The sequence below is a fragment of the Eleutherodactylus coqui genome, chromosome 1 (genome assembly GCF_035609145.1).
Source record: "Eleutherodactylus coqui strain aEleCoq1 chromosome 1, aEleCoq1.hap1, whole genome shotgun sequence".
In the NCBI taxonomy this organism is placed as follows: domain Eukaryota; kingdom Metazoa; phylum Chordata; class Amphibia; order Anura; family Eleutherodactylidae; genus Eleutherodactylus; species Eleutherodactylus coqui.
This window is the reverse complement of record NC_089837.1, coordinates 246,830,169-246,974,347: the sequence shown is the minus strand read 5'-3', so window position 1 is coordinate 246,974,347 and position 144,179 is coordinate 246,830,169. Positions and strand designations below refer to the sequence as shown.

The window sequence follows — 144,179 nt, the reverse complement described above, 5'->3', positions numbered from 1 at the left end:
AAAAACTTTTTAAAGAAGGAGTAAAATGAAGTAAAATGGAGTAAAATGAAAACAAACAAACAACATTCCGCCATCTTTCAGTGCGTCTTGTTTCAACAGCGCACAAACTATAATGCTATAGCATTACGTCATACTGCTTTTTGACAGGCAGTCTATTAAGCCACCCCACGGGGATGGCTTGATAGGCAGTCTGCTAAGGCAGCCCTGGGGCCTTTCAGAAGGCCCCCGCTGCCATGACACCTGCACAGCTCCCCCGATCTCACCGCGGGGGGCCATACGGGACCTCCGAACATCATTCGGGGGATTTAAATGCCGCTGTCAAGGGTTAGTAGCTGCGATCGGCCACACGGCTGATTGTAGCTATTGCCAGCAGGGGGCAGCTGTAATAAACAGCTTACACCTGCGCTGTATGAAGAGAGGTCTCCCCACAACCTCTCTTCATACATACCCCAACGCTCCAGGATGTAAATGTATGTCCTAGAGCGGGAAGGGGTTAAAGGGGTTTTCTGGGTTAAAACTATATCTATCCTCAGAATAGGTCATCAATAGTTAATTGACGCGGACCAGCCACTCAAGATCCCTGTCAATGAGCTGATTGTCTGGCCCACTATATGTGCAGCAGACTGAATGTATAGGATAGGGGTCAGGAGAGGAAATGCCCTAGCTGTCTTCACTCTCATTGAAATCAATGGGAGCTGGAGCTGGCTATTCTACTACTGGCACTTCTGCCACAGCCACAGAAATGTAATAGCTGCTTTAGCTCCCATTGATTTCAATAGGAGTGAAGCTAGCTGAGACACTTTCTCTCCCAACCTCTATAATGCACATCCAGCCTGCTGCACTGAAAGTGGGCCAAGTGATTAGCTGATTGCCAGGGGTCTCGAACAGCAGCACCCTGAGGATTAACTATTTATGACCTATCCTGATGATAGATCATCAATTATTTTTGCCCAGAAAATTTCTATAAAGGAGTGTTACTTGTCTAAATTGATTTTTTATAAAAAGGTTCCCAATGCCTAAGCATATTAAAAGATCCTATGCTCACCTCTTTCACATCCTCTTAGATCCAGCACCCTAGCTCTGGTCTCCCCTCTGATACTGTGTTTACAGGATTCAATCAACCGTTGTATAGAATGTCACAGGCTTCTGCAGATAATCATAGACATCAGAGTTCGAGCACTGAGGTCTGTAACTGGCTGCAGCAGCCTGCTCACAGGCTACCTCTGCAGCTTGTAAGCAGACCTGGCGTAGTGCATGGGGGTGCGGTGCTAGACATGTGGGGAACTGGGAGAGGTGAGCATGGCATCTTTTATTATGTTTGGACATGAGGAACACTGATTTAAAACTGAACTCAGACAGCTGCTTTTCAGAGGCTTCATTTGTACATTCATCTGTCATATAACGGATCAATTAAAACACCATAGCCTTCCTACAGAAATGTTGCCATGAATCAGAAAGAGAAAGATCCTAATGTTTGCTTTTAGAGCACTTTGATATGTGTGTTTCTTTTGTATATATGATGACTGACTATTTTTAACAGTGGGATCTAGAAATACTTGACTTAAAAACTCAAAGCTGCAATTGATTTGCTTAGGAACAAATCAAACAATAGTTGCATGCTTTCTGTTATTACCTTTCCCTGATATGAAGCGCTCCATGAATATTTTCCAATTCATTACAGATTTTAAGTTTGGAATCAGGTTGTAAAAGTGGTAAAAGGACACCAAGACATCTTTTGGGTTTCGATACACATAAATAATCTGAAAAACAAGGAAAATAGCATTTTAATTTTAAGAGCATGTATCAAAATGTTGATTTAATGCAATTATTTATCAACTGGCTAATGCATAATAGATGTTATTTCTAAATCAGTAGCAACTATGATTTTAATGGGAATCTCTAATAATGATAAAAAAAATTACATTCACTTTCCTCGCTTTCACCAAAGTTCTAACTAGTGGACGCAATGGTAGAATCAACAGACATGCCAAGTACGTGGACATAACATGTGATGACATTCATAAGACTCATTCAAGTTCATCCAAAGAGGAATCTGTTTGTTATATTTATTTTTAAATTGATTGTTTGTTATATTTACATTTATTACCTTAGTAGAGGGACACAAAAACAAAATAGTGTATAATAGCAGTCAGGCTCTTTTCACATTCACTTTTTTTTTCCAATGCAACATTGGTTCAGTCCTGGTTTCCATCCTCCATGTAGGATACTGCATGGGGCAGAAACCGGGTTGGAACCACAAGCCATAGTGTGCAATAGATAATACAGTGCTTTGTTATTCAGCTGACAGGGGCAGAAACCTAGTGACATGGAAAGCATAAGAGTCTCCGCCTCGACTATTACAGCCTATTAGAGATGAGCGAGTATACTCGCTAAAGGCAATTGCTCGAGAGAGCATTGCCTTTAGCGAGTATCTCCCCCGCTCGAGACTGCAGGTTCGGGTGCCAGCACGGGGGAGCGGTGAGTAGCGGCTGTCAGCAGGAGAGAGCGGGGAGAAGAGAGGGAGAGAGCTCCGTGCCCGCTGCCGACACCCGAACATGCAGTCTCGAGCGGGGGAGATACTCGCTAAAGGCAATGCTCGCTCGAGCAATTGCCTTTAGCGAGTATACTCGCTCATCTATACAGCCTATGTGTCATAGTTAGAGATGAGCGAGCACCAAAATGCTCGGGTGCTCGTTACTCGGGACGAAATTTTCGCAACGCTCGAGGGTTCGTTTCGAGTAACGAACCCCATTGAAGTCAATGGGCGACTCGAGCATTTTTGTATATCGCCGATGCTCGCTAAGGTTTCCATTTGTGAAAATCGGGGCAATTCAAGAAAGTGATGGGAACGACACAGCAACGGATAGGCCAGGCGAGGGGCTACATGCTGGGCTGCATCTCAAGTTCCCAGGTCCCACTATTAAGCCACAATAGCGGCAAGAGTGGGCCCACCCTCCCTCCCAACAACTTTTACTTCTGAAAAGCCCTCATTAGCAATGCATACCTTAGCTAAGCACCACACTACCTCCAACAAAGCACAATCACTGCCTGCATGACACTTCGCTGCCACTTATCCTGGGTTACATGCTGCCCAACCCCCCTCCCCCCCGCACGACGCAGTGTCCACAGCGCACACCAAAGTGTCCCTGCGCAGCCTTCAGCTGCACTCATGCCACACCACCCTCATGTCTATTTATAAGTGCGTCTGCCAGAGGAACCGCAGGCACACACTGCAGAGGGTTGGCACGGCTAGGCAGCGACCCTCTTTAAAAGGGGCGGGGCGATAGCCCACAATGCTGTACAGAAGCAATGAGAAATATAATCCTGTGCTACCGCCATCAGGAGCTGCACACGTGGGCATAGCAATGGGGAACCTATGTGCCACACACTATTCATTCTGTCAAGGTGTCTGCATGCCCCAGTCAGACCGCGGTTTTTTATAAATAGTCACAGGCAGGTACAACTCCGCAATGGGAATTCCGTGTGCACCCACAGCATGGGTGGCTCCCTGGAACCCACCGGCTTTACATAAATGTATCCCATTGCAGTGCCCATCACAGCTGAGGTAACGTCCGATTAAATGCAGGTGGTCTTCGGCCCACACTGCATGCCCCAGTCAGACTGGGGTTCTTTAGAAGTGTACACATGGAGTTACAACTCCGTGTGGACCGACAGCATGGGTGGGTGCCAGGAAGCCACCGGCGGTACATAAATATATCCCATTGCATTGCCCATCACAGCTGAGGTAATGTCATGTTTAATCCAGGTGGGCTTCGGCCCACACTGCATGCCCCAGTCAGACTGGGGTTCTTTAGAAGTGGACACATGCAGTTACAACTCCCTGTGGACCCACAGCATGGGTGGCTCCCTGGAACCCACCGGCTGTACATAAATGGATCCCATTGCAGTGCCCATCACAGCTGAGGTAACGTCCGATTAAATGCAGGTGGGCTTCGGCCCACACTGCATGCCCCAGTCAGACTGGGGTTCTTTAGAAGTGTACACATGGAGTTACAACTCCGTGTGGACCGACAGCATGGGTGGGTGCCAGGAAGCCACCGGCGGTACATAAATATATCCCATTGCATTGCCCATCACAGCTGAGGTAATGTCATGTTTAATGCAGGTGGGCCTCGGCCCACACTGCATGCCCCAGTCAGACTGGGGTTCTTTAGAAGTAGACACAGATGCATTTACAACTCCCTGTGGATCCACAGCATGGGTGGGTGCCAGGAAGCCACCGGCGGTACATAAATATATCCCATTGCACTGCCCATCACAGCTGATGTAACGTCAGCTTTAATGCAGGTGGGCAAAAAATTAATTGGATTACACTGTAGGCGAGGGCCCCAAAAAATTGATGTACCAACAGTACTAATGTACCTCAGAAAAATTGCCCATGCCCAACAAAGAGGGCAGGTGAAACCCATTAATCACTTTGGTTAATGTGGCTTAATTGGTAACTAGGCCTGCATGCAGCCCAGTTAAAATAAAAATTGGTTCAGGTGAAAGTTTCAACGCTTTAATGAGCATTGAAACGTATAAAAATTGTTTACAAAAATTATATGACTGAGCCTTGTGGGCCTAAGAAAAATTGCCCGTTCGGTGTGATTACATGAGGTTTCCGGAGGAGGAGCAGGAGGAGGAGGATGAATAGAATACACAGATTGATGAAGCAAAAAGGTCCCCGTTTTTGATGGTGATAGAGAACGATGCTTCCATCCGCGGGTGCAGCCTACGTATTGCTTAGGTATCGCTGCTGTCCGCTGGTGGAGAAGAGAAGTCTGGGGAAATCCAGGCTTTGTTCATCTTGATGAGTGTAAGCCTGTCGGCACTGTCGGTTGACAGGCGGGTACGCTTATCCGTGATGATTCCCCCAGCCGCACTAAACACCCTCTCTGACAAGACGCTAGCCGCAGGACAAGCAAGCACCTCCAGGGCATACAGCGCGAGTTCATTCCACGTGTCCAGCTTCGACACCCAGTAGTTGTAGGGGGCAGAGGCGTCACCGAGGACGGTCGTGCGATCGGCTACGTACTCCCTCACCATCCTTTTACAGTGCTCCCGCCAACTCAGCCTTGACTGGGGAGCGGTGACATAGTTTTGCTGGGGAACCATAAAGCTGGCAAAGGCCTTGGAGAATGTTCCCCTGCCTGCGCTGTACATGCTGCCTGATCTCTGCACCTCCCCTGCTACCTGGCCCTCGGAAGTGTACCTTCTGCCACTAGCGCTGTCGGATGGGAATGTTACCATCAGTTTGTCCGCCAGGGTCCTGTGGTATAGCATCACTCTCTAACCCCTTTCCTCTTCGGATATGAGAGTGGAAAGGTTCTCCTTATACCGTGGGTCGAGCAGTGTGTATACCCAGTAATCCGTAGTGGCCAGAATGCGTGTAACGCGAGGGTCAAGAGAAAGGCATCCTAACATGAAGTCAGCCATGTGTGCCAGGGTACCTGTACGCAACACATGGCTGTCCTCACTAGGAAGATCACTTTCAGGATCCTCCTCCTCCTCCTCCCCCTCCTCCGGCCATACACGCTGAAAGGATGACAGGCAAACAGCATGGGTACCCTTAGCAGTGGGCCAAGCTGTCTCTTTCCCCTCCTCCTCATGCTCCTCCCCCTCCTCCTCAACGCGCTGAGATATAGACATGAGGGTGCTCTGACTATCCAGCGACATACTGTCTTCCCCTGCCTCCGTTTCCAAGCGCAAAGCGTCTGCCTTTATGCTTTGCAGGGAGCTTCTCAAGAGGCATAGCAGAGGAATGGTGACGCTAATGATTGCAGCATCCCCGCTCACCATCTGGGTAGACTCCTCAAAGTTTCCAAGGACCTGGCAGATGGCTGCCAACCAGGCCCACTCTTCTGTAAAGAATTGAGGAGGCTGACTCCCACTACGCCGCCCATGTTGGAGTTGGTATTCCACTATAGCTCTACGCTGCTCATAGAGTCTGGCCAACATGTGGAGCGTAGAGTTCCACCGTGTGGGCACGTCGCACAGCAGTCAGTGCACTGGCAGATTAAACCGATGTTGCAGGGTCCGCAGGGTGGCAGCGTCCGTCTTGGACTTGCGGAAATGTGCGCTGACCCGGTGCACCTTTCCGAGCAGGTATGGCAAGTATGGGTAGCTTTTCAGAAAGCGCTGAACCACCAAATTACAGACATGGGCCAGGCATGGCACGAGCGTGAGGCTGCCGAGCTGCAGAGCCGCCACCAGGTTACGGCCGTTGTCACACACGACCATGCCCGGTTGGAGGCTCAGCGGCGAAAGCCAGCGGTCAATCTGCTCTGTCAGACCCTGCAGCAGTTCGTGGGCCATGTGCCTCTTCTCTCCTAAGCTGAGTAGTTTCAGCACGGCCTGCTGACGCTTGCCCACCGCTGTGCTGCCACGCAGCGCGACACCGACTGCTGGCGACGTGCTGCTGCTGCTGACACATCTTGATTGCGTGACAGAGGTTGCGTTGGAGGAGGGTGGTTTAGTGGAGGAAGCATACACTGCCGCAGATACCAGCACCGAGCTGGGGCCCGCAATTCTGGGGGTGGGTAGGACGTGAGCGGTCCCAGGCTCTGATTCTGTCCCAGCCTCCACTAAATTCACCCAATGTGCCGTCAGGGAGATATAGTGGCCCTGCCCGCCTGTGCTTGTCCACGTGTCCGTTGTTAAGTGGACCTTGGCAGTAACTGCATTGGTGAGGGCGCGTACAATGTTGCTGGAGACGTGGTCGTGCAGGGCTGGGACGGCACATCGGGAAAAGTAGTGGCGACTGGGAACCGAGTAGCGCGGGGCCGCCGCCGCCATCATGCTTTTGAAAGCCTCCGTTTCCACAAGCCTATACGGCAGCATATCCAGGCTGATCAATTTGGCTATGTGCACGTTTAACGCTTGAGCGTGCGGGTGCGTGGCGGCGTACTTGCGCTTGCGCTCAAACAGTTGCGCTAGCGACGTCTGGACGCTGCGCTGAGAGACATTGCTGGATGGGGCCGAGGACAGCGGAGGTGAGGGTGTGGGTGCAGGCCGGTAGGTACTCGTGCCTGTGTCCTCAGAGGGGGGTTGGATCTCAGTGGCAGGTTGGGGCACAGGGGGAGAGGCAGTGGTGCAAACCGGAGGCGGTGAATGGCCTTCGTCCCACCTTGTGGGGTGCTTGGCCATCATATGCCTGCGCATGCTGGTGGTGGTGGCTCCCCAGCTGATCTTGGCGCGACAAAGGTTGCACACCACTGTTCGTCGGTTGTCAGGCGTCTCTGTGAAAAACTGCCACACCTTAGAGCACCTTGGCCTCTGCAGGTTGGCATGGCGCGAGGGGGAGCTTTGGGAAACAGTTGGTGGATTATTCGGTCTGGCCCTGCCTCTACCCCTGGCCACCGCACTGGCTCGGCCTGTGCCCACACCCTGACTTGGGCCTCCGCATCCTCGCCCGCATCCACGTCCTCTAGGCCTACCCCTCCGCATGCTGTATTACCAGTAGTGCAGAAACAGAACGCTGTAATGAAATGTGCCGCTTTTTGGCCCTTGGTTGGAGGCTGACTTCGCTTACGGAACGCACAGCAGAGGCAGGAAAGAATTTTGCGCAAGCCTGCTGTAACATTTAGCTGGCTGCGTATGAATTAGGACAACTACCCCCAGCAGAGACCCAGTACACTTGTGGACAGGAATACAGCGGTGATGTAAGAGGCAACACAGAGGCAGAAAAGAATTTTGCGCAAGCCTGCTGTAACACTTAGCTGGCTGCGTATGAATTAGGACAACTACCCCCAGCAGAGACCCAGTACAGTTGTGGACAGGAATACAGCGGTGATGTAAGAGGCAACACAGAGGCAGAAAAGAATTTTGCGCAAGCCTGCTGTAACACTTAGCTGGCTGCGTATGAATTAGGACAACTACCGCCAGCAGAGACCCAGTACACTGAGGACGGTCACAGGCAGCCCAAATAGATTTTTTTTCCCCAAATGTTTTTGGAAAGGCCCACTGCCCATATACACTAAATATGTCTTCTGTCCCTGCCTCACCACTACTGGCCCTGGACAATGTAAAATTACTGCAGGACGCAATGCTCTGCACGGCCAATATACAAAAAAAAAAAGTGCAACACTGCAAAAAGCAGCCTTCACACTACTGCACACAGTTAGATGTGGCCCTAAGAAGGACCGTTGGGGTTCTTGAAGCCTAAAATAACTCCTAACGCTCTCCCTATAGCAGCTCTGGCACCAGCAGCACTGTCCCTGATCTCTGTCAGAATGCATCTGTGGCGAGCCGCGGGAGGGGCCGATTTATATACTCGGGTGACACCTGATCTCCCCAGCCACTCACTGCAGGGGGGTGGTATAGGGCTTGAACGTCGCAGGGGGAAGTTGTAATGCCTTCCCTGTCTTTCTATTGGCCAGAAAAGCGCGTTAACGTCTTAGAGATGAAAGTGAAAGTAACTCGAACATCGCGTGGTACTCGTCTCGAGTAACGAGCATCTCGAACACGCTAATACTCGAACGAGTATCAAGTTCGGACGAGTACGTTCGCTCATCTCTAGTCATAGTGCCAACCATGCTTAAAAAAAAAGTTTGCCCTTCCAACAAATAAATAAATTTTGAAGGTACACAATACGCTATGACTGGCACAAATATACTAAGGCCGGGCTCACATGACCGTAACTTTACTGTGCATTATGTGTGTGATGTACGCAGTAATATACAGGCAATCAAGACATTGCTTTACGCTGGTTGGCAGCGGGATGCACACTGTGCCCCTCCAGTGACCACTGCGGCTCACCTGCTCCCTATCTCTCCCTGCTCTGCTATATGACAGCTGCCGCCCAGCCGGCGCATGCTCAGAGCGGAGCTGGGGCGTCAGTAGTGACGTTTCTCTGTGCGCCTCTGCGAGGCTCGCACAGAAATAGGACATGCCGCGATTTGTTTACCGAGCGAGATTTCATGCGGTCAAATCATGACTGTTTGCATAGGATTGTATTATGTAATGCAATCCTATGGCAGTGGGCACAGGCGGAATTTCTGCGGGAAATCCCACCCCGGAATTTCTGCCTGCGTGCATTTGGCCTATATGTCGTTGCCATACGCAGCTGACCACTGGCTACACAGTAGTAGAACTTTGTGTGACGCACATAGTTTTATGCATATGGCCATGTGAGCCTGACCTAACAAGCACATGCTTCAACATTCATCACCAACACTGCTATGTTCAGGTTCTCTGCTGGGTGTGGGATAACATCAGCACTGCACCCTAGACCATTAGCCAGAACTGTGTTTGATAGCATTCCCTCATGCACTACAGACGTGGTGCAGCATCCCAGAGTCCATCCGGGACTGTCAGAAATGTCCTGTGGTATGGTACACAGGGGGAACCTCAGTTGCCTGCTACCTCTGCACACCATACAACAGGACTTTTCTGACTGTCTGACCTACTTTTGGATGTTAGCTGTATTTTTTAATCAATAACCCTTAATACTCCAAGTTTCTGTAAGGATTATCGCCGCGACGAACGCAATGAAAATCTGCCCGTGGACAGGCAGCCTTAGTAAATGTGCTGCAATGCACAGTTTTCTGGTATAAATTATGTATTTTGAATAGTAAATAAGCCCCAGAGTGTGGGCGTTCCTGACAGGCTGTGCTGCTGGAACGCTAACAGTTTAATATAGGTTTCTATTTTTTTTTTAGAGTTTTCTTGGGAATATATAGAAGCATTCATTAAAATACCAACGACCACCTGTCCATCCACAAGTGAGTTACATGTTCCGAACCTGATCACATGACCATGATGTCATTACAGGTCCTTCATCCCTGTGCAGATTATGGGCAAACTACATCCCCTACAAACTTCTGTGGGCTCAGTTGCTATAGAATACTAATGACCACCTGTCTGTAAGTGAGTGACTGTGTGAGTTACATGTGATGCCACCGACTTGGGATCAGTCACTGGGGCTCTGAGCTTTGCCCCTGATCACATGACGGTGATGTCATCACAGGTCCTTCACTTTATTAAAAACCTGCAGAGCCAGACAGGAGGCATATTAGCCTTTTACTCACCACTTCTGCAAGAGCCAACCTAAACAACCAATCACCGTGAATCAGCCAAACCAAATAACCAATCACCATGAATCAGCCAACTCAACCACCGTGAATAGGCCAAACCAAATAACCAGGAATGAGTAAATCCAAACAACCAATCAGGTTGCGAATGGTGTGGATTTTGGGAGTAATATAGATATATGTCGACAGAAGCTGTGTGCTTACAGCACCTGTGATGATATCACCGTCATGTGATTAGTCACCTGTGTGGCAGGACTCCAAGGTCACATGACCAGGGGGTGACAGTGTGTGCAGGACTCTGCTATGCTGGTTGTTATCCCTGTTGTATGGGATGAAGAATGTGGGTAGCCGAGCTGTATGTGATGTACATGTACCAGAGCTGTGTGTGTGTGAGGTGTATGTAGCAGAGTTGTCTGTGTAATGTGCATGTAGCACAGCTGTGTGGCGCATTGCATCACCTAAAACACTGGTGTTATAATTTCCTAATAATTACTAGTCAAAATACTAATGACCACCTGTCCATCCATGTGTGAGTAAGTTACGTGCTCCGCCCCTGGTTACATGACAGTGACGACATCACAGGTCCTTCATCCCTTTGCAGATTAGAAGCGGACTACATCCCCCTACAAACCCCCGCAGCCTCAGTTGCTACAGAATACTAACACAGTCACTCACTTACCTGTCTGTGAGTGACTGTGTGAGTAACATGAAGATTCCACACAAAATACGACCACCTGTGAGGTGCATATACAGAGCTGTGTGCGTGTGGCGTGTATGTAGCAGAGCTGTGTGCGTGTTTGTGGCATGTCTGGGTGGTGAATTTACAGGGCTATAATCTTTTCAGAAGAGACCGTGGAAACTGGAAAAGGGGAGGGGTGTGCCTATATGTTAAATCGTACTTAAGATATAGGTGTAGGAGATGAACACGTGGAATCTCTGTGGGTAGAAATACAGGGAAAAAAATAAAATCCTGATAGGGGTTTTCTATAGGCCACCAAAAAAGAACATAAGAAACTTAAAACATTATTAAGACAAATAGAAGAGGTGTCAAACCGCAATGAAGTAATTACTATGCGAGTCTTTAATTATCTGGATATAATATGGGAAGACAAAACCTGCAACTCTCACAAGGGTGGTAAGTTCTTGAGAACAATTAAAGACTACTACCTTACCCAACTTGTGCGGGAGCCAACTAGAAGGAAGGACACTCTGGACGTATTATTAACTAATAAACCACACAGGATCACGGGAGTGCAGGTGCAGGGACACTTAAGAAATAGTGACCACAATATAATGAATTTCCAGCTGTCATTCAATAAGAAGCCTTATCAGGGAGCGACAAAAAAACTAAACTTTAGTAAAGCAAAATTTGATCAGCTTAGAACTACTATCAGTAAGATTAATTGGGACAACATCCTCAAAAATAATAGTGCAGATGATAAATGCAATGGGAGAAATTAAAAACATCCTAATTACCTCATGTGAGCAGTTTATACCCTTTAAAAATAAAAGAACTACAAGCAGAAGGAAACCAATGTGGCTAGACTGTAAGGGGGGGGGGGCAATAAACGAAAAAAAGAAATCGTTTAAACCCCTAAAAACAAGAAGGCAGCACAAGAAGTGCTAAAAACATACTGGGAAAAAAACTAATCATGTAAAGAAAAGATCAAAATTGCTAAGGAGGAGGCAGAGAAACTGATTGCCAAAGAGAACAAAAATAACCCTAAGGGCGAGCACCCACTGGCGTTTGCGTTTTCCGCGGGAAAAAAACGCTGCGTTTTCGCCGCGTTTCCCGCGATTTTTCCGCGCGTTTTTCGCGGCGTTTTCGCGGCTTTTCCATTAATTTCCATTGACTTTCATGGGTGCATTAGGAGAAAAATAAGGACACATATGCAACTGACAGTTCCTATGTTAAAAACGCAAACGCAACGCAAAAAAAACGCCAGTGGACAGGAACACATGTTATCTCTATGCCTGTGCAGGAAAAACGCAAAACGCAGGTAAAAAAACGCCAGTGGGTGCTCGCCCTTAACTATTCTTCAATTACATAAACAGTAAAATGATTTGCACTGAAAGCACTAGCCATTTAACAAATAATGCAGGAGAAACCATAGAAGAGGGGGGAAGGCAAATCTATTAAATAATTTTTTTCAAGTGTATTCACAAATGAAAAATAAATGCCACACAAGATGCAGGGAAATAAAATGCATCCCCTGCTAAATATTGCATGCCTAACACAGGAGGAAGTGCAGAGTCGGTTAAAGAGGATTAAAATTGATAAATCGGCGGGCCTAGATGGAATACACCCAAGGGTTCTAAAGGAACTAAGTGACGCTATTTCTTATATTTATGGATACTATTGACACTATTGGCTCATTGCCAATGTGGTTCCAATATACAAAAAGGGGTCTAAAAGAGAGTTTGGTAACTACAGGCCAGTAAGTCTCACTTCAATAATTGGAAAAATATTTGAGGGGTTTCTGAGAGATGCCATCCTGGAATACCTCAAGGAGAACAACAGTATAACTCCCCATCAGCATGGATTCATGAGATCAGCTTCTACAATGAAGCAAGTTCTAGGCTGGGAGCTTACTAGGAGTCTATTGATCTCATATTTCTCTAAAGCATTTGACACTATGCCGCATAATAGGTTGATATATAAAATGAGACAGCTCGGATTGGGCGAAAACTTGTGTATGTGGGTAAAGAACTGGCTCGGAGATAGAAAGCAGAGGGTGGTAATAAATGGTTCGTACTCTGATTGGGCCACCGTTGCTAGTGGGTAGCCACAGGGATCAGTATTCTGTTCAATACTTATCAGTGACCTGAAAGAGGGACTGCACAGTAAAATATCGATATTTGCAGATGATACGAAATTATACATGGCAATTAATACAACAAAAGACAATGTACGGCTTTAAAAGGACCTAGATAAACTGAGGGCTTAAGTAGAAAAACGGCAAATGAAGTTCAATATTGATAAATGTAAGCAATATACATTAAATGGGCTACTGCTAGGTAAAGTGATATGGAAAAAGACCTGGGGGTACTAGTGGACTGTAGATTTAACTGGAGCAATCAATGCCAATCAGCTGCTGCAAAAGCAAAAAAAGAGATGAGAACATTATTCTTCCACTATATAAGGTACTTGTCAGGCCTCACATGGAATACTGTGTACAGTTCTGGACACTGGTGCTCAGGAAAGATGTTGCAGCACTTAAGGGGTTACAAAGAAGGGCGACTAAATTAATAAATAAAATGAAAGGACTGGAATACCCTGAGAAGCTAATAAACTTGGGATTATTCCCCCTAGGAAAAAGACGATCAAACAATTATGTATAAATACTCTCATGATCTGTTAATACCTAGGACTGCGACGGTAAGAAGAGGGCATCCTCTACGTCTAGAAGAAAGCAGGTTTCATCACCAACACAGAAGGAGGTTCTTTACTGTAAGAGCAGTGAGACAGTGGAACTCTCTGCCTAAGGAGGTGGTGATGGCAAAATCGATAAAGGAGTTTAAGAGGGGACTAAACATCTTTTGTGTTATGATATTACAGGATATAGACACTAGGTGACCAGTGGGGTTGTTAATCTCAAATGTTGATGCAGGGATTACTCTGACCGCCATTAAGGGGTCGAAAAGAATTTTTTTCCCTCCAAATTAGCTAAATTGGGCGGGTTTTTTTGCCTTACTCTGGACCAAAAAGGGGGGTTGAAACAGGCTGAACTAGATGGACATGGTTTTCATTCAGCCTAAGCTATTAGATTTTAAATCTCCTGCTACTAGATTATTTCTGATGGGGTCTAATAGTAGTTTAGTTTGCAGGGAGCACAAAAAGTCTTTATTAACTTCAGTAGGTACATAACCATTATAGTACTTATCTCTTCAGCTGGGGTGTCCACCAAGTATGTGCAAGTCTACCAGTTAAGTCTGAGGGATGTGATTTTACTCTGCAGGCTTTAAACTAAATTCAGTAGAATTGGTGCACCTCCTTTGCTCTAGGTAGTGAGAGTGCCAAGATCCTCTCTTAACTATAGCCTCTTTATTAGGACGACTTCTCTAATTTGGAAGTGGGTCTGCTGTAAAAGGCCAATGTCTGCCTTCAATTTTTTCAGATAAAGGCAGACATTGACTAAAGAACATTGTTGTAAGGAAAATAGCCCCTAAATGTTCTCTTTGACTACCTTCATTATGGTGGATGATGGTTAATTGTTAGTATGCCACAGGCTCTGGTTCAATAGGACTGCAAGACACGTTACAAAGTATATATCTGCAGTTCAAAGTAAATATCAGGTGATGTGGTTGAAGCAAACGGTTATTAAAAGAGCAAACATAGAACAATTGCTAATCAGTCTTCTGTGGGAAAAACACAAGTATGTGGCTCCACTTTTTTTTTAAAAAGGTTGAGTTCTGCCTCACCTCAATTTATTTAATGCTAAAGAAAAATTTTAGAACAAAATAGATGATTAGGCATGATAAGTCTTTGCAACAGTGGCGAATAGCCATGCACTGTTCAGGGAAGTATGAAGTGTATCATACTCCCTACTGAGGTTTAGATAGTGTATAAGTTCAGTAATACCAATAAACCAGTCTCTCCATACTTTGAGGGAAACTATAAGATTTCCTATCCTCCATTTTATGTCTTGTAATCTGCTCTTATTACAACTTTTCACTGGGTTTCTTTAGCTCATATTATTGTTTCTATCATAAGAATGCTAGGCTGTTTTCATGACCATTTTACAGAAGTCTCATGCGAAATAGTTCCAATCGACCTGAGAGAAGTCCTGACTCTGAAATGAAGTCACTGTTCTTGTTGAGTTTTTAATAACCAATGATAATAAATTAATTCTAAAAATCACAATTATTACAATTGAAGCATGTTCTAGCTTTGTTTCAAATGTCTTTGTATAAAATATCTCTGCGTTTTGTAGCATTTCATGATACAGAAAAACACCAGAGCACAACTGCCCAGGTAATGGTTGGAGCATGGCTCAGTGACCCCTAGTTGGTACTTAATTTCTCATGGACTGGGTATCTTCATGCTATCTAACTTGCCCAGGAAAATGCCACTATAGATGGTTATCCCTCCTTGACAAAATGTGCATGTGTGGAAGTCATAAATAATATGGTGACTCTGTTTTGGAATCACCCTCCCTAATGGGATTGCAATAGGCTACGTAATAAAGATGTACAATGTGTGGGACAACATAAATGATAAGACAGTAAAAAGCGGGCCAGAACATAGGACATCCTGCTGTTTGGATAACAAGTTGTCTGGAGTTCTATATCACACAGTGGTAGCATGTCACTTTTGTGTTACCACCTCATGGTCTGTCATAAATGGTTAGCCCTGAACACACACACTCTTCAAGAGAGCTGCTTAATTTATTGTTGTTACTAACTAACACACAGTAGTGGTAGATTACCCTACAGCTGCCCAAGAGTGAAATATGTCAATTTGTTTTGTACTTTGTTACACCTAGGTATTCTCATGCATCAAACACTTGACTGCAATTTAGCGCAAAAAAGGGAATCTTGTCAGCTAGATGAAGCCTATTAGGGACCTCCCACGCTGTTAAGTAATACTGATGTAATAGCTCTGGGAGCATCAATAGGGGGGTTCTAGGGTTATTTTAGCTCTCTTTTGCAATCAGTCACTCTGCCTCCTCCTTTGCAGTTTTTATTTTTTGTTTACATAAATTTGCTTTTTTCATTATATGTTTTAGTGCTTCTTCACTGTGTTCTTTTTTAGTATTTTAAATGCTTTCTATTTTTCGCTTATTTCTCCCCTTACAGTCTTGTTAAGCCACATTGGTTTCCTTCTATTCATAGTTCTTTTGTTTTTGAAGGGTATAACCTTCTCACATGATGTATTTAGGATGCTTTTAAAATTCTCCCATTTGTCGCCTGTAGTGTTATTTTTAAGGACGTTGTTCCATTTTATGATGCCGAGAGCAATTTTGAGCTGATCAAATTTTGCTTTACCAAAGTCCCGTTTTTATGTCACTCCCTAATTAGACTTCTAATTGAATGACCACTGGAAATTAATTTTATTGTGGTCACAATTCCCCAAGTGTCCCTCAACCTGCACCCCCATAATTTAGTCTGATCTGTTGGTTAATAAGTGCAGACGGACATATCAGAGCTTGAGTGAGTTCGAAGGTGGGAAACTAAATTAATAAATGAATTGGGCAGACTACAATACCAAAAGAGGTTAATCAAAATTAAGGTTATTTAGTTCAGAAAAAAGACGTCTGATTTGGTGACCTAATAAATATGTTTAAATATATCAGGGGTCAATAAAGAGATTTCTCTCATCATCTATTTATAACAAGGAGGCATCCTCTCTGTCTAGAGTAAAGAAAGTTTCTACACCGACACGGGTTCTTTATGAACTGAGATGGAGTTCTGAGACTATGGAACTCTCTGCCTGAGGACGTGGTGATGGCAAATTCAGAGGGGCCTGGATGCCTTTCTTGAGTGTTACAATATTAGGCCTTAGTCACATGGGCTTTTTTTCCTGCGATTTGCGCATCGCATGATGGATGCTCATCCGCAAATCGCGTGAACGGGGCCGAAAAATCACCCGAAATAACTGCTCCTAGCCGTGTTTCAATAGAAACGGGCCGGATCAGTGCAGCGCTGTCCAGCGCATTGAATTCAATGGAGCCGGCAATACAGCTGGCTCCATTGAAAGCAATGCGCTGCGGGCGATCTCACAATGAATTTTCGGGAAGGGCTTAAATATATAAGCCCTTCCCTGCAATTCATCCAGAAATGTGTAAAAATAAAAAAAATATATATACTCACCTGGTCCCGGCAGACGGAGTTCAGCCGCGGCCGGCGGCAGTTCTCATGAACTGCTCTCTGTAGTATTCAGCAGCCGGGGCTTTAAAATCCCCGCCTGCTGAATGAGCTGCCTCTGATTGGTCACAACCTGACCAATCAGAGGCAGCTCTCGCTCACAGCCACAGGGACGGCTTGATAGGCAGTCTTACATGGCAGTCCTGGGGCCTTTCAGAAGGCCCCTGGCAGCCATGACAGCTGCACTGCTCCTCTGATCTCACCATGGGGGGGGGCGTGTTCGGGGGCTTTAAATGCTGCTGTCAGAATACATACCCTGACGATCTAGGACACAAATGTATGTCCTGGAGCGGGAAGGGGTTAAGGATGCTGTGTATTGTCACACTGGTTGATGAGTGTAACAAGTCTTTGACTCGTACCCTATTCATAAGCCATTTTTACATTATACCACTACATAAGACATTGCACAAGAGACAGGACCTCTGGACAGTAGCATTACATGTCATCAGGAGGATTTATCCAATGGGCCAATATTTTACTGATGTGTGATCCTAACAGATGCACAAAGGTGTTTATTCCTTCACAGTATTTTAAATAGTTGCATAGATATAGCAACTACAGCAATAGATGTATCAAGGGGTGGGTGTGAGGTCTGCCAACTCTACCTTGTATGTGCCCATTTTCTACAAATATATAGCTACTCTAGAAAAAAATTTGCTTCTTCATATTGTGTTTCCTGTGTTATTTTGTTTCTTTTCATGCTTTAAGCTTATCACTTTATTGCTTAGTGTTAGGGATATTCCAGGGACCCCTATAATATGTTGCCAGGCTCCAAATTAATAGTGAATGTAGTTATTTCAGGCCTGGAGAAAAATAGTAACACAAACAGGTTGCTGCGTTTCAAAGAATTCTAAAGTTTATTCTACAAACATAGACCTTTATGGAGAAAAAGAGGGAGTGGCTTTATGCCAAAGCTGTAAACAAGTTGTTTCTCACAGATAGCAAGTGTAGTCTTGAGTAACACATATTTCATTGAAAAACAAACAAACAATACATTTTCTCACATAGCATAACAAGACATAACAATTAGATATGTTTCATGAGAATTGCTGCATCAGTGATGCTGGCTGCACACCTAGAAAATTCATATCTCAATTTGTAAAGGGGAATTAGGCTAAAGGGCATGAGATGCTGACAGGAGACATTAGTTAGTTTGCAAAGAGAATTAATCTGAAGCTCATAAGATGGCTGACAAGAGACAAGATGGACAGTAAAAACCAGGATCTTAACATTTAGCATACCATATTTGTTTGCTGTATGAAAACTGGAATTATACTTGTGGCCTTGCAGACCATTCTAACTAAAATAACAGGAATTTTTGTCAGACGATTTCATGTTAAAAAAAATAGAAATATATTTTATCTTTTTGGAAAACCTATTAAAAGACTGATATTATGTATTGTGAAACAAGAAGCCATGTATATATTATTAATTCATCTATTAAAAAGACAAACATTGTAAGATTACCTTTCCCATCCTAAATCTCATATCTTTTGGCATTAGATAATAAGGCAGGTGAGATGAGAAGAGACGAGGAGATGGACGACTTTTAAAGTCAGCATTGTTAAAGTCATATTCTATCCATGGCGCTCTTACTATATTTTTAACATGTTCTGTTCCGTTTCGATGCCCTTCATTAAATATTAGGCTTACAATTTGTTGTGTCCAAACTGTGCCTGCAAAATATGTTATAGGTCTTATTATTTACAGCATCTACTGTAATTGACAGGCTGTAAGACAAGTCTTTAGTTAAAGATAATGCCCGGGACTAAACTATTGATGACTTAATTGAAGTGACAGCAGTGATTGAGTGAGCTCTGCAGTCACTTAAAGGGGTTGTCTCGCGGCAGCAAGTGGGGTTATACACTTCTGTATGGCCATATTAATGCACTTTGTAATGTACATCGTGCATTAAATATGAGCCATACAGAAGTTATTCACTTAGCTGCTCCGTTGCTGGCGTCCCCGTCTCCATGGCTCCGTCTAATTCCGATGTCTTCTGGTGTTTTTAGACGCGCTTGTGCAGTCCGTGCTTCTGCCTGGTGAATGGGGCCGCTCGTGCCGGAGAGCTGGTCACCGCGTCGTCATCGTAGCTCCGCCCCGTCATGTGTGCCGATTCCAGCCAATCAGGAGGCTGGAATCGGCAATGGACCGCTCAGAGCCCATGGTGCACCATGGGAGAAGACCCGCGGTGCACCATGGGAGAAAACCGCGGTGCCTCCCTGGGAAAGGACCGGCGGCCATCTTGGAAGAAGAATCTTATAAGTTCATATTTCATCACATCGGTGAGTAGCAAGCGGTTTAAAAACCGCTTTAAATTGCTATTTTATGCCGGGGGGGGGGGGGGGGGGAATAACAGGGGGAATGGGCTAATTTAAAATTTTGATGTTTGCCTCGGGACAACCCCTTTAAAGGGGTTGTCCCGCGGCAGCAAGTGGGTCTATACACTTCTGTATGGCCATATTAATGCACTTTGTAATGTACATTGTGCATTAATTATGAGCCATACAGAAGTTATAAAAAGTTTTTCACTTACCTGTTCCGTTGCTGGCGTCCTCGTCTCCATGGTGCCGTCTAATTTCCGCCGTCTAATTGTCAAATTAGACGCGCTTGCGCAGTCCGGGTCTTCTTCTCTTCTCAATGGGGCTCCGTGTAGCTCCGTGTAGCTCCGCCCCGTCACGTGCCGATTCCAGCCAATCAGGAGGCTGGAATCGGCAATGGACCGCACAGAAGAGCTGCGGTCCACGGAGGGAGAAGATGCCGGCGGCCATCTTCACCGGTAAGTATAGAAGTCACCGGAGCGCGGGGATTCAGGTAAGCGCTGTGCTGTTTTTTTTTTAAGTCCCTGCATCGGGGTTGTCTCGCGCCGAACGGGGGGGGGGGGGTTGAAAAAAAAAACAACCCGTTTTGGCGCGGGACAACCCCTTTAAGTCTATACAAGGCACAGTGCTATATATTGCATAGTGCCTGTGCCAAGCAAAACAGCTCAGTCCCATTCACTTGTCTGATGAATGTGATAACCATGCCTGAGAAGAGGCTGAGAAACTCACCCCAGCTCCTTGGCCTCCTCAATTCACGAATCTTCCAGAATCCCAAGTAGTGGTTTCCCACTGATCAACTACGGTATTGATGAGTTGTTCTGAGAATAGGCCATAAATAATTAAGTCCCAGAAAATCCTTTAATTTATTATAAATAGTAATAGAGTTAAGCGTAAAGCAAATTTTGTAGAACAGAATTATCTTTTTTTTTTCTCTTTTAGGGCAGGCTCACACGAGCGTAATTTCATTGCATATTATTTAGTGAATGGAGTCAATGAAAGTACATTGATTTTCATTGATCCATTCATACTTGCGTAAAAAAAAAATAGCATGTTCTATTTTACAGCAGATTAAGTGTGATAGAGCCCTATTGTTATCTAGGGATGTGTATGAAAACGCTGTACATATGCAATTGCATTGCATATGCGCTACATTTTATATGTATGTTGCTAGGAAACAATATAAGGAAAGTAAAATTTAAAAAAAAGAAGAAACCAGGAAGCCAGGGCAGGACAGTGTGCATGAGATATGCAATCATGCACAATCCTATGCGATCACAGTCGTAGTGATCTCAGTTCCACACCGGTAAAACGCTGTATTTCAAGCGCACAATTTTACTGTATACTCTTGTGAGTCTGCCCTTAGTTTTTTCTTTTTAAACAATCTTAGTTTTTTGAGTATATCACAGAACGAAAATGCAGGTTTCATTAATATTATTATTCACAGAGGCAGAAAGTCCAAAACTTAATATTAAACGATAGAGATGAGCGAGCATACTCGCTAAGGGCAATTACTCGAGCGAGTATTGTCCTTAGCGAGTACCTGCCCGCTCGGAAGAAAAGATTAGGTTGCCGGCGCGGGTGAGCGGTGAGAGGCACTAAGTTTGTTCTATATTTCTTCCTCGATGAACGAGCTTATCAATATCTGAACTCTACTACAATAAGTGGCTCTATTTAGAGTAAACTAGTCTCTAGGCTTCATTAATACAGGCACCATACACTAGTGAGAGCCTGTTGTCATGCACAACATATATCAGCCTATAGATGAGTTGTCATCATATGATCTAGTCCCAAATCTAACCCATATTTTGCACTATTGTTGTGTGTAGATATAGAAGTAGTTATATAATCTATCCAGTGTATATATACTTACCCTGATAAGTGGATTGATTGGAACTACATTTAGTACTTTACGTTATACACATTACTTTTTGTTTTTTGTGTTGTGTTTGACTTTTCTTCATGACCATCATTTGTCACCAGAGAAAAGTGGTATGTTGTGCCCTAAATGTGGATATTTTTAAATAATCTATATTAGAGATGAGCGAGCATACTCGTCCGAGCTTGATACTCGTTCGAGTATTACGGTGTTCGAGATGCTCGTTACTCGAGACGAGCACAACGCGCTGTTCGAGTTACTTTCATTTTCTTCCCTGAGAAATTTGTGCGCTTTTCTGGCCAATAGAAAGACAGGGAAGGCATTACAACTTCCCCCTGCAACGTTCAAGCCCAATACCACCCCCCTGCAGTGAGTGGCTGGCGAGATTAGGTGTCACCCGAGTATTAAAATCTGCCCTCCCGCGGCTCGCCACAGATGCCTTCTGACATAAATCAGGGAAAGTGCTGCTGCTGGTGCCCGAGCTGCTATAGGGAGAGCGTTAGGAGTTATTTTAGGCTTCAAGAACCCCAACGGTCCTTCTTAGGCCATAGAAATCGCAGATCGCACCTATGTGCGATCTGCGATTCCTGTTCTCTTCTCTATATGCGCTCAATGGGGCCGGCGGCAGCAGCGCCGACCCCATTGAGAACATATAGAAGACAAATCATTCTTCTCTGCCACAGCTGTAACAGCTGTGGCAGAGAAGAACGATGTTTGCCCATTGAATTCAATGGAGCCGACAATACAGCAGGTTTCACTGAAAGCAATGGGCTGCCGGCGATCGCAGGATGAATTGTCGGGAAGGGCTTAAATATATAAGCCCTTCCCTGCAATTCATCCAGAAATGTGTTACAATAAAAATATATACCGGCGTATAAGGCGACGGGGCGTATAAGACGACCCCCCAACTGTCACCTTATACGCCGGGAATACAACGGAGCAAAGAATAAAACTCATTACTCACTTCTCCTGGCGTTCTGCGGTGCTGCTGCAGGCATGATGTCATTGACTGGCTGTGATTGGCTGAAGGCACGTGTGTTTTCTGGAGGCGGGGATTTCAAGCACTGCGTCCAGAAAGCAATGCTCTGCCGGGGACCAGGAGGGAGCGACAGCCTGCAGCAGCGCCGCAGAACGCCGGGGGAAGTGAGTAATGATTTTTATTTTTTGCTCCGCTGTATTCCCGGCATATAAGGTGACAGTTGGGGGGTCGTCTTATACGCCCCGTCGCCTTATACGCCGGTATATACGGTATATATTTTTATTGTAACACATTTCTTGATGAATTGCAGGGAAGGGCTTATATATTTAAGCCCTTCCCGACAATTCATCCTGCGATCGCCGGCAGCCCATTGCTTTCAGTGGAACCTGCTGTATTGCCGGCTCCATTGAATTCAATGGGCTAACATCGTTCTTCTCTGCCACAGCTGTTACAGCTATGGCAGAGGAGAACGATCTTTATGCTGACAGTGGGGGGGGGGGGCACTCTTGCCGCTATTGTGGCTTAATAGTGGGACCTGGGAACTTGAGATGCAGCCCAATATGTAGCCCCTCGCCTGCCCTATCCGTTGCTGTGTAGTTCCCATCACTTTCTTGAATTGCCCCGATTTTCACAAATGAAAACCTTAGCGAGCATCGGCGATATACAAAAATGCTCGGGTCGCCCATTGACTTCAATGGGGTTCGTTACTCGAAACGAACCCTCGAGCATCGCGAAAATTTCGTCCCGAGTAACGAGCACCCGAGCATTTTGGTGCTCGCTCATCTCTAATCTATATATATAAAATTGAATGTATGCGTGATTGTCTGTCTGTGTGTCTGTTTGTCCTTTATGCGCTACTACATCATTCATCGTCCGATCGCCATGAAACTTTGGGAAGTTGCTGAGTACACTCCTGGGAAGATTATAGGCATAGTAAAACTATCCTATGATAAATGGCGTGCGTGTGAGCGTCGACAGTTACGCCCCCCCCCCACGTAGATCGTTTGATTTCCATCATTGCCACCAATTCTCTCAATTCCCGATGTCATAGAAACATGAAATTTGGCACGAGCATTGATTATGTCATAAACAGGAAACGCTAATGGGTCCCAGCTCGATTATTCAATTCTAAACGCAAAATAATTGGCGTCCAAATTTTACGTGAGGAATCTAATTCTCTCACTTTCCAATGTCATAGAAACTTGAAATTTGGCACGAGCATTGATTATGTCATAAATAGGAAACGCTAATAGGTCCCAACTCGATTATTCAATTCTAAGCGCCAAAGAATTAGCGTCCAAATTTTACGTACGGAATCTAATTCTCTCACTTTCCAATGTCATAGCAACTTGAAATTTGGCACGAGCATTGATTATATCAGAAATAGGAAAAGTGAATAGGTCCCAACTCGATTATTCAATTCTTAGCGCAAAAGAATTAGCGTCCAAATTTTACGTACGGAAGCTGATTCTCTCACTTCCCGATGTAATTTGGCACGAGCATTGATGATGTCATAAATAGGAACAGTTAATACTTCCCAACTCGATTATTCAATTCTAAGCCCAAAAAAATTAGCGTCCAAATTTTACGTACGGAATCTAATTCACTTCCCAATGTCATCTATATATATATATATATATATATATATATATATATATATATATATATATATATAAAGACGAAAGCCCCCACTGACTCACTGACTCACTCACTGACTGACTGACTCGCCAAAAGTTCTCCAACTTCCCGATGTCGTAGAAACATGAAATTTGGCACACGCATAGATTATCTCCAAAATAGGAAAAGTAATTGGGTCCCAACTCGATTATTCAATTCTAGCGCAAAAGAATTAGTGTCAAAATTTTAGGTACGTAATCTAAATCTGTCACTTTTCAATGTCATAGAAACTTAAAATTTTGCCCGAGCATTGATTATGTCATAAATGGGAAAAGTTAATGGGTCCCAACACGATTATTCAATTCTATGCGCAAAAGAATTAGCGTCCAAATTTTACGTACGGAATCTAATTTTCTCACTTCCCGATGTCATAGAAACAGGAAATTTGGCACGAGCATTGATTATGTCATAAATAGGAAAAGTTAATGGGTCCCAACTCGATTATTCAATTCTATGCGCAAAAGAATTAGCGTCCAAATTTTACGTACGGAATGTAATTATCTCACTTTCCGGTGTCATAGAAACGTGAAATTTGGCACGAGCATTGATTATGCCATAAATAGGAAACGCTAATGGGTCCCAACTCCATTATTCAATTCTATGTGCAAAAGAATTAACGTCCAAATTTTACGTACAGAATCTAATTTTCTCACTTCCCGATGTCATAGAAACAGGAAATTTGGCACGAGCATTGATTATGTCATAAATAGGAAAAGCTAATGGGTCCCAACTCGATTATTTAATTCTAGCGCAAAAGAATTGGCGTCAAAATTTTACGTGCGGAATGTAATTTTTTCACTTTCCGGTGTCATAGAAACGGAAAATTTGGCACGAGCGTTGATTATGTCATAAATAGGAAACGCTAATGGGTCCCAACTCCATTATTCAATTCTATGTGCAAAAGAATTAGCATCCAAATTTTACGTACGAAATCTAATTTTCTCACTTCCCGATGTCATAGAAACAGGAAATTTGGCACGAGCATTGATTATGTCATAAATAGGAAAAGCTAATGGGTCCCAACTTGATTATTTAATTCTATGTGCAAAAGAATTAGCGTCCAAATTTTACGTACGGAATGTAATTTTTTCACTTTCCGGTGTCATAGAAACGGGAGATTTGGCACAAGCATTTATTATGTCATAAATAGGAAAAGCTAATGGGTCCCAACTCCATTATTCATTTCTATGCGCAAAAGAATTAGCGTCCAAATTTTACGTACGGAATGTAATTTCTTCACTTTCCGGTGTCATAGAAACAGGAAATTTGGCACGAGCATTGATTATGTCATAAATAGGAAAAGCTAATGGGTCCCAACTCGATAATTCAATTCTAAGCGCAAAAGAATTGGCATCGAAATTTTACGTACGGAATCTAATTTTCTCACTTTCCGGTGTCATAGAAACGTGAAATTTGGCAGGAGCATTGATTATGTCATAAAGAGGAAAAGCTAATGGGTCCCAACTCGATTATTCAATTCTAGCGCAAAAGAATTGGCGTCAAAATTTTACGTGCGGAATCTAATTTTTTCACTTTCCGGTGTCATAGAAATGGGAAATTTGGCAGGAGCATTGATTATGTCATAAATAGGAAACGCTAATGGGTCCCAACTAGAGATGAGCGAGCACCAAAATGCTCGGGTGCTCGTTACTCGGGACGAACTTTTCGCGATGCTCGAGGGTTCGTTTCGAGTAACGAACCCCATTGAAGTCAATGGGCGACTCGAGCATTTTTGTATTTCGCCGATGCTCGCTAAGGTTTCCTTGTGTGAAAATCTGGGCAATTCAAGAAAGTGATGGGAACGACACAGCAACGGATAGGGCAGGCAAGGGGCTACATGTTGGGCTGCATCTCAAGTTCACAGGTCCCACTATTAAGCCACAATAGCGGCAAGAGTGGGCCCCCCCCCTCCCAACAACTTTTACTTCTGAAAAGCCCTCATTAGCATGGCATACCTTTGCTAAGCACCACACTACCTCCAACAAAGCACAATCACTGCCTGCATGACACTCCACTGCCACTTCTCCTGGGTTACATGCTGCCCAACCACCCCCCTCCCCCCCCCCACAGCGCACACCAAAGTGTCCCTGCGCAGCCTTCAGCTGCCCTCATGCCACACCACCCTCATGTCTATTTAGAAGTGCGTCTGCCATGAGGAGGAACCGCAGGCACACACTGCAGAGGGTTGGCACGGCTAGGCAGCGACCCTCTTTAAAAGGGGCGGGGCGATAGCCCACAATGCTGTACAGAAGCAATGAGAAATAGAATCCTGTGCCACCGCCATCAGGAGCTGCACACGTGGGCATAGCAATGGGGAACCTATGTGCCACACACTATTCATTCTGTCAAGGTGTCTCTGCATGCCCCAGTCAGACCGGGCTTTTTAATTCATAGACACAGGCAGGTACAACTCCCTATTGTGAAGTCCCTGTTGACCGACAGCATGGGTGGCTCCCTGGAACCCACCGGCGATATACAAAAATATCCCATTGCATTGCCCAACACAGCTGAGGTAGTAATGTCGTGCTTAATGCAGGTGGGCTTCGGCCCACACTGCATGCCCCAGTCAGACTGGGGTTCTTTACAAGTGGAAACAGATGCATTTATAATTCCCTGTGGACCCACAGCATGGGTGGGTGCCAGGAAGCCACCGGCGGTACATAGAAATATCCTATTGCATTGCCCAAGACAGCTGAGGTAGTAATGTCGTGCTTAATGCAGGTGGGCTTCCGCCAACTTCATGCCCCAGTCTGACGTAATATGTACCTTAACAGTAACCGTGTTGGTGGGAAATGGCCTCGCCGCCATCATGTCTTTGGGAAGCCTCTGTTTCCACACCCCAGAGACATACCATTAGCAGCGGTATAGGCAGAGCCCATAATTAGTCACATTTCAGCCGTAGCATTAGCGACAGGCCCCACTAACATATCACTAGCAGCATTATAGGGGGAGCACAGTCTTAGTTCCATTTCAGTAATAGTAGCAGCCTACACGGGCCCCAGTAACAATTCCGAAGCAGCAGTATAGGAGGAGCACAGTCTTAGTTCCATTTCAGTAATAGTAGCAGCCTACACAGGCCCCAGTAACAATTCCGAAGCAGCAGTATAGGAGGAGAGTAGTCTTAGTTCCATTTAAGTCATTGTAGCAGCCTACACAGGCCCCAGGTACAATTCCGAAGCAGCAGTTCAGTGGGAGCGCAGTCTTAGTTCCATTTCAGTAGCTGCAGTATAGCCAAGGCCCAAGTTACATTTATGTAGCTAAAGTGTAGGCCAACCCCACACACACTTCTGTACCATGAGTGCAGGCGAAGAACATACAAATTGCTATGATTACACTGTAGGTGAGGGCCCCAAAAAATTGGTGTACCAACAGTACTAATGTACCTCAGTAAAAATTGGCCATGCCCAACCAAGATGGCAGGTGCAACCCATTAATCGCTTTGGTTAATGCGGCTTAAGTGGTAATTAGGCCTGGAGGCAGCCCAGTTTAACGAAAAATTGGTTCAAGTTAAAGTTTCAACGCTTTTAAGAGCATTGAAACATATAAAAATTGTTTAGAAAAATTAGATGAGTGAGCCTTGTGGCCCTAAGAAAAATTGCCCGTTCAGCGTGATTACGTGAGGTTTCAGGAGGAGGAGCAGGAGGAGGAGGAGGAATATTAGACACAGATTGATGAAGCAGAAATGTCCCCGTTTTGGATGGTGAGAGAGAACGTAGCTTCCATCCGCGGGTGCAGCATACGTATTGCTTACGTATCGCTGCTGTCCGCTGGTGGAGAAGAGAAGTCTGGGGAAATCCAGGCTTTGTTCATCTTGATGAGTGTTAGCCTGTCGGCACTGTCGGTTGACAGGCGGGTACGCTTATCTGTGATGATTCCCCCAGCTGCACTAAACACCCTCTCCGACAAGACGCTAGCCGCAGGACAAGCAAGCACCTCCAGGGCATACAGCGCTAGTTCAGGCCACGTGTCCAGCTTCGACACCCAGTAGTTGTAGGTGGCAGCGGCGTCACGGAGGACGGTCGTGCGATCCGCTACGTACTCCCTCACCATCCTTTTACAGTGCTCCCGCCGACTCAGCCTTGACTGGGGAGCGGTGACACAGTCTTGGTGGGGAGCCATAAAGCTATCCAGGCCCTTAAAGACTGTTGCACTGCCTGGGCTGTACATGCTGCTCGATCTTCGCACCTCCCCTGCTACCTGGCCCTCGGAACTGCGCCTTCTGCCACTAGCGCTGTCGGATGGGAATTTTACCATCAGCTTGTCCGCCAGGGTCCTGTGGTATAGCAACACTCTCGAACCCCTTTCCTCTTCGGGAATGAGAGTGGGAAGGTTCTCCTTATAGCGTGGGTCGAGCAGTGTGTACACCCAGTAATCCGTAGTGGCCAGAATGCGTGCAACGCGAGGGTCACGAGAAAGGCATCCTAACATGAAGTCAGCCATGTGTGCCAGGGTACCTGTACGCAACACATGGCTGTCTTCACTAGGAAGATCACTTTCAGGATCCTCCTCCTCCTCCTCCTCCTCCTCCTCATCCTCCTCAGGCCATACACGCTGAAAGGATGACAGGCAAGCAGCAGGGGCACCGTCATCCTCCTCATGCTCCTTCTCCTCCTCCTCCTGAATGCGCTGAGATATAGACAGGAGGGTGCTCTGACTATCCAGCGACATACTGTCTTCCCCCGCCTCCGTTTCCGAGAGCAAAGCATCTGCCTTTATGGTTTGCAGGGAACTTCTCAAGATGCATAGCAGAGGAATAGTGACGCTAATGATTGCAGCATCGCCGCTCACCACCTGGGTAGACTGCTCAAAGTTTCCAAGGACCTGGCAGATGTCTGCCAACCAGGCCCACTCTTCTGAAAATAATTGAGGAGGCTGACTCCCACTGCGCCGCCCATGTTGGAGTTGGTATTCCACGATAGCTCTACGCTGCTCATAGAGCCTGGCCAACATGTGGAGCGTAGAGTTCCACCGTGTGGGCACGTCGCACAGCAGTCGGTGCACTGGCAGATTAAAGCGATTTTGCAGGGTGCGCAGGGTGGCAGCGTCCGTGTGGGACTTGCGGAAATGTGCGCAGAGCCGGCGCACCTTTACGAGCAGGTCTGACAAGCGTGGGTAGCTTTTCAGAAAGCGCTGAACCACCAAATTAAAGATGTGGGCCAGACATGGCACGTGCGTGAGGCTGCCGAGCTGCAGAGCCGCCACCAGGTTACGGCCGTTGTCACACACGACCATGCCCGGTTGGAGGCTCAGCGGCGCAAGCCAGCGGTCGGTCTGCTCTGTCAGACCCTGCAGCAGTTCGTGGGCCGTGTGCCTCCTATCTCCTAAGCTGAGTAGTTTCAGCACGGCCTGCTGACGCTTGCCCACCGCTGTGCTGCCACGCCGCGCGACACCGACAGCTGGCGACGTCCTGCTGCTGCTGACACATCTAGATTGCGAGACAGAGGTTGAGGAGGAGGAGGAGGGTGCTTTAGTGGAGGAAGCATACACCGCCGAACATACCACCACCGAGCTGGGGCCCGCAATTCTGGGGGTGGGTAGGACGTGAGCGGTCCCAGGCTCTGACTCTGTCCCAGCCTCCACTAAATTCACCCAATGTGCCTTCAGGGAGATGTAGTGGCCCTGCCCGCCTGTGCTTGTCCACGTGTCTGTAGTTAAGTGGACCTTGCCACTAACCGCATTGGTGAGGGCGCGTACAATGTTGCGGGAGACGTGGTCGTGCAGGGCTGGGACGGCACATCGGGAAAAGTAATGGCGACTGGGAACTGAGTAGCGCGGGGCCGCCGCCGCCATCATAGCTTTGAAAGCCTCCGTTTCCACAACCCTATACGGCAGCATCTCAAGGCTGATAAATTTGGCTATGTGGACGGTTAACGATTGAGCGTGCGGGTGCGTGGCGGCGTACTTGCGCTTGCGCTCCAACAGTTGCGCTAGCGACGGCTGGACGGTGCGCTGAACTACACTGGTGGATGGGGCCGAGGACAGCGGAGGTGAGGGTGTGGGTGCAGGCCATGAGACGGTAGTGCCTGTGTCCTGAGAGGGGGGTTGTATCTCAGTGGCAGGTTGGGGCACAGGGGGAGAGGCAGCAGTGCAAACCGGAGGCGGTGAACGGCCTTCGTCCCACCTTGTGGGGTGCTTGGCCATCATATGTCTGCGCATGCTGGTGGTGGTGAGGCTGTTGGTGGTGGCTCCCCGGCTGACCTTGGCGCGACAAAGGTTGCACACCACTGTTCGTCGGTCGTCAGGCGTCTCTGTGAAAAACTGCCAGACCTTAGAGCACCTCGGCCTCTGCAGGGTGGCATGGCGCGAGGGTGCGCTTTGGGAAACAGTTGGTGGATTATTCGGTCTGGCCCTGCCTCTACCCCTGGCCACCGCACTGCCTCTTGCAACCTGCCCTGCTGCTGCCTGTGCCTCCCCCTCTGAAGAACTGTCCTGTGTAGGCGTTGCACACCAGGTGGGGTCAGTCACCTCATCGTCCTTCTGCTCTTCCTCCGAATCCTCTGTGCGCTCCTCCCTCGGACTTACTGCCCTTACTACTACCTCACTGCAAGACAACTGTGTCTCATCGTCATCATCCTCCTCACCCACAGAAAGTTCTTGAGACAGTTGGCGGAAGTCCCCAGCCTCATCCCCCGGACCCCGGGAACTTTCCAATGGTTGTGCATCAGTGACGATAAACTCCTCTGGTGGGAGAGGAACCACTGCTGCCCAATCTGAGCAGGGGCCCGAGAACAGTTCCTGGGAGTGCTCCCGCTCCTGAGCAGGTGTTATTGTAGTGGAGTGAGGAGGCTGGGAGGAAGGAGGAGCAGCAGACAGAGGATTCGGATTGGCAGCAGTGGACGGCGCAGAACTGCGGGTAGACGATAGGTTGCTCGAAGCACTTTCTGCCATCCAGGACAGGACCTGCTCACACTGCTCATTTTCTAATAAAGGTCTCCCGCGTGGACCCATTAATTGGGCGATGAATGTGGGGACGCCAGAAACGTGCCTCTCTCCTAATCGCACAGCAGTCGGCTGCGACACACCTGGATCAGGAGCTCGGCCTGTGCCCACACCCTCACTTGGCCCTCCGCGTCCTCGGCCACGTCCACGTCCTCTAGGCCTACCCCTACCCCTCAGCATGCTGTATTGCCAGTGATTTGATTTCACAGGCAGGAAATAAATTGGCGCAAGCCTGCAGGCCAAATATAATTTTTTAACTTTTTTTAAAAAGGAAAGGCCCACTGCCTCTAGTGAATGAATAATAAGTTTAATAACTGTGTTGCGGCCCTGCAAAAGTGTCACAGAACTTTACTGTTGCAGAGTTATTAACTGTGGCAGAGCAGGTATTTCCCAGGCAGGAAAGAGATTGGCGCAAGGCTGCACTCAACCGTAGCTGGTTGCGTCTGATTTTTTTACGTTCTCCACGCAGCACACACGTACCCAGAGCCCTGACGGCTGACAGAGGCAGGGCAAATATACTTTTTTCCCTTTTGTTTAAAAGGAAAGGCCCACTGTGCCTATTCAATGACTAATATAACTGTGTTGCGGCCCTGCAAAAGTGTCACAGAACTTTACTGTTGCAGAGTTATTAACTGTGGCAGAGCAGGTATTTCCCAGGCAGGAAAGAAATTGGCGCAAGGCTGCACTCAACTGTAGCTGGTTGCGTCTGATTTTTTTACGTTCTCCACGCAGCACACACGTACCCAGAGCCCTTAGGACTGACAGAGGCAGGGCAAATATACTTTTTTCCCTGTGCCTATTCAATGACTAATAACTGTGTTGTGGCCCTGCCTACACAATTCTGTGCCTGTAGTATCAATGCAGGGTGCAATGCTCTGCACCGCCGATTTTGAGAAAAAAAAAAAAAAGCAACACAGCTAACAGCAGCCTGCACAGTACTCCACACGGTTAAATGTGGCCCTAGAAAGGACCGTTGAGGTTCTTGAAGGCTACACTCACTCCTAACACTCTCCCTGCCTAAGCACCACTTCTGTCCCTAATGCCGGGTGCAATGCTCTGCACTGCCGATTTTGAGAAAAAAAAAAATTCTCCACTGCTAACAGCAGCCTGCACACATGTAGATGTGGCCCTAAGAAGGACCGTTGGGGTTCTTGAAGCCTACACTCACTACAAACACTCTCCCTACAGCAACTCCAATAGAACAGCACTTTCCCTCACTAACTCACACGGCATCTGAGGCGAGCCGCGGGAGGGGCCGACTTTTATACTCGGGTGACATCTGATCGCCCCAGCCACTCACAGCAGGGGGGTGGTATAGGGCTTGAACATCACAGGGGGAAGTTGTAATGCATTCCCTGTCTTTCAATTGGCCAGAAAAGCGCGCTAACGTCTTAGAGATGAAACTGAAAGTAACCCGAACACCGCGTGGTGCTCGTTACGAGTAACGAGCATCCCGAACACGCTAATATTCGCCCGAGCATCAAGCTCGGACGAGTACGTTCGCTCATCTCTAGTCCCAACTCCATTATTCAATTCTATGCGCAAAAGAATTAGCGTCCAAATTTTACGTGCGGAATCTAATTTTCTCACTTCCCGATGTCATAGAAACAGGAAATTTGGCATGAGCATTGATTATGTCATAAATAGGAAACGCTAATGGGTCCCAACTCCATTATTCAATTCTATGCGCAAAAGAATTAGCGTACAAATTTTATGTACATAATCTAAATCTCTCACTTCCCAATGTAATAGAAACAGGAAATTTGGCACGGGCATTGATTATGTCATAAATAGGAAAAGTTAATGTGTCTCTTGTCACCGAAAGGACCACAAATAATAAAACTTAGCTTTTATTGATTCTTAAATAATAAAAAAGGCGTCCTTTTATTTTCTCATATGTGCTAGAAGTCACACAATAATTAAAATCAGTGGGGCTTAGATATACAGATGAATACTGCTCTGTCCCAACAATCTATCTACCACTTTTGTATTCCCTGATATCTTTTCTTATCCAGGGACACTTAGATGTCTATTTGTCAATGACTTGCGCCACCAAATGTTTGTTAGAATATGGTGAAGCACTCACTGTCAGTGACCTAGATCAAAAGTTGTTGTTGGTAATTCTATTTCTAATAATGCTCATTAATGTCATTATCCAATTCAACACTTTTAATTCTCTATCTCAAGATAGACCTGATGTCCTCTGATTGGTCACGGTACAATGATGTCTATTTATTTACAGTCAGTGATCTATTGTCTTTAATATTGTACCTGACACACATTTATTTGTACTGTCGTCTCATTTATAACAGTTGCTCATCGATGATTGCTCAGGTAGTGTCTATTCTTTTTATTTTTAGAACAATATCGCGGTTAATGGTTTTTACAGAAGTCACCTCGATATATCACCATTAGGTGTTAGGTCCGGGGTGTATTTTTTATCTCAGACCCCAATATATCAAGCCTGTGTTTGCTTGATACTCTGTAATACTCCCTTATACCTGTAACTTATCGCATGAACCATTCATTTCCTATGGCTCATGTGATTATACACAAAAGTTAAGTGCAACCAGATGAAAGTTTCAGTAGTTATCAAGGATAGAGATGAGTTGTTCCAAATAATGATGTCCTTTCAATATGTTATCTCCCCTACTTGTACATAGGCACTATTCCGGAGAGATAACACTCCCACTTGTATAAATGATTTGTATAGGGAGAACATATATAGGGTGAATAAGGACAGTGGCTGCATTAAATGGAACAGCTGCAGTATTCATCTATAAGATTCTCATCCCTCAGGATTTGAATAGCTGCAATTAAGTGCACATAGATAGTTTGGTGGTAGCCCAGAATGAATTATAGGCTATCACCTATATCCAATGCCCCTTCAGATAAGTCTCTGTCTCTGTATATGCATTCTGTTATGATAAACCAACAGCTGCTAGCTAGAATGATGATGATAGTCTCTGTTTTTATTTTTGTATATATCTAGGTAGGTTGCATTATGATGAGCATACAACCACCATATAGATTAGTTCTTATGGAGAGAATCGGCCCATGGAACCTATCCCTCCCTCTCCATGGGAACGAGGGAACGACACAGCAACGGATAGGGCAGGCGAGGGGCTACATGTTGGGCTGCATCTCAAGTTCACAGGTCCCACTATTAAGCCACAATAGCGGCAAGAGTGGGCCCCCCTCCCCCTCCCAACAACTTTTACTTCTGAAAAGCCCTCATTAGCAATGCATACCTTAGCTAAGCACCACACTACCTCCAACAAAGCACAATCACTGCCTGCATGACACTCCGCTGCCACTTCTCCTGGGTTACATGCTGCCCAAACGCCCCCCCCCCCCACGACCCAGTGTCCACAGCGCACACCAAACTGTCCCTGCCCAGCCTTCAGCTGCCCTCATGCCACGCCACCCTCATGTCTATTTATAAGTGCGTCTGCCAGAGGAAAAGCAGGCACACACTGCAGAGGGTTGGCACGGCTAGGCAGCGACCCTCTTTAAAAGGGGCGGGGCGATAGTCCACAATGCTGTACAGAAGCAATGAGAAATGCAATCCTGTGCCACCTCCATCTGGAGCTGCACTTGTGGGCATAGCAATGGGGAACCTATGTGCCACACACTATTCATTCTGTCAAGGTGTCTGCATGCCCCAGTCAGACCGCGGTTTTTTAAATAGTCACAGGCAGGTACAACTCCGCAATGGGAATTCCGTGTGGACCGACAGCATGGGCGGGTGCCAGGAAGCCACCGGCGGTAGATAAATATATCCCATTGCATTGCCCATCACAGCTGAGGTAATAAATTCATGTTTAATGCAGGTGGGCTTCGGCCCACACTGCATGCCCCAGTCAGACTGGGGTTCTTTAGAAGTGGACACATGCAGTTAAAGGAGATGTCTCGAGGCAGCAGTGAAATATTTTTTTTGCCCAGTCCCCCTTCTTCAGCATACATTACTAAGTACCAATGTAAATGGCTTTTAAAGCCGGTTCCTACTTACAGTTCTGGCGTTTCATGAACTTATAAAAAGTTTCCCAAAGATGGCCGCCGCTTCTTCTCCCTGCGCTTGCTTCAGCCCGACGTGCTCGCTCCCGAGACGCCGGTCACGCTTCGTTTTAGCAGGGAGCTGTCCAGTGCTGATCCTTTCCCCCTGCACAAGTAACCCAGGCTTCGTAATAGGAGGGAGCTGTCCAGTGCTGAATTCTCAGCAGAAGGTACTGTTATGCCTCCCTGCAATTCACTTTCCACTGTTTTAGATGAAATAGTTTTTTCACCTAAATATATATGTGTGTGTATATGCGTGTACACATTTTATATATATATCTATATATATATAGATAGATATATATAGTATACGTGTGTATGAGTATACGCATACGCGTATTCGTGAGTGTATATATACACACACATTATATATATATACCCACACGTGTTTGTATATATGTGTGTGTATATATGTGTGTGTGTGTGTATATATATATATGTGTGTGTATGTGTGTATGTATGCATGTGTGTGTGTGTGTATGTGTGTATGTATGCGTGTATGTGTGTGTATGTATGCATGTATGCGTGTGTATGTATGCATGTATGCGTGTGTGTGTATGCATGTATGCGTGTGTGTGTATGCATGCATGTGTGTATGTATGTGTGTATGTGTGTATGTATGCATGTGTGTGTGTGTGTATGTATGTGTGTATGCATGCATGCGCGCGCTTGTGTGTGTATGTGTGTGTGTGTATGTGTGTGTGTATGTATGTGTGTATGTATGTGTGTGTGTGTATGCATGTATGTGTGTGTGTATGCATGTATGTGTGTGTGTGTGTGTGTATGTATGTGTGTGTGTGTATGCATGTATGTGTATGCATGCATGTGTGTGTGTATGCATGTATGTGTGTGTATGCATGTGTGTGTATGTATGTGTGTGTGTATGCATGTATGTGTGTGTATGCATGTATGTGTGTGTGTGTATGCATGTGTGTGTGTGTATGCATGTGTGTGTGTATGCATGTATGTGTGTGTGTATGCATGTATGTGTGTGTGTATGCATGTGTGTGTGTGTGTGTATGCATGTATGTGTGTGTGTATGCATGTATGTGTGTGTGTGTATGCATGTATGTGTGTGTGTATGCATGTGTGTGTGTGTATGCATGTATGTGTGTGTGTATGCATGTATGTGTGTGTATGCATGTGTGTGTGTGTATGCATGTATGTGTGTGTATGCATGTGTGTGTGTGTATGCATGTGTGTGTGTATGCATGTGTGTGTGTGTATGCATGTATGTGTGTGTGTGTATGCATGTATGTGTGTGTGTGTGTATGCATGTATGTGTGTGTGTGTATGCGCGTGTGTGTGTGTGTGTGTGTGTGTGTGTGTGTGTGTGCAGGCCCCGGCGGCAGGCTCCGGGGGCACGGCGGCGGGGGCACTGCGGCAGGCTCGGGGGCATGGCGGCGGCAGGCTCGGGGGGCAGCGCGGCGGCAGGCTCGGGGGGCAGCGCGGCGGGGGCACTGCGGCAGGCTCGGGGGGCAGCGCGGCGGCAGGCTCGGGGGGCAGCGCGGCGGGGGCACTGCGGCAGGCTCGGGCGCACGGCGGCAGGCTCGGGCGCACGGCGGCAGGCTCGGGGGCAGGGCGGCAGGCTCGGGGGCAGGGCGGCAGGCTCGGGCGCACGGCGGCAGGCTCGGGGGCAGGGCGGCAGGCTCGGGGGCACGGCGGCAGGCTCGGGCGCACGGCGGCAGGCTCGGGGGCAGGGCGGCAGGCTCGGGCGCACGGCGGCAGGCTCGGAGGCAGGGCGGCAGGCTCGGGCGCACGGCGGCAGGCTCGGGGGCAGGGCGGCAGGCTCGGGGGCAGGGCGACAGGCTCGGGCGCACGGCGGCAGGCTACGGGGCAGGGCGGTAGGCTACGGGGCAGGGCGGTAGGCTAACACATCACCCCCGACCCCTCACTTACATGGGCGGCTTCTAGGCAGGGCTTCTCGGCTGGGCGGCTGTGCTTCTCGGCGCTGGGCGGCTGGGCTTCTCGGCTCCGCTCGGCTGGGCTGGGCTTCTCGGCTGGGCGGCTCTGCACCTTCCTCTAACAGAGGATGGTAGCAGAATGGCCGCTCCAGCGCGCTCCCGAGAGGTTACAGCTCTTCTGCGCATGCGCAGAAGAGCTGTAGCGGCTAACACACTGAAGCGGCTCGTGCTGAGCAGAAGACCGGACTGCGCAAGCGCGTCTAAAAAAGCAAGCCGCCAGCGATTTTAGACGGAACCATGGAGACGAGGACGCTAGCAACGGAGCAGGTAAGTGGAATAACTTCTGTATGGCTCATATTTAATGCACGATGTACATTACAAAGTGCATTAATATGGCCATACGGAAGTGTATAACCCCACTTGGTTTCGCGAGACCACCCCTTTAAATCTCCCTGTGCACTCACAGCATGGGTGGCTCCCTAGAACCCACCGGCGGTACATAAATATATCCCATTGCATTGCCCATCACAGCTGAGGTAATAAATTCATGTTTAATGCAGGTGGGCTTCGGCCCACACTGCATGCCCCAGTCAGACTGGGGTTCTTTTGAAGTGGACACATGTAGTTACAACTCCGTGTGGACCGACAGCATGGGTGGGTGCCAGGAAGCCACCGGCGGTAGATAAATATATCCCATTGCATTGCCCATCACAGCTGAGGTAATAAATTCATGTTTAATGCAGGTGGGCTTCGGCCCACACTGCATGCCCCAGTCAGACTGGGGTTCTTTAGAAGTGGACACATGCAGTTAAATCTCCCTGTGCACCCACAGCATGGGTGGCTCCCTAGAACCCACCGGCGGTACATAAATATATCCCATTGCATTGCCCATCACAGCTGAGGTAATAAATTCATGTTTAATGCAGGTGGGCTTCGGCCCACACTGCATGCCCCAGTCAGACTGGGGTTCTTTAGAAGTGGACACATGTAGTTACAACTCCGTGTGGACCGACAGCATGGGTGGGTGCCAGGAAGCCACCGGCGGTAGATAAATATATCCCATTGCATTGCCCATCACAGCTGAGGTAATAAATTCATGTTTATTGCAGGTGGGCTTCGGCCCACACTGCATGCCCCAGTCAGACTGGGGTTCTTTAGAAGTGGACACATGTAGTTACAACTCCGTGTGGACCGACAGCATGGGTGGGTGCCAGGAAGCCACCGGCGGTAGATAAATATATCCCATTGCATTGCTCATCACAGCTGAGGTAACAAATTCATGTTTAATGCAGGTGGGTGTCAGGATGGGTGGCTATCGGGGTCGCCATGCCCGCACGGCGGATGCTGTCGCCCCTGCTGCGAGTGCGCGTCGCAGGGGGACTCCTACGCTGGTCATCACTCCTGGCCGCCCGACTCCTACACGGCGCAGAGGTGCTAGGAGCATGGCGGCTGCTGCCCGGCGCCGTGTCCCAGTTTCCATGGCAGCCTGCTGCATCCCTACTGACCTAGTCTGGTCTGCTAGTGCTGAGGGAGGTTCTCCCAGCACTTTCTGATCATCCTGCTGCTGTCAGGTGCTCCGCCCCAATCAGCTGCTGGGGCGGGAGCTCTGACAGCATTTAAACCCCTCAGTTGCTTCCTGACACTGCCAGTGTTTGTTTAGGCTTCCTTGCACTCACCAGCGTTACCTTGGATTCCTGTTTTCTAGTGTATTGACCTCGGCTTTTCCCCTGACCTGACTTCGTCTTCTCCTTCTGTACTGTGTTTCTCCGGACTGACTTTTAGTGCTTGACCTTGGCTTGCTCCTGGACTGGTTTGCGGTTTTCCCTTTGTGCTTCTCTGTGGTTGTCTGTTTGTCTGTCCATTTGTTTTCTGTTTCCAGGGATTGTGGATTTCCCCAGCATTCCCTTAGCCAGTGTAGGGACCGTCGCCCAGTTGCCCGCCTGGGGTTAGCCAGGAGTGGAGGCAAGTAGGCAGGGACAGGGGTTGTGGGCTACGTTGCAGGGACCCCCCTGCTTTCCCTGGTTTCCTGACAGTGGGCTTCGGCCCACACTGCATGCCCCAGTCAGACTGTGGTTCTTTAGAAGTGGACACATGCAGTTACAACTCCCTGTGCACGCACAGCATGGGTGGCTCCCTGAAACCCACTGGCAGTACATAAATATATCCCATTGCAGTGCCCATCACAGCTGATGTTACGTGAGCTGTAATGCAGGTGGGCAAAAAATTAATTTGATTACACTGTAGGCGAGGGCCCCCAAGAATTGGTGTACCAACAGTACTAATGTACCTGAGAAAAATTGCCCATGCCCAACCAAGAGGGCAGGTGAAACCCATTAATCGCTTTGGTTAATGTGGCTTAATTGGTAACTAGGCCTGGAGGCAGCCCAGTAAAAATAAAAATTGGTTGAGGTGAAAGTTTCAACGCTTTAATGAGCATTGAAACGTATAAAAATTGTTTAGAAAAATGATATGACTGAGCCTTGTGGGCCTAAGAAAAATTGCCCGTTCGGCGTGATTATGTGCGGTTTCAGGAGGAGGCGCAGGCGGAGGAGGAGGAATATTATACACAGATAGATGAAGCAAAAAGGTCCCCGTTTTGGATGGTGATAGAGAACGATGCTTCCATCCGCGGGTGCAGCCTACGTATTGTTTAGGTATCGCTGCTGTCCGCTGGTGGAGAAGAGAAGTCTGGGGAAATCCAGGCTTTGTTCATCTTGATGAGTGTAAGCCTGTCGGCACTGTCAGTTGTCAGGTGGGTAAGCTTATCCGTGATGATTCCCCCAGCCACACTAAACACACTCTCTGACAAGACGCTAGCCGCAGGACAAGCAAGCACCTCCAGGGCATACAGCGCGAGTTCAGGCCACGTGTCCAGCTTCGACATCCAGTAGTTGTAGGGGGCAGAGGCGTCACCGAGGATGGTCATGCGATCGGCTACGTACTCCCTCACCATCCTTTTACAGTGCTCCCGCCAACTCAGCCTTGACTGGGGACCGGTGACACAGTCTTGCTGGGGAGCCATAAAGCTGTAAAAGGCCTTAGAGAGTGTTCCCCTGCCTGCGCTGTACATGCTGCCTGATCTCTGCGCCTCCCCTTCTACCTGGGAAATGCGCCTTCGGCCACTAGCGCTGTCGGATGGGAAGTTTACCATCAGTTTGTCCACCAGCGCCCTGTGGTATAGCATCATTCTCGAACCCCTTTCCTCTTCGGGAATGAGAGTGGAAAGGCTCTCCTTATATCGTGGGTCGAGCAGTGCGTACACCCAGTAATCCGTAGTGGCCAGAATGCGTGTAACGCGAGAGTCACGAGAAAGGCATCCTAACATGAAGTCAGCCATGTGTGCCAGGTACCTGTACGCAACACATGGCTGTCCTCACTCGGAAGATCACTTTCAGGATCCTCCTCCTCCTCCTCTGGCCATACACGCTGAAAGGATGACAGGCAAGCTGCATCTGTACCCTCAGCAGTGGGCCAAGCTGTCTCTTCCCCCTCCTCCTCATCCTCCTCCCCCTCCTCCTCCTCCTCCGGCCATACACGCTGAAAGGATGACAGGCAAGCAGCATCTGTCCCCTCAGCAGTGGACCAAGCTGTCTCTTCCCCCTCCTCCTCATGCTCCTCCCCCTCCTCCTCAACACGTTGAGATATAGACATGAGGTTGCTCTGACTATCCAGCGACATACTGTCTTCCCCCGCCTCCGTTTCCGATTCCAAAGCGTCTGCCTTTATGCTTTGCAGGGAACTTCTCAAGAGGCATAGCAGAGGAATGGTGACGCTAATGATTGCAGCATCCCCGCTCACCATCTGGGTAGACTCCTCAAAGTTTCCAAGGACATGGCAGATGTCTGCCAACCAGGCCCACTCTTCTGTAAAGAATTGAGGAGGCGGACTCCCACTACGCTGCCCATGTTGGAGTTGGTATTCCACAATAGCTCTACGCTGCTCATAGAGCCTGGCCAACATGTGGAGCGTAGAGTTCCACTGTGTGGGCACGTCGCACAGCAATCGGTGCAGTGGCAGATGAAACCGATGTTGCAGTGTCTGCAGGGTGGCAGCGTGCGTGTGGGACTTGCGGAAATGTGCGCAGAGCTGGCGCACCTTTCCGAGCAGGTATGACAAGTGTGGGTAGCTTTTCAGAAAGTGCTGAACCACCAAATTAAAGACATGGGCCAGGCATGGCACGTGCGTGAGGCTGCTGAGCTGCAGAGCCGCCACCAGGTTACGGCCGTTGTCACACACGACCATGCCCGGTTGGAGGCTCAGCGGCGCAAGCCAGCGGTCGGTCTGCTCTGTCAGACCCTGCAGCAGTTCGTGGGCCGTCTGACTCTTCTCTCCTAAGCTGAGTAGTTTCAGCACGGCCTGCTGACGCTTGCCCACCGCTGTGCTGCCACGCCGCGTGACACCGACTGCTGGCGACGTGCTGCTGCTGATACATCTTGATTGCAAGACAGAGGTTGCGTAGGAGGAGGAGGAGGTTGGATTAGTGGAGGAAGCATACACCGCCGCAGATACCACCACCGAGCTGGGGCCCGCAATTCTGGGGGTGGGTAGGACGTGAGCGGTCCCAGGCTCTGACTGTGTCCCAGCCTCCACTAAATTCACCCAATGTGCCATCAGGGAGATATAGTGGCCCTGCCCGCCTGTGCTTGTCCACGTGTCGGTTGTTAAGTGGACCTTGGCAGTAACCGCGTTGGTGAGGGCGTGTACAATGTTGCAGGAGACGTGGTCGTGCAGGCCTGGGACGGCACATCGGGAAAAGTAGTGGCGACTGGGAACCGAGTAGCGCGGGGGCCGCCGACGCCATCATGCTTTTGAAACCCTCCATTTCCACAAGCCTATACGGCAGCATCTCAAGGCTGATCAATTTGGCAATGTGCACGTTTAACGCTTGAGCGTGCGGGTGCGTGGCGGCGTACTTGCGCTCGCGCTCAAACAGTGGCGCTAGCGACGTCTGGACGCTGCGCTGAGAGACATTGCTGGATGGGGCCGAGGACAGCGGAGGTGAGGGTGTGGGTGCAGGCCAGGAGACGGTAGTGCCTGTGCCCTGAGAGGGGGGTTGGATGTCAGTGGCAAGTTGGGGCACAGGGGGAGAGGCAGTGGTGCAAACCGGAGGCGGTGAACGGCCTTCGTCCCACCTTGTGGGGTGCTTGGCCATCATATGCCTGCGCATGCTGGTGGTGATGCCTCCCCAGCTGATCTTGGCGCGACAAAGGTTGCACACCACTGTTCGTCGGTCGTCAGGCGTCTCTGTGAAAAACTGCCACACTGTAGAGCACCTTGACCTCTGCAGGGTGGCATGACGCGAGGGGGCGCTTTGGGAAACAGTTGGTGGATTATTCGGTCTGGCCCTGCCTCTACCCCTGGCCACCGCACTGGCTCGGCCTGTGCCCACACCCTGACTTGGGCCTCCGCATCCTCGGCCGCGTCCACGTACTCTAGGCCTACCCCTACCCCTCAGCATGCTGTATTACCAGTAATGCAGAAACAGAACGCTGTAATTAAATGTGCCGCTTATTGGCCTGTGGTTGGAGGCTGACTTCGCTTACGGAACGCCAGGAAATAATTTGGCGCAAGCCTGCTGTAACACTTAGCTGGCTGCGTATGATTTTGTAGAACTACTACACCCAGCACACACAGACCCAGAACACTGAGCACAGTGACAGGCAGGCCAAATAGATTTTTTTGCCCAATATTTTTTAGAAAAGGCCCACTGCCTATATTCAATCAATAATATGTCTTCTGTCCCTGCCTCCACACTTCTGTCCCTGGAGCAACACAGCGGTGATTTCAGAGCCCAGACAGAGCCAGGAAATAATTTGGTGCAAGCCTGCTGTAACACTTAGCTGGCTGCGTATGATTTTGTAGAACTACTGCACCCAGCACACACAGACCCAGAACACTGAGCACAGTAACAGGCAGGCCAAATAGATTTTTTGCCCAATATTTTTTAGAAAAGGCCCACTGCCTATATTCAATCAATAATATGTCTTCTGTCCCTGCCTCCACACTTCTGTCCCTGGAGTATTACTGCAGGGCGCAATGCTCTGCACGGCCGATATACCAAAAAAAAAAAAGTGCAACACTGCAAAAAGCAGCCTCCACACTACTGCACACAGTTAGATGTGGCCCTAAGAAGGACCGTTGGGGTTCTTGAAGCCTAAAATACTCCTAACGCTCTCCCTGCCTAAGCACTTCTGTCCCTGGAGTATTACTGCAGGGCGCAATGCTCTGCACGGCCGATATACCAAAAAAAAAAAAAGTGCAACACTGCAAAAAGCAGCCTCCACAGTACTGCACACGGTTAGATGTGGCCCTAAGAAGGACCGTTGGGGTTCTTGAAGCCTACAATAACTCCTAACACTCTCCCTATAGCAGCTCCAACACGATAGCACTTTTCCTCAGCTATGTCAGAACACATCTGTGGCGAGCCGCGGGAGGGGCCGATTTTTATACTCGGGTGACACCTGATCTCGCCAGCCACTCACTGCAGGGGGGTGGTATAGGGCTTGAACGTCACAGGGGGAAGTTGTAATGCCTTCCCTGTCTTTCAATTGGCCAGAAAAGCGCGCTAACGTCTCAGAGATGAAAGTGAAAGTAACCCGAACATCGCGTGGTGCTCGTTACGAGTAACAAGCATCTCGAACACGCTAATACTCGAACGAGTATCAAGCTCGGACGAGTACGTTCGCTCATCTCTAGTTGCTATATATTATAATGCTGAGGAAACATGAAAGCTGTGCTGTGATTGGTTGCTACTTCTTATACTGCTGGAGTAACATGAAAGCTGTGCTGTGATTGGTTGCTATAGATTATACTACTGATGTTACATGAAAGCTGCGCTGCGATTGGTTGTTATATATTATACCACTGAGGTAGCATGAAAGCTGCGCTGTGATTGGTTGTTATATATTATACCGCTGAGGTAACTTGAAAGCTGCGCTGTGATTGGTTGTTATCTAGATATATAAAAACGAATGTATGTATGTATGTCTGTCTTCGCAGCAACGCGCGACGGGTAAGCTAGTAAAGTAATTAAATTAAGATATTTCAATAATATTAATTCAGGTTGAAAGAATGGCCTTAGTTTTACACTGTTCGCTTTCTGTGTACTATATGTTCACATGAGGCAGTTTTTGTAGCAGAAAATTACATGCAACAAAGTGTTCAAGGACCGGCAGATGTTTATTCATCATTGACAAACTAGCCAGTTACGGTCAGCAAACATTTTCAGTGATCTTTGTTTAATTTTCTCCTATTCAATAAAGGATTTTTCTTATGAATGATATTTGCCCACTACGTCTGATCTCTGGGGGATTCCCAGCCACCCCGACATCTTCACACCCCAAATTCCCCATGTGTTGGTGTGCATGTGTGACTAGCACTACATTTAAATTTTTTGGACGGAGGAAGTAAATGGAGCTGTGGTCACGCATGAACACCCCCATTCTATCACATGGGGAATTTGGGGTGTGAAGAAGTCAGAATTGCTGGGGGTCCCATTGTCCAGACCCCCAAAGATCAGACACTGATAGGGTATAAATGCAATTACTTGAAAACCCTTTTAATGAAGCCACACAATGCAGAGAGGTTACTCAGTTCCTCACAACAGCTTGACAAAGGGTTCCCAGTTATAGCTCAAAATGTTGCTGTTACCTTGAACTACATTTACATGAAGCTGAAAGAAAAATCATTACTTTATTGCATTAATACAGAGTTATCCTTAAATTATAGGATCTATGTAATCCAACCGGTGGCGGGAAATGTTCCTTAGGCCTCGGTCACACGGGCGTTTTTTGCCGCGATTTGCGGATCGCATGATGGATGCGCATCCGCAAATTGCGTGACCGGGGCCGAAAAATCGCCCGAAAAATCTGCTCCTAGCCGCGTTTCCTTTGAAACGGGCCCGAGCAGTGGAGCGCTGTCCAGCGCATTGAATTCAATGGAGCCGGCAACACAGCCGGCTCCATTGAAAGCAATGGGCTGCGGGCGATCTCAGGATGAATTTTCGGGAAGGGCTTAAAAATATAAGCCCTTCCCTGAAAATCATCCAAAAATGTGTAAAAAGTAAAAAAAAATTTATACTCGCCTTGTCCCCGCAGACAGAGTTCAGCCGCGGCCGGCCGGCAGTTCTCCTGAACTGCTCTGAGTAGTATTCAGCAGGCGGGGATTTTAAATCCCCGCCTGCTGAATGGGCTGCCTCTGATTGGTCACATCCCTTAGTAATCAGAGGCAGCTCTCACTCACCCATTCATGAATGGGTGAGTGAGTGCTGCCTCTGATTTGCTCAGCGCAGGGACCAATCAGGGGCAGCTCTCAGCTATTGAATGACAGCTGAGAGCTGCCCCTGATTGGTCCCTGCGCTGAGCCAATCAAAGGCAGCACTCACTCACCCATTCATGAATTCATAAATGGGTGAGTGAGAGCTGCCTCTGATTGGTGAGGGCTGTGACCAATCTGAGGCAGCCCATTCAGCAGGCGGGGATTTTAAATCCCCGCCTTACTGGATACTACTCAGAGCAGTTCAGGAGAACTGCCGGCCGGCCGAGGCTGAACTCCGTCAGCGGGGACAAGGTGAGTATATACATTTTTTTACTTTTTACACATTTTTGGATGATTTTCAGGGAAGGGCTTATATTTTTAAGCCCTTCCCGAAAATTCATCCTGCGAAAAAAGATGCGGCGTTGGTTCAGGAACCCTCTGTATAGGTGGTGGTACCCACCAAAACTTGACTGTAGTGATATGCAAACATCAGCCTCGGAATGGTGTGACTCATGTACTTGTCGCTGCAACACATCTGCCTCTTTTTCTAGGATAGAGATACGTGGTGTAGTACTCTTGTAATTCCAACACTTGTTTCTGTAACGCAGCTACAATGGACACCATCTTTGGGCATGTTTATTTTGTCATAAATCTGGCGCAGGACTGGAATCTTGTGTTATAGCCAAGTACCGGAGGATAGCATGGTCAAGGAGTAGCTGCGGTCTAGTACACAAGATGGCGGTGCAGTACAAGGGGTTTAGGCAGCAGTGTAGTTAGAAGGAAAATAAGGTCATGTGCACAAAATCGTGATCTTCTCTTGTAGGGAGCAGGTAAGATAGGAGCAGGTTTATATGCTGAGGAACTGAGCACAATAAACACACACACACTGAGAGAAAGAGGGCCAGGTTTAAATAGGAAGTCCAATCAGTGCGGGGTTAAGCTAATCAACTGGGCCAATCAGGAACTGGGCCAAGTTAAGCAGGGAGCTATCCAGCAGGTTAAATAGCTCAATAGGAGGACAACTGCTCAGTGTGCAGGAGATCATGGGTTTAACTCATGACAAGTGCTAATGAAGGAGGTTTTGATAAATCAGTGGGAAAAAAATTGCCGCAGATTTTTAAATTAGCAGCATACTCTGTTTCTTGCAGATTTCATAAATTTCAATGAGTGAAATTCACGTCTAAATTAACAATAAAATAAAAAAAGAATTATATGCAGTTTTGGATACAGAATTTTAGTGCAAATTCACATTGGAAATATCCATGGAGTGCTTCCCTACACACTGTTGTATACTCAGCATTGATTGATTAGTGTCAGACTGTGTGCAGACGTAACTCATTAACAAGGGGAATGGTAACCCCCAGGCGGCAAATATTTATAGAAAAAATAACAGAGGAACAGCGCTGCGCAGTTTCAAGAGAAGATTCTCCAGAATTTTTATTTCACGGAAATTCACATATTTATGTAAGTAGACATGATAAGAAAGGTGAGAGATACTCAGCAGTGCCAGAAGATTCAAAAATCGGTTTTGAAATTAAGGGACTTTTTTGTAAAAAAATTGAATTGTAAAATTTTAAGTAATAAATAGGGATGAGCGAACGTGTCCGTTACGGACACATCCGCACCCGGACACCGGCTTTGCCGAACACTGCAGTGTTCGCGCGTAAGTGTCCGGGTGCCGCCGGGGGGCGGGGAGATGCGCGGCGGCGCGGGCGGCAGTAGCGGGGAACAGGGGGGAGCCCTCTCTCTCTCCCTCTCCCCCCCACTCCCCGCCGCACCCCCCCGCGCTGCCACGGCGGCCCCCGAACTTTTTCGCCCGAACACTGAAGTGTTCGCAAAGTTCGGTGTTCGGGCGAAAAAGGGGCGGAGCCGAACGTGTTCGCTCATCTCTAGTAATAAACAAATTGTTTTATTACTGTTTTCTACAATGACTGTACAGTACATGTGAATCTTTTCTGCCATGCGACACAAATTTCTACCTGTGAACTTACCTGATTTGGGGTAGGTAAGAATGAACACATCACTGTCCCTAATTTCCATGTGTTCTACAGCATCTACCAGTTTAGGTGATGAATGTATGGCCTCAAAGTATAAGCCTTTATGTTTAAACATTAGTGCATCCAGGGTTTCCTCAAGTGCATCACGGTCCATGGTTACTTTCTCAAACCTAAAAATGTATAAATTAATATATTTGTTAGCAAATCTTTACAGCAAAAAGAAATATACATATATTTGAATTACCTTTTGAGAAAAATGCGGTTTCTCCATTCAGAAGAAGCAGTGATAGTAGATTGAGTATAGAAGCTCAAATTATGCTTATTTATATGTAACAGCTTTAACCTTGAAATGTATAACTTTCAGAACAATTTGTTGGTGCACTGTCCCTTGTCATATCAATTTGCAGATTAATTCAAGGTAGATATATAAATTAATGAATAAAGCAAACAAAGGTGTAACTTGAAGCTACTGCGCTACAATGCAAACTCTGTAACAGGGCATTCCCTCTACTATGTGGTTGATAACAACACCAACATATTGTATAACATATATACACTTTTGTATCCTATAGTTTAGAAGTTCAGGTATCCTCCATCATAGCACAGTGAGCAGACACAGGAGAACTACCTCTTAAATGGGGGACATTCATAAAGCCTATTATGCCAGTTTTTGGCAAAAAGTCCAACATTTTTGTGCAAGTGAGGATTTGTGTAAAATGTTTCAACTTTTAAGCTTTTTTTCTGCCCTTGCAACTTTTGGGAAAAGTGAGAGGGGCTGTCAGTAAGGGTCACGGTCACCCCAAACCGACAAATTTATGTATAATTTACACCAGAAACAGGCTTAATTTATGCCATAAATGAACAGCAGGTCGGACCTGTGAAGAAGCACAGAGATGCTGAGATGCATCTAATACATTAAGAGTAGAGATGAGCGAACGTACTCGTAATGAGTACTTAGCACCCGATTACCGCCATTTTCGAGTACTTCTGTACTCGCGCGTAAAGATTCGGGGGGCGCCGGGGGGCGGGGAGAGGCGCGGCGGTGCGGGGGGTAGCAGCGGGGAACAGGGGGGAGCCCTCTCTCTCTCCCTCTCCCCCCCACTCCCCACCGCAACCCCCCGCGCCGCCACAGCGCCCCCCGAATTTTTTCGCCCGAGTACGGAAGTACTCGAAAATCGCGGTACTCGGGCGAAAAAGGGGCGGGGCCGAGCACGTTCGCTCATCTCTAATTAAGAGCTGTGCATCTCTGTATGTATTTTGTTCATCATGCGCCGCAAGGGAAATTCTATTAAGGCCAGTTATTTAAATACCAGTCTTAATAAATTTCCCTCCAAGTCTCCCAGGGAACATGTTAATAATCAACTAAGGTGTGAATAGTATAAAAAGCAAAACTTACAGAATGCAAAGACAAATACCGCTGTAATACTAAAGGCTTCTTGTGTGACAGTGGAATCTATGGGCTGCCTCTGGTGCCAGGGTTCTAGTGCAACTCCCCTATCTCTACCGATCTTATAGCAGCTACACCCCACTGGAAGAGGACATACTTTAAAGGGGTATTTTACAAAAACACCATTGAATACCTATCCTCGGAATAGGCCATCAATAATTGATTGGCTGAGGTCTGCCGCTTGGGACCCCAGCTGATCAGCTCATTGGGAGTCCGCTGTCAGTGCTGCAACACAAAAGGGCACAAAGTGGAAGTGGGTGTTCTGAGCCCTGTGTAGTGGCTGGCTATTGTAACTGTAGGTGCAGGTTCCATTGATTTTAATGAGATTTGCGCCTGCAGTTACAAGGGATGGCCACTGCACAGGGGTTGGAGCAACAGCTTCTGCTCTGTACCTCTCTGTGTAGTGGTGCTGACAACGAGTACTCAATCAGCTGATCAGCTAGGGTCCTGAGTACTGGACCCTAATTGAACAACCATTGATGACCTATGCAAAGGAAAGTCATCAATAGTATTTTCCTGGAATACCTCTTAAGGGCGAGCACCCACTGGCGTTTTTTTACCTGCGTTTTGCGTTTTGCGTTTTTCCTGCACAGGCATAGAGATAACATGTGTTCCTGTCCACTGGCGTTTTTTTTGCGTTGCGTTTGCGTTTTTAACATAGGAACTGTCAGTTGCATATGTGTCCCTATTTTTCTCCTAATGCACCCATGAATGTCAATGGAAATTAACGGAAAACGCCGCGAAAAACGCGCGGAAAAAACGCGAGAAACGCGGCGAAAACGCTGCGGTTTTTTCCCGCGGAGAACGCAAACGCCAGTGGGTGCTCGCCCTTAATCTCATGTATTCTAATTCAAGGTCACTCCTTTTAGTAAAGTTAAAGGAGTTGTCTCATCACAATTCCTATAAAAGCATATAGACATAATGGGAGAGCCCTCTTTTATGTACCAAAACGTAGATCAAATTCGGTCGATCTGACACATCCATGCATAACAATGAAGCCCATTTTCCCTGCTGCCACCCCTCTATATGACTGTCTTTGGCTTCCCTAACAATAAAAGCTAATTCATGGGGGATAGAGAAGGGGCTATGTCTTCACAGGGCCTACCTGGAAGGATAGGCAGGGTATCTGCCTGGAAGGCACAAGGGCGTACCAGCGTACACACAAAGAAGTATGTTCAGGGCTATAAATGCAGCAAACTGGTCACTTGCTGGCACTTTCAAATTCACACCTGCGTTAGGGCATAATTCAGGGTTTCCATCTCTCACTTCTATTTTTAGTGCATAGAAATGGAAAGAAATTGATCATTTTTTTCCCCATTGATTTCTATGCGGTTTCAAGAAAACGGAAAGCATTTTTCCCTATTGATTTCTATGGGGTCGAAACATCACTGCATTGTAGTGTGATGGGGTAATAAATTCCTTCTATATTTGCACCTGTATATGCTGCCAAAAGCCTTTTTTCGCTGCTTTAGGGCATAATTCAGGGTTTCCCTCTCAGCTCTATTTTTTGTGCATAGAAATGGAAAGAAATAGATCTTTTTTTCCCCAATTGATTTGTATGGGGTTTAAAAAAAAAAAAAAAGGAAAGCAAACAGATAGGTTTCTGACTGCTTCATTTCCATTAGGATTCAGTTTTTAGTATAACCCCAAGTAAATCTGAGCTGGTCAGAATTAAGATCACGTGACCATCTAAGGAAAAAGAGGACAGGAGTTTCAGACAGAAAGAAATAACTAAGCAAGGTACCACCAGCTCACTTAAATATGCTGGATAGAAGGGGGTGTTAGCAACAAAAAATCACTGGAGTTCCCCTTTAAAAAATTCTGGCTTTAAGGGAAATGCAATTTAAACAAACCACGTAGGAAGGTACTGAAACTACTTACTTGTTTAAACTTAGATGTCTTGATAAACCTGATCACAGCACAGTGAGCAGGTGAAGAACTACTTTTTAAAACACAAAATCTCCCAGGTGACGTGTTAAATTTCAACCAATGTGTGGCTAGTATAAAAAACAAATGCAAATAGACAGCAAAGCAGCAAAGATAAATACCACATGATAACTATCAATATTTGACATATTGTCTAACATTTGGGCTACGGAGAACTCTTTATTGATTTCCAGTATAGCTTGAGAAGTTTTTTCTTGTCCTTATAATGTAATGTCTAAAAACTTAACTCCTTAGTGACGAAGGCTGTTTGCGCCTAAATGGTGAAGCCACATCTTGGAAATCTGACAAGTGTCACTTTAACATAGAATAACTCCGTACAGGTTTTGCATATCCAAGTGATTTTGACATTGCTTTTTCGCCACATATTGTACTTCATTTAGGCGATAAAAATAGACTGATAGAATTTGTGTGCATTTATTAAAAGTGCCAAAATTGAGAAAATCTTGAAAAAAAATAGTTATTTTTTCACATTTTCAACTGCAATATTTCAAATATGTGCAAGTGTTTCGGACGATGTTCACCGTGCAAGGTAAATAATGCATTACTTTGATAGAGCAGACTTTTATGGGCGCAGCCATACTAAACATGTATTTTTGTTTTATGATTCTGATTCTTTTATTTAGTCTAACCAATGACCTGTAAAAATGCAGTTCATTAATTACAACGTCAATTGGATTACATAATTCCCCATAATTGGAAAACCTTATGTAGTAAAAAAAAAACCAGATATCATATTTGAATTCAGCATACTTAAGATACTACCGTATAAGCCTATCTATCTGCTTATCAGTTACAAAAATTGTGTTGCACTATTATCAACATTTTGAGGAACATTTTCTTTTCCTACACCAAGCCAAGATTGCAAAGGCTCATAGGTGTCAGAATAATAGATACAAATGACCCCATTTTAAAAACTAGACCCCTTCATATTTTCACTAAGGGGTGTCAGGAGTATTTTTACCCCACAGCTTTTTTCAGGAGTTAATGCAATGTAGAGCAGAAAAAATAAAATTTCATATTTTTTGCAAATATGTCATTTTAAATACATTTTTTTTTCTATAGTGCACATGAAAATGAGGATTTGCACCCCAAAATGGATACCCTTGTTTGTCCTGTGGCCCTGATCTTATGCCTCTGTGCACAATGAGGCCCAAAATGAAAGGAGCAGCCGAAGGCTTTCAGAACAGAAATTATGCTTGAAAGTGATTTAGTGCTTCATAGCACACTTGTAGAACCCTTGAGCAGCCAAAACGATGGAGAACCCCCACAAATGACTCCATTATGAAAACTAGACTCCTTAACAAAATTCATCTAGTGGTGTACTGCGTATTTTGGCACCACATTTGTTGAATGAATTTAAGTGAAGCAGAAGAAAAAAATTACAATATTCCTTTTTTTGGCACTTGTGGTAAAATAAAACATGCTCCCTTCTGCTTTCTGCAGAGTTAATTACATAATTCCGACCAGTTTATGTGAGTGGTATGTGAGTGGAATGGCGTAATCCAATGCATTTGATTGAACTGTGGATTACCGAGGATCAAACGAATGCAGAATCCGCAATTTCTCTCCGGTTGTGTGAAACCGGCCTAGGGTAGACCTCTACCTTTTCATCATGTGACCTGGGACCACTCAACGAGGACATCGGTCACTGCTCCAGGTTCTCGGCTACCTTAGCCGAGAGCAAGAAGATTTTAAATTTGCCGGGCGCTCTCCAGCTTCTGAGCATGTGTCTGGCATTTTGCCGGCGGGCGCATGCACACAAGCCAGAGAAGGTCCGTGGAAGAGGAACATGTTCAAATGTGGAGGCCTCGGGTAAGAAGTTTCATCTATCCTCACCGATCGCTGAGGAAAGGTCCACGGACAAAGATCATGTCGGGAAACATTGGCGAGGTACTTAGGTACATAATCTCATCTCCTCTCACGGATATGATCTGTGATGGGAAATACCAAAACTACGTCTGGTAGCCAGGAGTAGAGAGATTTTAAATTACCCCGGCAATCCATGGCTTCTGCGCGTGCATCCACCATTTTGACGGCGTGCGTATGTGCTGATGCCAAGGTAATGTCCACGGATAAATCTGGGGGTCTTAAGTATGTAATTTCATCTCCTGTCATGAAAATGATCTCTAAAAGGAAATTAAACTTAAAGTTTTTATACTTTTTTTAAATTTACATGATCGCCATTAACCATTGGATAACACGATTATGTGACCGGGAACCACATACATCCGTTCCCGGTGACATCTTCCTGCTCTCGGCTACTCATGCTATCCTGGAGTAGGGTGATTTTAAATTACCTGGACTGCCCAGCCTCCTGCACATGCGCCTGACGTTGTACATCTGGCTTTCATGCGCAGAAGGCGATGTCAGGTCCTGGAAGGAATAGTAAGGAGGATGGAGGCGAGTAGTTTCAGCTCCACTCAAGGATCAGATCCATGAGTGGAGCTGAAACTTTAACTTTTTTTAAAGACCCAGCTTGCTGGGGGGTAATAAATATATTACCTGAAAGCACTGTGGAATAAGTTGGCGCTATACAAATAACAAGTCTCTTCCCCTCCCTTTTCACTTTTATTTACTTTTATGTGATTGCCATTATCCATTGGATAACGGCGATTACAGTACTGAGGTTCGCTTCCCGCAGGCCACCCATGACAGCTTCAGGTTGTTTACTACCTCCAGCAGGGAGCTGTCATGTGCATGGGCCTCAGGGCGAGCGTTTTTTTTTTCATGGCCCTGAGGATTAAAGGCCACAAAGCCGGGACGAAAAAGGCAATGGGGCTGTCACTGAGGGGTTAATATACTTGTCATACACTGCCTTGAATTTCACACTAACCTAATTACTGTTAATATAAGAAATCGAATGTAGTGGTGCACGATATGATCCAGATTACATCACTGCCAGAGAGCGAGGCTCTGAGAGTCAGGAGGCTAAGCCCCACTTCCCAAATCATCAGGAACATCTCAGTTATTTAGGTCTTGCATCACAACATCTGTTTTGGCTCACAAAAAACTGAACATAAAAACTGTCATGTGAATATGCTCTAAGTGCTCCTACCCACTTGCATTTTTTTTATGTTGCGTTAACTCTGCGTTTTTTTTAACGCAAATGTCAATGGGACTTTCTAAAGTTAAAAACTAGAGATGAGCGAGCATACTCGTCCGAGCTTGATACTCGTTCGAGTATTAGGGTGTTCGAGATGCTTGTTACTCGTAACGAGTACCACGCGGTGTTCGAGTTACTTTCATTTTCTTCCCTGACAAATTTGTGCGCTTTTCTGGCCAATAGAAAGACATAGAAGGCATTACAACTTCCCCCTGCAACGTTCAAGCCCTATACCACCCCCCTGCAGTGAGTGGCTGGCGAGATTAGGTGTCACCCGAGTATTAAAATCTGCCCCTCCCGCGGCTCGCCACAGATGCATTCTGACATAGTTCAGGGAAAGTGTTGTTGATGCCGGAGCTGCTATAGGGAGAGTGTTAGGAGTGATTTTAGGCTTCAAGAACCCCAACGGTCCTTCTTTGGCCATAGAAATCGCAGATTGCACCTATGTGCGATCTGCGATTTCTGTTCTCTTCTCTATATGCGCTCAATGGGGCCGGCGGCAGCAGCGCCGACCCCATTGAGAACATATATAAGACAAATCATTCTTCTCTGCCACAGCTGTAACAGCTGTGGCAGAGAAGAACAATGTTTGCCCATTGAATTCAATGGAGCCGGCAATACAGCAGGTTCCACTGAAAGCAATGGGCTGCCGGCGATCGCGGGATAAAAATCATTACTCACTTCTCCTGGCATTCTGTGCCACTGCTACAGGCTGTCGCTCCCTCCTGGTTCCCGGCAGAGCATTGCTTTCTCTACGAAGAGCTTTAAATCCCCGCCTCCAGAAACACACGTGCCTTCAGCCAATCACAGCCAATGACAATGATGTCATTGAATGGCTGTGATTGGCTGAAGGCACGTGTGTTTCTGGAGGCGGGGATTTCAACCACTGCGTCCAGAAAGCAATGCTCTGCTGGGGACCAGGAGGGAGCGACAGCCTGCAGCAGCGCTGCAGAATACCAGGAGAAGTGAGTAATGATTTTTATTCTTTGCTCCGCTGTATTCCTGGCGTATAAGGTGACAGTTGGGGGGGTCGTCTTATACACCCCGTTGCCTTATACGCCGGTATATATTTTTATTGTAACACATTTCTGGATGAATTGCAGGGAAGGGCTTATATATTTAAGCCCTTCCCGACAATTCATCCCGCGATCGCCGGCAGCCCATTGCTTTCAGTGGAATCTGCTGTATTGCTGGCTCCATTGAATTCAATGGGCAAACATTGTTCTTCTCTGCCACAGCTGTTACAGCTATGGCAGAGGAGAACGATCTTTATGCTGACAGTGGGGGGGGGGGGCCCACTCTTGCCGCTATTGTGGCTTAATAGTGGGACCTGGGAACTTGAGATGCAGCCCAACATGTAGCCCCTCGCCTGCCCTATCCGTTGCTGTGTCGTTCCCATCACTTTCTTGAATTGCCCCGATTTTCACAAATGAAAACCTTAGCGAGCATCGGCGATATACAAAAATGCTCGGGTCACCCATTGACTTCAATGGGGTTCGTTACTCGAAACGAACCCTCGAGCATCGCGAAAAGTTCGTCCCGAGTAACGAGCACCCGAGCATTTTGGTGCTCGCTCATCTCTATTAAAAACGCAAAGTTTATGCTTTTTGATTTTTGTGTGATGCATTTTTTAACATTAGAAAGTCCCATTGACATTCGCGTTAAAAAAATGCAGTGTTAATAAAACGCAAGTGGGTAGGAGCCCTAAAAACTATTATTAAATAAATAAAAGTCTAGCCTTTGTCATCACCACACATGGCATGTACCACCCACCCGTTACATAACGACTATACCACCACATGTGGAAGTAATATGGGTTGTGCTCCAAAAATTAAAATAACTCCACCCATCTGGACATGAATATGCATTCAGGAATGGGGAACGTTTTAACTCCATTGAATATTTCTGTATCTGCAGAAAAAAATAAACCATCAAACATAAAAAATGATGCGTACAGGAGGATGTCCATTTCAGCAAGTTATGTCTGAGATGGGAAACCTGTGGCTGTTTTCGAACCACTTCGCCGGGTTTTACGGAAACAGCTGAAGTGGCAGGCTTGCTAAAGGGAATGTCAGGTACACAGCATAGTACAGTTTTTCTACTGGAGTGTGCTGGAGTATTATAATTTTTGGATTAACTGGCTAGAAAGGCAGAATAAGTCTCATTAATCACTTCTGAAGTATCTTTCAATGAATTAGTATCAGCAAAAGTGACTCAACCTCTTCTCAGCCTCCATGAGACTGAGAATTTTCATCCTTAAAAAGGGGCTGTAGATTTATATTTCTTTTTCCTCTGTGCTTCCAAGTATATCATTATAAGTATATTATTCAGATGATATTTCATATCCCTCTGGAACTTTATTTTCTTTGTGCTAATTATGATTTCTTTTACTTAGTCTTCAATTTCAAATCAACTGTTGGAAATTATTTGAAGCAGCAGCATTTTGCATTTTGTCCAGGACTTTCTAAATCTCAATATGTATTTGTCACGACTAAATGGGATGCGTTGGATCCGCAACCTGAAATACTACTGCAAACACACACCCAACAGGGGTAAACAATAAAGACAACCGCAACAAGGGAAATGTTGTCTCTAATGAACCTACCCAGGGAAATAACCTGCCTATATGCAGGTAACCCACCCTGGGAAGAGTGAACCTGACCACGTACCTATGTGGAGTAGGAGTCCATGTACCTATGTGGGATAGGAGAATACCACAGGAAACGAGATATAACAGATATAAACAGCTGTTCTTAGCTTTGTGTAAACAGGGGAACCAGCTCTAAGTTCTGGCTTCCTCCACAGCCAGCGGATGACTGAAAATAAACTGCACCCTAGCCAAGCACCAGGCCAGGCTAAATAGCCATGACAAATTACCCACAGGTGAGGCAAAACATGTCTCACCTAATATCACTCCCACCAGAGCCAGAAGACAGAGAAATGCACACAAGACCTACATCAGACTATCTAGAAAGAAAGCAATCTCAGAACCGCCCCAACAGTATTTCTTACAACTGTTATTCTAATACCATTTAAGCAAAGTCACTAGTTTTAATGAACAATCTGATAATACAGTATATTGTTTCAATCAATGGGGAATTGTTCTTTATAAACCGTAGTTTATTGCTGCTTTGTCTTAATGGGATATCAAAGTGGAAAAATGCCACCATATTTTTTAGCTTTTTAAGGCCCATTTAGACAAAACGATTATCGCTCAAATTTCGCTCAAAGCCGTCTTTTGAGCAATAATCGTTGTGTGTAGCTGCACTGACATTGTGCAGTTTGCGTTAAGCCGTTGCTCATCGTTGTCTTTCAGCCTGCTGAAAGACGACCGTGAGCCTTATCAGGAATTTACAGCAGGATACAGCTGATACTATTGTTTCAGCTGTATCCCGCTCCCTGATAACAGGCGGTCCAGCTCTGTTCTCCATACCCGGCATAGAGCGCTCGGCTGTATAACAGCCGGGCGCTCTGTGCAGAAAACCCCACTTGTCTTTTGCATCCTCCGCTGGCAGCGCAAGTTCATTGCTCATCTTGTGCGATCATCTTGCAATGCAAATGACACGATAATCGTTGCATCTAAATGGGCGTTTAGTAGAGATGAGCGAACGTACTCGTAATGAGTACTTACGCACCCGAGTACCGCCATTTTCGAGTACTTCAGTACTCGGGCGTAAAGATTCGGGGGGCGCCGGGAGAGGCGCGGCGGTGCGGGGGGGAGCAGCGGGGAACAGAGGGGAGCCCTCTCTCTCTCCCTCTCCCCCCCACTCCCCACTGCTACCCCCCGTGCCTCCACGGCGCCCCCCGAATCTTTACGCGCGAGTACTGCTGTACTCGAAAATGGCGGTGCTCGAGTGCGTAAGTACTCGTAACGAGTACGTTCGCTCATCTCTAGCCTTTAGTCATTAGATTATCTAAGGTTGGTTTTGCATCTGTGTTGAAACCTCTGAATGGGGATCCATCACAGATGCGGCTGCAAATACTGGAAAAAAAAGTGCAACATACAGCAGTTTTTCTTCTATCCCAAAATCAGGCAGCTGGACAGAAAGCAGGCGGACCCTATTATAGTCAAAGAGGTCTGCCCGACAGTCTTCAGTTCTGTCCACAGACTGAACTATTTGGCCACGAGGATTCCACTTTCCTGCTCTCCAAACAGAACTGGAAAACGGAATCCCCATCGCAGGTGTGAAAGCACCCTAATTATAACATACTAGCGTACCCGTCGCGCGTTGCTGCAAAGACAGACATACATACATACATTCATTCATTTTTATATATCTAGATAGCAGCTTTCAAGTTACCTCGGCGGTATAATATATAACAACCAATCACAGCACAGCAGCTTTCACGTTACCTCAGCAGTATAATATATAGCAACCAATCACAGCGCAGCTTTGATGTTACCTCAGCAGTATAAGAAATAGCAACCAATCAGAGCACAGCTTTCATTTTACCTCAGCAGTATAAGAAATTGCAACCAATCACAGCACAGCTTTCATTTTACCTCAGCATTCTCAATATCCAGCAATTGACTTGCGAAACGTTCAGCGGATGCATCATTTTGTAGTTGAACACGCATCCCGTTGCTCGTAATGCCTTTTGCTTTTGTGCTTGAGATGGAAATCAAACGATCTTTGTCTGGGGGGCATAACTGTCGACGATGCTCGCAGGATAGGTGTACTATGCCAGTAATCTTCCCAGGAGTGTACTCAACAACTTCCTAAAGTTTCATGGCTATTAGATGAATGGTGTGGTAGCGCAAAAAGGACAGACAGACAGACATACATTCCTTTTTATATATATAGATGACATCAGGAAGTGAGAGAATTAGATTCCGTACGTAAAATTTGGACGCTAATTATTTTGCACTTAGAATTGAATAATCGAGTTGGGACCTATTAACTTTTCCTATTTATGACATAATCAATGCTCGTGCCAAATTTGAAGTTTCTATGACATTGGAAAGCGAGAAAATTAGATTCCGTGCGTAAAATTTGGACGCTAATTCTTTGGCGTTTAGAATTGAATAATCGAGTTGGGACCTATTAACTTTTCCTATTTATGACATAATCAATGCTCGTGCCAAATTTCAAGTTTCTATGACATTGGTAGGTGAGAAAATTAGATTCCGTACGTAAAATTTTGACACTAATTCTTTTGCGCTTAGAATTGAATAATCGAGTTGGGACCCATTAACTTTTCCTATTTATGACATAATCAATGCTCGTGCCAAATTTCAAGTTTCTATTACATTGGGAAGTGAGAGAATTAGATTCCGTACGTAAAATTTGGACACTAATTATTTTGCGCTTAGAATTGAATAATCGAGTTGGGACCTATTAACTTTTCCTATTTATGACATAATCAATGCTCGTGCCAAATTTGAAGTTTCTATGACATTGGGAAGCGAGAAAATTAGATTCCGTACGTAAAATTTGGACGCTAATTCTTTGGCGTTTAGAATTGAATAATCGAGTTGGGACCTATTAACTTTTCCTATTTATGACATAATCAATGCTCGTGCCAAATTTCAAGTTTCTATGACATTGGGAGGTGAGAAAATTAGATTCCGTACGTAAAATTTGGACACTAATTCTTTGGCGCTTAGAATTGAATAATCGAGTTGGGACCCATTAACTTTTTCTATTTTTGACGTAATCAATCCTCGTGCCAAATTTCAAGTTTCTATTACATTGGGAAGTGAGAGAATTAGATTCCGTATGTAAAATTTGAACGCTAATTCTTTTGCGCTTAGAATAGAATAGTCGAGTTGGGACCAATTATCTTTCCCTATTTATGACATAATCAATGCTCGTGCCAAATTTCAAGTTTCTATGACATTGGGAGGTGAGAAAATTAGATTCCGTACGTAAAATTTGGGTGTTAATTCTTTGGCGCTTAGAATTGAATAATCGAGCTGGGACCCATTAACTTTTCCTATTTATGACATAATCAATGCTCGTGCCAAATTTTAAGTTTCTATTACATTGGGAAGTGAGAGAATTAGATTCCGTACGTAAAATTTGGACGCTAATTCTTTGGCGCTTAGAATTGAATAATCGAGTTGGGACCCATTAACTTTTCCTATTTTTGACATAATCAATGCTCGTGCCAAATTTCAAGTTTCTATGACATTGGGAAGTGAGAAAATTAGATTCCGTACGTAAAATTTGGACGCTAATTCTTTGCCGCTTAAGATTGAATAATCGATTCAGGACCCATTAATTTTTCTTATTTATGACATAATCAATGCTCGTGGCAAATTTCATGTTTCTACAATATCAGGAAGTGAGAGAATTAGTGGCAATGATGGAAATCGAACGATCTACGTGTGTGTGTGGGGGGGGGGGCGTAACTGTCGACGACGCTCACACGCGCGCCATTTATCATAGCATAAATGTACAATGCCTATAATCTTCCTAGGAGTGTACTCAACAACTTCCCAAAGTTTCATGGCGATCGGATGAATGGTGTAGTAGCGCATAAAGGACAAACAGACAGACACACACACAGACATTCAATTTTATATATATAGATGTGACTTTAGTTCACTGGACATTTGAACATTATGAGACTGTACATCAGTCTGAAATATCTCAGCAACCTTGTTGAGTCTGTTTGTACAGTCCTCTATATTCGATAAGCAACTTGGCCCAAATACAGTGCCTGGAGTTCCCCAGTTTCCTCCCTTTCACCTGACAAATTGGTATCCAGTCTCAATTAAGAGGTAGCTGATGCAGTTGGTCAGGTTTTCTGTAATGTGATACTAGTGCAGTGACAGAGGAGCGGGCCACGGCCTAGGAGATAGGGGGGTAGAGTTTGCGCCTTGTCATGGTCGCTCTACCGTCTTCCACCCGAGGAGTAACCAGTGACATATCAATGGGCTGAGAGCAGGTTAATAAACAGGGAACCCAACTAATGGATAACCTTAGTCCTGTTTTGTCTCGTGACGCCACCGTTTATTCCACAGCGGGGAATTCCTGAATGATGGACTAAATCCTCTCCCATATAGCTTCCATGGGGGAATTCCCAGGTGACAGAGTAAATCCACACACACGCGGGTACTGTTTAAGACACAGCCTCTGGAAACAAATGGGCAACTGTTCGTTTTACTTAACTTCAGAAACAGAAATAGTTCAGCAGATTCTTGACAAGTGATGTAACAGGGAGGCTCAGTTATCTGTAGGTCCGGGCCCGGTTCCACACTTCTCTCTCTGTCTCTAATGGTTCACATTCACGGACGAGAATACGCTGCAGAACTTCTGGTGAGTAGTAATCCTCCACATTCACTAGGCCATCCTCTCGGCCTCCTCCATTCTGTGTCTGTGGGTTGAAGGAACCCACAGACAGCTGCCTTGCACTCCTCTCCCTGACAGGACCAGAACAGCACTCCAAACAGACATCTTCCCTCACAGCTTGCAATCACATATATCAAGCATCATCATGTGACAGACAAAAAGATACAAAATCAGTCATCTCACATGCCAGACACTTAACTAATTCAGTGCTGCAGAGTAGGCAATACACACAATGCTGGGCTTACACACCATTAAGAAGGGGCCTCGTTGTATTGGGCCACTAAGCAGAGCATGTATACAGGGACAAAGTCATAAAGCAAAGCTGAAGTCAGAGCAGGTGGAATACTTTTACAACATAGATCAGGCTACGGGTCAGGGCAGACAGAAGATAAGGAAAGTTTAACGTTAGGATTAAAGAGGTCAGGAAAGTTGGATAACTCAGTCACAAATCAAATACCAAGAGATTCGACAGAAAAAAAACTTGCACCTTTACACAGTATGAACACTGATTGCAAAGGCACCTGGACTAGCCAAGATTGGTAGTGGGCTGGATGCGCAGGTGGACTGAGTGCATGTGCACCCTATGGGTACCAGAAAATTAACAGGAGATGCAGTGTTTGCGACAGACAACATGGGGGACATAGCAATGGCCACGCCCAACGGCAGTTCATCGTTACTGGAGCACACTCCATGGAGCATACTCGGAGTGTGGTAGCTGTGCTCCATCCATAAGCAGACTTGGAGGCAAAGCATCAAAATGGCGGTACACAGTGCAATAACTCTGATCCAAGTTATCCTGCAGACAGTTGTGCAGCATTCAAATGGATGCAAAAGCAGCTGTTAGTGCAAACGAATATTTGCTATACAATATGCTATTGGGGTCCAAATTCTTAGTTTGTTAGAGGTAAGCTGAGCTCAGGAGACTAACATTAAATCACACAGCAGAGGATGTAATCCAAAGTAATCTGTTTATTGATTGACAGACCACAGCCTTTATAGAAGCGCATGATCTAATTACAATAATTCAAATCTATTATAATTCATTTATTACCATTGGTCAAAGAAACAAATATATTAGAAAGCGAATTTAAAATCTAAAATGCCAACCAAACGCACGCAAGCGCAGAGTTGATCATACATGATTAACTTCTTTGAACAATCTCTCTAAACAATAAATTGTTTAAAGAGAATATTTAGGAACATGTGGGAATAGCTGGGAACATGTTAGTTTGACCTGCCAGACAGTCTAAATGCCACAGTAGCTATCTTCTGGAACAAAAGCCTTAATGACTAACTCGAGACTTATTAAATAGCTACAGAAGATGGCTACAAGCCTACAAGATGGCTACACATAAAACAGAAAATGGAGTCATATCCATTTCACAGCACAGATGTACCAGTTAGAAGCTATCACCCCGTCTGATAATTATTTAGAAGCATGTATAAACTGATGATAGACATATGGAGTAGTTAATGTATATTATTGGTTCACCGCAGATATTTTAACTTTACAAGTGAACAATAATGTTAAGATTCAACCAATGTGTGCACGGTATAAAAAGCAAAGCCATATCACCAAATATAATCATAATACTATATGTTAAATATCAATATTGGTATATATCTTGCCTAACATTCTGCCCATGGGGCGCTTTGATTTTGAAAAGGAAAATCCATGTCTTCCAATTAAGTAATTTTCTCTGTAATCCCTGCCCCTAGTCAACCTCAGCACTTTTTATGTCCTTGCAAAGGAAAAAGTAGTAAGGTTGTGCAGCGTCTGAGCAGAGGCAAGTCGTTGCAGATGAGACCATTGGGAAAACGAGATGGATGTCACGGGTGACTCTGCGATCTCTCCTGACAATGACTGAAATGGGCCTAGCTCAGTTGTGCACAGTGGAATAGGTGTAATACACAATAGCAAAAGGATTCTTAACGGTTTTGTCACGTGACGCCATTACCTTTTTCTTGTAGTGAACTCGAGTGTAGGATGGTGAAATAATTAAGACGAGTCTATGTAGCTTTGATTGCAAACAGAAGGTAGACAGTTTACTTAGCCATTGGTAAAACACAATGATGTATTTACAGTTCACAGTGTTGCTGATACTTTGCTTGGCATTCAAATAACGTTGCTCCCAGAAATCAGAGTAATACAAGAGAGTTTAACTTCAACGCTCTCTCTCTGTAATTTATAGTTACACTTAAAAGAATTCCCACTGTCCTAGTTATCTGAGGGATGGCTTCCAAAGAATTATTATGCAGCTGAAGAGGTAAGGTAACTAAGAACAAAGCCACTTACACTTTCCCTAGCTTTGCTTTTAACAGGGGTACGTACAACTCACTGATGTGTAGATAGATCCCAGTTCCTTCTCCTCGTTTAGTTAGAGCTTGTGAAACTCCTACTCTCGACTACAGACAACGTTAGTTTCAGCAGGACTGCTGTATACCTCCTCTCACGCCCACACTCCGATGATAACCTCCTTGTTTCTTCTCTTAATTCCTTCTTCACTTCTTGTCTCCACTCCAGCAATCTTTCTCTAAACCCGCCTTACCCTGTTCATTTTCTTGACTCTTCTCCGGTCCCCTCTACCAATCAGGGTTCTTAGCTGTAGTGTATGATGCTTTTACTCTACAGGGCATTAATGGGGGAAAAAATGACTTTGGGCGGTGGGACAATTGTTTTAAGGTCTAGTCATGTTTGGAAAATGTATCGTTTTGTCCTGTGTGTAAAATAAAGGAGTGGTTACGTGTGAGTCCCAAAAGGTTGGAGAGAGTTAGATCCTGAGCTTGGAGTTGGAGAGAGTTAGGTACCGAGTTCGGAGTTGGGTTCTGACCAGAGTGCAGAGCGTTAGTGAGGGAGACATGGAGGAGGCTGAAAGGTGGTCCGCTGTTCCCACTTGGGCCTATCCATTTCAGAGATGCTCCCTATAGCCACTAACCGCAAGGAGTGTATGAGCCAATGGATTGCCGCGGTAGAACCACATGTGTCCGGAGAGAAAGAAACCGCCTAAGAGTGAGAAAAGCGTGAGTGACTGACAATTGAGTGTTACCGGGAAAGAAAGATCCAACAGATAACTTGGACCGTGGATATGCAATACCCTGAGAATCCTCATTAATACAGCATTGTTCTAATTGTGTTTTATACCAAAGACTGTTCTATTGTTATTGCCTAAAAAGAGTTAAGTAAATTGACAGAACCAAACATTCTCGACTCTCTTCCAGAAAAGACACTCTGTTTGTGGACTGCTTTATTTGAATTACATCTGAGGGATCCACCACAAAGGACAGGACTTTGGATATCCCCAGTTACTTTATGTGCTCTCACCTGTCGGTAATGAGGTCGGGCCCCGAGCTACCCTATGGGAGGGGACGGTAGAGCCTCTGGACAAGGTTTTCTCTCTACCCTGCTGTCTCCTCAGGTGCGGGCCTGCTCCTTGGACGCTGCAACACCTCTTAGTATTAAGACCCTGTATGTGGCCCTACTTAGTAATAGTCCCATGCTCCATGGTCCCACTTAGTAATGATAACATATGTGGCCTCACTTAGTAAAAGAGCCGCTATGTGGCTCCCCTTTGTAAGAATACCATGTATGAGGTCCTACCTAGTACTATGACTATTTACGCTCTCCAATTTATCTCTGACTGCCATCTGATTCTCTGTGCAATGTTGAACAACATAACTTCAACTTCAGTGCTCGGAGTATAGTGACTGTTGGAGCTGGAGGGAGGAGTGAAGAAGCTAAACTGTGCAAGATCACACAGAGACTCAAAGAATCAGAGACCTAAGTCCCATTTACATGGGACGAACTGTTAGGCAAGCGATGCCCGATAGTGCATCCCAGTGAAGCTCACTCCTGTGTAAGAGAATCACTCAGAGCGCTGCCAGCATGAAGACAGGGTGGCATGGGAGCATTTCCCCCCCAACCTCCTCCCTTCACATTAAGCAGGCAGTCGACCAAAACTGAACAACTGCTGTTTACACTGAATGATTAGTCATTCAGTTTTCTGCATGCAGAAGCTGAACGACTAAACAATTCTCGCTCAATCTCCGCATGCATTTACACAGGACGACTATCGTTAAAACTCCCGCGGGAGTGCTAGGATTTGAACAACTCTGAACAATAATTGTCCCATGTAAATGGGCCTTTGACAGCAGCCAGTGTGTGACTGCAATAATGAATTTAACCCCTTCCAGTATGAGGGGGTGGGCCAGGTGGCCCTAAACACATGCTGGAGGCCCCGCCCAGGGGCTCATGCATTATCTGTCCCCAAGCCCACCCCTTTACAGGAATACTTTAACCTCTTAAATGACAAGACGATTTGGGGGGTATTTTCATCTCCACTTTTCAAAATCCATAACTTTTTTATTTTTTCATCAATGTGGCCATATGAGGGCTTGTTTTTTGAATGGTGAACTGTGTTTTTTATTGCCATATCTGTTTAATCAGCTCACATGAACAGACTTGCCCAGTCCACAGAGTGCCTGGTGGGGATTCAGAGCACAAATCCAACACAAATAAAATGGTAGAGGGAAAAACTCCAGCATCAGCCGGGACTTCATTAAAGGGGTTGTCCCGCGCCGAAACGGGTTTTTTTTTTTTTCAACCCCCCCCCCCGTTCGGCGCGAGACAACCCCGATGCAGGGAGGTAAAGAAAGCTCACCGGAGCGCTTACCTGAATCCCCGCGCTCCGGTGACTTCTCTACTCACCGCTGAAGATGGCCTCTTCCTCCGTGGACCGCAGCTCTTCTGTGCGGTCCATTGCCTATTCCAGCCTCCTGATTGGCTGGAATCGGCACGTGACGGGGCGGAGCTACACGGAGCCCCATAGAAGACTGCAGAAGACCCGGACTGCGCAAGCGCGGCTAATTTGGCCATCGGAGGGCGAAAATTAGTCGGCACCATGGAGACGAGGACGCCAGCAACGGAACAGGTAAGTATAAAACTTTTTATAACTTCTGCATGGCTCATAATTAATGCACAATGTACATTACAAAGTGCATTATTATGGCCATGCAGAAGTGTACAGACCCACTTGCTGCCTCGGGACAACCCCTTTAATGCTTCCTTCTTTATTCATACATCATTAAAATCCAGAGCATTGTACACTTCTCAACATGGTGAGTTGCTACATGTTTTGGAAATTACTTTCCTTCATCATGCCATGGGACATCCTAGGCTGCTGCAGCCAGTAAACATGATGTGACAGATGAGAGGGGAACTGCTGACCTGGGAGATTTTAGGTCCTGGGAGAAGTGATATGACTGTTTATTAAAGTAAAAAATATTATCTCAGATAATCTCTTGAACCCCTTACGGACACAGCCTCTTTTTTTTCATTTTTTCCTCCCCATTTTTAAAGAACTCATAACTTTTTCTTTTATCCATCAACGTAGCCATTTTTTGCGCAACGAGTTGTGCTTTTCAAAAGTACTTAGTGATGCACTGAGAAACTTTTAAAAAGTTCTAAGTGGAGACAGTAACAAGCCTAGTGTGTTTTGGGAGTGAAGTTCAAAATTAGGTGAGTCATCCCTCTGACATTAGATGGTTAAATTAGAAACTGATTAGTTCAGGTTCTGATAATGGCTCCTGGGTCAGGAGCTGTAAATATTACACTGTGTTACAAAAAAACTTTGTTATTTTTTATTGTTTTTGGACAAAATTTTTGTATTTCTTACAGTTTTGGGTGCTGATTCTAAATGTCTTTATAAATTTGTGTTTTTTGACAGGAACACATTTACAGACAACAACCTTAAGAATTAAGAAGTATAGATATAATTGCATTTCAATAGGATTAATAAATGTACTTATAAACAGTAAAAACATACAGTTATAAGTCACTTGTTTCTGTTATGTCCGCCAGTGCTCTCCCTTGGAATATTTCAGCAATAATCAGCCGGCATTGCAGGCATCCTCTTTCCTTCATACCATTTTTCAATTACACATATTTCACCATGCTCATCTGATAAGTCACTGCATCTCTCTGGGAAATACTGGTAGACTGTTCTGATAAATGAGGCCCATCGCTTTAATGGGGAATATACTGCAACAAAATGGTACAATATTGAATATCCTACTTTCTTTTGAGGTCTTAAACTTCATTATATTGCCTGACAGACAATTTTGGTTGCTGTATTTGGATTCAGCACTCTGAATATAGATAACACCACAGATTTTTACACAGGAAAACATACTCTTACCGGTAGTAATAGTGAACTATTAATTGAAGAAACTATATTAAAATGAGCACAGGAAAATTAAGTAAAACATTTTTTTTATTTCTGACCATTGCTACCTAAAAAAGACCCACAAAACTAATCAACACTCCAATTTCAAATAATGAGACAGACACAAAAAAGGGAAAAAAAGAAAAAAAAACATTTCTGAGTAGAATACAAAAAAATAAAATGTAAAATAAAAATCACTTTTAGAATGCGGCTTTCCAAAGAGGTGAAATTTTGCTTTGGATACAAAGACGCAAAACAGCCCTGGTCATGAAGCGATTAAAGAACTATTGAGAAATTGAACAATACAAAATTAAAACCTATTTTGATTTTTTTTAAAAACCACATACAACATGAGGTCTAAGGATGACCATCTACTTTAGGATTATTATGAAGATAACAAAACTCTAGGATGCATCTTCTTCTTTGAGGTCCCACAAAAAGTTGATTGGCAGATCTCCCATCTTCTCTTTGTAAACTTTATCAAACATCTCGCTTTGTGCCACCGTCATGATATTTTTCCAATCACCAACAATCCCTGGTAAAGAGCATAAAGAAAAGCTGAGCCAGTGGATTTCTGAACAACGAAATTAACATTTCAGACCAACACGTCTAAAGTTTTGAGCAGATACGTCCAGGTACTGAGAACCACGCTGATCTCTGAAATCAAGGGGCTACAGTGCTCATCTGTCCACTATATCCCTTCAGCTGTCATCATTGCTTGTCAGATTCTCTAAGCTTCTGAAGACAGATGCATTCATGTCTATAAAAATCTATGCATCCGCCTTCAGCTGACAAGAGGAGTAGGCAGGCAACAATGACAGCCGAAGGGGCACAGACTCGGAAAAGCACTGCAACCCCTTCATTTCAGCAGGGGTTGCAGCTCCCACACTCACCCATCAAAATTTTTGACATATCGCTTTGACTGAGGGGCGGGGGAAAGGTCTGCGCAGATGAAGAAAATGCAAGTGAGTCATGGAGAACAACAGAAGCCTAAGATGCATTTATGCAATACAGATAGAGCCAAGCGAACTCTTGTGATTTAAGTTGGTGAATACCTCGGAATAAGAGGAAGAATCATGACAGCCAATGATTGGGGTGTAACAGCCTGAGGAAGGGAATATCCCAAAAGCTTGCTGCAACATCATGTATTTTTGTTATTCACAGGCCATCATTTCCTGGCCTGCCCTTTGGTCCCCACTGGTCATCAGGGCCCTTTCATCAGACTTTGATCCACAGGTCATCAGGGCCCTTGTGTTAGACACCTGCACTGCTTTCAGTCCATGGCAGCTGTTCTTCTTCCCACATCCTGGCCATTCCCCTGCCAAGAGGAATATGGCCAATGCCACTACCCTAATCAATGTCTTTCCTCACTTTACGAGTTGGCTGTGCTGCTTGGTCCTCTCACACACAGGAGCTGCAACTGTGTCTAGCTGCATCTACTGCTCTCACTACACAAGGAAGCTGCACACCCCCAGTTCTCTGCAGCTGTCATTTTATATCTGGCACCTCCCTCTACCCAGAACTTTCCTAAGCCTTCTGGCTCACTCTAGAGGGGAATACACAGACTGCTATTAAGCCTGGCTGAATAGAGGCATATTTGCATTGCTGATTCAGCAGCAAATACTGCCCATAACATACTATGGAAAAACACTTTTGTTCTGCACATGAGCGGAAATCAATTGCAATTTTCTGCTTGCAGAGGAAAAAAAAAATCACAGCATTTTCTATTTTTGTGTGGGCTCTGCACAGACGGCTTCCATTGAAGTCAATGTAAGCCGTCAGATCCGTGGCCCTTCCGCAATAGACAATATGGAAAGGTAGCGGATTCCGTGTCATTGGTAGGTGATAACGCGGGAAAAGCAGGGGTTTAAAAAAAATTCTGTACTGTGCATGTCCGACGGCTCACCGTGCGGACCATCCACAGTACAGAACAGAAGAAAACAGAGGTATGTGCGGAGGCCGGCTGGACACAGGGTCAGATTCCGCTGTGGGCTACCGCATGCGGAATCCGACCCAGTCGTGCACAGCTGGCCTAAGATATAATATTTTAAATGATTATAATAAAAGGTAGTTAGTAGAGATGAGCGAGCACCAAAATGCTCGGGTGCTCGTTACTCGGGACGAACTTTTCGCGATGCTCGAGGGTTCATTTCGAGTAACGAACCCCATTGAAGTCAATGGGCGACCCGAGCATTTTTGTATTTCGCCGATGCTCGCTAAGGTTTCCTTGTGTGAAAATCTGGGCAATTCAAGAAAGTGATGGGAACGACACAGCAACGGATAGGGCAGGCGAGGGGCTACATGTTGGGCTGCATCTCAAGTTCACAGGTCCCACTATTAAGCCACAATAGCGGCAAGAGTGGGACCCCCCCCTCCCAAAAACTTTTACTTCTGAAAAGCCCTCATTAGCATGGCATACCTTAGCTAAGCACCACACTACCTCCAACAAAGCACAATCACTGCCTGCATGACACTCCACTGCCACTTCTCCTGGGTTACATGCTGCCCAACCGCCCCCCCTCCCCCCCACAGCGCACACCAAAGTGTCCCTGCGCAGCCTTCAGCTGCCCTAATGCCTCACCACCCTCATGTCTATTTAGAAGTGCGTCTGCCATGAGGAGGAACCGCAGGCACACACTGCAGAGGTTGGCACGGCTAGGCAGCGACCCTCTTTAAAAGTGGCGGGGCGATAGCCCACAATGCTGTACAGAAGCAATGAGAAATAGAATCCTGTGCCACCGCCATCAGGAGCTGCACACGTGGGCATAGCAATGGGGAACCTATGTGTCACACACTATTCATTCTGTCAAGGTGTCTCTGCATGCCCCAGTCAGAGTGGTAATATGTACCTTAACAGTAACCGCGTTGGTGGTAATGTGGTGGTGACTGCGGACCTAGTAGCGCGGTTTTATTTTGTTGGTTTTCGGAATGTGGCCAGGATTAAGTGGGCCGTGGCGGGGGGATGGTGGGGGGTCTCTCTTGTAGTGTCGGTAAAGGTGAAATTCTTGGACTGCCACCAGACGAACCAATGCAAAGGCATTTGCCAAGAATGTTTGTTTTCCCTGTTGGAGGAGGAGGGGGATGTTTTTGAGGCACTACGTGTCCTCTACACGTGTCCGTGGTTATATGCACCTTAACAGTAACCGCGTTGGTGGTAATGTGGTGGTGACTGCGGACGCAGTAGCGCGGTTTTATTTTGTTGGTTTTCGGAATGTGGCCAGGATTAAGTGGGCCGTGGCGGGGGGATGGTGGGGGGTCTCTCTTGTAGTGTCGGTAAAGGTGAAATTCTTGGACTGCCACCAGACGAACCAATGCAAAGGCATTTGCCAAGAATGTTTGTTTTCCCTGTTGGAGGAGGAGGGGGATGTTTTTGAGGCACTACGTGTCCTCTACACGTGTCCGTGGTTATATGCACCTTTACAGTAACCGCGTTGGTGGGAAATGGCCTCGCCGCCATCATGTCTTTGGGAAGCCTCTGTTTCCACACCCCAGAGACATACCATTAGCAGCGGTATAGGCAGAGCCCAGAATTCGTAACATTTCAGCCGTAGCATTAGGACAGGCCCCACTAACATATCACTAGCAGCATTATAGCGGGAGCGCAGTCTTCGTTCCATGTCAGCAATAGTAGCACTCAAGACAGGCCCCACTAACATATCACTAGCAGCATTATAGTGGGAGCGCAGTCTTCGTTCCATGTCAGCAATAGTAGCACTCAAGACAGGCCCCACTAACATATCACTAGCAGCATTATAGCGGGAGCGCAGTCTTCGTTCCATGTCAGCAATAGTAGCACTCAAGACAGGCCCCAGTAACAATTCCGAAGCAGCAGTATAGTGGGAGCGCAGTCTTCGTTCCATTTCAGCAATAGTAGCACTCAAGACAGGCCCCAGTAACAATTCCGAAGCAGCAGTATAGTGGGAGCGCAGTCTTCGTTCCATTTCAGTAGCTGCAGTATAGCCAAGGCCCAAGTTACATTTATGTAGCTAAAGTGTAGGCCAACCCCACACACACTTCTGTACCATGAGTGCAGGTGAAGAACATACAAATTGCTATGATTACACTGTAGGTGAGGGCCCCAAAAAATTGGTGTACCAACAGTACTAATGTACCTCAGTAAAAATTGGCCATGCCCAACCAAGATGGCAGGTGAAACCCATTAATCGCTTTGGTTAATGTGGCTTAAGTGGTAACTAGGCCTGGAGGCAGCCCAGTTTAACGAAAAATTGGTTCAAGTTAAAGTTTCAACGCTTTTAAGAGCATTGAAACATATAAAAATTGTTTCGAAAAATTAGATGAGTGAGCCTTGTGGCCCTAAGAAAAATTGCCCGTTCAGCGTGATTACCTGAGGTTTCAGGAGGAGGAGCAGGAGGAGGAGGAGGAATATTAGACACAGATTGATGAAGCAGAAATGTCCCCGTTTTGGATGGTGAGAGAGAACGTAGCTTCCATCCGCGGGTGCATAATACGTATTGCTTACGTATCGCTGCTGTCCGCTGGTGGAGAAGAGAAGTCTGGGGAAATACAGCCTTTGTTCATCTTGATGAGTGTTAGCCTGTCGGCACTGTCGGTTGACAGGCGGGTACGCTTATCTGTGATGATTCCCCCAGCCGCACTAAACACCCTCTCCGACAAGACGCTAGCCGCAGGACAAGCAAGCACCTCCAGGGCATACAGCGCTAGTTCAGGCCACGTGTCCAGCTTCGACACCCAGTAGTTGTAGGGGGCAGAGGCGTCACCGAGGATGGTCGTGCGATCGGCTACGTACTCCCTCACCATCCTTTTACAGTGCTCCCGCCGACTCAGCCTTGACTGGGGAGCGGTGACACAGTCTTGCTGCGGAGCCATAAAGCTGGCCAGGCCCTTAAAGACTTTTGCACTGTCTGGGCTGTACATGCTGCTCGATCTACGCACCTCCCCTGCTACCTGGCCCTCGGAACTGCGCCTTCTGCCACTAGCGCTGTCGGATGGGAATTTTACCATCAGCTTGTCCGCCAGGGTCCTGTGGTATAGCAACACTCTCGAACCCCTTTCCTCTTCGGGAATGAGACTGGGAAGGTTCTCCTTATAGCGTGGGTCGAGCAGTGTGTACACCCAGTAATCCGTAGTGGCCAGAATGCGTTGAATGCGAGGGTCACGAGAAAGGCATCCTAACATGAAGTCAGCCATGTGTGCCAGGGTACCTGTACGCAACACATGGCTGTCCGCACTAGGAAGATCACTTTCAGGATCCTCCTCCTCCTCCTCCTCCTCCTCAGGCCATACACGCTGAAATGATGACAGGCAAGCAGCATGGGTACCGTCAGCAGTGGGCCAAGCTGTCTCTTCCCCCTCCTCCTCATCCTCCTCCTCCTCCTCCTGAACGCGCTGAGATATAGACAGGAGGGTGCTCTGACTATCCAGCGACATACTGTCTTCCCCCGGCTCTGTTTCCGAGCGCAAAGCGGCTGCCTTTATGGTTTGCAGGGAAGTTCTCAAGATGCATAGCAGAGGAATGGTGACGCTAATGATTGCAGCATCGCCGCTCACCACCTGGGTAGACTAATCAAAGTTTCGAAGGACCTGGCAGATGTCTGCCAACCACGCCGACTCTTCTGAAAAGAATTGAGGAGGCTGACTCCCACTGCGCCGCCCATGTTGGAGTTGGTATTCCACTATAGCTCTACGCTGCTCATAGAGCCTAGCCAACATGTGGAGCGTAGAGTTCCACCGTGTGGGCACGTCGCACAGCAGTCGGTGCACTGGCAGATTAAAGCGATGTTGCAGGGTGCGCAGGGTTGCAGCGTCCGTGTGGGACTTGCGGAAATGTGCGCAGAGCCGGCGCACCTTTACGAGCAGGTCTGACAAGCGTGGGTAGCTTTTCAGAAAGCGCTGAACCACCAAATTAAAGACGTGGGCCAGGCATGGCACGTGCGTGAGGCTGCCGAGCTGCAGAGCCGCCACCAGGTTACGGCGGTTGTCACACACGACCATGCCCGGTTGGAGGCTCAGTGGCGCAAGCCAACGGTCCGTCTGCTCTGTCAGACCCTGCAGCAATTCGTGGGCCGTGTGCCTCCTATCTCCTAAGCTGAGTAGTTTCAGCACGGCCTGCTGACGCTTGCCCGCCGCTGTGCTGCCACGCCGCGCGACACCGACTGCTGGCGACGTCCTGCTGCTGCTGACACATCTTGATTGCGAGACAGAGGTTGAGGAGGAGGAGGAGGAGGAGGGTGCTTTAGTGGAAGAAGCATACACCGCCGCAGATACCACCACCGAGCTGTGGCCTTAGACCTTAGAGCACCTCGGCCTCTGCAGGGTGGCATGGCGCGAGGGTGTGCTTTGGGAAACACTTGGTGGATTATTCGGTCTGGCCCTGCCACTACCCCTGGCCACCGCACTGCCTCTTGCAACCTGCCCTGCTGATGCCCTTGCCTCCCCCTCTGAAGACCTGTCCTGAGTAGGCGTTGCACACCAGGTGGGGTCAGTCACCTCATCATCCTGCTGCTCTTCCTCCGAATCCTCTGTGCGCTGCTCCCTTGGACTTACTGCCCTTACTACTACCTCACTGCAAGACAACTGTGTCTCATCGTCATCGTCCTCCTCACCCACAGAAAGTTCTTGAGACAGTTGGCGGAAGTCCCCAGCCTCTTCCCCCGGACCCCGGGAACTTTCGAATGGTTGGGCATCAGTGATGATAAACTCCTCTGGTGGGAGAGGAACCACTCCTGCCCAATCTAAGCAGGGGCCCGAGAACAGTTCCTGGGAGTGTTCCCGCTCCTGAGCAGGTGTCATTGTAGTGGAGTGAGGAGGCTGGGAGGAAGAAGGAGCAGCAGACAGAGGATTCGGATTTGCAGCAGTGGACGGCGCAGAACTGTGGCTGGACGATAGGTTGCTCGAAGCACTTTCTGCCATCCAGGACAGGACCTGCTCACACTGCTCATTTTCTAATAAAGGTCTCCCGTGTGGACCCATTAATTGGGCGATGAATGTGGGGACGCCAGAAACGTGCCTCTCTCCTAATCGCGCAGCAGTCGGCTGCGACACACCTGGATCAGGAGCTCGGCCTGTGCCCACACCCTCACTTGGGCCTACGCGTCCTCGGCCATGTCCACGTCCACGTCCTCTAGGCTTACCCCTACCCCTCAGCATGCTGTATTACCAGTGATTTGATTTCCCAGGCAGGAAATAAATTGGCGCAAGCCTGCAGGCCAAATATAATTTATTTTCCTTTTTTGCAAAGGGAAGCACCCACTGCGTATATTCAATGAACAAGAAGTTTAATATCTGTGTTGTGGCCCTCAAAAAGTGTCACACAACTATAGTGTAGCAGAGTTATTAACTCTAGCAGAGCAGGTATTTGCCAGTCCGGAAAGACAATGGCGCAAGCCTGCAGTAAACCGTAGCTGGTTGCGTCTGATTTTTGTACGTTGTCCACGCAGCACACACGTACACGGAGACCTTAGGACTGACACAGGCAGGCCAAATATAATTTCTTTTCCTATTTTGCAAAGGGAAGCACCCACTGCGTATATTCAATGAACAAGAAGTTTAATATCTGTGGTGTGGCCCTCAAAAAGTGTCACACAACTATAGTGTAGCAGAGTTATTAACTCTAGCAGAGCAGGTATTTGCCAGTCAGGAAAGACAATGGCGCAAGCCTGCAGTAAACCGTAGCTGGTTGCGTCTGATTTTTGTACGTTGTCCACGCAGCACACACGTACACGGAGACCTTAGGACTGACACAGGTAGGCCAAATATAATTTCTTTTCCTTTTTTGCAAAGGGAAGCACCCACTGCGTATATTCAATGAACAAGAAGTTTAATATCTGTGGTGTGGCCCTCAAAAAGTGTCACACAACTATAGTGTAGCAGAGTTATTAACTCTAGCAGAGCAGGTATTTGCCAGTCAGGAAAGACAATGGCGCAAGCCTGCAGTAAACCGTAGCTGGTTGCATCTGATTTTTGTACGTTGTCCACGCAGCACACACGTACACGGAGACCTTAGGACTGACACAGGCAGGCCAAATATAATTTCTTTTCCTTTTTTGCAAAGGGAAGCACCCACTGCGTATATTCAATGAACAAGAAGTTTAATATCTGTGGTGTGGCCCTCAAAAAGTGTCACACAACTATAGTGTAGCAGAGTTATTAACTCTAGCAGAGCAGGTATTTGCCAGTCAGGAAAGACAATGGCGCAAGCCTGCAGTAAACCGTAGCTGGTTGCGTCTGATTTTTGTACGTTGTCCACGCAGCACACACGTACACGGAGACCTTAGGACTGACACAAGCTGGCCAAATATATTTTTTTGTCCTTTTCTGCAAAGGGAAGGACCCACTGCGTATATTCAATGAACAATAACTTTTAGAACTGTAGTGTGGCCCTGAAAAAGTGACACACAACTTTAGTGTAGCAGAGTTATTGACTCTAGCAGAGCAGGTATTTGCCAGTCAGAAAAGACAATGGCGCAAGCCTGCAGTAAACCGTAGCTGGGTGCGTCTGATTTTTGTACGTTCTCCACGCAGCACACACGTACACGGAGACCTTAGGACTGACACAGGCTGGCCAAATATAATTTTTTGTCCTTTTTAGCAAAGGGAAGGACCCACTGCGTATATTCAATGAACAATAACTGTGTTGTGGCCCTGCCTACACAATTCTGTCCCTGTAGTATCAATGGAGGGTGCAATGCTCTGCAGAGACGATTTTTAGAAAAAAAAAAGCAACACTGCTAACAGCAGCCAGCACAGTACTGCACACGCTTAAATTTGGCCCTAGAAAGGACCGTTGAGGTTCTTGAAGGCTACACTCACTCCTAACACTCTCCCTGCCTATACACCACTTCTGTCCCTAATGCCAGGTGCAATGCTCTGCACTGCCGATTTTGAGAAAAAAAAAAAAAAACACTGCTAGCAGCAGCCTGCACACAGGTAGATGTGGCCCTGAGAAGGACCGTTGGGGTTCTTGAAGCCTACACTGACTCCTAACGCTCTCCCTACAGCAGCACCAGCACGATAGTACTTTCCCTCAGCTAACTCACAAGGCATGTGTGGCGAGCCGCGGGAGGGGCCGACTTTTATACTCGGGTGACACCTGATCTAGCCAGCCACTCACTGCAGGGGGGTGGTATAGGGCTTGAACGTCACAGGGGGAAGTTGTAATGCCTTCCCTGTCTTTCAATTGGCCAGAAAAGCGCGCTAACGTCTCAGAGAGGAAACTGAAAGTAACTGGAACACCGCGTGGTACTCGTTACGAGTAACGAGCATCCCGAACACCCTAATATTCGCACAAATATCAAGCTCGGACGAGTACGTTCGCTCATCTCTAGTAGTTAGGTTGTGTTCAATATAAAAAACTAAGTTCGACTGTCACTACTCTGACCCTATCAAATGAGTCCTTTCTAGCAATTTTGGAAAGCCCGCCCTGATAAAAGTGATCCCAACAAGAACATTATAATCAGTCTTGTATCTGAGGGATGTCTAACAGTGAACAATGTCTCATATGCTTCCATATGCTATAGATTCTCAAAGATATTGAGCCTACAATAATATCTGTACAAAATACCTAAGAAACAAAGCCATCAAAATGTCCTCCTATCAGATAAAGAATTGTATGCAGTTTTAATAGTATCCAGTTATAGACCATCACAATATATCAAACAGAAACCAAAATCTGCCTGTTGAATGTAATCAATGCATCAAATATCAATCTCCATCTGTTCCCATACAGTTTATGGAGGATATATACTGTAATATATGTAGCGTACAGGACTGTACACTCCATAATTTAACTGCGGACTCTAATGTGAATTGGTGTATAACTTTCACTTTAAGTTATTGTTAGTCAACCACACTTTGTCTAGGAAAGCTCAACCTAGTTCAGAGGCATGCGTCAGGTAGTCAAGAGATAGACAGCCTGGGATTGGCAGAGGGGTCCTACGCACGGGTTGGTTAGTAGTAGAGCTTGGTATAAAATAGAGGGGAGGAGCTAGAAGTAGTAGTCTGAGTGGCCTGAGTAATCCGAGAGATCACAAAGTAGTCCGTTAGAGAGGAGTTCAAGGAGAGTTTTCCAGACAGAGAGTTCAAGAGGGGGAAGAAAGCTACTGACCAGTGTGGTGGGAAGGAGGACAGAAAATGTGAGTACCCAAAGTTGTATAGTATCTACTAGAAAAATAAAAAGACAGGAAAGAAATAGTTAAACTTCAGCAAAATAGAGGAAGAAACCAACTGACATCAGGAGAAACAGAAAGGAAATAAGGAAACTGTAATGTACTTGAAATGAAGCTAGATACTAAAGGGAACGTCATATAAACTTTAAAATAGAAGAATTGAGAAACAGAGAGAAGCAGGAGGGCAAAGCATAGAGGACAGAAAGGAATCTAGTGCCTAATTACTGTTAAAAGAGCCTGTTTGTGTCCAGATGGAAAGTCTGCACTTCATGCCTGCATGTGTTCTCATAGTATTAGAAATTGTCTAAGAAAAATATACCTCGAAGTAAAGCAAGTCTGAATAGCACTAAGAAATAAACTGTTCCATGTTTTCACCGTTGGTTCTGCCTTCTGGAGTCCCTTCCCACCATTTAACATCCTCACTGCGATACTGCACTACACTTCAGGGGAAAGAAATGTTTTATTTTATTTTTCCCATTTTTATATTATTATTTTGTCCCGCACAGTCCTTGGCCTGTATACAAACTGGCATCACGAACTTGAGAATTGCCATTTACCATTGTGAAGAACCGCATCAGAAGTTCATTTTTCCATCGGAGTGGAGCAGCAGCGCCACAGTGACAACCAGATTCTTTTCTGCTGCTCCCCTCCTAGGTCTGGTCTGGTTTGCCACATGTATATCTTGCATACAACAAGTGGCCTAATCTCGACCAAAATAATATTGCATACAACCTAATAAGTATTATAAATGATTATAATAAAGGTTGTCATAATGGTAGTCAATTTTTTCAACTATTTCTTTTTTTCCAATTTTTTCATCCTGTGATTTTGTCACTGCAGAAAAGAAGGTGGAACCTCGTCTCCAGCAACTCTGCACTGGGCTTCACAAACATGGCACCCACAGGGCATCTGTTAATCCCGTCCTTGCCATGCTATTTGGCTAGTAGAGGGAACTAACCCAGGCAATCAGTCGGTCTGTCAGAATTTGCTTGTGCAGCCTGTTAATACTGTCAGATAAATTGTTAACTTGCAAAATCATTCAGTCATTCACATTCACTTTATAAGTGAATGAGAATGATCAAATGTTCAGTATTTAAACCGAATGATTAGCAAACGAGCCAATGATGATTTTCATGCTTGCATGAAATGAACGATAAGCGAAAGAAGTACTGTTCATCGTTTGATCGTTGGCTATGTTTACACAGTACAATCATCGTTCATTTTCGCTTGTGTAAAATATTTTTTGAATGCTAATCGTTCTGTGTAAAAGGGCCTGAAGTCCTAGATTGGCTGGAACTTAAGTGCTGTTCTTTTTTAAATACATTTTCTCGTTCTCTTTTTTTAATTCTCAAACAATCCCTTTAATTTTACTTTACCTTTACGGAGAAATTCTCCTTTACTTTTGTCCAAAATGTCATTTGGAATAAAAGTATAATTGGAAAGAGGATCGTGTTTCATGTTCTTAAAAGTTGCTTTTTCCACCACAATGTCTATGGTTTTCTCATCGAGGCTTATACCCACAAATTTGCATATTTTCAGTACAGCAGATCGAAGGTCCTGAAACAGACATGAAAACAATCACAGTAAGGAAATGGAGATTCGACTTTTACAATTGCCAGCATTATTAGCTATTGAGTCTAGAAAACAGGTCCTGTAATTACCCATTTGATGGGCAGTGCTGCAGCTCTGAGAACAAACATCATGGTCTTCCCTTCCTACCCGACTACCTGCTGGGATTTAAATTAATAACTTTCATGTTCGTCACAGGAGGGAAAGGGTTCCCACAAAATGTATTTACGGTATATGGATGATGTAGACTGAGCCCGGGTCATCCATAGCGGGAGCTGCCTATTACTGCAATGGCAAGATTCTGAAAGAACATAGATTCCCACCATTAACCCCTTACATGTCATGATCAGAGAGCTAACTCTGTGGAGTCATCATTCTTCAGCCTTGAATGGCATTAGGATTGTGTATGCCACACGATGATTGGCAGTAAAACCCAAATAACTGTGAATGCAGTTCTGTGATGTAACACCGGGTCACTAGAAAAATGTATTGTGTTATGAAAGAAGTTTTGTTAGTAGATATGTTTAATTTAGTTGCAAAAGTTGGTTCAGGCTATGACAGATTGTGTGTCTGATCATAAAATCCCTGTATAGATTTAATTCCAACCGGATGCCCTAGTTGTTAAATTCACTTTATATACTGCACAGCTTGTGATCATCAAATAAACCAATAATTACCTTTTTCATTTCCTCATATGTCATAAAAAGTATGTTGAAATCCTCTTTATGTGTGTACCAGCCCCTAACATGATCAAACCACGAGCCACCAAAAACTGTAAGATAAGATTTAATGTAATGATTTAGAATGTAGAAATGCATACATTTCTGAACTTTTTGAATCACTCTTGCTTTAGAGCACTGTATGGTTTTAGGGCCTAATGTGCTTTAGTTTCAAAGTACAAGTTCACTGTCATGGTGAGGCTGGCGGATGGGCATGGGTCCAGGTTTGCTAGAAGAAATACAGAGATACAGACAGCACTATCTAACACCGTATTAGGCTGGGACGGGAGATGCAAAAGGCACCCAGATGGACCTGATCCAATTAGTTCCTAAAGATATCCATAGAATGTAAAGGTAGAGGCGGCAGCATCACAGGTGCAATTCAAATGGCTTTATTCTTCCCAAACAGTACAGCAATGATGTTTCGACTCAAACGAGTCTTTTTCAAATATACCCACATTCACTTACAAACACACATATATATAGCACATTAATTAAAACAATTAACAAATCAGGATTCACAATGGAAAGCGGTAAATTACTACTTGCAAGAAGAAGTGTCATGGCGTCTATTCTTTCCTGTCGGCGTCCCTACATCTAACTGATGCACATGTGCTACATCCCAGAATGCAAAGCGCTCTACTGACATCATCATCACATGATCATACCAACATGTCACGTGAACTTCTACAGATGCGCGCTAGTTCAACTATCAGTGAATGCGTTCCAAGCTAGAGCACTTGAGGAAACAACACATGCGTGGAGGCTTAAAGAGGCAGCGCATGCATAAAAGTAGTACATTTAACTCTCATTGAATATGTTCTGAACTAGAGTGCTTAAGGCAACAGAACATGCATAAAAACAAAATGTAATTCATTTAATTGGTATAGGCATAAATAAAGACATAGGCACAAATCTAATCTGTTACCGATGTTTGGATACTCCAGATAGCTCTACTGGATGTAATTAAAGAATTTAAGAACATGGTTACAATATACAAATTGTAGATCGTATTGTACTGCAACCTATTGGTTGTATCAATTACTGTACTCAATCAATATTATACAAACATAGTATGTAAATAAAATTGTATTGTTAACCATAGATCAAAGGTGAGTCATATCTATTCAGAGGTGGCATAAGAGCATCTTGAGAGCTGATGGAGATCCAGTCTTCGGTGTACAGCTCTATGCAGTGATCCAAAAAATCCATCATGCGGCTCCTGGCATCCATCAGAGCGGCGGATCTAATCCTGACCGTAAGTACCTCTCTAGAGAAGCAAAACGTAAATCAGGTCCCGAAGAAGGCAAACCCCTAGATCATCCTAGGATATCGTCAGATCATTCTATCCTCCCCTATCCCCTTTCTACCTTATCTTTCCCATTCCCCCTCCTTCCCAACCCCCCCACCCATAATAATTGTTCAGAGGTTAAATTTGTCTGTTTTTCTCTCACGGGAAACGTATGCCACAATGGTGCACCATCGCTACACGGGAAAAAAAGGCGCTAACCTTCTTAAGTATTGGGTATCCCGCCCTCAGTGATGAGAAAAAGTTATATATTATACTAGCTGATATACCCGGCTTCGCCCGAGTTAATTTGGTACTGGTGTTTATCTGGTGTTCACACGCAAAATCTTATAAAGTCGTGGTTACTTTAGAGATACTGAGGAAAAACATATGTTCACCATTTTGCATAGTTCTCTGCGTTACCCAGGAAACACCACGTGAAGGTAACTATGCGACATTTCCTTCATATAAAATGACATCAGGAAGTGAGAGAAATAGATTCCGTACATAAAATTTGGACACTAATTCTTTTGCACTTAGAATTGAATAATCGAGTTGGACGAGGAGCACGTATAATGGCCATTAATCTTATAGGGAGCTCCTGTTTGAGAGTGGTAGAATTTGTCACCCTTTATCAGGTTCCACAGCATGAGCACCCTAAACACGGGTAGTTACCCATCCTACACGGGGCCAATGTCATTTGTTTGAGGCCCATTTTTTTTTACTATGCATTGAATGCACCAATCTGTCCCTAAAGCTTCGGCATCGCCTATAGGACATGATGGGTGGATTTGTAAATTCTTCTATAGTTCCCACTAATTTAAGAAGGGGCCAATGTTTTCTGAGGATGGTTGCTATCCGTGTGCTCATAGAGCCGTAGGTGGATACAAAAGGGACCCGTTTAGCAGTTATTTTTTTTCTCTTTAGTGGACAATAATTCAATCCTCTCAACATTTTTAATCTTAGATGTCGCCTCCTGAATAATCCTCTCAGGATAGCCTCTTTCAAGAAATTTGTTACACATTTGGCTAATTGTGTGTCTAGTAGATCTTAATTGGTGATGCGTTTTACCCATAGGAGCTGGCTCCATTGTAACGAGTCAACCATAGTTCGAGGATAATAGCTGTTGTATTCAATGAGGCTGTTACAATCTGTACTTTTCACATACAGATTGGTTTCTAGCTTTTCACCACTTTTCTTAACCAGTACATCCAAGAATTCAATGCTATCCTGGGAATATTTTAAGGTGAATTGAAGTTCTGGCCAAACACTATTTAACTCAATCTGAAAGTCCAAAAGTTCTCGTTCAGTACCTTTCCAAATCAAAAACATGTCATCAATGTAACGGTGCCAGGAGACCACCAGGGGCCAAAACGTAGACGTATATCCATGGTCTTGTTCAAATATACCCATGTAGATATTTCCATATGTAGGTGCTACGTTTGACCCCATGGCGGTCCCCTGGCACTGTCTATAATATTTTCCAGAAAACAAGAAATAACTTTTAGATAGAACTAGCTTACCCGTCGCGCGTTGCTGCGAAGACAGACAGACATACATTCATTCGTTTTTATATATCTAGATAACAACCAATCACAGCGCAGCTTTCATGTTACCTCAGTGGTATAATATATAACAACCAATCACAGCGCAGCTTTCATGTTACCTTAGCAGTATAAAATATAACAACCAATCACAGCGCAGCTTTCATGTTACCTCAGCAGTAAGAGAAATAACAACCAATCACAGCGCAACTTTTATTCTGCCTCAGCAACATAAAAAATAGCAACCAATTACAGCGCAGCTTTCATGTTACCTCTGCGGTATTATATATAGCAACCAATCACAGTGCAGCTTTCATGTTACCTCAGTGATATAATATATAACAACAAATCGCAGCATAGCTTTCATGCAACCTCAGTAGTATAAGAAGTAGCCACCAATCACAGCACAGCTTTCATGTTACCTCAGCAGTATAAGAAATAGCAACCAATCACAGCACAGCTTTCATTTTACCTCAGCATTCTCAATATCCAGCAATTGTCTTGCGAAACATTCGGCGGATGCATCATTTTGTAGTTGAACACGCATCTCGTTGCTTGTAATGCCTTTTGCTTTCGTGCTTGAGATGGAAATCAAACGATCTTTGTCTGGGGGGCATAACTGTCGACGATGCTCGCACGCGTGCCACCTATCGTAAGATAGTTGTACTATGCCAGTAATCTTCCCAGGAGTGTACTCAGCAACTTCCCAAAGTCTCATGGCAATTGGATGAATGGTGTAGTAATGCATAAAGGACAGACAGACAGACATACATTCATTTATATATATCAGGAAGTGAGAGAATTACATTCCGTACGTAAAATTTGGACGCTAATTGTTTTGCGCTTAGAAGTGAATAATCGAGTTGGAACCCATTAGCTTTTCCTATTTATGACATAATCAATGCTCGTGCCAAATTTCATGTTTCTATGTGAGAAAATTACATTCCGTACGTAAAATTTGGACGCTAATTGTTTTGCGCATAGAATTGAATAATCGAGTTGGGATCCATTAGCTTTTCCTATTTATGACATATTCAATGCCCGTGCCAAATTTAATGTTTGTATGTGAGAAAATTACATTCCGTACGTAAAATTTGAATGCTAATTCTTTTGCGCATAGAATTGAATAATCGAATTGGGACCCATTAGCGTTTCCTATTTATGACATAATCAATGCTCGTGCCAAATTTCAAGTTTCTATGACATTGGGAAGCGAGAAAATTAGATTCCGTACGTAAAATTTGGACGCTAATTCTTTGGTGCTTAGAATTGAATAATCGAGTTGGGACCCATTAGCTTTTCCTATTTATGACATAATCAATGCTCGTGCCAAATTTCATGTTTCTACAACATCGGGAAGTGAGAGAATTAGTGGCAATGATGGAAATCGAATGATCGACGTGGGGGGGGGGTCGTAACTGTCGACGCACGCACGCCATTTATCATAGCATAAATGTACTATGCCTATAATCTTCCCAGGAGTGTACTCAACAACTTCCCAAAGTGTCATGGCGATCGGATGAATGGTGTAGTAGCGCATAAAGGACAAACAGACAGACACGCACGCAGACAGACACACACGCATACATTCAATTTTATATATATAGACTAGCTTACCCGTCGCGCGTTGCTGCGAAGACAGACAGACATACATTCGTTTTTATATATCTAGATAACAACCAATCACAGCGCAGCTTTTTTAGGTTACCTCAGTGGTATAATATATAACAGCCAATCACAGCGCAGCTTTCATGTTACCTCAGCTTTATAATATATAACACCCAATCACAGCGCAGCTTATATGTTACCTCAGCAGTATAAAATATAACAACCAATCACAGTGCAGCTATCATGTTACGTCAGCAGTAAGAGAAATAACAACCAATCACAGCGCAACTTTTATTCTGCCTCAGCAATATAAAAAATAGCAACGAATCACAGCGCAGCATTCATTTTACCTCAGAGGTATAATATATAGCAACCAATCACAGCACAGCTTTTATTTTACCTCAGCATTCTCAATATCCAGGAATTGTCTTGTGAAACGTTCGGCGGATGCATCATTTTGTAGTTGAACACGCATCCCGTTGCTCGTAATGCCTTTTGCTTTTGTGCTTGAGATGGAAATCAAACGATCTTTGTCTGGGGGGGCATAACTGTCGACGACGCTCGCACGAGCGCGCGCCACCTATCGTAGGATAGATGAACTATGCCAGTAATCTTCCCAGGAGTGTACTCAGCAACTTCCCAAAGTCTCATGGCGATTGGATGAATGGTGTAGTAATGCATAAAGGACAGACAGACAGACAGACATTCATTTATATATATCAGGAAGTGAGAAAATTACATTCCATACGTAAAATTTGGACGCTAATTCTTTTGCGCATAGAATTGAATAATCGACTTGGGACCCATTAACTTTTCCTATTTATGGCATAATTAATGCCCGTGCCAAATTTCAAGTTTCTATTACATCGGGAAGCGAGAAAATTTGATTCCATACGTAAAATTTGGACGCCAATTGTTTTGCGCTTAAAATTGAATAATCGAGTTGGGACCCATTAACTTTTCCTATTTATGACATAATCAATGCTCGTGCCAAATTTCAAGTTTCTATGACATTGGGAAGCGAGAAAATTAGATTCCGTACGTAAAATTTGGACGCCAATTCTTTTGCACCTAGAATTGAATAATTGAGTTGGGACCCATTAACTTTTCCTATTTATGACATAATCAATGCGCGTGCCAAATTTCAAGTTTCTATTACATTGGGAAGCGAGAGAAATCAATTCCGTACGTAAAATTTGGACGCTAATTATTTTGCGCATAGAATTGAATAATCGAGTTGGGACCGATTAGCTTTTCCTATTTATGACATATTCAATGCTCGTGCCAAATTTCACGTTTCTATGACATTGGGAAGCGAGAAAATTAGATTCCGTACGTAAAATTTGGACGCTAATTCTTTGGTGCTTAGAATTGAATAATTGAGTTGGGACCCATTAGCTTTTCCTATTTATGACATAATCAATGCTCGTGCCAAATTTAATGTTTCTACAACATCGGGAAGTGAGAGAATTAGTGGCAATGATGGAAATTGAACGATCTACGTGTGGGAGGGGGGGTCGTAACTGTCGACGCACGCACGCACGCCATTTATCGTAGCATAAATGTACTATGCCTATAATCTTCCCAGGAGTGTACTTAACAACTTCCCAAATTTTCATGGCGATCGGATGAATGGTGTAGTAGCGCATAAAGGACAAACAGACAGACACGCACGCAGACAGACACACACGCATACATTCAATTTTATATATATAGACTAGCTTACCCGTCGCGCGTTGCTGCGAAGACAGACAGACATACATTCGTTTTTATATATCTAGATAACAACCAATCACAGCGCAGCTTTTTTAGGTTACCTCAGTGGTATAATATATAACAACCAATCACAGCGCAGCTTTCATGTTACCTCAGCTTTATAATATATAACACCCAATCACAGGACAGCTTATATGTTACCTCAGCAGTATAAAATATAACAACCAATCACAGTGCAGCTATCATGTTACGTCAGCGGTATAATATATAACAACCAATCACAGCGCAGCTTTCATGTTACTTCAGCAGTAAGAGAAATAACAACCAATCACAGCGCAACTTTTATTCTGCCTCAGCAATATAAAAAATAGCAACGAATCACAGCGCAGCATTCATTTTACCTCAGCGGTATAATATATAGCAACCAATCACAGCACAGCTTTTATTTTACCTCAGCATTCTCAATATCCAGGAATTGTCTTGTGAAACGTTCGGCGGATGCATCATTTTGTAGTTGAACACGCATCCCGTTGCTCGTAATGCCTTTTGCTTTTGTGCTTGAGATGGAAATCAAACGATCTTTGTCTGGGGGGGCATAACTGTCGACGACGCTCGCACGAGCGCGCGCCACCTATCGTAGGATAGATGAACTATGCCAGTAATCTTCCCAGGAGTGTACTCAGCAACTTCCCAAAGTCTCATGGCGATTGGATGAATGGTGTAGTAATGCATAAAGGACAGACAGACAGACAGACATTCATTTATATATATCAGGAAGTGAGAAAATTACATTCCATACGTAAAATTTGGACGCTAATTCTTTTGCGCATAGAATTGAATAATCGACTTGGGACCCATTAACTTTTCCTATTTATGGCATAATCAATGCCCGTGCCAAATTTCAAGTTTCTATTACATCGGGAAGCGAGAAAATTCGATTCCGTACGTAAAATCCGGACGCCAATTGTTTTGCGCTTAAAATTGAATAATCGAGTTGGGACCGATTAACTTTTCCTATTTATGACATAATCAATGCTCGTGCCAAATTTCAAGTTTCTATTACATTGGGAAGCGAGAGAATTCGATTCCGTACGTAAAATTTGGACGCTAATTCTTTTGCACATGGAAATGAATAATCGAGTTGGGACCGATTAGCTTTTCCTATTTATGACATATTCAATGCTCGTGCCAAATTTCGAGTTTCTATGACATTGGGAAGCGAGAAAATTAGATTCCGTACGTAAAATTTGGACGCTAATTCTTTGACGCATAGAATTGAATAATCGAGTTGGGACCCATTAGCTTTTCCTATTTATGACATAATCAATGCTCCTGCCAAATTTCGCGTTTCTATTACATTGGGAAGCGAGAAAATTCGATTCCGTACGTAAAATTTGGACGCTAATTCTTTGGCGCATAGAATTGAATAATCGAGTTGGGACCCATTAGCATTTCCAATTTGTGACATATTCAATGCTCGTGCCAAATTTCAAGTTTCTATGTGAGAAAATTAGATTCCGTACGTAAAATTTGGACGCTAATTCTTTGGCGCAAAGAATTGAATAATCGAGTTGGGACCTATTAGCGTTTCCAATTTGACATAATCAATGCTCGTGCCAAATTTCAAGTTTCTATGTGAGAAAATTACATTCCGTACGTAAAATTTGGACGCTAATTCTTTTGCGCATAGAATTGAATAATCGAGTTGGGACCCATTAGCATTTCCTATTTATGACATAATCAATGCTCGTGCCAAATTTCAAGTTTCTATGTGAGAAAATTACATTCCGTACGTAAAATTTGGACGCTAATTCTTTTGCGCATAGAATTGAATAATCGAGTTGGGACCCATTAGCTTTTCCTATTTATGACATAACCAATGCCCATGCCAAATTTCACGTTTCTATGACATTGGGAAGCGAGAAAATTAGATTCCGTACGTAAAATTTGGACGCTAATTCTTTGGCGCTTACAATTGAATAATCGAGTTGGGACCCATTAGCATTTCCTATTTATGACATAATCAATGCTCGTGCCAAATTTCATGTTTCTACGACATTGGGAAGTGAGAGAATTAGTGGCAGTGATGGAAATCGAACGATCTACGTGGGGGGCGTAACTGTCGACGACGCACGCGCGCCATTTATCGTAGGATAGTTGTACTATGCCTATAATCTTCCCAGGAGTGTACTCAACAACTTCCCAAAGTTTCATGGCGATCGGATGAATGGTGTAGTAGCGCATAAAGGACAAACACACACACAGACAGACAGACAGACCTACACGCATACATTCAATTTTATATATATAGATGAATTCCAGCAATGTCAAAATCACATGTTCATATTCCATCGAAAGGTCAGAGGCTATAATCCTTTGTTTTACCGCATCCAAAGCCTTTTCATGGGTTATGGAGGTATATAGAGATACCATGTCAAATGATGTCAAAATGACATCATCGGTAATCTCTATTCTTTCTAGAATTAGCAAAAAATTCCTAGTGTCTCAAATGTATGACTCACACATTGTAGCAAATCTACGCAGTATTTTATAAAGAAAAAAAAATCTAAACATTATTGAACAATGACCCCATTCTGGACACTATGGGGCGTCCAGGGGGTGGGGGGGTGGGGGGGTTCTCTAAAGATTTATGAATTTTAGGTAATATGTAGATTGTTGGTACAATGGGTTGAAAGGGGGTTCAACAAAAAGTTGAATAGGGGTTGATCTATATTCCCTTCAGCCAATGCATCAACTAGAATAAAGTGTAAAGAGGACTGATATCGATTAGTTGGATTATCAGGCAACAACTGATAGACATCACTGTCAGATAGTTGCTTAAAAATCTCGGCCTCACACTTATTGGAATCCATCACCACCACCGCCCCGCCCTTATCAACCGCCTGGATGGTGATGGATCCATCCTGTATTAGTGACCTTAAGGCACGTCGTTCGTCCCAATTAAGGTTATGTTTCACATAACCTGGTTCTTTACGGGTACGTAACTCTTTAATGTCCGCATTAACCAATGCTATGTAGGTTTCCACCGTGTGATTACTGATAGTTGAACTAGCGCGCATCCGTAGAAGATCACGTGACATGTTGGTATGATCATGTGATGATGATGTCAGTAGAGCACTTTGCATTCTGGGATGTAGCACATGCGCATCAGTTAGATGTACGGACGCCGACAGGAAAGAATAGACGCCATGACACTTCTTCTTGCAAGTAGTAATTTACCGCTTTCTATTTTGAATCATGATTTGTTAATTGTTTTAATTAATGTGCTATATATATATATATATATATATATATGTGTTTGTAAGTGAATGTGGGTATATTTGAAAAAGACACGTTTGAGTCGAAACATCATTGCTGTATTGTTTGGGAAGAATAAAGCCATTTGAATTGCACCTGTCATTCTGCCGCCTCTACCTTTACATTCTATGGGTCCAGGGTGCTGTCACGGCATCAGCCCCAGCCCATGTGATTTATCAAGCTAGCACATCCTCATTGTTATTTGGTGCTGGATGCCAATGGAGTTAATGGCTTCTTACTCTTAACTGATTGATTGACTGGCAGTTATAATTGGCAGCCCAGCCAGCCAATCAGTAACTTTGGCTATTTAAACAGACTCCTATAGAGCAGAAGGCCAACGGTTATATTTCTTAGTATCTGGGTTTTGCAAGTTTGTGAAATAAGTACTGCAAGAAGTTCTGTCAGAGTTCATGTAGATATGGGTTTAGTGTCAATTTCAGTATCCTTGCCCATTTGTTCTGTTCAGCTCCTTCTGTGTGTGTTCTGTCTAGTATTGTTCTCCTGGATTTCTCCCACTTGACCTATTCCTGAGGCTTTTCTACCTCCGTTATTCCATCTAGAGGCATTTCAAGAAAGCTCTAGGCTCCAGTTGGGGGGGTCGCCCCTTTTGAGGATGGTACTCTGCTTCTTGGGCAGATTCAATCACTTTTAGATCAATGATAGATCCTTTCCACTTCATTTGCACTGGTGTATTTCCCATCTCCTTGTCCCCCCTTTGCCCTGGTGGTTTATGTAAGATCCCTGTCAGAAGTGATATTCACTTTTGCCATTTCTGACATTTAAGTGATAAGAAACAAATTACCACTTTGTCAGCATGTACTATTACTGATAAAGTAACAGTTTGTGCCAGTAAGTAGTAAGTGATCATGGGGAAGCTGATAAAAAGATTTAATTTATATTGAGAATTTTTACTTTTTACTACAGGCTCTCAATAGTAGTCAGATTTTTCATACTGAAATCCCCTTTTAATCGCATTTTGCTGCCCATAGTTTTGCTTCTGATGAAACAAATATTAAGCCTCTTCATATTTGCATCAGATGCTCCATGCGGGTCCTGTTGGCATCCATTATATGACGAATCCATCAGAACATCGTTTGATTTCCGAACTTCACAAGTTACGAACAATCTGTCCTGCACAGTATGATGTAATGATATGGCATTACAGCATATTGTGCAGGGACAGGACAGGCTTCTATCAAGCCTGATAGAAGCCTGTCCGGTCAGATCGTGGGACACTGTGTGGTTGCTAGTCAGCCTGGGGCCTCCTGAAAGGCCCTAGGGCTGCCTATGCAGAGCGCCTATCAAGCCGTGCGCCTGGTAGGCACTCTGCATAAGCAGCCCTGTGGCCTTTCTGCTCTGACAGCAGTATTGAAAGTGTTAACAGTTCCAACAAGTGGCGCGGCTCGTCGGAACTGCTGCCGCCGGGTGTCCACTGTAAGAGCAGCCTGCACCCGACGTTGTATGGAGCGGGATCCACCCGCGATCCTGCTCCATACAAACATTTGTTCGGACTTGCGAACAGGTTCCTGGAACGGAATCTGTTCGCAAGTAGGGGACCATCTGTATAAACCAAGCCTAAATGTTTCTTTTAGGAACCTTTGATATGCTTGTTCCTTTTGTATTTAATATAGCCAATTGTTTGTGGGACCTAGAACTACTTTAAAAACGGAATTTGACTACAATGAAAATGGCTTATAATCAGATAAAAACTAATAGTAAGCTTGCTATATTTCACCTCTCCCTGATATGAAGAGCTCCATGAATGTTTCCAAGTTTATTTCATATTTTAAGTCTGGGTTCATTTTGTAGAAGTGGTAATAGGACACCATGGCATCTTTTGGGTTTCGATACACATATATAATCTGAAAAATATAGGAATAGTAAGCATTTATTAACATTTTGATTCTAAGAGGTTGTCTCACCACATTCTATAACATTTATATATTCCTAATAATATAAATAAAGACAACCAATATTAGTCAATTGGCTAATAAATCTTAAATACTTAATTAAAACATTTCTTAATCAATACCAACTGCAAATCTAAAAGGGATCGCTAATAATAATAATGCAAAACAACATGCTCCATATACTCCTTTTATTCTCTTCTTCTTGGGTTGCAATGGCAGAGTCAACGGACATCCTAAATGCAGGGACTGGACATGTGATCTCTACTTATAAGAATACATTCGTAAGACTCATTTCAATTCATCTGATGAAGAATCAGTTTATATTTACATTTATTTTATCAACAGAGGGAGAGAAAAGCAAAACAGGGTGTATAGAAGGAATAATGGGCTCATGTAGTGTCCCAGACACAGGCCGCCTGCAGACGGGCGGGATTCCCCGCAGAACTTCCGCCCCTGGACGCCTCCATAGATTTGCATTACAATACGTAATCCTATGCAGGCGGCCGCGGTTTGTCTGCGCGAAATCACATGCAGCAAACAAACCGCGGCATGTTCTAATTCTGAAATGTCACTCACCGGCTGCCGGCCCCGCTTTGCGCATGCGCCGGCTGCCCGGCAGCCGGCCCATAAAAGGAGCTGGAGCTGTGGGAGCGGGTGAGTCGGGGGGGGGGGGGGGGGGGCTAGCAGAACTTTTGCATCTAGGCCCAAGAGACTTTAGCTACACCCCTGAATGGATGCATAAGGGGGTGGGGGTGAGGCCTGCTAACTCTACATTGTGCCCATTTTCTATAAGAATAGTTACCCTTTAAAAAAAACAGTTGTAAAATAATACTTATGTGATTTACCTTTCCCATCCTAAACCTCACATCACTTGGCATTAGATAATAAGGCAGGTGAGATGTGAAGAGACGAGGAGATGGACGACTTATAAAGTCAAATTTGTGAATGTCATATTCTATCCATGGCATTCTTAGCCTAGTGTCAACATGTTCTGTTCCGTTTCGATGTCCTTCATTAAATATTAGGCTTAGAATTTGTTGTGTCCAAACTGTGCCTGCAAAATAGGTTATAGCTCTTATTACGCTGTGCAACAAATAAAAAAAAAATGTTCATAACATAAAGTAATTGATATGTTTCTGTAAAATTAAAACCTGCTGATTCCACTGGTAACACTGAATAATAGCACCATGTCTCACTTTCAAGTTACAAACCATTTATTATACCTTTATTTAAGATAATAATACTTTGGACGTGCCATATTACTACTATTTGACTGTTTTTGGTGGAAAATGATGCTTGGATTTTGACTTCCTCCTGTAAGAAACATTACTTTCCCTCTGTAAGAACCAGCAAAAGTCGCCCATCATATTCGGATTGTACTTCCCTTTGTAACAGTCTTCAATGACTGAGATGTCTTGTGTTCATAATACTCAGTGAATAGACTTCAATGGGTTCATTCACATGAGCATATTTTTTGCACGATGTACGGGAATGGGTGGATAGAGATATGCAGTGAATACGCAGGAAACCTGCTTATTTGCACACCATTTTAATGAGCCCGTCTACGTTCTTTTTTGCATGCGCAAATATGCAGTGTAATAGTGCACTTAAAAGCATACCAGAGTAGGCGAGAAACGTGGGCATAAGCAATTTTTGGTCATGCAAATGCATATCACATTTGCATGACTGAATTGGGACTGAGCCACAATAGTGACCCCTACAGTAGCCTGAAGAAATAGTGACTCCCACAGTGGGCCTAGTAGTAAGTGACCCCCATAGTGGCCCCAGTAGTAACAGTGGCCTCTATAGTGGTCCCGAGTAGTAATAGTGACCACCATAGTGGTCCAAGGGATGCTGCCCAGCCAGAGGCCAAAGGCAACCATCTCATTGGATCAGGAATAGGTAATCTGGCGTCATGAAGATATATCTGGATACAGAATTTTATCTTTCTGTTTACTGGAGAAACCTTTGGTATTTGTCCTGCAGAAACCACAGTCAGTATGGTGGTCTCTGTATTCTCGCCATACCATCAGAATGGCGAATGGCATTCTACTCTTGCCTTTCGGCCACTGTGTGAGATGAGGGTTACATGACACACAGATATTGTGCAGTGTTACATCTTATCTTGGTCACCAAGCTTTATTCCCAAATACTTGTGATTGGCCCACTTTACCAAGGATGTTGTTTTCCTCCGCTGTATCTTTGTTGTGAACTGTCCACAGACATAGCAGACATTATCTGCGTTGTTCAGACATTTGCACCGCTCAGCCATATTCTTTAAAAAAAGCATTGCACAAAAATCGCAAAGCACAAACTTGCGATGTTTTTTTAACATTAGAAAGTCCCATTGACAATCGTGTTAAAAAAAAGCGCCGCGATATCGCAGCATTAAAAAAACGCAAGTGGGTGTGAGCCCTAATATATAGGGAGAGAGGATTCCAACACAAGGGCTTTCTCTATGAAAAATACTTTTATTATGCAAAAGTAAAAAACTATATACATTTGGTATTGCCGCAATCATACGGATCCACAGAAGAAAGTTGAGATGTTACTTATGCCATATGGTGATCAGTGCAAAATTTAATATATATAAAAAAGGGCAAAATTACTGTTTTTTCAGTTCCCCCCATAAAGAGTTATTAAAATTTAGGAAATAGGTTATATGGTCCACAGAATGGTGCCATTGATGAATACAATTCATTGTGCAAAAAAATGTCAGTTTAATAGGACTCAGCCTGCAGTACCAACCCAGGCCACTCTGCAATATACAGAGCTGTCTGCTTGCTGCAGCAAAACAGACAGAAGTGGGACAAACCTATTAAAGCAACCATCCAGTTCTGGACAAACAAAGAAGGCCACGCTGCTTCTCTGACTACCTGATGAACATCGTGCATCAGTATGCATCAGTTGTTTAGGACAGTGTTTCTTAACTCCAGTCCTCAGTGCCCCCGACAGGTCATGTTTTCAGGGCATCCTATAGTAAGAACACCTGTGGTAATGTCTGAGGCGCTGACAATAATGACATCACCTGTGCAATACTGACAGAATCCTGAAAACTTGCCCTGTTAGGGCACGTGAGGACTGGAGTTGGGAAACACTGGTTTAGGATACTATATGCTGCTCTGACTGCCAGCGCTGCTCACATGTCAGCAAAGCAATGCGGCCATCTTTATTGGTCCAGGACCAAAAGTCATTTTAGGGGCTTAACACCTTAGTGACGGCCCCATCGGGATTCTACGTCCTCACTAAAGTGGGCTTAAATCCTAGAGGACGTAGAAATATGCATCCTCTTAGGATTAAAGCCCTGTTAGCTGAGGACGTGACAACTCCATGCTGTTGGTGCCCGCAGGTAGCCGACAGCATGGAGCTGTCATCCTGGGCTGCGGGTAGTTCCCCCACCAATGCGATCGGCGCTATCCAATGGATAGCGCCGATCGCATAAAGTGCAAAAAAGTACAAAAAAAGTTAGATATTCAGCTGCCCTGATGGATCAGATCTATAAGGGCAGCTGAAATTACTCACCCGCCTTTTCCGCGTTGTCCCCCGAAGATCTGGTGCTCCCGGACCCGCCGCCACGCTCATGCGCAGAAGCCCGGGAACCCCCGGCAAATTTAAAATCTCCTGGCTCCCCACACCTGAAAGGTAGCAGGGAACCAGGAGATGTCAGCGGGGACCACAGCGAGCGGAAAAAGTTCGCGAAAAAGTTTTAAAAAGTGTCTGTTTCACCTCCCCTCATGGATCGGATCCATGAGGGGAGGTGAAAATACTCACCTCGGGTCCTCCACGATGTCCCGGTCTCCCAAGACCCGATGTCAATCATCGGGCGCGTGCATAGAGGGGCTCGAGCCCCGGGAAAATCAAAATACACATGGCAGCCAGGAGCAGAGGGATGTCACCAGGGACGTGATCACTGTTATCCAATGGATAACAGTGATCATTTAAAGTAAAAAAAAAGGTGTAAAAAAGTTAAAAAGAAGTTAAAAAAGCTTACGTTTCATCTCCCCCCACGGATCATATCCATGAGGGAGGATGCAATGACGTACCTAAGGCTGCCCGCAGGCAGGCAGAAATTAGGCGGCAGGATTTACCGCAGAATTTCCGCCCCTGGAAGCTGCCATAGGATTGCGTTAACAAACGCAATCCTATGCTAACGGCCGAGATTTGGCCGCGGGAGATCTTGCGCGGCAAACAAATCGCAGCATGCTCTATTTCTGTGCAGGGCTCGCAGAGCCCCGCTCAGAAACGTCACTCACCGGCCGCCAGCTCCGCTCTGCGCATGTGCCGGCTGCCCGGCAGCTGGGACATGAAATAGCCGCGGCCGCGGGAGCATGTGAGTGTCACACTTCTCTCTGCAGACGCTCGGGTCGGGTACTGCTGCGAGAATTCTCGCAGCCGGATCCGACTCGGCCGTCTGCAGGCGGCCTTAGGCCCCGAATTTATCCGCGGACCTTACCCCAGCTTCTGCGCACGCGCCTGTCACCAAAATGGCAGACGCATGCACAAAAGCTGTGGATTTCCAGAGTAATTTAAAAATCTTCCTGCTCCTGGCTACAAAACTTAGCTGAAAGCCTGGAGATTTCACGGAGAGCTGCAGTGAGCGGTTCCTGATCACGTGTTTGCCGTTATCCAATGGATAATGGCGATCACGTAAAAGTAAAAAAAAGTAAAGCTTCATCTCCCCTCAACGATGCGATCGGTGAGAGGAGATGAAACTTTTTACCGGAGGCCTCTGTATTTGAACCCCAATTCGATCTTCCTCCGTGAACTTTCCCGCATTCTGCACATGCGACCACCGGCAAAACACCGGACACATACGAAGGAGTCGGGGAGCCCAGAAAACGTAAAATGTCATTACCCCCAGCGACCAATGGTCGCCGAGAGCCTGGAGCTGTGACCTTGTTGAGCGGTCGCCAGTCACATGATAAAAATGTAGCGATCTACCTTAGGCCGGTCTCCCATGACCGGATAGGAATTACAGATTCCGCATGCGTCTGATCCGCGGTAATATGCAGATCAATCGCATTGGATTACACAATTCCACTCACATTAGTGGGTTGGAATTGCGTAATCCACTCGCAGAAAAGAAAACGCAGCAGGTTCTATTTTACTGCGGATATCCGCAACATAGAGCCCATTGTGCTCCATGGTCGCGGATATACCCGAAGCCCATACGCAACTACATTGTGTCATCGCTAAGCGACGGTGCGGGAAATACAAACAAAAAAAAGTGTACTGCGAATGATCGCCTATGTGAGTAGGCAGTTATGTGCAGTACATTACATGGCCGTACGCAGGGCTCACAGCTGGGATCCGCTGCGGCCCTCCGCAAGCGGATTCCACATCCGGCCGTGTGAACCCGGCGTTCTTCAGACCGCTACCTGTAATACGTAATTTACAAGAAGCCCTGAGAACGCTCGCCTTCATGCAGTTCCAGAAGCAGCTTGTTGAGCGCCTTCTGTGCGATACAGCCGCACCTCGGCAAGCTTATGGAGACTCAGAGTGACACTTTTTACACCCCATACCTGCCGCTGAGGTCACAAAATACCCCCAAAAAGCATGAGAAGAGGGGAGATACCTGGTTTTATTGCCCCATGTACGCATCCCAACCAGCATCCGTAATAACCCCTGTCTTCGGAAATACCACACAGTTCACATTATTACTTTTATCTAAGATTTGGGGAAAGCCGCAAAGGTTCGGAGGGGGTTGGGGAGAATTTTTTTAACGTGTCAATTTTTATTCCGTACAACTGCGCGATGAGGCCTGGAATTTTTTCAGTTGTGCCCTGCAATCCAATGGGTGTTCCCTCCATTACAGGCCTTGCCATGTTTCCTGTAAGTAGATTAGAGCCACAACAAGAATGTTTTTGAACACGGGATAAACAGGGGGATCCATTTTGGGGTGAAAGTCTTCATTCCTATGTAGACTGTACAAAAAAAACTGTTTTTAAATTGACAAAATTGCCAACAAAATGAAAATCGTAGCTTTTTCCTTCTGCTTTGCTTAGATTCATTCAAATACTGTGGGGTCAAAATACACAGTACACCCCTAGGTGAATTCGTTAAGGGGTCTAGTTTTCAAAATGGGGTCATTTGTGGGGGTTCTTTAGCGTTTTGGACGCTCAATGGCTCTACAAGTGGGCAATGGGGCCTGGAATTTATTCCGTTGTACCCTGAAATCCAACGGTGCTCCTTTCATTATAGGCCTTGCCATGTGTCATTTAAGTAGATTAGGGCCACAACGGGTATGTTTCTAAACACAGGACAAACAGGGGTATCCATTTTGTGGTGAACGTCTTCATTCCTATGTACACTGTACAAAAAAAACTGCTTTTAATTGACAAAATTGCCAAAAAAATAAAAACCATAATTTTTTTCCTTCTGGTTTGCTTAGATTCATTCAAATACTGTGGGGTGAAAATACGCAGTACACCCCTAGATTAATTTATTACGGGTTATAGTTTTCAAAATGGGGTCATTTGTGGGGGTTCTTTAGCGTTTTGGACGCTCAATGGCTTTACAAGTGGGCAATGGGGCCTGGAATTTTTTCCGTTGCACCCTAAAATCCAACGGGTGCTCCTTCCATTATAGGCCTAGCCATGTGTCCTTTAAGTAGATTAGGGCCACAAGCGGCATGTTTCTGAACACGGGACAAACAGGGGTATCCATTTTGGGGTGAAAGTCTTCATTTATATGTGTGCTGTACAAAAAAACCCAGTTTTTAAATTGATATAACTGCCAAAAAAAGAAAATTGTAATTTTTTCCTACTGCTTTGCTTAGATTTATTCAAAAATTGTAGGGTAAAAATACACAGTGCACCCCTAGATAAATTTGTTAAGGGGTCTAGTTTACAAAATGGGATCATTTGTTGGGGTTCTCTGTCGTTTTGGCCGCTCAAGGGCTCTACAAGTGGGCAATGGGGCCTAAATCACCTTCATGCTAAATTTCTGTTCTGAAAGCTACCAACTACTCCTTTCATTTTGGGCCCCGTTGTGCATCCAGACATAAGATTAGAGCCACAATGGGTATGTCTCTGAACATGGGACAAACAGGAGTATCCATTTTGGGGTGTAAGTCTTCATTCATGTGTGTGCTGTACAAAAAAAGCTGTTTTTAAAATGACAGAATTGCCAAAAAAACGAAAATCACAATTTTTCCCTTTTGCTTTGCTTGAATTCATTCAAAAACTGTGGGGTCAAAATGTGCAGTAAACCCCCTTAATAAATTCATTAAGGGGTCTAGTTTGTGGGGGTTCTCTTTGGTTTTGGCTGCTCAAGAGCTCTACAAAAGTGCTATGGGGCCTAAATGCCTTCAAACAAAATTTATGTTCTGAAAAACACTGACTACTCCTTTCGTTTTGGGCCCCGTTGGGCATCCACACATAAGATTAGGGCCACAATGGGTATATTTCTGAACACGGGAGAAACAGGGGTATCCATTTTGGGTTGTCAATCCTCATTTTCATATGCACTATAGGAAAAAATATTTCTTTAAAATGACATATTTGCAAAAATAAATTGAATTAATTCCTGAAAATAAACTGTGGGGTCAAAATACTTATGACACCCCTCAGTAAATACATTAAGGGGTGTAGTTTTTAAAATGGGTCATTTGGGGGGGGGGGTATCTATTATTCTGACACTCATGAGCCTTTGCAAACTTGGCTTGGTGCAGGAAAACAAAGTGTTTTTCAAAATGCTGAAAAGTAATGTTAAATTTGTACGTCATCTAAATGGTTAAAAAAAAATAAACACAAAAAATTTTCAAATGTGCATTCAGAATAAAGTAAACAGATGGAAATGTATATCCTATCAAAAACTTGTACAGTATGTTTGGACATATTTGAGATATTACAGTTGAAAATGTGAAAAAAAATGACAATTTTTTCAAACTTTTTCCAATTTTGGTACTTTTAATAAATATACACAAATTATATCGGTCTATTTTTACCACCTAAATGAAGTACAACATGTGGCGAAAAAAAACAATATCAGAATCACTTGGATATGCAAAACCTTTACGGAGTTATGCTATGTTGAACGACGCATGTCAGATTTCGAAAAATTGGCTCCGTCACTAAGGCACAAACAGGCTTCGTCACTAAGGGGTTAATACCTGAAGATTTAACATGTGGTTTCGAATTCCATTTCCAAATCTGATAGGGAAACTTAAACATTTGCTCAAGTTTTTAAAAATAAATAAACATTGAAATGTAAAATTTTAAATAATAGAAATTTTTTCTAAGGGCGTGTTCACAAGTTGCAAATTTTGGGGCATATCCACAGTAAAATTCACAACATTTTGTGCAGATCTGAAGTCGATTTCATTGTTTCAGCTGAAGGAGTAAAGTCTGCAGAGGAGCCGTGAAAGTTTCTGCACAGTGGTGTGGATTTTGGCTCAGAATTTGACATGGATTTTGGTACAGATTCTCCACTGCAGAAGATCCACACCAAATGTGCTAATACTATTTTCTACTCTATCTATCTATCTATCTATCTATCTATCTATCTATCTATCTATCTATCTATCTATCTATCTATCGACGAAAGCACTCACTAACTGACTGACTCACCACTAATTCTCTAACTTCCCGGTGTCGTACTAACATGAAATTTCGGATGATCATTCTTTAGGTCCTAAAAAGGAAAAGTAAAGGGGTCACAACTCGAAAATTCAATGCTAAGTGCAAAAGTATTAGCACCCCTGTGTAATGTACCAAATCTAATTCTCTAACTTCCCGATGTCATACAAACATAAAATTTGAGATGATCATTCTTTAGGTCCTAAATAGGAAAAGTAATGGGGTCACAACTCGATTATTCAATGCTAATTGCAAGTGTACCCCTATGTAATGTAAATTATCGGTGTCGTACAAGTGTGAAAATTGGCACGAGCATTCTTTAGGTCCTAAATGAGGAGAGAGGGGGGGGGAGTGGCACTTTCTGCAGAGGGACATCAGTACATGCAGCCTGAGGAGAATCTAACACTCCTCTATCTGTATTTTTTATTCCTCGGTTACTTTAAAGTAACCTTGACTTCATAAAATTTTCCGTGCAAACACATAAACACCGTTATCAAATTAACTTGGGCAAGGCCAGGTATATCAGCTAGTATATATGATTTATATATAAAGGTGAAAGCCCTCACTGACTGATTCACTGACTCAGATTTTAGTGCATATCCACATTGAAATCCACACCATTTGATGCACATATGAACTAGATTTCATTGTTTAGCTGAAGGAGTCAAGTCTGCAGAGGAGCTGTGAAAGTTTCTGCACCAGTGGTGTGGATTTTACAATTAAAACAGATCAAATTTCATTGGGTGAATCAGTCCATCATAGCCAGGTGCAGCATACATAATACAATCACATGTTTAAAGGTGTCATACCCAGCGCTGTGTTCAGGCTGCCGCCGGTGCAGACGCATACCTCTGACGTGGATCACTTCCTAGATTAGTAATGAAGTTCTCGCGAGACCAGCAGGGCCTTCTGCCCCGCGTCATCATCACCAGCCGTCTATTGGTATTCACAGCGCATGCGCAGGGTTCCGATGTCTGCAGCACATCGCCATAGCAACAGGGCCCCTATTATCAGAGATAGCATAATGCATACATCGCCCATGCGCATGCGCAGACTCGCGGAGCACCTGAATGGCTAAATACAGTGCTCCCTCAATCACGTAATCCCTGCATAGTCAAAAAGCCTCCATTAGTACAATCAGACAGCGCTAGAGCACCATTTTTACTGTTCAGGAATACAGTCCATTCATCACTAACCAGATAATCATAAAACTGGTATAATTATATTCATTTAATTGCAGACTAATGTTGCTCATTAGTATAGATCAGCAACGATGTTACTATACTGAGACTCATCTCTTCTATCGGCAACACTGTCACTAATAATATTCAATATAACGTTGTACTAATGCGCACACAAATTCTTTTTATAGTAAGCTCACCACCACGTATTCTTTAGGTCCTAAATAAGAAAAGTAAAGTGGTCACAGCTTGATAATTCAATACTAAGTGCAAAAGTATTGCCGCCCTTATGTAGTGTAACTTCCCGATGTGGTAGAAACATGACATTTGGCACGATCAATCTTTAGGGTCTAAATAGGAAAAGTAAAGGGGTCACAACTTGATTATTCAATGCTAAGTGCAAAAGTATTGCCACCTCTATGTAATGTACCTAATCTAATTTTCTAACTTCCCGATGTCGTAGAAACATGAAATTTGACACAACCATTCTTTAGGTCCTAAATAGGAAAAGTAAAGTGGTTACAACATAATTATTCAATGCCAAGGGCAAAAGTGTTGGCACCCTTATGTAATGTAACTCATCTAATTCTCCAACTTCCCGGTGTCGTACAAACATGAAATTTAGCACAACCATTCTTTCGGTCCTAAATGGGAAAAGTAAAGGGGTCGCAACTCGATTATTCAATGCTAATTGCAAAAGTAAGTGCATACCTATGTAATCTAAGATCCCGGTGTCGTACAAGTGTGAAATTTGCTGCAAGCATTCTTTAGCTCCTAAGTGAGGAGAGTGGGAGGCGTGGCACATTCTGCAGAGGAACATCTGTACATGCAGCCTGAAGAAAATCGAACTCTTCTCTATGTGTATATTTTATTTCTTGGTTCCTCTAAAGTAACCACGACTTCATAAAATTTTCCATGCGAACAACACGTAAACGCTGGTATCAAATTAACTCGGGCAAAGCCGGATATACCAGAGTATTAGCCAACACAAGTATAAGCCGGATCGAGCGCCAGACAATTACAGCCGGCGCTCAATAAACCAATCACAGACAGTTAGTGATGTCATTCACTGAATGGCTGTGAATGATCGAGCGCTGGCTGTGATTGCCTGGTGCCCGATCCAATTGCAGCACTTACTTACACAGCGCTGACAGCGGTGGAATTCAAGCCGAGCAGGGAGATGACAGCGGGGATGATTCTCAAGTAGCTTGCCGCACCGCTCGGGAGACCATCGCACCAGGACACAGACGTTGGCTGGGAGGTGAGTATTGCGGGTTTGTTTTTTACCTCACTCGAGTATAAGCCAAGGGGGTCTTTTTCAGCAGAAGAAAAGTGCTGAAAAAGTCGGCTTATACTCGAGTATATACAGTATATAAAGGCAAAAGCCCTCACTGACTGACTGATTCACCACTAATTCTCTAACTTCCCGGTGTCGTACAAGCATGAATTTTGGCACAACCATTGTTTGGGCCCAGATAGAAAAGGTAAAGGGGTCACAACTTGATTATTTAATACTAAGTGCAAAAGTAAGTGCACCCCTATGTAATGTACCTAATCTAATTCTCTGAATTCCTGGTGTCATACAAACATAAAATTTGGCATGACCATTCTTTAGGTCCTAAATAGGAAGAGTCAAGGGGTCACAACTCCATTATTCAATGCTAAGTGCAAAAGTAAATTAACCCATAAGTAATGTACCTAATCAAATTTTCTAACTTCCCAGTGTCGTACAAACTTGAAATTTGGCGCAACTATTCCATGGGTGCTATATAGGAAGAGTAAAGGGGTCATAACTCGATTATTTAATGCTAAGTGCAAAAGTAAGTGCCCCCTATGTTAAGTAATTTCACGGTGTCGTACAAACTTGAAATTTGACACAACCAGTTTAGATCCTAAATAGAAAAAGTAACTTGTTTATTGATTATTCAATATGAAGTGCAAAAGTAAGTAACCCCCTATGTAATGTAAATAATAACACACATCTGTACCGCACAAATCTGAAATTTGTCACAAGCATTCTTTTTGTCGTAAATAGGCAAAGTTAAGGGGTCACAACTTGGTTATTCAATTCTAAGTGCAATAGTAAGCAACCCCTCTATGTTATTTAACTTCCCGGTGTTTTACAAATGTGAAATTTGGCACGACCATTATATTTCCTACTTAGGATTTAAAGAAAGGGGTCACAACTTGAATTTTCAATTCTAAGAGCAAAGTGACCCTCCATCTTACTAATTCTCTAACTTACTGGTGTCGTACAAACTTGAAAGTTGGTGTGACCATTCTTTAGGAATAGGAAGCATAAAGGGACCACAACTTGATTATTCAATTCTAAGCATGAAAAACTGAAAATCTGCGATACATGAACATGATTATGAAACCATAAAGCCTAGGGAAATGAGTTGTATACTAAGTAGAAGCTACCTCACCTCTATGTGTATATACTGGGATGAATCTAAGGCTCCTCTAATTGTATATACTGAGGAGAATATAACGGATCTCTGTGTGTATATACTGAAGAGACTCTAACCAACCTCGGTGTGTATATACTGAGGGGAATCTAATTGACCTTTGTGTGCATATACTGAAAGGCTGTAAAGTACATAAGGAAGTGGCCATGAACTGCAGGGAGGGAGTATGCCTTTAAGGCTAACAAGGGGTTGCAACCTCCGGTCTGGGGTTAATTTGGGTAAAGAGAGGCGTTACTTTTAAGGGTAAAAAGTGAGGAGAATGGGAGGGGTGGCATATTCTGCAGAGGAACATTGGTACATGGTACATGCAATGTTTCTGAGGAGAAACTAACACTGCTCTATGTATATACATATTTTATTCCTCGGTTCCTCTTAAAGGGGTTGTTCTGCGCCGAAACGGTTTTTTTTTTTCAACCCCCCCCCCCCCGTTCGGCGCGAGACAACCCAGATGCAGGGGTTAAAAAAAAACACTGCACAGCGCTTACCTGAATCCCCGCGCTCCGGTGACTTCTTACTTACCTGCTGAAGATGGCTGCCGGAATCTTCTCCCTCGGTGGACCGCAGGGCTTCTGTGTGGTCCATTGCCGATTCCAGCCTCCTGATTGGCTGGAATCGGCACGTGACGGGGCGGAGCTACTAGGAGCCGGTCTCCGGCACGAGTGGCCCCATTCAGAAAACAAGAAGACCGGACTGCGCAAGCGCGTCTAATCCGGCGATTAGACGCTGAAAATTAGACGGCTCCATGGAAACGAGGACGCTAGCAACGGAGCAGGTAAGTGAAAAACGTCTGATAACTTCTGTATGGCTCATAATTAATGCACAATGTACATTACAAAGTGCTTTAATATGGCCATACAGAAGTGTATAGACCCACTTGCTTTCGCGGGACAACCCCTTTAAGTAACCACGACTTCATAAAATTTTCCATCCAAACAGGTAAACACTAGAGATGAGCGAACACCAAAATGCTCGGGTGCTCGTTACTCGAGACGAACTTTTCGCGATGCTCGAGGCTTCGTTTCGAGTAACGAACCCCATTGAAGTCAATGGGCAACTCGAGCATTTTTGTATATCGCCGATGCTCGCTAAGGTTTTCATTTGTGAAAATCTGGGCAATTCAAGAAAGTGATGGGAACGACACAGCAACGGATAGGGCAGGCAAGGGGCTACATGTTGGGCTGCATCTCAAGTTCACAGGTCCCACTATTAAGCCACAATAGCGGCAAGAGTGCCCCCCCTCCCAACAATTTTTACTTCTGAAAAACCCTCATTAGCAAGGCATACCTTAGCTAAGCACCACACTACCTCCAACAAAGCACAATCACTGCCTGCATGACACTCCGCTGCCATTTCTCCTGGGTTACATGCTGCCCAACCCCCCCGCACGACCCAGTGTCCACAGCGCACACCAAAGTGTCCCTGCGCAGCCTTCAGCTGCCCTCATGCCACACGCTGGCCTCATAGCCACACCACCCTCATGTCTATTTATAAGTGCGTCTGCCATGAGGAGGAACCCCAGGCACACACTGCAGAGGGTTGGCACGGCCAGGCAGCGACCCTCTTTAAAAGGGGCAGAGCGATAGCCCATAATGCTGTACAGAAGCAATGAGAAATCCAATCCTGTGCCACCTCCATCAGGAGCTGCAAACATGGGCATAGTAATGGGGAACCCATGTGCCACACACTATTCATTCTGTCAAGGTGTCTGCATGCCCCAGTCAGACCAGGGTTTTTTATAAATAGTCACAGGCAGGTACAACTCCGCAATGGGAATTCCGTGTGTACCCACAGCATGGGTGGCTCCCTGGAACCCACCGGCTGTACATAAATGTATCCCATTGCAGTGCCCATCACAGCTGAGGTAACGTCAGGCTTAATGCAGGTGGTCTTCGGCCCACACTGCATGCCCCAGTCAGACTGGGGTTCTTTAGAAGTGGACACATGGAGTAACAACTCTGTGTGGACCGACAGCATGGGTGGCTCCCTGGAACCCACCGGCGGTACATAAATATATCCCATTGCATTGCCCATCACAGCTGAGGTAACGTCCGATTAAATGCAGGTGGTCTTCGTCCCACACTGCAAGCCCTAGTCTGACCGGGGTTCTTTAGAAGTGGACACATGGAGCTACAACTCCGTGTGGACCGACAGCATGGGTGGCTCCCTGGAACCCACCGGCGGTACATAAATATATCCCACTGCATTGCCCATCACAGCTGAGGTAACGTCAGGTTTAATGCAGGTGGGCTTCGGCCCACACTGCATGCCCCAGTCAGACTGGGGTTCTTTAGAAGTGGACACATGCAGTTACAACTCCGTGTGGACCGACAGCATGGGTGGGTCCCAGGAAGCCACCGGCGGTACATAAATATATCCCATTGCAGTGCCCATCACAGCTGAGGTAACGTCCGATTAAATGCAGGTGGTCTTCGGCCCACACTGCATGCCCCAGTCTGACCGGGGTTTTAAATACATAGACACTGGCAGGTACAACTCCCTAATGTAAAGTCCCTGTGGACCCACGGCATGGGTGGCTCCCTGGAACCCACCGGTGGTACATAAATATATCCCATTGCATTGCCCATCACAGCTGAGGTAACGTCAGGTTTAATGCAGGTCGGCTTCGGCCCACACTGCATGTCCCAGTCTGACCGGGGTTCTTTAGAAGTGGACACATGGAGCTACAACTCCGTGTGGACCGACAGCATGGGTGGGTCCCAGGAAGCCACCGGCGGTACATAAATATATCCCACTGAAGTGCCCATCACAGCTGAGGTAACGCCAGATTTAATGCAGGTGGGCTAAAAATTAGTAGGATTACACAGTAGGCGAGGGCCCAAAAAATTGGGTTACCAACAGTACAAATGTACTTCAGAAAAATTGCCCATGCCCAACAAAGAGGGCGGGTGAATCCCATTAATCGCTTTGGTTAATGTGGCCTAATTTGTAACGAGGCCTGTAGGCAGCCCAGTTCAAATAAAAATTGGTTCAGGTGCAAGTTTCAACGCTTTATTGAATTGAGAATTGAAACGTATAAACATTGTTTACAAAAGTTATATGACTGAGCCTTGTGGGCCTAAGAAAAATTGCCCGTTCGGTGTTATTACGTGAGGTTTTTGATGGCGATAGAGAACGATGCTTCCATCCGCGGGTGCAGCCTATGCATTGTTTAGGGTGCAGCCTATGTATCGCTGCTGTCCACTGGTGGAGAAGAGAACTCTGGGGAAATTCAGGCTTTGTTCATCTTTATGATTGTAAGCCTGTCGGCACTGTCGGTTGACAGGCGGGTACGCTTATCCGTGATGATTCCCCCAGCCGCACTAAACACCCTCTCTGACAAGACGCTAGCCGCAGGACAAGCAAGCACCTCCAGGGCATACAGCGCGAGTTCAGGCCACGTGTCCAGCTTCGACACCCAGTAGTTGTAGGGGGCAGAGGCGTCACGGAGGACGGTCGTGCGATCGGCTACGTACTCCTCACCATCCTTTTACAGTGCTCCCGCCGACTCAGCCTTGACTGGGGAGCGGTGACACAGTCTTGCTGGGGAGCCATAAAGCTGGCAAAGGCCTTGGAGAGTGTTCCCCTGCCTGTGCTGTACATGCTGCCTGATCTCCGCGCCTCCCCTGCTACCTGGCCCTCGGAACTGCACCTTCTGCCACTAGCGCTGTCGGATGGGAATTTTACCATCAGTTTGTCCGCCAGGGTCCTGTGGTATAGCATCACTCTCGAACCCCTTTCCTCTTCGGGTATGAGAGTGGAAAGGTTCTCCTTATACCGTGGGTCGAGCAGTGTGTACACCCAGTAAATCGTAGTGGCCAGAATGCGTGTAACGCGAGGGTCACGAGAAAGGCATCCTAACATGAAGTCAGCCATATGTGCCAGGGTACCTGTACGCAAAACATGGCTGTCCTCACTCGGAAGATCACTTTCAGGATCCTCCTCCTCTTCCTCCTCAGGCCATACACGCTGAAAGGATGACAGGCAAGCAGCATGGGTACCCTCAGCAGTGGGCCAAGCTGTCTCTTCCCCCTCCTCCTCATGCTCCTCCCTCTCCTCCTCAACGCGCTGAGATATAGACATGAGGGTGCTCTGACTATCCAGCGACGTACTGTCTTCCCCCGCCTCCGTTTCCGAGCACAAAGCGTCTGCCTTTATGCTTTGCAGGGAACTTCTCAAGAGGCATAGCAGAGGAATGGTGACGCTAATGATTGCAGCATCGCCGCTCACCATCTGGGTAGACTCCTCAAACTTTCCAAGGACCTGGCAGATGTCTGCCACCCAGGCCCACTCTTCTGTAAAGAATTGAGGAGGCTGACTCCCACTACGCCGCCCATGTTGGAGTTGGTATTCCACGATAGCTCTACGCTGCTCATAGAGCCTGGCCAACATGTGGAGCGTAGAGTTCCACCGTGTGGGCACGTCGCACAGCAGTCGGTGCACTGGCAGATTAAACCGATGTTGCAGGGTGCGCAGGGTGGCAGCGTCCATCTTGGACTTGCGGAAATGTGCGCTGAGCCGGCGCACCTTTCCGAACAGGTCTGAGAAGCGTGGGTAGCTTTTCAGAAAGCGCTGAACCACCAAATTAAAGACGTGGGCCAGGCATGGCACGTGCGTAAGGCTGCCGAGCTGCAGAGCCGCCACCAGGTTACGGCCGTTGTCACACACGACTATGCCCGGTTGGAGGCTCAGCGGCGAACCGCTGTGCTCTGTCAGACCCTGCAGCAGTTCGTGGGCCGTGTGCCTCTTCTCTCCTAAGCTGAGTAGTTTCAGCACGGCCTGCTGACGCTTGGCCACCGCTGTGCTGCCACGCCGCGCGACACCGACTGCTGGCGACGTGCTGCTGCTGACACATCTTGATTGCGAGACAGAGGTTCCGTAGGAGGAGGAGGATGGTTTAGTGGAGGAAGCATACACCGCCGCAGATACCAGCACCGAGCTGGGGCCCGCAATTCTGGGGGTGGGTAGGACGTGAGCGGTCCTAGGCTCTGACTCGGTCCCAGCCTCCACTAAATTCACCCAATGTGCCGTCAGGGAGATATAGTGGCCCTGCCCGCCTGTGCTTGTCCACGTGTCCGTTGTTAAGTGGACCTTGGCAGTAACCGCGTTGGTGAGGGCGCGTACAATGTTGCGGGAGACGTGGTCGTGCAGGGCTGGGACAGCACATCGGGAAAAGTAGTGGTGACTGGGAACCGAGTAGCGCGGGGCCGCCGCCACCATCATGTTTTTGAAAGCCTCCGTTTCCACAAGCCTATACGGCAGCATCTCCAGGCTGATCAATTTGGCTATGTGCACGTTTAACGCTTGAGCGTGCGGGTGCGTGGCTGCATACTTGCGCTTGCGCTCAAACACTTGCGCTAGCGACGGCTGGACGGTGCGCTGAGAGACATTGCTGGATGGGGCCGAGGACAGCGGAGGTGAGGGTGTGGGTGCAGGCCGGGAGACGGTCGGGCCTGTGTCCTGAGAGGGGGGTTGGATCTCAGTGGCAGGTTGGGGCACAGGGGGAGAGGCAGTGGTGCAAACCGGAGGCAGTGAACGGCCTTCGTCCCACCTTGTGGGGTGCTTGGCCATCATATGCCTGCGCATGCTGGTGGTGGTGAGGCTGGTGGTGGTGGCTCCACGGCTGATCTTGGCGCGACAAACCTTGCACACCACAGTTCGTCGGTCGTCTGCACTCTCAGTGAAAAACTGCCACACCTTTGAGCACCTCGGCCTCTGCAGGGTGGCATGGCGCGAGGGGGCGCTTTGGGAAACAGTTGGTGGATTATTCGGTCTGGCCCTGCCTCTACCCCTGGCCACCGCACTGCCTCTTCCAACCTGCCCTGCTGCTGCACTTGCCTCCCCCTCTGAAGACCTGTCCTCAGTAGGCTTAGCAAACCAGGTGGGGTCAGTCGCCTCATTGTCCTGCTGCTCTTCCTTCGAATCCTCTGTGCGCTCCTCCCTCGGACTTACTGCAATTACTACTACCTGAGTGATAGACAACTGTGTCTCATCGTCGTCGTCCTCCTCACCCACTGAAAGGTCTTGAGACAGTTGCCAGAAGTCCCCAGCCTCATCCCCCGGACCCCGGGAACTTTCCAAAGGTTGGGCATCGGTCACGACAAACTCCTCCGGTGGGAGAGGAACCATTGCTGCCCATTCTGGGCAGGGGCCCGAGAACAGTTCCTGGGAGTCTGTCTGCTCCTCAGAATGTGTCATTGTAATGGAGTGAGGAGGCTGGGAGGAAGGAGGAGCAGCAGCCAGAGGATTCAGAGTTGCAGCAGTGGACGGCGTAGAACTCTGGGTGGTCGATAGATTGCTGGATGCACTTTCTGCCATCCACGACAGGACCTGCTCACACTGCTCATTTTCTAATAAAGGTCTACCACGTGGACCCATTAATTGTGAGATTAATCTGGGGATGCCAGAAACGTGCCTCTCTCCTAATCCCGCAGCAGTCGGCTGCGATACACCTGGATCAGGAGCTCGGCCTGTGCCCACACCCTGACTTGGGCCTCCGCGTCCTCGCCCGCGTCCACGTCCTCTAGGCCTACCCCTACTCCTCAGCATGGTGTATTACCAGTAGTGCAGAAACAGAACGCTGTAATTAAATGTGCCGCTTATTGGCCTGTGGTTGGAGGCTGACTTCGCTTACGGAACGCACAGCAGAGCCAGGAAAGTATTTAGCGCAAGTCTGTAGTGAGACGTAGGTGCGTATGACTGAGCTAGTGGAATTCACAGCGCAGAAGCAGTTTAGTGTCCAAAGGCCACTAGTTGGCCTTAAGTATTTTGCTTCTATTTTTTTAAAGGCTGAGCTGAGACAGCAGACAGATACTGTAGGCAGCGTATATATGTTAACTGTTTCCCTCTGGACAGGATGACGGGTAACGCAGAGCCAGGAAAGAATTTTGCGCAAGCCTGCTGTAACACTGAGCTGCGTAATAATTAGGACTACTACCCCCAGCAGAGACGCAGTACACTCAAGATGATCACAGGCAGCCCAAAGATAGTATTTTTCCCAAATTTGTTTGAAAAAGCCCACTGCCTATATAGACAGTATATCTCTTTCCCTGCCTCACCAGTACTGGCCCTATACTATGTACAAGGACTGCAGACTGAGGACGCAATGCTCTGCACGCCCGATATGCAAAAAAAAAAAAGGGCAACACTGCTTACAGCAGCCTTAACAGTACTGCACACGGTCAGATGTGGCCCTAAGAAGGACCGTTGGGGTTCTTCAAGCCTAAAATAACTCCTAACGCTCTCCCTATAGCAGCAGCAGCAGCACTGTCCCTGATCTATGTCAGAATGCATCTGTGGCGAGCCGCGGGCGGGGCAGATTTAAATACTCGGGTGACACCTGATCTCGCCAGCCACTCACTGCAGGGGGGTGGTATAGGGCTTGAACGTCGCAGGGGGAAGTTGTAATGCCTTCCCTGTCTTTCTATTGGCCAAAAAAGCGCGCTAACGTCTCAGAGATGAAAGTGAAAGTAACTCAAATATCGCGTGGTGCTCGTTTCGACTAACGAGTATCTCGAACACCCTAATACTCGAATGAGCATCAAGCTCGGACGAGTACGTTCGCTCATCTCTAGTAAACACCTGTACCAAATTAACTCGAGCGAAGCCGGATATATCATCTAGCAATATTATATGTGAGCTTCTACCATTTGATACAACTTTATACCTGTGAACTTACCTGATTTTGGATAAGTATTAAGAAACACATCGCTGTCCCTAATTTTCATATCTTCAACAGCTTCTACCTCTTCAGGAGATGTATGACGGCTCTCAAAGTATATGCCTTTATGTTTAAAGGACAAAGCATTGAAGGCTTCTTCAAGTGCATCAAGGTCCATTGTTACTTTCTCAAACCTAATAATGTATAATTTATGTACATTTGTTAGTAAATCTCATAACAACAAAAAGTAATAAATATTTGAATTACCTTTGAGAATAATGCGGTTTCTCCTTTCAGAAGAAGCAGTGATAGTTGATTGAGTACAGAAGGTTAGATAATGCCTATTTGTGACTGCTTTAACCTTTAAACTGACAACATTTGGAACAGTTTGATGGTATGTTGTCCCTTACCATCTGAATTTGCAGATGAATTAAAGGCAGATCTGTGAATTATTAAAAAACTCTAGAACAGAAATAAACTTTGAAAGAAACAGAGGTGAAAGCAAACAAACAAACTTGAAGCCACTGGGCCCCAATGCAAAATCTGTAACAGGGCCTTTCATCTATTATGATGGATAGCAACACCAACCTATAACACCATTTGTCATGCTATAGACTTGGGATCCATGGCTTGGTGTACTGTCATGTAGAGTTTGTGGATCCACTGTGTCATCCCGTCGAGTGGAACCACCTGGCAGAATAGACAGCTGTCACCGGGGTGAAGACTGGGCAAATATGGATCCTCAGTACACAGAACGCGAATGGGCTTTATCCTGATCTCAGATGGCCTTTTCTAACTCTGACTCCTAGACCTCTCTACCTCCGTGGTGAGGTTGGGAATCCAGGGTCAGATATATCGAGCCACGCGGATATGCAGGAGTGGATGCAAGATGGATACCGGAGCACATCCTGTGCAGAGACAACAGTGACAGAAAGACAAACAAAACCCAGCAGCAAAACACACAGGGAACTGGGAACACACAAAAACACAATATAAACTAGTAAAGGATACACAAAGAACTGTATACAGACAGATAGCTGCACCAACAGCTTGCGTGCAGTCACCCAGGAAATTAACAACACCAAGCATTGTGGGTAAGGTCTGGTTCATTTAAATAGAAAGCTGATTACAAATCCCCACAGACTGGGTGGAGTAGCTAGGGTGGGGGGATCTGTTATCACATAGAAGTATTAACTCATACTGGTAGTATTATAGTGTGTAAGGCTGAAAATAAAGTTCTTTGTCACTCTGGTTAAGCCTATTACCTCGATGAGGAAGAAGCGAATTTTCTTCATTTTAGGGGGGTAAAAAAAATCCTTCCCGCCTGTGGCAGTTGGAATAGCCCCTGCATCAAGAACCCTTCTGAAGTAATCAGAGACTATAACATGTAATGTTGTAATGCTCAAGAAAGACGTGCAGACGCTTCTTAAACTCTTTTGGTGAGTTTGCCATCACCATGTCCTCGGGCAAAGAGTTTCATAGTCTCACTCCTCTTATAGTAAAGAACCCCCTTCTATGTTGGTGTAGAAACCTTCTTTCCTCTAGACATAGAGCTTACCTCCTTGTTACAGTCACAGTCCTGGGTATAAAGAGATGATGGGAGAGATCTCCGTACTGAACCCTAATATATTTTTACATAGTTATTAGGTCGCCCCTCAGCTGTCTTTTTTCTAAACTAAATAACCCCACTTTTGATAACCTCCCTGGGTATTGTAGTCCACCCATTCAGTTTATTACTTTAGTTGCCCACCAGTAAACCTGCTCAAGCTCCAATATGCCCTCATGAGTACCGGTGCTCAAAACCGTACACAATATTCCAGATTTAGTCTGACCAGCTACTTGTAAAGAGGAATAACAATGTTCTTGTCATGTGCCCCTAGACTTGTTTTGATGCACCTCATGCTCCTATTTGTCCATCACGTGATGATGTCTGGTGTATGTGTTCTGGGTCTGTGCGGAAAAGAGAGTTCCGTTCTGTTCCTGGCTGAGAGAGGAGTACAAGGTAGCTGTCTGTGGGTACCTTCAACCCACAGACACAGAATGGAGGAGGCCAAGAGGATGGCATAGCAAATGTGGGAACTACTACTCCCCAGTGGTTCGGCAACATGTTCTAAGAGGTGAATGTGAACTAGTAGAGTCAGAGAGAAAGAGAAGAAAGTGTCGTCCTGGACCAGGACCTACGGATAACTGCAGCTGTGTTTTCTCCTGATGTCTCATGAGTCCTCCCTGTCACAAATCCCTGTCGTATAGCCACTGAACTGTGCTGTTTTTTCAAGTTAAATAAAACGACCAGTCGCCTGTCCGTTTCCAGAGGCTGTGTCTTAAAACTGTACCTGTGTGTATGCGGATTAACTCCGTCACCCAGGAATCCCCCTCACAAAGATACACAGGAGAGAATTTACTCCACCATCCGGGAATCCCCCAATGTGGAAGAAACAGTGGCATCACGAGACAAAAACAGGACTCAAGGTAATCCTTCACTTGGGCTCCTCTTTCATTAACCTGCCCTTGGACATGTCACCAGTTAACCTCCGGGTGGGAGACGGTAGAGCCGCCATGACATGGCCAAACTCTACCCTGCTGTCTCCAAGGCCGTAACCTGTTCCTCGGTCACTACAATGCCACAGGATGTAAGCTTACGTCATGGGCGCATGGTACTTCGTGCAACTGGACATAAGCTTACATCCTGTGTTTAAAGCTCAATGACCGTTCACATCACAGCAGCCCATGTTCGAGCTGTTTACAGTGCAATCTTTCTCTGCAAGTGCCGTAGTGTGTTTCTGGTGGTTGTAGAGAAAGAGATCTGTGTCTAAAGAAAGAGAAATTATAACGATCGTCATTACTGTAGTGTAGATACAGCGTGATCAGTCTATTACTGTAGTGTAGATATAGTGTGATCAGTATATTAGTGTAGTGTAGGTACAGTGTGATCAGTCTATTACTGTAGTGTAGGTACAGTGTGATCAGTCTATTAGTGTAGGTACAGTGTGATCAGTCTATTAGTGTAGTATAAGTATAGTGTGATCAGTCTATTAGTATAATGTAAGTATAGTGTGATCAGTCTATTAGTGTAGTGTAGGCAAAGTGTGATCAGTCTATTAGTGTAGTGTAGGCATAGTGTGATCAGTCTATTAGTGTAGTGTAGGCATAGTGTGATCAGTCTATTAGTGTAGTGTAGGCATAGTGTGATCAGTCTATTAGTGTAGTGTAGGCATAGTGTGATCAGTCTATTAGTGTAGTGTAGGCATAGTGTGATCAGTCTATTAGTGTAGTGTACGCATAGTGTGATCAGTCTATTATTGTAGTGTAGGCATAGTGTGATCAGTCTATTATTGTAGTGTAGGCATAGTGTGATCAGTCTATTAGTGTAGTGTAGGCATAGTGTGATCAGTCTATTAGTGTAGTGTAGGCATAGTGTGATCAGTCTATTAGTGTAGTGTAGGCATAGTGTGATCAGTCTCTTAGTGTAGTGTAAGTATAGTGTGATCAGTCTATTAGTGTAGGTATAGTGTCATCAGCCTATTAGTGTAGTGTAAGTACAGTGTGATCAGTCTATTAGTGTAGGGTAGGTATAGTGTGATCAGTCTATAAGTGTAGGTATAGTGTGATCAGTCTATTAGTGTATGGTAGGTATAGTGTGATGAGTCTGTTAGTGTAGTGTAGGTATAGTGTGATCAGTCTATTAGTGTAGGGTAGGTATAGTGTGATCAGTCTATTAGTGTAGTGTACATACAGTGTAATCAGTCTATTAGTGTAGTGTAGGTATAGTGTGATCAGTATATTACTGTAGTGTAAGTATAGTGTGATCAGTCTATTAGTGTAGGTATAGTGTGATCAGTCTATTAGTGTAGTGTAAGTACAGCGTGATGAGTCTATTAGTGTAGGGTAGATATGGTGTGATCAGTCTATTACTGTAGGTATAGTGTGATCAGTCTATTAGTGTAGGTATAGTGTGATCAGTATATTAGTGTAGGGTAGGTATAGTGTGATCAGTCTATTAGTGTAGGGTAGGCATAGTGTGATCAGTCTATTATTGTAGTGTAGGCATAGTGTGATCAGTCTATTAGTGTAGTGTAGGCATAGTGTGATCAGTCTATTAGTGTAGTGTAGGCAAAGTGTGATCAGTCTATTACTGTAGTGTAGGCATAGTGTGATCAGTCTATTAGTGTAGTGTAGGCATAGTGTGATCAGTCTATTAGTGTAGTATAGGTATAGTGTGATCAGTCTATTAGTGTAGTGTAGGTATAGTGTGATCAGTCTATTAGTGTTGTGTAGGCATAGTGTGATCAGTCTATCAGTGTAGTGTAGGCATAGTGTGATCAGTCTATTAGTGTAGTGTAGGCATAGTGTGATCAGTCTATTATTGTAGTGTAGGCATAGTGTGATCAGTCTATTAGTGTAGTGTAGGTATAGTGTGATAAGTATATTAGTGTAGTGTAGGTATAGTGTGATCCGTATATTAGTGTAGCGTAGGCATAGTGTGATTAGTCTATTAGTGTAGTGTAGGTATATTGTGATCAGTCTATGGCCTCAATCACACAGGTGTTTTTTCGCGCGATTTGCGCATGCGATCCGCGTATATATAGACGCAATGGAAGCGGTAACATGTCCATATTTTATGCGGATGGGCGATAAATTATAGGACGCAACGATTCGCAGAATGCACCTTTCTGCGTTCTGCGTTTAATTGTGCGCACAAAAGGCATGTACTGCAAATAGCTGCGATTTTTCACTGGCAAGCATGCCGCACTGTACTCCCGTCATCTGCGCGAGTGCATAGTCTTCTAGGAAGTGAATACTTGAATGAAATGGCAAAAGGCTGACAAGGTGATCGTAATATGGGGGCAACAGGTTATCTTATCAAATATTTGCACTCATACATACAGATTCGTGACCACCAATAGCTCAGGTGCACACTACGACCCAGCTTTTTTGGGTTGATATTTGTATAAAAGTTTGGACATGGGCGAATACTCTTGAGTTTATCACCACACACGCCAATGTTATATTTGTGTGTGTGGAAGAGGGGGTTGGGAAGAGGGGGTTGGAAAGGGGGGGTGGGAAGGGGGGGGGTTAGGTAGTGTTTAATTTTTCGTTCCCTTTTTTTTTTCACTCTTGGACGAACAAACGACGTTAGTATGGAAGTGCGAATTTTTTTGGCGAAAAAGGCCAGAGTATTGTCAAGGCGGACAAAAGTGTGCGCTGCCATCATCTGTGCGTGCCCTACCCCGCGGCTGAACGTTACGCACGACAGTCGCTGGGTAGCGCCATTTTGTGGCCACACTTTGCCTAATTAACATGTCCGGGCGCAGTTCACCCCTGGGCTGTCGCGAAACACAGCTGCTGGTCCAAATGATGGACCAGCTGGATTATGATGGGCACCATGGGCCCTACCCGTACCCCCGCAAGCATAAGCAGAAAGTTCTGAGAAAGGTCCGAAGGGCGATGGTGCGGCAATTTGGGACTGTGAGGAGCCACATATAGCTGCAGAAGAGGTGGAGCGACCTCAAGCTCAAGGACCCTGAGCGTCTTCAGGCCATCAGGAGGCACCTACGTCGATGGGAAGGAGGTAAGCACAGTGTGTGTGTGTGTGGGGTTGTGCTCTGAAAGTGTAAGCAATTTTACATGGTGGGAGTGTTTAAGGGGGCATGGCTTATTTCTCAATAAGCATTATTGCCAGACATGCAAGTGCCACTTTAGCTACAGGAGCAACCTTTGGCTGATTGCCATCGTTGACGTAGCTCGACCACGTGGTGTGAGCTCAAGAATGCCTTGAATGTTATATTAATGTTCTGTATTTATTTGCATAGCAGTTGCGAATATGAGTTGAGCATACAACATTAAAAGTGTTCATGTTACTGTCCCAACAGATGCAATACAAAAAGTCACAGGACGGATTCTAGAGAGGAACACACTTCCTCACCAGCACAGGAGCCTACACCTCCACCAGAAGCCATTCAGGAGGAGGCAGCCGGTAAGTGTAAATAGTCTGTGCAACTTTTGTCAAATCCCGACCTAAATAGGGCTCCCACACACTTGCAATTGTGTTTTGGGCTTAACGCTATTGTCAATGGGACTTCTAATGTTAAAAACGCAATGCATCAAAAACGCAGTTGCGTCTGTTGCGTTTTTTTAACATTGAAAGTCACATTGACAATCTGGTTACCCAAAAACCCAATCGCAAGTGTGTGGGAGCCCTAATTCAGCTTTAGATTTATTCTCCAAACTTTCTAACACTCCCCTTTTCTCCTTGTCAGATGAAGACCCCCCTGCAAGTGCCAACACATCTGCAGAGGGGTCCCCATTCAGCCTGCCTCCCCTGATGTCACCACTGCCTCTGGTGGAGGTGGATAGACTCAGCCTGGACCCTGGCCGCCTTGTGACCGGTAAAGATGACACACTTGGGCCTCTACAAAGTAACATCCTGGTTCTGACGATAGGCTGATAACATTTTTCTGACATTTTTGGGAGTACACACATTCACCAGAGTAGGCTACATAAATTTAAACACACAGTAGGAGAGCAAGGCACATATTTACACATGCCTGGGACAGGCGACAATAGTTAGACAAATCCCACAGTTAGATGTTTTTAGTCTCTGATCTTCACCTTGGGAAATGAGCACAGTGTTCTACACAGGCTGCATACATGTTTCCAACATAGTGCTCCTGCTGTTTGACTTGTCTTAGCATCTGAAAAGCTAGTTAAGGAGCCACAAACATTTGCGCTACTAATAACACATTTGTAGCCCCCCCCCCCCAACAAAGAAAAAAAAAAAAGGTTAAGGGGTTCCCTTGGCTAAGGGTCCCAAACGAGGTATTGGTTTACTACATTGCCCAACTTGAGCTAACTGTTTTAAAGAGTGCCTCAGTTTGAAAGGCCGTTTCCTATATGGAGCTGAAGGTGGGCAAGTTAGTATAAGCTCGCAATCCGCGTCAAGGATCCTTGTTACTTGCGAGTGCCTAACTAAGAGAATGTGCCAATAATAATCTAAATACAAAAAAGGAGGCACAGCCAGCTTAAAAAAAAATATATGCAATCTTGAGAAACCAGCTCATGGACCTCCTCGAGCATGTTCCAACTGCCACGGAAGTGCTCCCTGTGGAGATAGGAAACACTCTGTGAAGAGGTCCCTGAAGAGGACAGCAGATTGTGCTGGCCTACCATGCTGCACAGCCTCCTCCAAAACTTCACCCCAAAAGCAGTGGGTAAAGGATGCCCAACATTCAAAACTGATCTTGTTGCCGGCAGAAATTATGTAGAACCACACAGGCCCTAATTACCGCAGCCACGTTCTCAGGGGCCAGCTGAATAGTACTTAGTAAGACTCACCAACGATTAGCGAGAACACCAAATGCACACTCCACATAACACTGGGCACGTGTGAGGCAGTAATTAAACACCTGCCTCCTGGTGTCAATGTTCCTGCGAGCAATGGACCGCATGACATTATTAGACAGGCCAAATGCCTCATCCGCCACAAAGACAAATGGGGCTGCTGTACCTGATGAGCTAGAAAGGGCCTGGGGCGCAGGAATAGAAAGCTGCTGTTCCCTCAGCCGCAAACCCATTCTGGACGTGCTGAAAATGCGAGCATCAGCAGCACTTCTAAGGGCCCCAATATCAACCAGCAGGAATCGATATTTACTGTCAGCAACAGCAAGGAGGGCAACCGAAAAGAACTGCCGATAATTGAAATATTGAGACCCCGAGTTAGGTGGCTTCTGGACACGAATATGCTTCCCGTCCAACGCCCCAATGCAGTTTGGGAACTGCACAGTGCTCATAAATCCCTCGGCGATGTCCAGCCAATCTTGATGAGAGGGAGGAGCCATCACCAAAAGGTACAAGACACTGCCAAAGGACGTCACAGGTCTCCCTCACGATTCCTCCAATGGTAGAGCGGCCAATTAAGAAATGCACATGCTGCGAAGCATAGGAATTCCCAGTAGCCAGAAATCTGTGGGAGAAGAAGAAGAAGAAAAAAAAAAAAGGCCAGAACTTTGCAACATGACATAAACTTTCTATATATAGAAATGCATCATTAACAAACATACTACAAACATATACTCAGACCAATGACAAACATGGTACATTGGCGCGCGCTGGCTTTTAGTCTACCTCTTCGCTTGTTCGAAAAAGATGTTCGCAATAGTAACCATCTGGCTAAGGTAAGCTTATACTCTGCCGAAACAACGTAGGCGCTACATAAAGTATTTACCCAACACAAGGAGCCTTCCCCCCCCCCCAAACCCCCACACCAAAAAAAGGCAACAGAACAATGGTTGCACAGAAATGGCCAAAAAAAAGGAAACAATACACGCCTGTATTACTGCTGTAAGATCGTGCAATTATTTCGAAGCCGCCAAAGCACTATTAATATTTGAAAAATGGTGATAGATCCACCATCACTTTATGAGGAGCTCCCCGCGGAACACAGTTGAGACTAATTATTCTGCTGCATCAACGCTCCCTTGATACAGACTACTCAAGTGCTGTCAAACACACCGCAGCAAGATGTGGCAAAACAAAGGACACCAATAATTAAAAAGGCATGAGGAAGGGGTGGGGCTGCTGCAACGACCAAGGGCCCTCGCTAATAAAGGTGGCTTATAATTGGAATTTCAGGGCATTTCAAACAAAGATGAAAGCAGGTAGACATTGTGCGTTGGTAATGAAGGAAAGGCCAAAGCAGATGTGCTCTCGCCATGGAGCTTGTAATGGTGTCTCAGCTGTAGGTACTAAGGTTTTCTAATTTGCAGGGAAATCAAAGACGCAGACTAAGGGCTTATTCAGACGACCACATATCGCCTCGTGTTTTCACGGTGAGCCGACATACGGTGTCCTTGTCTGCAGGGGGAGGAGGATGAAAGAGCCAGGAGGAGGAACTGAGCTCCCGCCGCTCCCCACTATTTGCAATAGGAGGGGGCGAGATGGGGGTGGAGCTAAGAACCGCCGCTTAGCTCCGCCCCCATCCCACCCTTCCCATTGCAAATAGTGGTGAGGGGCAGGGAAGGGGCAGAAGCTCAGTTCCTGCTCCTGGCTCTTCCATCCTCCTCCCCCTGCAGACAAGGACACCGTATATCGGTTTGGCGTGAAAACACAAGGCGATATACGGTCGTCTGAATGAGCCCAAAAGCAAACATGTATAGACAAAGGTACAAAGGCTACACAGGGAAGGGATGAAAGATAACTACAGATGATGTCACCTAGAGACAGATGAGAACTTACCGCAGAGTGACCAGGAGTCTTTCCTCAGCAGACATACTGTCATGCATGTTGGTATCTCTATGTGTAATCCCGGCACGCACCACCTTCAGAAGTTCATCTAACATGGTGACCGACAAATGACAAAAGGCAATGAACTTGTCCGGGTACTGCCTCAGGTATGCGTACAAGGAGTGAAACATCCCAATACATTCCCGCTGCTCCACCATCAGATGTACCCAGTACCTCCTAGTCCTCCTCCTCCTCCTCCTCACCGGCCCAGGACTATCGCTAGCCCTAGGTTGGTCACTAGCAAGTTAGCCAAACACATCCTCTGACAGGCGAGCAGAAAGCCTAGATAGACGCACCAACCAGGTAAAGAAAATATAATCTCACAACGATATTTCTCCAACTCCAGTAATGTCAGGCACGTCCAGGTCAAAGCAGAAGCTGAATGAAGAACAGGCCTCATTAGAAGCTATTTATAACACCTTGTAGTGGGCTGCAGTATGATAACATGCACAATGAAAAAGTTCCGGCCGATCCCAGATTCACGTGCATTTTGATGCGCAAGGCGATTTTACTTAGGTCAGACGGCCGTTTTGCTGCACTGATAAACGCGGCTAGGTGCAGATTTCTCGGCGAATCGTCGGCCTTGGTCACACGATTTTTTTGGAGCGCATCCGTTATGCGATCCGCAAGTCGCGCGAAAAAGCGCCCGTGTGACTGAGGCCTATTAATGTTGTGTAGGTATAATGTGATCAGTCTATTAGTGTAGGTACAGTGTGAACAGTCTATTAGTGTACTGTAGGTATAGTGTGATCAGTCCATTACTGTAGAGTAGGTGTAGTGTGATCAGTCTATTAGTGTAGTGTAAGTATAGTGTGATCAGTCTATTAGTGTAGGTACAGTGTGATCAGTCTATTAGTGTAGTGTAGGTACAGTGTGATCAGTCTATTAGTGTAGGTACAGTGTGATCAGTCCATTACTGTAGAGTAGGTGTAGTGTGATCAGTCTATTAGTGTAGTGTTGGTACAGTGTGATCAGTCTTTTAGTGTTGGTACAGTGTGATCAGTCTTTTAGTGTAGGTACAGTGTGATCAGTCTATTAGTGTAGGTATAGTGTGATCAGTCTATTAGTGTAGGTATAGTGTGATCCATCTATTAGTGTAGGTACAGTGTGATCAGTCTATTAGTGTAGTGTAGGTATAGTGTGATCAGTCTAGTAGTTTAGTGTAGGCATAGTGTGATCAGTCTATTAGTGTAGTGAAGGCATAGTGTGATCAGTCTATTAGTGTAGTGTAGGCATAGTGTGATCAGTCTATTAGTGTAGTGTAGGCATAGTGTGATCAGTCTATTAGTGTAGTGTAGGCATAGTGTGATCAGTCTATTAGTGTAGTGTAGGCATAGTGTGATCAGTCTATTAGTGTAGTGTAGGCATAGTGTGATCAGTCTATTAGTGTAGTGTAGGCATAGTGTGATCAGTCTATTAGTGTAGTGTAGGCATAGTGTGATCAGTCTATTAGTGTAGTGTAGGCATAGTGTGATCAGTCTATTAGTGTAGTGTAGGCATAGTGTGATCAGTCTATTAGTGTAGTGTAGGCATAGTGTGATCAGTCTATTAGTGTAGTGTAGGCATAGTGTGATCAGTCTATTAGTGTAGTGTAGGCATAGTGTGATCAGTCTATTAGTGTAGTGTAGGCATAGTGTGATCAGTCTATTAGTGTAGTGTAGGCATAGTGTGATCAGTCTATTAGGGTGAAGTCACACGAACGTATATCGGCTCGGTTTTCACGCCGAGCCGATATACGTTGTCCTCGTGTGCAGGGGGGGGGGGGGGGGGGAGTATGGAAGAGCCAGGAGCAGGAACTGAGCTCCCGCCCCCCTCTCCACCTCCTCTCCGCCTCTCTGCACTATTTGCAATGGGGAGAGGTGGGACGGGACGGGGCTAATTCTCGGAACTTAGCCCCGCCCCGCCTCTTCCCATTGCAAATAGTGCAGAGGGGCGGAGAGGGGGGCGGGGGCTCAGTCCCTGCTCCTGGCTCTTCCTTCCTCCCCCCCTGCACATGAGGACAACGTATATTGGCTCGGCGTAAAAACCGAGCCGATATACGTTCGTGTGACTTCACCCTACGTGTAGTATAGGCATAGTGTGATCAGTCTATTAGTGTAGTATAGGCATAGTGTGATCAGTCTATTAGCGTAGTATAGGCATAGTGTGATCAGTCTATTAGCGTAGTATAGGCATAGTGTGATCAGTCTATTAGTGTAGTATAGGCATAGTGTGATCAGTCTATTAGTGTAGTATAGGCATAGTGTGATCAGTCTATTAGTGTAGTATAGGCATAGTGTGATCAGTCTATTAGTGTAGTGTAGGTATAGACAGAAGTTAAACTGAGGCTTTCAGAGTGTTCTGTACTCCCTATGAGTGGAGCATAAGTAGTCAGGCAGATAACTTTCTCTGCAACACGATGACAATGGAGCAATGTCAGCTTTCAACTTTATTGCAAGGTAGAGATAGAACTGTGAAACAAAGAAATAATGCACTTAGCAATGTACACTAACATAGCAGGACATAGGATACATTACATATGTGAGAAGACAGGAAGCATGTAATACAGCCATGAGAGATGATAGGTGCACACGTGGATACACTAGGACACATGCTATGCTATCTAAATAACACCGATAAGATTAGAAGCTATAAAAGTGGTATAATCATGGAATGAGAAACATGATATACACGGATGTAAAAGAATGACTTCAGGTATAAGTTCTGACATACCAACAATGCCGCTGTGAGCCTGGATAACGAAGATTCCAGAGGGTATCTAGAGCAGTCCAGACATGAAAAGAATGTACCAGGAAATGGTTACGGTGGGCTGAGCTGATGATGTCACTGAGGTCGTAGGTAAAAGATATAGCATCCCACAGAGGTCAAAATAGACTGAGGCTCATGGAATCTTACGCTCTCCTTAACTTACCTTTGCTACAACAGCATCAACAACTTAACACTTTAATCTATATATATATAAAATTGAATGTATGTCTGCGTGTCTGTCTGTGTGTGTGTTTGTCCTTTATGCGCTACTACACCATTCATCCGATCGCCATGAAACCTTGGGAAGTTGTTGAGTACACTCCTGGGAAGATTATAGGCATAGTAAAACTATCCTACGATAAATGGCGCGCGTGCGAGCGTCGTCGACAGTTGCGCCCCCCCCCCCCCCCACGTAGATCGTTTGATTTCCATCACTGCCACCAATTCTCTCACTTCGCGATGTTATAGAAACTTGAAATTTGGCATGAGCATTGAATATGTCATAAATAGGAAAAGTTAATGGGTCCCAACTCAATTATTCAATTCTAAGCGCCAAAGAATTAGCGTCCAAATTTTACGTACGGAATCTAATTCTCTCACTTCCCAACGTCATAGAAACTTGAAATTTGGCACGAGCCATGATTATGTCATAAACAGGAAAAGGTAATGAGTCCCAACCCGGTTATTCAATTCTAAGCGCCAAAGAATTAGCGTCCAAATTTTACGTACGGAATCTAATTTTCTCGCTTCCCAATGTCATAGAAACTCTAAATTTGGCACGAGCATTGATTATGTCATAAATAGGAAACGCTTATGGGTCCCAACTCGATTATTCAATTCTATGCGCCAAAGAATTAGCGTCCAAATTTTACGTACGGAATCTAATTTTCTCACATAGAAACTTGAAATTTGGCACGGGCATTGAATATGTCATAAATAGGAAACGCTAATGGGTCCCAACTCGATTATTCAATTCTATGCGCAAAAGAATTAGCGTCCAAATTTTACGTACGGAATGTAATTTTCTCACTTCCTGATATATATAAATGAATGTATGTCTGTCTGTCTGTCCTTTATGCATTACTACACCATTCATCCAATTGCCATGAGACTTTGGGAAGTTGTTGAGTACACTCCTGGGAAGGTTACTGGCATGCGCGCGTGCGAGCATCGTCGACAGTTATGCCCCCCAGACATAGATCATTTGATTTCCATCTCTTTTTTTAAACAATCTCTTTTATTTGTTTTTCACGATATAGAAAATACATTTTACATTTGTATTACAAACAATATTGATTGTTCCAATTAGAAATCAGCAAGAATTCAATAAGAATTGGCCACGCAGGGCCTTGCATAGCAAAAATTATGAAGCTTCATAACACAAAGAACATGCATATTGATATTAGTGCTTAGCAGGGTAGCAGATTGTTTGTAAACTTGGAATGGGTGAATGGTTATGAACTTAAGTTGTAACGTTAACTTTTAAAGTATTACATAAACTACGAGATGATCAGTTTTGTGTTGTAGATTGAGAATTGTGTCGATGAGCCAGGGTGAGTTTCAGTGGTGGTAAGGGTTAAAGTGAGAAGTAAAGTGAAAAGGTCAGATCTTATTGAGGCGCGGTGAAATAATGGGTCCAAGGGTTCCAGACTGAAAGGAAACTCTCTCTGCTTGCTGTTTCCCATGCTATTAGTTCTTCGAATCTGAAGATCTGGGAGACTTTGTCTCTCCAGAGGTCCAGAGTGGGGGTTGCTTTTTCCCTCCAAAGAAGTGGGATGATAAGTTTAGCTGCCGACAAGAGTATTGTCGGGAGGTGTTTTTTCGATGGCGTGAACTGTGGGGTGGGCTTCCATAAGAGGACCTCTTCTGGGGTGAAAGTGTATGACGTTTTGCATATTTTATTTATTTGTTTGGTAATTTCCTCCCAGAAGGGTTTTATCGCGGGGCATTGCCACCAAATATGTAGAATAGAGCCCCTGCCGGCGTCACACCTCCAACAGCTATTATTTGGCGAGAGGTTTGCTCTGTATAGATAGTCAGGTGTTTTGTACCATCTGGTTAGGATTTTAAACGAGTTTTCCTGAATCCGGACGCATCTGGAGAATCCATGTGAGTTGCTGAGGATTTTCTGGGTCTCTTTCTTGTTTAGGGAAATTTTTAGCTCGTTTTCCCATTCTCTAATATACCAAGGTTTTTCTGGGGCTTGGTTGAGGAGTAGATTCTTATACAGGAGGGACATGTTTTTCTTTGGAAGTGGTATAAAGGATAGATAAGTTTCATACCAGAGTGGGTCTCTTGTTCTATTGCCAAAAATTTTTTGAAATCTTTTGATAGAGTTGTAAAGGTCTAGGTTCTCTATGAAACTGACTGGCTTGTCTGGAATTAATTTTTGGATTTGAGATGGATTAGTAAGACGATAATTTTTTAATATCTCGGTTATAGTTGTTGAGCTGAGGTGTGTCCAGGCTCCGATCACCTCTTTCGGTTTGTTTGCTAGTATTGCCGGAATTAGGGAGGCTGGAGTCATTGGGGCTATTTTTGCTAGGGGGTCTTTATCGTGTCGTAAGGAGCGGACTACTTTAATAGTACCTCTCGTGGTTGGGCTTAGATTTGAGATAGTATTCGTGAGAGGGCCAGGTGACCAAAGATAGTATTGGTCTTTGGGCTGCAAAGCGTCTTTTTCGAGCTTTGTGTCTGGTGGGTTTTTATCCAGGTTGGCTAATGAAAGCCATCTGGCTAAATGAATGGCCTTATAATAGAGTAGGACGTTGGGTAGGTTAAAGCCTCCTTGTGCTCTTTTCTGACTTAGGTAAGTAAGAGCTAGGCAGGGTTTGCGTTTATTCCAGATGAAATGACTAAAAGCTTGGTTTAGTTTGGTAAAGAAACTCATTGGTATTTCTATTGGTACTGTCTGTAAAGTGTAGAGGATATAGGGCAGGATGTAAGAGGAGATTAGGTTTTTCCTGCCTATCCATGAGAGGTATGGAACTTTTAATTGCTGGAGTTGAGTGTGTACTTTCTTAAGAAGGGGGACATAATTGGCTTTAAAAAGAAAGGCAGGATTCGGGGTCAATATGATACCTAGATGTTTTAGACCTGAGGAGGGCCAAATAATAGGGTGTTGTTTTTTGAGTGAATTTATTGTGGTGTTTGGGGCTGTGATGTTTAGGGCTTCAGATTTACTATAGTTTACTTTAAAATTTGAGATTTTCCCAAAAAGTTCAAAGATTTCCAGACTTTTAGGGAGCGCTTTTTTGGGGTTGGACATTAGTATCAGAAGATCGTCTGCGAATGCAGCTGTCGTGTGGGTGTTGTTCCCTACTTTTAGTCCTCTAATGTCTGGGCTTTGTCTGATCTTCTGTAGAAGAGTTTCCATGACTAATATAAAGAGGGTTGGTGACAGTGGGCAACCCTGCCTAGTACCATTATTAATAGGGAAGGAATTTGATAAAGAACCATTTACCCGGATTCTGGCTGAGGGTTTAGAGTATAAAGATAGTATCGCCTTTATGAGTTGTGCTGGGAAGCCAAATTTAGTCAATGTGTGGGACATGAAAGTCCAGCTCACTCGATCGAAAGCTTTTTCAGCGTCTGTACTAAGAAGGGTGAGCGGGATTCCGTTAGATTTGGCGTAGTGGATGGCGTTGATGATGCGAGTTGTATTAAATCTACCTTCCTGGCCTGGGACAAAACCCGTTTGGTCTGGATGGATGAGCTTGGGGATTACTGGTGCTATGCGTTGAGCCACGAGCTTTGCCCACCATTTAAGGTCATTATTTAATAGTGAGATAGGGCGATAGTTACTACAAATTTCTGGATCTTTGCCCTCTTTTGGAATCAGAGTGATAAAGGCTTCGAGAGCTTGCTTGGGCAGCGTCGCACCTTGGAGAAGCGCGTTGCACAGGTTCGTGAAATGTGGCAATAGCGTTCTCGCGAATTTTTTATAATAGAACGTTGGGAGCCCGTCCGGGCCGGGGCTTTTCCCGGTAGGGATGGAAGAAAGTGTGTCAAATACCTCCGATTGGGTGAATGGGCGTATCAACTGGGCTCTCTCTTCTTCTTTTAACATGGGGAGGTCAAGTGTATTGAGGAAAGAGATTATTTCTGTTGGGTCTGCGTTCTGTTTATTGCTGGTTGTGGGGTCATTTAGGTTGTACAAAGACGTGTAGTATTTTTCAAATTCTTTTGCTATCTCTGTTGTGGAGGTTGCTACGTTGCCTAGGGGGGATTTTATTTTGTTGATAAAGGCTTTTTCTTTTTGTTTCTTAATTAGGTTTGACATAAGCTTGGAGCCTTTATCTCCGTGCGAGTATATTTTATATCTGGAGATGAGGTGAGCTTTTGCTGTCTTTATGTTTAGTATGTTTTTTAGTTTGATTCTGGTGTTTTTTAGTTCGCTCAGAACTTTGGGATCCTGTGAGTATTTATGTGACTTTTCTAGGTTAGAAATTTGGGACAATACGTCATTGACCTCTTTTTCTCTTTGTTTCTTCAACTTTGTGCCAAGGGCTATTAGTTCGCCTCTAACAAAGGCCTTATGCGTTTCCCAAAGAATCGGTTGTGGTGTTTCAGGGGTGTTGTTAAATTTAAAGAATTCTTCAAGTTTGTTTGTTAAAGTCTTTGTTTGTTCCTCATGGTCTATTAATGTGGGGTTTAGCTGCCACGTCCACTCTCTCACCGGCAAACTGTCGAGGGTAAGTTTTAGAGAGACTGGGGCGTGGTCTGATATTGAGATGGGCCCAATGTCCACTGCTTTAATAGCTTGGGCGTGGGTCCCTGATATTAGAAAGTAGTCCAGCCTGTGATATGTGGCATGCACTTGGGAGTAAAAGGTGAAGTCTCTTACTTCAGGGTTTAACATTCTCCAAGCATCATGAAGATTCAAATCTGAGAGGGTGCTTTTGAGCTTACGGAGTTGTTTATAGGGTATCAAGGGAGTATTGGCTGTAGTATCTGTTTCTGGTTCTATTGGTAGATTCAGATCTCCTCCTATGATCGCTATACCCTCTGCAAATTCTGCAAAATCGTTCAAGGTGCGGATTAACCACGGGATTTGGTTTTTGTTAGGGGCATAGATATTTGCAAATGAAATTTTTTTGTGCGCTATGGTGCCTTTTAGAAACAGAAATCTGCCGTAAGGATCTGTTTTCGTGAGGGTTATATTGAAGGGAGTGTTAATTCCAATTGCTATGGAGACCCCTCTCGAGGCTGAGGTGTGGGTGCTGTGATACCACTTATTGTATCTATAAGTGGGGAGTTTGGGAAGGTGGTTGTGTCTGAGGTGTGTTTCTTGTAGGAACACTATTTCAGACTTCATTTTTTTAAGTATAGAGAAGATCTGGCTTCGTTTTTGGGGAGTGTTCATTCCTCTTACATTAAAGGAAATGCAGTTAAGTTCTGCCATTAACTTTTGTAAGAGAAAAGGGGGATGTTAAGTGAAACTCTAGGCATCATCTTGTTTGATTGGTAAGTCATCTCGTCAAAACAGAACTTGTAAACAGGGCTCACTATGTTTAGTAGTGAGCAAACATATTGAAGTGTGCTCGGGTGTGTGTGAGACCCAGGGGAAGTGTCGGTCTCCGTGCAACTACCGCACAGTGTGTGAAGTCGGCGGATCCGTTGGGTCTTCTCAACACAGCCGTGCGTGTGGGGGTATAGAGCAAGCGTGTCTCACAGGGGTGGGGGTAATTGGGCGAGCCGCCCAGACCTCAGGGATCTTTGAGCAAAAGTGGTCTGGTTATACCTTGTGTGTGTGGGGGGGTGGAGGGGTGGGATGAGGGAGCCAAGGTAAGTCGCAGTGGTTCTTAGTGCGATTCGCCTCTAGCGCCACCCGCCTCTCGCGCAATCTCCGGCTCGCCTAAGGGGAGCGGTTGGAGAGCAGCCCCAGTCCCGTCCCGCAAATTGACCTTAAAGTGTGACACATTTGGGTATAACAGCTTCTCTCTGACATCTCCTATGTGTCCTTGTAAGCACTCGTGGTGAGTCTCCTAAAGTGTCTAATGTGTAACATGAGAGTTATAATTACTTTATTCAAACAGCAGAGGGCCCCCTGAATGTCATAGGGCCGTCTGCCGGAAGACGCGTCTATCTCCCCACCTGGTCCCCAGGGTTCGTCTCAAACAGGAGACAATATGGGTCGGTTATGGGGGGGGGGGGGGGGGGAGCAGAGGGGAGAGTGCAGTCTCTCAAGTGAGATAGAAGCCTGAACAATTTAACGACATTTAAATATAAGAGTAACAGTGAAGGAGGTATCCACTCACGAGTCCCAGGTAGGTGACTTCAGTCGAGTCCCGGCATGTTAGAGTCCACACAAAATTTTGTGTATTAACGGGAAGGAACAGGGTCTACCTGCGGGGGAAGACAAGGTAGTAGAAAGAAAGAGAGACCACCTTATGCATATGTCAGTTGTGGATCAGTCGTCGGTTTGTCTTTGCGTTTTTTTCCGCTTTGTAGTAAGCTTCCATCCCTCTGCCTTCGTCAACTGTGGTAACTGGTGCTGCAGCTGGACTGGAAGCCACGAGGGGATGTCGATCAGTGGAATCTCTAGTTTTTGCCAAGCTTCTTTAAGATCTTCCGGCGATCTGATGGAGATCTGTTGTCCCTCTTTGAAGGTGGCCAGACCAAAGGGGAAGAGCCATTTTATTGGGAGCTTTTTTGCTCTCATGGCATCTGTTACGGGTTTTAGAATTCGTCTCTTTGCCAATGTGCTTGGAGCAAGATCTTGGAAGAGGAGGATCTTGGAGTTTTCTAGGAGGACATTCTGGGCTTCCCGTGCTTTCTGTAGAATGGTTGAAGTGTCAACATAACTGAGGAGTCCACAAATTACATCCCTTGGTGGGTCTGTGGAGGAGGGTTTGGGGCGCAGCGCTCTGTGGATGCGTTCTATTCTTATGTCTTTTGCGCGTTCTTCTCCAAGAAGGGTCTGGAAAATTTGTATGGCTGTGGATTCAAGTTCTTCTCTGGCAATGGACTCGGGGATTCCTCTGAAGTGGATATTTCTGCGTCTGCTTCTATTTTCTTGGTCCTCGAGTAGTAGCATAGCCTGATTTAGCTGGTGTTGTTGTGCTGTTAGGTTGGCCTGTAGCGCAGTGCTGTGGAGGAGAATGTCTTGTTGAGTGTTTTCTAATTCTTCGACCCTGCGCCCTATGTGTTTCACCTCAGTCTTGATATCAGCTAGTACCTTTAGAACAGGCGAGATAGCTTGTGTTAGGAATTGTTTAAAGAAAGCTTTTGAAATTACTCCTTGATCTTGGTCTTCGTTGTGATCTGAGGTAATTGAAGCAGTGTCTGCATCAGAATCTTCTAATTCTAGGTCTGGCTGTGCGTTAATTGTAGTTTTACTTTTCTGTGCAGCTGGTGAGCTGTGTTTTTTCTTGAGATACTTATCCATCTCGTTTTGGCTCTTGTTTGGTCTTGGGGTACCCGTCTGGTCTCTACTTTTCTCCTTGTTGGTCTTAACCATTTTTATGTTTGGTATTTAATCTTGAAGATAAGAGGGGTCTGTGTTGAGGTCCTATGGAGGCTCGCCCTGTATTAGTTTAAGTTATGCATGTTGATATAGCATCGTTTCCCCGTCGAGGGTGCTTGGTTCAGATTGTAATTTTCACCCCTTATTTTGTGGGGTGGTTTCTGATGTGTACCACTCGGCGGGGCTAGGGAGGAGGGGGATCGACTGCTGTCGGATCTTGTGTCTAAAGCTGCAACTCCCAGCCCGTGAGGGGAGGGAGCCAAGCCCTATAAGTAGTTGAGTGAGGCACGCTTGTTCTTAGCGGTTTATATGCCGCAGTTTTCCTTTCGTGGCCTCTTGGTGGTAGTAAAGCAGTTGTAGGGCAGTAGCAACTCAGGCTCCTCAGCCTAATGGCACTTTTCTTAATGGTTCTGGGCCGAATCTTTATGCCGCTGTGAGGGGAGGGTGTGCAGGCCTAGTGCGCCAGTCAAGAGTCCTTCAAACTGCAGGGGGTTAATAGGTGACCTTGCTGTAGCTGTTTATGGAGGACTAGTGCAGGCAGCTAGTCGAGAGTCCTTCAGATTGCGGGGGGTTAATAGGTAGCCCTGCTGTAGCTGTTTATGGAGGTCTAATGCAGGCGGTTAAACAGGAGCTCCTCAAACTGCAGGGGGTTAATAGGTGGCCCTGCTGGTTTGTAGAGGTCTAACGCAGGCAGTTAAACAGGAGCTCTTCAGACTGCAGGGGGTTAATAGGTGGCCCTGCTGTAGCTGTTTATAGAGGTCTAATGCAGGCAGTTAAACAGGAGTTCTTCAGACTGCAGGGGGTTAATAGGTGGCCCTGCTGTAACTGTTTGTGGATGTCTTCTGCAGGTCGTTAATCAGGAGCTCTTCAGCCTGCAGGGGGTTAATAGGTGGCCCCACTGTGGCTGTTTGTGGGGGTCTACTGCTGGCAGTTAATCAGGCGCTCCTCAGACTGCAGGGGGTTAATAGATGGCTCTGCTGTAGCCTTTTGTGGATGTCTACTGCAGGCAGATAGTCAGGGGCTCTTCAGGCTGCAGGGGGTTAATAGGTGGCTCTGCTGTGGGAGCTTTCTCTCTGCAGAGAGCAGTTAATGTGGTGGCTGCTACTTTATTGGTGGTTTAGAGGTGTTTGGAGCGGCAACTGGGGGCTTCTGAGGGGCGTTATCAACTCCCAGCATGGGGTATTGTATTGCTGCGCTGCCGCTGGTTCCCGAGCGCTGGCGGACCGGAAGTGAAGCTCCGTCTGTGTCGGCGCTTCGGAGGAGACCGCAGCTCTCGGTTTCGAGCGCCTCTCACGTACCTCTGAGTCTTGGGCACTCCTGGTGGTCCGCAAGGCCGAGCGGTGTGTCCCCAGCCAGGTAAGAGGGCTGTATCGCGCTCCGCTGTTTTGCGCGCTTCCGGTCGGCTCAGAAATCTAGTCCCCGGCTTTCCTCCGGCGCTAGGCCTTGGGTGTTTTTTATTGCCCAGACGCTCGTGGGGCTCTCCGGTCGTTCCCGGTCCCGCGGAGGTGATGGCAGGGTGTAGGGAGAAGCGTCTGAGGCTTCAGGGAAGCTAGGGGAAGCTTCTAATTCTTTTTTAGCTAAGGAGCCCCAGAGCAACACGCCTGCCTGGATTGCAGGTTAGGCCACGCCCCCTGATTTCCATCTCAAGCACAAAAGCAAAAGGCATTACGAGCAACGGGATGCGTGTTCAACCAGAAAATGATGCATCCGCCGAACGTTTTGCAAGACAATTGCTGGATATTGAGAATGCTGAGGTAAAATGAAAGCTGTGCTGTGATTGGTTGCTATTTCTTATACTGCTGAGGTAACATGAAAGCTGTGCTGTGATTGGTTGTTATATATTATACCACTGAGGTAACATGAAAGTTGCTCTGTGATTGGTTGCTATTTTTTATATTGCTGAGGCAGAATAAAAGTTGCGCTGTGATTGGTTGTTATATATTATACCACTGAGGTAACATGAAAGCTGCGCTGTGATTGGTTGTTATCTAGATATATAAAAACGAATGAATGTATGTCTGTCTGTCTTCGCAGCAACGCGCGACGGATAAGCTAGTAATCTATATATATAAAATTGAATGTATGCGTTTCTGTGTGTGTGTGTTTGTCCTTTATGCGCTACTACACCATTCATCCGATCGCCATGAAACTTTGGGAAGTTGTTGAGTACACTCCTGGGAAGATTAAAGGCATAGTAAAACTATCCTACGATAAATGGCGCGCGTGCGAGCATCGTCGACAGTTGCGCCCCCCCACGTAGATCGTTGGATTTCCATCACTGCCACTAATTCTCTCACTTCCCGATGTCGTAGAAACATGAAAATTGGCACGAGCATTGATTATGTCATAAATAGGAAAAGTTAATAGGTCCCAACTCAATTATTCAATTCTAAGCGCCAAAGAATTAGCGTCCAAATTTTACGTACGGAATCTAATTTTCTCGCTTCCGAATGTCATAGAAACTTGAAATTTGGCACGACCATTGATTATGTCATAAATAGGAAAAGCTAATGGGTCCCAACTCGATTATTTAATTCTATGCACCAAAAAATTAGCGTCCAAATTTTACGTACGGAATGTAATTTTCTCACATAGAAACATGAAATTTGGCACGAGCATTGATTATGTCATAAATAGGAAAAGCTAATAGATCCCAACTCGATTATTCAATTCTATGCGCCAAAGAATTAGCGTCCAAATTTTACGTACGGAATCTAATTTTCTCACATAGAAACTTGAAATTTGGCACGGGCATTGAATATGTCATAAGAAAGGAAAAGCTAATGGGTCCCAACTCGATTATTCGATTCTATCCGCAAAAGAATTAGCGTCCAAATTTTACGTAAGCAATGTAATTTTCTCACATAGAAACTTGAAATTTGGCACGGGCATTGATTATGTCATAAATAGGAAAAGCTAATGGGTCCTAAGTCGATTATTCAATTCTATGCGCCAAAGAATTAGCGTGCAAATTTTACGTACGGAATGTCATTTTCTCACATAGAAACTTGAAATTTGGCACGGGCATTGATTTCATAAATAGGAAAAGTTAATGGGTCCCAAGTCGATTATTCAATTCTAAGCGCAAAACAATTAGCGTCCAAATTTTACGTACGGAATCTAATTCTCTCACTTCCTGATATATATAAATGAATGTATGTCTGTCTGTCTGTCCTTTATGCATTACTACACCATTCATCCAACTGCCATGAGACTTTGGGAAGTTGCTGAGTACACTCCTAGGAAGATTATAGGCTTAGTACAACTATCCTACGATAGGTGGCGCGCGTGCGAGCATCGTCGACAGTTATGCCCCCCAGACAAAGATCGTTTGATTTCCATCTCAAGCACGAAAGCAAAAGGCATTACGAGCAACGGGATGCGTGTTCAACCAGAAAATGATGCATCCGCCGAACGTTTCGCAAGACAATTGCTGGATATTTAGAATGCTGAGGTAAAATGAAAGCTGTGCTGTGATTGGTTGCTATTTTTTATACTGCTGAGGTAACATGAAAACTGCGCTGTGATTGGTGGCTACTTCTTATAATACTGAGGTTGCGTGAAAGCTGTGCTGCGATTCGTTGTTATATATTATACCACTGAGGTAACACGAAAGCTGCGCTGTGATTGGTTGCTATATATAATACCGTAGAGGTAACATGAAAGCTGCGCTGTGATTGGTTGCTATTTTTTATATTGCTGAGGCAGAATAAAAGTTGCGCTGTGATTGGTTGTTATTTCTCTTACTGCTGAGGTAACATGAAAGCTGCGCTGTGATTGGTTGTTATATTTTATACTGCTAAGGTAACGTGAAAGCTGCGCTGTGATTGGTTGTTATATTCTATACTACTGAGGTAACATGAAAGCTGCGCTGTGATTGGTTGTTATCTAGATATATAAAAACGAATGAATGTATGTCTGTCTGTCTTCGCAGCAATGCGCGACAGGTAAGCTAGTCTATATATATAAAATTGAATGCATGCGTGTCTGTGTGTGTGTTTGTCCTTTATGCGCTACTACACCATTCATCCGATCGCCATGAAACTTTGGGAAGTTGTTGAGTACACTCCTGGGAAGATTATAGGCATAGTAAAACTATCCTATGATAAATGGCATGCGTGCGAGCGTCGTCAACAGTTACGCCCCCCCCACGTAGATCGTTCGATTTCCATCACTGCCACTAATTCTCTCACTTCGCGATGTCGTAGAAACTTGAAATTTGGCACGAGCATTGATTATGTCATAAATAGGAAAAGTTAATAGGTCCCAACTCAATTATTCAATTCTAAGCGCCAAAGAATTAGCGTCCAAATTTTACGTACGGAATGTAATTTTCTCACATAGAAACATGAAATTTGGCATGGGCATTGAATATGTCATAGATAGGAAACGCTAATGGGTACCAACTCGATTATTCAATTCTATGCGCCAAAGAATTAGCGTCCAAACTTTACGGACGGAATGTCATTTTCTCACATAGAAACTTGAAATTTGGCACGGGCATTGATTATGCCATAAATAGGAAAAGTTAATGGGTCCCAAGTCGATTATTCAATTCTAAGAGCAAAACAATTAGCGTCAAAATTTTATGTACGGAATCTAATTCTCTCACTTCCTGATATATATAAATGAATGTTTGTCTGTCTGTCTGTCCTTTATGCATTACTACTAGAGATCAGCGAACGTACTCGTCCGAGCTTGATACTCGTTCGAGTATTAGCGTGTTCGAGATGCTCGTTACTCGTGACGAGTACCACGCGATGTTCGGGTTACTTTTACATTCATCTCTGAGACGTTAGCGCGCTTTTCTGGCCAATTGAAAGACAGGGAAGGCATTACAACTTCCCCCTGCGACGTTCAAGCCCTATACCACCCCCCTGCAGTGAGTGGCTGGCAAGATCAGGTGTCACCCGAGTATAAAAATCGGCCCCACCCACGGCTCGCCACAGATGTGTTCTGACAGAGATCAGGGAAAGTGCTATCTTGTTGGAGCTGCTATAGGGAGAGTGTTAGGAGTAATTTAGACTTCAAGAACCCCAACGGTCCTTCTTAGGGCCACATCTAACCGTGTGCAGTAGTGTGGAGGCTGCTTTTTGCAGTGTTGCACATTTTTTTTTTGGTATATCGGCCGTGCAGAGCATTGCGCCCTGCAGTAATTAGATATAGTGCAGGGCCAGTAGTGGTGAGGCAGGGACAGAAGACATATATTGTGAGGCAGGGACAGAAGACATATTGATTGAATATAGGCAGTGGGCCTTTGCAAAAAAATTTGGGGAAAAAATCTATTTGGGCTGCCTATGAGTTTCCTCAGTGTTCTGGGTCTGTGCTGGGTGTAGTAGTTCTCCAAATTCATACGCAGCCAGCTAAGTGTTACAGCAGGCTTGCGCAAAATTATTTCCTGGCTCTGTCTGGGCTGTGAAATCACTGCTGTATTGCAGTCCACAGTGCAACACTCTGCAGTTCTTTGACATACTCCAGGGCCAGAAGTGGTGATGCAGAGAGAGAAGAGATATATTGATTGAATATAGGCAGTGGGCCTTTGCAAAAAAATTTGGGGAAAAAAATCTATCTGGGCTGCCTGTGAGTGTCCTCAGTGTTCTGGGTCTGTGCTGGGTGTAGTAGTTCTCCAAATTCATACGCAGCCAGCTAAGTGTTACAGCAGGCTTGCGCAAAATTATTTCCTGGCTCTGTCTGGGCTGTGAAATCACCGCTGTATTGCAGTTCACAGTGCAACACTCTGCAGTTCTTTGACATATTCCAGGGCCAGAAGCGCCTAGGTAGGGACAGAAGACATATTGATTGAATATAGGCAGTGGGCCTTTGCAAAAAAAATTGGGGAAAAAATCTATTTGGGCTGCCTGTGAGTGTCCTCAGTGTTCTGGGTCTGTGCTGGGTGCAGTAGTTCTCCAAATTCATACGCAGCCAGCTAAGTGTTACAGCAGGCTTGCGCAAAATTATTTCCTGGCTCTGTCTGGGCTGTGAAATCACTGCTGTATTGCAGTCCACAGTGCAACACTCTGCAGTTCTTTGACATACTCCAGGGCCAGAAGTGGTGACGCAGAGAGAGAAGAGATATATTGATTGAATATAGGCAGTGGGCCTTTGCAAAAAAATTGGGGAAAAAAAATCTATCTGGGCTGCCTGTGAGTGTCCTCAGTGTTCTGGGTCTGTGCTGGGTGTAGTAATTCTCCAAATTCATACGCAGCCAGCTAAGTGTTACAGCAGGCTTGCGCAAAATTATTTCCTGGCTCTGTCTGGGCTGTGAAATCACTGCTGTATTGCAGTTCACAGTGCAACACTCTGCAGTTCTTTGACATACTCCAGGGCCAAAAGCGCCTAGGCAGGGACAGAATACATATTTGATTGAATATAGGCAGTGGGCCTTTGCAAATAAATTTGGGGAAAAATCTATTTGGGCTGCCTGTGAGTGTCCTCAGTGTTCTGGGTCTGTGCTGGGTGTAGTAGTTCTCCAAATTCATACGCAGCCAGCTAAGTGTTACAGCAGGCTTGCGCAAAATTATTTCCTGGCTCTGTCTGGGCTGTGAAATCACTGCTGTATTGCAGTTCACAGTGCAACACTCTGTAGTTCTTTGACATACTCCAGGGCCAGAAGCGCCTAGGCAGGGACAGAAGACATATTGATTGAATATAGGCAGTGGGCCTTTGCAAAAAAATTTGGGGAAAAAATCTATTTGGGCTGCCTGTGAGTGTCCTCAGTGTTCTGGGTCTGTGCTGGGTGTAGTAGTTCTCCAAATTCATACGCAGCCAGCTAAGTGTTACAGCAGGCTTGCACAAAATTATTTCCTGGCATTCCGTAAGCGAAGTCAGCCTCCAACCACAGGCCAATAAGCACCCTCATGTCTATATTTCAGCGCATTGAGGAGGAGGAGGAGGGGGAGGAGCATGAGGAGGAAGGGGAAGAGACAGCTTGGCCCACTGCTGAGGGTACCCATGCTGCTTGCCTGTCATCCTTTCAGCGTGTATGGCCTGAGGAGGAGAAGGAGGAGGAGGATACTGAAAGTGATCTTCCGAGTGAGGACAGCCATGTGTTGCATACGGGTACCCTGGCACACATGGCTGACTTCATGTTAGGATGCCTTTCTCGTGACCCTCGCGTTACACGCATTCTGGCCACTACGGATTACTGAGTGTACACACTGCTCGACCCACGGTATAAGGAGGACCTTTCCACTCTCATACCCGAAGAGGAAAGAGGTTCGAGAGTGAGGCTATACCACAGGACCCTGGCGGACAAACTGATGGTAAAATTCTCATCCGACAGCGCTAGTGGCAGAAGGCGCAGTTCCGAGGGCCTGGTAGCAGGGGAGGCGCGGAGATCAGGCAGCATGTACAGCACAGGCAGGGGAACACTGTCCAAGGCCTTTGACAGCTTTATGGCTCCCCAGCAAGACTGTGTCACCGCTTCCCAGTCAAGGCTGAGTCGGCGGGAGCACTGTAAAAGGATGTTGAGGGAGTATGTAGCCGATCGCACGACCGTCCTCCGTGACGCCTCTGCCCCCTACAACTACTGGGTGTCGAAGCTGGACACGTGGCCTGAACTCACGCTGTATGCCCTGGAGGTGCTTGCTTGTCCTGCGGCTAGCGTCTTGTCAGAGAGGGTGTTTAGTGCGGCTGGGGGAATCATCACGGATAAGCGTACCCGCCTGTCAACCGACAGTGCTGACAGGCTTACAATCATAAAGGTGAACAAAGCCTGGATTTCCCCAGAGTTCTCTTCTCCATCAGCGGACAGCAGCGATACCTAAACAATACGAAGGCTGCACCCGCTGATGGAAGCATCAAAAACGGGGACCTTTTAGCTGCTTCAATTTGTGTATTATATTCATCCTCCTCTTCCTGCTCCTCCTCCTGAAACCTCACGTAATCATGCCGAACGGGCAATTTTTCTTAGGCCCACAAGGCTCAGTCATATAACTTTTGTAAACAATGTTTATACGTTTCAATTCTCAATTCAATAAAGTGTTGAAACTTGCACCTGAACCAATTTTTATTTTAACTGGGCTTCCTACAGGCCTAGTTACAAATTAAGCCACATTAACCAAAGCGATTAATGGGATTCACCCGCCCTCTTGGTTGGGCATGGGCAATTTTTCTGAGTTACATTAGTACTGTGGGTACACCAATTTTTTGGGCCCTCACCTACAGTGTAATCCTAGTAATTTTTAGCCCACCTGCATTAAAGCTGACGTTACCTCAGCTGTGCTGGGCACTGCAATGGGATTTATTTATGTACCGCCAGTGGGTTCCAGGGAGTCACCCATGCTGTCGGTCCACACGGAGTTGTAACTACATGTGTCCACTTCTAAAGAACCCCAGTCTGACTGGGGCATGCAGTGTGGGCCAAAGCCCACCTGGATTAAACCTGATGTTACCTCAGCTGTGATGGGCAATGCAATGGGATATATTTATGTACCGCCGGTGGGTTCCAGGGAGCCACCCATGCTGTGTGTCCACAGGGACTTCACATTAGGGATTTGTACCTGCCAGTTTCTATGTATTAAAAACCCCGGTCAGACTGGGGCATGCAGTGTGGGCCGAAGACCACCTGCATTTAATCGGACGTTACCTCAGCTGTGCTGGGCACTGCAATGGGATACATTTATGTACAACCAGTGGGTTCCAGGGAGCCACCCATGCTGTGGGTGCACACGGAATTCCCATTGCGGAGTTGTACCTGCCTGTGACTATTTATAAAAAACCCCGGTCTGACTGGGGCATGCAGACACCTTGACAGAATGAATAGTGTGTGGCACATGGGTTCCCCATTGCTATGGCCACGTTTGCAGCTCCTGGTGGAGGTGGCACACGATTGGATTTCTCATTGCTTCTGTACAGCATTGTGGGCTATCGCCCCGCCCCTTTTAAAGAGGGTCACTGCCTGGCCATCCCAACCCTCTGCAGTGTGTGCCTGCGGTTCCTCCTCATGGCAGACGCACTTATAAATAGACATGACGGTGGTGTGGCTATGAGGCCAGTGTGTGGCCTGAGGGCAGCTGAAGGCTGCGCAGGGACACTTTGGTGTGCGCTGTGGACACTGGGTCGTGCGGGGGGGTTGGGCAGCATGTAACCCAGGAGAAGTGGCAGCGGAGTGTCATGCAGGCAGTGATTGTGCTTTGTTGGTGGTAGTGTGGTGCTTAGCTAAGGTATGCCTTGCTAATGAGGGTTTTTCAGAAGTAAAAATTGTTTGGAGAGGGGGCACTCTTGCCGCTATTGTGGCTTAATAGTGGGACCTGGGAACTTGAGATGCAGCCGAGCATGTAGCCCCTCGCCTGCCCTATCCGTTGCTGTGTCGTTCCCATCACTTTCTTGAATTGCCCAGATTTTCACAAATGAAAACCTTAGCGAGCATCGGCGATATACAAAAATGCTCGAGTCACCCATTGACTTCAATGGGGTTCGTTACTCGAAACGAACCCTCGAGCATCGCGAAAATTTCGTCTCGAGTAACGAGCACCCGAGCATTTTGGTGCTCGCTCATCTCTAGTGCTGTCACATAGACTTGTCACTTTGGAGGTGCTGTCACATAGACTTGTCCCCAGGGGTAGGGGTGCTGTAACATTGACTTGTCACTGTAGGAGTGCTGTCACATAGACTTGTCACTGTGAGGGTGCTGTTACATAGACTTGTGGCCAAGGGGGTGCTGTCACGTAGACTTGTCGATGGGGTGGGGGTTCTGTTACATAGACTTGTCTCTGGGGGGGTTCTGTCGCATACACTTGTTGCTGTGGGGGTGCTGTTACATAGACTTCTCACTGTTGGGTGCTGTCACATGGACTTGTCGCTGTGGGGTGCTGTCACCTAGACTTGTAGCTGTGAGTGTGCTGTCACATACACTTGTCACTATTGGATGGGGGGTTTTGGGCGCCCAGCTGTCACTGGTTCTGGGGGAAGGGCGTGTAATGGACTGTCACTTGTCCTGAGGAGGGGATGGGTGCCAGGCTGTGACTTGTCCTGCAGGGTGGTGGGGAGGCATTCGTCGCGCTGTCACTAAGGTGCTGTCATGTAGACTTGACGCTGTCGGGTTTTGTCACATAGACTTGTCACGATGGGGTTCTGTCACATAGACTTCTTGCCGGGCTGGGGGTGCTGTCACATAGACTTGTCACTGTTGGGTGCTGCCACATTGACTTGTCACTGATGGGTTGTGCTGTCACATAGACTTTTCGCTGAGGGGTTGTGCTGTCACATAGACTTGTCACTGTGGAGGTCTTTTACATAGACTTGTCACCGGGGGTGGGGGTGCTGTAACATTGACTTGTCGCTGTGGGGGTGCTGTCATGTAGACTTGTCACTGTAGGGTTTTGTCACGTAGACTTGTCGCTGTGAGGGTGCTGACATATAGAATTGTTGCCGAGGAATGTGTGCTGTCACATAGACTTGTCGCTGGGGGGGGGTGCTGTTACATAGACTTGTCGATGCGGGGGGTTCTGTCACATAGACTTGTCGCCAGGGAAAGGGGGGGGGGGGGGGAGCATGTTGTCACAGTAATTTGTCACCTGGGATTGGAGGGGAGTTGTGACGGTAATTTGTAGCACTGGGGGTGGGCGGGGGGCTGTCACAGTAATTTATCACACATGGTATAATCCTGCCTGTGCAGGGAGGACAGGAGGTGAACTGTGACTATTGTGAATGGTGGCTCCTGTGTTCTCTACATATAGGTGTCACCTCTTAGTGTAATCCTGCCTGTGCAGGGAGGGGAGGAGGTGAGCTGTGTCTATTCTGAATGGTGGGTCTATATTTAGTTGTTACTGTACTTGTGTGGGTGAGGGGTGGGGGATGCTGTCATTGCACTTGTGTGTGGGAAGGGCGGTAGTTCTGTCTTTGCACTTGTGTTGGGGACGGGCAGGGGTGCTATCATTGGGGAGCACTGTGGGGAGGGACACTGTTGAGGCGGGCATTGTCGGGGGAGCACTGTGAAGGGAGGGCACTGTTGGGGGAGCACTGTGGCACTGTAGGGGAGCACTGTGGGGGGGGCACTGTGGGGGGAGGGCAATGTGAGGGGGGCATGTGTGTGGGTCATGTTTGGTGTTGCGTTCACCTCCAATTACTTATAATGGCAGAGGATCGCAATCCTCTGTCTTTGAAAGTAATGATAGAGATCACAATCTCTTGCTAATGCTCTGACAGCTGTAGCAGGAGATTCCTTCATCCCCACAGCATGTCCCCTCATCACTGGAAACTGTGACAGCAGTGTCCCAGTGTACAGTGATAAGGGACATACCAGGAGATGAAGGAATCTCCTGCTACAGCAGTCATAGTAGTAGCAGGAGATTGCACTGCTGTGTGGACTGCTTTATTTGAATTACATCTGAGGGATCCACCACAAAGGACAGGACTTTGGATATCCCCAGTTACTTTATGTGCTCTCATCTGTCGGTAATGAGGTCAGGTCCTGAGCTACACTATGGGAGGCAACGGTAAAGCCCCGTGATAAGGTTTTCTCTCTACCCTGCTGTCTCCTCAGGTGCGGGCCTGCTCCTCAGACGCTGCAACACCTCTTAGTATTAAGACCCCATATGTGGCCCTACTTAGTAATAGTCCCACACTCCATGGTCCCACTTATTACTAAGATAACATATGTGGCCTCACTTAGTAAAAGAGCCGCTATGTAACTCCCCTTTGTAATAATACCATGTATGAGGTCCAACTTAGTAATAAGACTATTCACGCTCTCCAATTTATCTCCGGCTGCCATCTGATTCTCTGTGCAACGTTGAGCAATATGACTTCAACTCCAGTGCTCGGAGTATAGTGACTGTTGGAGCTTGAGGGAGGAGTGCAGAAGCTAAACTGCGCAAGATCACACAGACTCAAAGCATCCGAGATTTACATGGGACGAACTGTTAGGCTCACTCCTGTGTAAGAGAATCACTTAGAGCGCTGCCAGCATAGAGACAAGGTGGCATGAGAGCATTCTCCCCCCAACCTCCTCCCTTTACTTTAAGCAGGCAGTCGATCAAAACTGAACAACTGCTGTTTACACTGAATGATTAGTCATTCAGTTTTCTGCATGCAGAAGCTGAGCGACTAAACAATTCTCGCTCAATCTCCGCATGCATTTACACAGGACAACTATCGTTAAAACTCCAGCGGGAGTGCTAGGATTTAAAGAACTCTGAACAATAAATTGTCCCATGTAAATGGGTCTTTGGACAGCAGCCAGTGTTTGACTGCATTAATGAATTTAACCCCTTCCAGTATAAGGGGGTGGGCCAGGTGGCCCTAAACATGTGCTGAGGCCCCACCCAGGGCTCATGCATTATCTGTCCTCCAGCCCACCCATTTACAGAAATACTTTAACCTTCTAAATGACAAGATGATTTGGGGGGGTATTTTCATCTCCACTTTTCAAAATCCATAACTTTTTTATTTTTTCATCAATGTGGCCATATGAGGGCTTGTTTTTTGAATGGTGAACTGTGTTTTTTATTGCCATATCTGTTTAATCAGCTCACATGAACAGACTTGCCCAGTTCACAGAGTGCCTGGTGGGGATTCAGAGCACAAATCCAACACAAATAAAATGGTAGAGGGAAAAACTCCAGCATCAGCCGGGACTTCATTAAAGGGGTTGTCCCGCGGCAGCAAGTGGGTCTATACACTTCTGTATGGCCATATTAATGCACTTTGTAATGTACATTGTGCATTAATTATGAGCCATACAGAAGTTATAAAAAGTTTTATACTTACCTGCTCCGTTGCTGGCGTCCTCGTCTCCATGGTGCCGACTAATTTTCGGCCTCCGATGGCCAAATTAGCCGCGCTTGCGCAGTCCGGGTCTTCTGCTTTCTTCAATGGAGCCTCTCGTGCATGATGCCGCCTCCGTGTAGCTCCGCCCCGTCACGTGCCGATTCCAGCCAATCAGGAGGCTGGAATCGGCAATGGACCGCACAGAAGAGCTGCGGTCCACGGAGGAAGAAGATCCCGGCGGCCATCTTCACCGGTAAGTATAGAAGTCACCGGAGCGCGGGGATTCAGGTAAGCGCTGTGCTGTTTTTTTTTTAAGTCCCTGCATCGGGGTTGTCTCGCGCCGAACGGGGGGGGGGTTGAAAAAAAAACCCCGTTTCGGCGCGGGACAACCCCTTTAAAGCTTCCTTCTTTATTCATACATCATTAAAATCCAGAGCATTGTACACTTCTCAACATGGTGAGTTGCTACGTGTTTTGGAAATTACTTTCTTTCATCATGCCATGGGACATCATAGACTGCTGCAGTCAGTAAACATGATGTGATAGCTGAAAGGGGAACTTCTGACCTGGGAGATTTTAGGCCCTGGGAGAAGTGAGATTGTAGGTCCCGGGAGAAGTGATATGACTGTCTATTATTTTATGACAGGGGTAATATGTTTATTAAAGTAAAAAATATTATCTCTGATAATCTCTTTAACCCCTTATGGACAGAGCCTCTTTTGGGAGTGAAGTTCAAAATTAGGTGAGTCATCCCTCTGACATTAGACGGTTACATTAGAAACTGATTGGTTCAGGTTCTGATAATGGCTCCTGGATCAAGAGCTGTAAATATTACACAGTGCTACAAAAAAAGTTTTGTTTTTTTAATTTTTTTGGACAACATTTTTTGTATTTCTTACAGTCTTGGGCGCTGATTCTAAATTTGTTCTTTATAAATTTGTGATTTTTGACAGGAAAACATTTACAGACAACAACCTTAACAGTAGAATTAAAGGGGTTGTCCCGCGAAAGCAAGTGGGGGTACACACGTCTGTATGGCCATATTAATGCACTTTGTAATGTACATTGTGCATTAATTATGAGCCATACAGAAGTTATTCACTTACCTGCTCCGTTGCTAGCGTCCTCGTCTCCATGGTGCCGTCTAATTTTCAGCGTCTAATCTCCCGATTAGACGCGCTTGCGCAGTCCGGTCTTCTCTGTGTTGAATGGGGCTGCTCGTGCTGTAGAGCTGCTCCTCGTAGCTCCGCCCCGTCACGTGTGCCGATTCCAGCCAATCAGGAGGCTGGAATCGGCAATGGAACGCACCGAAGACCTGCGGTCCACCGTGGGTGAAGATCCCAGCGGCC

At 45.5% G+C, this 144,179-nt stretch overlaps 2 protein-coding genes across 4 annotated transcripts in view; both read right to left on the bottom strand.

Moving 5' to 3' along the window:
• Positions 1-50,328, bottom strand: part of LOC136632715 (amine sulfotransferase-like) — a 65,576-nt gene extending 15,248 nt beyond the window's left edge. The window contains exons 1-4 of the mRNA XM_066607794.1: positions 50,235-50,328; positions 46,901-47,076; positions 18,369-18,577; positions 1,634-1,760 (exon numbers count right to left, since the gene is read on the bottom strand). Coding sequence (XP_066463891.1) covers positions 1,634-1,760; positions 18,369-18,577; positions 46,901-47,060 — 496 coding nt within the window. The 5' untranslated portion in view covers positions 47,061-47,076; positions 50,235-50,328. The remainder of the gene's footprint in view (positions 1-1,633; positions 1,761-18,368; positions 18,578-46,900; positions 47,077-50,234) is intronic.
• Positions 50,329-66,952: 16,624 nt separating this feature from the next.
• On the bottom strand, positions 66,953-122,698 carry LOC136632701 (amine sulfotransferase-like). 3 transcript variants are annotated; one of them, XM_066607764.1, is made up of 9 exons: positions 119,856-120,281; positions 118,473-118,584; positions 117,234-117,316; positions 110,643-110,818; positions 91,585-91,793; positions 90,565-90,691; positions 79,314-79,408; positions 78,444-78,624; positions 66,953-67,457 (listed from the first exon to the last, which is right to left on the bottom strand). In XM_066607764.1, the coding sequence occupies exons 1-9, from the start codon at positions 120,059-120,061 to the stop codon at positions 67,327-67,329; spliced, it is 1,320 nt and encodes a 439-aa protein (XP_066463861.1). In that variant the 5' UTR covers positions 120,062-120,281; the 3' UTR covers positions 66,953-67,326. The 3 variants fall into 3 exon arrangements, with proteins under 3 accessions (XP_066463861.1, XP_066463879.1, XP_066463870.1); XM_066607782.1 differs by lacking the exons at positions 117,234-117,316; positions 118,473-118,584; positions 119,856-120,281 and adding an exon at positions 122,616-122,698; XM_066607773.1 differs by lacking the exons at positions 117,234-117,316; positions 118,473-118,584 and having other exon boundaries at positions 119,856-120,153.
• Between the last annotated feature and the right edge of the window lie 21,481 nt (positions 122,699-144,179).

What these genes read in the sequence shown, in the direction of transcription:
- LOC136632701 (XM_066607764.1), bottom strand. Translation starts at nt 120,061, where the DNA reads ATGGTGGAGCAGCGGGAATGTATTGGGATGTTTCACTCCTTGTACGCA. An exon ending in ACGTCCTTTGGCAGTGTCTT is followed by an intron (nt 117,317 to 118,472) that starts GTACCTTTTGGT and finishes CTAGCTTTTCAG; the next exon opens with ATGCTAAGACAAGTCAAACA. An exon ending in TAATACTTATCCAAAATCAG is followed by an intron (nt 91,794 to 110,642) that starts GTAAGTTCACAG and finishes CCTATTTTGCAG; the next exon opens with GCACAGTTTGGACACAACAA.